Source organism: Erythrolamprus reginae, chromosome 2, assembly GCF_031021105.1.
Source record: "Erythrolamprus reginae isolate rEryReg1 chromosome 2, rEryReg1.hap1, whole genome shotgun sequence".
NCBI classification, from domain to species: domain Eukaryota; kingdom Metazoa; phylum Chordata; class Lepidosauria; order Squamata; family Dipsadidae; genus Erythrolamprus; species Erythrolamprus reginae.
In genome coordinates this window covers 166,524,084-166,668,262 of record NC_091951.1, presented here as the reverse complement: position 1 = coordinate 166,668,262, position 144,179 = coordinate 166,524,084, and the positions used below count along the sequence as shown (strand labels likewise).

General features: G+C 40.7%; 3 protein-coding genes across 6 annotated transcripts in view; 1 reads left to right on the top strand and 2 right to left on the bottom strand.

Annotated features, from left to right (window-relative positions):
* Positions 1-17,242, bottom strand: part of WIPI1 (WD repeat domain, phosphoinositide interacting 1) — a 56,935-nt gene extending 39,693 nt beyond the window's left edge. The window contains exons 1-2 of one of the 2 annotated variants that reach the window (XM_070740294.1): positions 16,906-17,242; positions 4,789-4,871 (exon numbers count right to left, since the gene is read on the bottom strand). In XM_070740294.1, coding sequence (XP_070596395.1) covers positions 4,789-4,871; positions 16,906-16,973 — 151 coding nt within the window. In that variant the 5' untranslated portion in view covers positions 16,974-17,242. Of the gene's footprint in view, positions 1-4,788; positions 4,872-6,286; positions 6,332-16,905 lie in introns of those variants that run through there. The other variant, XM_070740295.1, reaches the window with a different exon arrangement.
* A 10,479-nt stretch (positions 17,243-27,721) lies between these two features.
* PRKAR1A (protein kinase cAMP-dependent type I regulatory subunit alpha) lies at positions 27,722-50,795 on the top strand. 2 transcript variants are annotated; one of them, XM_070740323.1, is made up of 12 exons: positions 27,722-27,869; positions 30,378-30,446; positions 30,866-31,051; positions 34,803-34,976; positions 35,641-35,732; positions 38,306-38,367; positions 40,630-40,676; positions 43,358-43,516; positions 44,932-44,992; positions 46,151-46,272; positions 46,716-46,797; positions 48,405-50,795. In XM_070740323.1, exons 3-12 carry the CDS (start codon positions 30,875-30,877, stop codon positions 48,575-48,577), a joined length of 1,149 nt encoding a protein of 382 aa, XP_070596424.1. In that variant the 5' UTR covers positions 27,722-27,869; positions 30,378-30,446; positions 30,866-30,874; the 3' UTR covers positions 48,578-50,795. The 2 variants fall into 2 exon arrangements, with proteins under 2 accessions (XP_070596424.1, XP_070596425.1); XM_070740324.1 differs by lacking the exon at positions 27,722-27,869 and adding an exon at positions 28,059-28,077.
* Positions 50,796-53,423: 2,628 nt separating this feature from the next.
* FAM20A (FAM20A golgi associated secretory pathway pseudokinase) lies at positions 53,424-129,698 on the bottom strand. 2 transcript variants are annotated; one of them, XM_070740318.1, is made up of 11 exons: positions 128,543-129,698; positions 98,211-98,392; positions 93,818-93,868; positions 88,242-88,320; positions 86,675-86,767; positions 73,935-74,050; positions 71,762-71,942; positions 68,679-68,788; positions 64,422-64,503; positions 59,466-59,525; positions 53,424-54,007 (listed from the first exon to the last, which is right to left on the bottom strand). In XM_070740318.1, exons 1-11 carry the CDS (start codon positions 128,890-128,892, stop codon positions 53,746-53,748), a joined length of 1,566 nt encoding a protein of 521 aa, XP_070596419.1. In that variant the 5' UTR covers positions 128,893-129,698; the 3' UTR covers positions 53,424-53,745. The 2 variants fall into 2 exon arrangements, with proteins under 2 accessions (XP_070596419.1, XP_070596420.1); XM_070740319.1 differs by lacking the exon at positions 128,543-129,698 and adding an exon at positions 113,727-113,840.
* Between the last annotated feature and the right edge of the window lie 14,481 nt (positions 129,699-144,179).

The following is a 144,179-nucleotide window of genomic DNA, read 5'->3' as shown; positions in this document are numbered from 1 at the left end:
AAACAAATAAATAAAATATTATTGCTTTCAGGCACATTAGAAACTGGGCTTTTGTTCATTTAGAATGGCCTTTATATATGGCAGAAACACCTTCTGTAGAAATACTCCTAGCCAATCCATGTAGCTGAGATCATTAATATAGATATTAAATAATTAAGTAAATGTATTATCATTGAACTTATATGCTGCCCAACTCTTAAAAACTCACATCAAGACATTGCAATAAAATCAATAAACATAACAAGATATAATTAGCCTTTAATTAAAAGTATAACAAGTCTAACTTTCCACCAGCATGTTCTACACCAGTGGTTCCTGGGGGGGGGAATACCTTAGGGGGGCACTATGAGGCTAGGGGGTGGCAAGGGGGCACTAAGAGGCCACGTGAAAGGCAGGAAAGCATATCAGGGTGGCAAGGAAGGAGGGTAGCAGCCTACTCCCTTCCCCGCAGCCCTGCCATGCTTGGTGGCCTTCCACACAGTCTTCCTGGTGGTCCCCACTCTTGCTTGCTTTCTGAGATCAGCATCCAGCCCGGCCCGGCCAGTGGATGGGTGAGTATCCCTTGGTGGAAATGCAGATGCTGAGAGGGGTGATGGAAGGGCAGGCGGATGTCCCGGGGCTGCTGCACATGCGCCCGTCCCATTTCTGCAAAGGCAGAGCCCCCCCTTTGGCAAATAAAAGAGGGGAGGGGGATGCTGCAGAAAAGGCTCTGTGGCACTTGGGGTTCCGAAGCAGCCCACTGGCTTCTCACCCAGTCACCTGCCTGCTCTCTTTGTAGATCGACCTGGCCTATCACTGGAACATGGCCTGCGGTGCTGGGTTGGAAGCCACTGGGCTGCTTTGAAGCCCCAAGTCCCACAGAGCCAGCACGGGAGGCACAGGTGGAAGGCAGCCTTTTCTACAGCATCCCCCTCCCATCTTTAGATCACCCTGCAGGGTTGTGCCTTCATTCATTTATTGGATTTATATGCCGACCCTCTCCGATGACTATTGTGCCTTCTCTTGTCCTGCTCTCCATTCTGGAGGGCTGCACATCCCCACTGCCAATTCTCATGGAACTGTTTTATAAGCCATAAACATAAAATGTCAGGAATCCCCTGTGTTGGGAGTTAATGAGTAATTTTAGGAATTTTAAGAGCATCTCATAGTTGCAGAAGAGAGGGGGGGGAGGGAAGGAAGGAAGGATGGAAAGAAGGAAGGAGGGAGGGAGGGAGGGAGGGAGGGAAGGAAGGAAGGAAGGAAGGAAGGAAGGAAGGAAGGAAGGAAGGAAGGAAGGAAGGAAGGAAGGAAGGAAGGAAGGACAGACAGGCAGGCAGGCAGGCAGGCAGACATGACCACAATTGAGCCCAAAATTTTGGTTGCTAAACAAGAGCATTGTTAAGTGAGTTTTATCACATTTTACAAGTTGGTCACCACCACCTGGTTACCTGACCACCAAGACACGGCCACCTGAACAGGGTGGGGACACTGAGGATGAGTTTGTAGCATCAAAAGGGCGGTGGACTGAAAAAGTTTGAGAACCACTGTTCTACACCGTGTTCGCAGCATTTCATGTTAAAGAGCTTTAAACAACCAGCTTTAAAATCAACAGTCTTCTATCATGAAATGTAGCAACACTGAGATATCCCTTTATCCATGTAAAAATACTTGGGAGTTCTGTCCTTCAAAAGTATGCTGTGTTTTGATAGTGAGAATCTAGCTCAATAGATTCTGGCCTACTAGGTTATGCTGAAACACAAATTAAGTTCTACTGCTTGACTTTACGCAAAATTTTAATTTCCCTATCTTCCTTTCCTAAAGTCAAAACTATTTATTCACTATTATTCTCTTTTAATTGTTCATGTACAAAGGTACATTTAGTCTTCAATGTATAACAGTTTATTTAGTGACCGTTCAAAGTTACAACAGCACTGAAAAAAGTTACTTAAGGCTGTTTTTCACACTTATGACTATTCCAGCAGCACCCCGACGATCAGGGGATAAAATTTTCAGATGCTTGGCAACTGACTCCTATTGGAGTTCCAGTCATGTGATTAGCTTTTACAATTTTTTGACAAGCAAAGTCAATTGGGGAAGCCAGATTCACTTAACAACCATGTTACTAACTTAATAAAACCAGTCGTCCACTTAACAACTATGGCAAGAAAAATCATAAAATGAGGCAAAACTGACTTAACCTCCTATTTTATTTAGCAACAGAAATTTTGGGCTCAACTGAGGTCATGAAACAGGTTTTTCAGAAATGTTAAGTTCACGGTGTGCTCTTGTGTTCTGGTGTAATACTTGCCATAGGGTGTTTTCAACATACCCGCTTATATAGGAATGTACTGTACAGTCCTGTATTCCTTTATAATGGCTTATTTCAAATCTACCCTTTGACAGATCCACCATATCTGCCCAAATTTTATGTAGCTTTGATGCCATTTAATTGTTGTACAGTTTTACACTCCAGATATTGTAGTTTTCTTTTATATTAGATGTTCTAATCCCAGATTCATATTTTCTCCTCTTTCTTTTCTGGCTTAGTGGCCGGAACAAGATGCAATTCACAATGCATTTATACCTCTCTGCCACCATTTCATTGCCACAGCTCAGATACCATTGCCCTAGCTTTGAGGATGAGCAAAAAAAACCCAACCCTTCCATGAGAGCTGCTCCAACAAATCTAAAGCTCAGTCAATAATATAATTTGAAGCATAAAATTTAGAGAAGAAAACTTGAAGTTAACTTCTATATATTTCATTTTCAGATGAATATATCTGAATATATATCCTGCTTTTCAGATTGTTTATGACATTTTGTTACTCAATTTTTGTCTTCAGTGCATAGTGTAGATTTATATCAGGTATGTTTTAATGATGTGTTTTCTTTATGGTTTCTGCTTATTCCTGCATTTCTGCGAAAGCTAAATCTTGGGAAGCAGCATTATCTACCAACTTTGAATTTTGTAAGTGGAACTCCATGGGAAATATACCTGTGGTCAAATCTATACTAGTAGTAATGTAGTAACAATCAAACATGAAAAAGAATAGCTACATGAAAACAACTAACAGAAACAACAGTTCTGAAATGGCTGGAATAAGTTTCAATGAACTCACTCACTAAAATAATATTTAGCTGATGTGGATGCACTCTCATGAAGTAGAATAGCCTTTGATCCATTCCCAGCTCATGCACTCAAGAAAGCCACATGAATGTGACAGCTTGATTGACAAACTTGACTGTAAAAAATATGACTCCAGTAACTGAGTTGTCAAAGCATGGAACTCCTTACCGGACTCCATAGTGTCATCCCCAAACCCCCAACACCTTACCCTTAGATTATCTACGGTTGACCTATCCAGATTCCTAAGAGGTCAGTAAGGGGCGAGTACAAGTGCACTAGAGTGCCTTCCGTCCCCTGTCCTATTGCTCTCCTATATCTCCTATTCCTTTCTTCTATTCCTATATCTCTTCTTCTATTCTTTCATTGATATGTTCTATTGCTATATCTTCTTTTCTATTATTTCTTAGATATATTTTACTATGAGTATTTCCTCTATAACCTTCATCATGTATTTTACTATATGTATATAGATATATACCCACTAAAACCCTCATTGTGTATTGGACAAAATAAATAAATAAAATAAATAAATAAATAAATAAAGCTTCCATTTCTGTCTTGTACAAAACAAACTTGCAGTTCCATACAAACCAAAGCTTGATCAACTAAATCAGTTAAATTCAAAATGCAATTTATTAAGCTAGCTTGTATTTAATAATAATGATGACAATTAAATTTTACTTGTCCAATCACTAAATGATGTTAAATCAAAAACCGAAACTTCCAATTTCTAGGCTGCTATGCTAGAGACATCAATAGTGCCATTCTCATAAACTCAATCACAGCATAAGAAGTATCAGGATGCAGTTATTCTGTGCTAAACAAACCTGAATTATTTTGATCTCACTGCATTGTGTTTAGGAATAAAGGCTCTTTATGTTTCAGCCATCTGCTTATAATCACCTCTTCTTCCACCCTGTGAATTGTGCTTTCTCAGCAATGACCTTCCCTCAAATGGAGGCAAATATATGTGTCACCAGGATAATGTTGCAGGATCCAAACTGAGTCAACTACTAGGACCAGAGATGTGCTCAGACTCTGGTCCTCCTCAGGGAAGATCTCTCCCCCTCCCTCCCTCCCTCTCTCTCTCCCCCTCTCTGTGCACTGCACTGTTCCATGAGTGGTATGTACATAGAGAGAGACGTTCCCTGAGGATGGGCCCCAGCATGAGTCTAAAAGCTTGGAAGACAACCCGTGGTCACGGTGACCAACTCAGACTGGATCCTGCATGACCTTGCCTATTTACTTTGTTCCTTTAATTCTGTGATTGCTAGCAATGTCGTGCTAGATAAATACCATTCTCGATCATCTTATTTTTTAAAAAATGTGTTTTTTCATCTAGTTTTAGGAAGTGTAGAGAACCGATCATGTTTTATGGTCATATTTACACGGAAATATTGATAACTTAAAAAGGTTCACAAGCTTTTCATCAACACTGATACTGGTATCAAAAGGTAGATAATTTCCCAGAGTTTTGATTTACTGAGCTTGCAACTGTTCCTTTAACACAGCTGCACCTGGATTATTGCTTGAATATAATTAAGGCTGCTGAGATATGCCACCCGCTTTGCAGCAGGAAAGACAAAATGAATTGCTCATTTGGGGCACATTAATATGCTATAATGCAGAATAAAAATGATCATCAACTACTATTTTGTCATGCCAAAACACAACAGACTTACTGCTTTCATGGACCTGATCCAGCTGTTCCACAGAACTCAGAGAAAAAAGTCTGTATCCAGTTTTGGTTCCAATGGCCAAGGAACTATAGAGAAGAGAAAAAAGACACTAATTAAACGCAGCAACATACACCCCATATAAAACCCTCCTGGAATATTTGGCTATTTTTTTCCACAAACAACTATAGTAGAAGACAAACGAGGAAACACAGAATGTCACTCTGAATATATGGAAAGAAAAACAGACATATAAAGAAATAGTTTCCACACTAATTCAGCTAGTCTCAGTTGTTTGAAGACAGAGATCTGGAAAGAGCCCTTGAAAAGTCATTTTGCCCATGAGTGAATTAAATTTTTTTAAAAAAAGAATTATCATTAGGGTACATGAAAATACACTGTACTAAAATATATAAAGAATAAAGAGTAAGCTGTTTTTCATGAGAGGACTCTGAAAACAATAAAATAAAAAGCAAAATAAAAGTCAAGGCAAGAGAATGAAGGCTGAATGGAAGATAATGCAACTTTGAGCAAATTGTTAACAATTTGCTTAAAGTTGCCAGACTTCTGCCACTAAAGTTGATCACTAAATCAAACACAGTACCTGATTTCCTTCATCAGTTTTTATTTTCTTGGCAAGTTACTAAAATACAGTGGTACCTCTACCTAAGAATGCATCTACTTAAAAACTTTTTAAAATAAGAACCGGGTGTTCAAGATTTTTTGCCTCTTCTTAAGAACCATTTTCTACTTAAGAACCTGAGCCTGGAAAAATTTCCCAGGAAATTTTAGAGCGGAACAAAGGCCTGGCCAGTTTCCTGCCATTCCACCTTTAATCCTGGCCATCTCAGGCTTTTCTGGGCTGCTAGAGGAGCCTTTCGGTGGCGCTTAAGGAGGCTTTGGCAGTCCAGAGAGAACAAAGCATTTTCCTTTCTCTGAGCGCTTGGAGAGGGAATAACCTCTGCCAGAGCCGAGGGAAAAGAAACACTCCCTTCACTCTGGGCAGCGACTGTCCTCCTCCTCTTCTTCCTCCTCCTCCTGCCACCCAAATTCTGAGCTTTTATTTCTTTCCTAATGGATTTGCACACATTATTTGCTTTTACATTGATTCCTATGGGAAAAATTGCTTCTACTTACAAACTTTTCTACTTAAGAACTTGGTCACGGAATGAATTAAGTTCGTAAGTAGAGGTACCATTGTACTCTTAATGCATTTTTATATTTAAACAAAATATCAAAATCCCAAAAATTAAAAAAGGTGAAAATGTCACATCCTTTCCAAGTGATGCCCATTAATATTTCACAGTCTCGTTTATTATTATGTATGATCCCAGTTCAAAACAGTACAAGAGCATTAAAAATAAAATAGATTATCAATAATGTTTTTTAATTGGTTGCTCATGGAGCCATCCCTACTCCAACTGATTTAATGGGCTATTTTAGTTTATTTAATTAGGCTATAACTGAATCTGAGACAGATATAGGCATTATTGCCCACTCTCACCTGAACTGAATGGGATAAAGTTTTTTTGCTGAATAGAAAAGGATCTCTCGAGAAATCCGTAAGATTTGATATTCAGTGCAGGACAATTCAATAATGCAACTAGTCTCCAAAAGGCAGCCAGTCTATTTGTTTATCTTGTTGCCATTACCAACTGCCATCAAGCTTCTTTAACATCATTTAACAGCATTTCTCCTCTTTTTTGTTAGAATTTATAGTACTTTCTCTAAAGAGCTACTTCCAAATAAAAGATGCTTTAGAAAGTTTATCTATTCTTTTTTATTCTTTATTCCTAGCATGTACGGAAAGACTAAAATCTTTGGGTTTGTTTCTTACATCCTCAAGGGCCACACAAACACTTAATCAATGCCATTGAAAAAACTGATCTGAATAGCTGAATAGCTTCAAAGCAACTACAAAAGCAACACAGAACTCATAGATTTCAATGAATTTGAAAATCCCATAATTCAAAACATGGAATGTTTGCATGCTTACATTACTTGCAAATTGCTGGTGAATATGACTCATAAACAAAATAAACTACTGTGGAAAGAACTAATCTCTACGACTTATTTCACATTCAGGAGATATATTTACCTTGGTTGATCATCTTATGCAAGAGGATCTCATATGACATCAAATTTACTGTAAGCCTAAATGAATGACTAATGAATAAATGCTGGATTGAGATCCAGCTTTCAGAATTTAGTGTTATCTGGATAGTTATCCAGCTCAATATTCACAGAAAGTTAACAGATCCTGGGAGAATGCCAAATAGTCAGTCATAATTGATTTTGTTGCCACTCAATGTGAAAATTAATATGAATAATCCCCAATAATAGCACCATTTAAAATGCAAATATATTATTTAAAGATAGCTTGCAATAAGCAATACCTAGCAAAGTTGCTATATACAAACTCTCCATTTGCTAAATATTCGATTACAATGTTTACTTATTTTATTATTTATTTATTTATTTTGTCCAATACACAATGAGGGTTTTAGTGGGTATACACATAGTAAAATACATGATGAAGGTTATAGAGGATATACTGTACTCATAGAAAAATATATCTAAGAAAGAATAGAAGATATAGGAAGATATCAATGAACATATCGATGAAAGAACAGAAGAAGAACATATCGATGAAAGAACAGAAGAAGAAGAGATATAGGAATAGAAGAAAGGTATGTTATATGATAGAACCTGAGAATTGTTCAAATTCTAGATTAAGAATGGCTTTCCTATAGATCCTTCAATCACAAAGAAATGTGCTTCTGAAATCCCTTGGCCACAAAAAAAATTGTGCAAGCTATGACCAAATAATCCTTAAACTTTGATGAAACCTGAAGACAAAAATAAAAAAAATAAATAACAAATCAGGTAATTCTCTTTTCTTCCCCAATGGGAACTAAAAAAACTAAGATATTTTAGCCTATATTTTTCATCTGAAGTTACATTTCCCTACAATGTAAAATCTATATTAGAAGAAACAATTTGCTAATTCACTACATATCCAAGTCAATTCTGGTACATATCCCATTCACAGGAAACAGAAACAACTTCAACATAACTGGAATTTCAATGCACAGAAGCACACTCACAAATGGCTTCTGCAGAAGACATACTACTTTACAAAATCAATAATGGAAAAGATCTATTTATGAGAAATAAATTAGCCTTTTGGAAAACTTACACTATCCCAGTGAAGCTTTTGAAGAGCCTAATAACAGTTCTGGAAAAAGATGCTACAGGTTGGTGCAAGATTTCTTCTTTGTTTCTTTATACGTACCATATTTTTCACTCCATAAGATACATTTCCACCACCCACCCAAAAGTGCATCTGTGCATCTCATGGAGCGAATATTGTGTCATAGACTGTGAAGTGTTAATGTTTCCAAATGTAAAATAAAACACTTGGGGAAAAGAAATCCTCAATCTGAGTATTGTATTGGCAGTTCTGTGTTAGCAAAAACTTCAGAAGAGAAGGATTTAGGGGTAGTGATTTCTGACAGTCTCAAAATGGGTGAACAGTGCAGTCAGGCGGTAGGGAAAGCAAGTAGGCTGCATAGCTAGAGGTATAACAAGCAGGAAGAGGGAGATTATGATCCCGCTATATAGAGTGCTGGTGAGACCACATTTGGAATACAGTACTGTGTTCAGTTCTGGAGACCTCACCTACAAAAAGATATTGACAAAATTGAATGGGTCCAAAGACGGGCTACAAAAATGGTGGAAGGTCTTAAGCATAAAACGTATCAGGAAAGACTTAATGAACTCAATCTGTATAGTCTGGAGGACAGAAGGAAAAGGGGGGACATGATCGAAACATTTATATATGTTAAAGGGTTCGGAAACTTCAGATTGTGCAGAATGCAGCTGCGAGAGCAGTCATGGGCTTACCTAGGTATGCCCATGTTTCACCATCACTCCGCAGTCTGCATTGGTTGCCGATCAGTTTCCGGTCACAATTCAAAGTGTTGGTTATGACCTTTAAAGCCCTTCATGGCATTGGACCAGAATATCTCCGAGACCGCCTCCTGCCGCACGAATCCCAGCGACCGATCAGGTCCCACAGAGTGGGCCTTCTCCGGGTCCCGTCAACTAAACAATGTCGGTTGGCGGGCCCCAGGGGAAGAGCCTTCTCTGTGGCGGCACCGGCCCTCTGGAACCAATTCCCCCCGGAGATTAGAACTGCCCCTACTCTTCCTGCCTTCCGTAAACTCCTTAAAACCCACCTTTGCCGTCAGGCATGGAGGAACTGAAACATCTTCCCTGGGCATGTTTAATTCATATATGGTATGCTTGTGTGTATGTCTGTTAGTATATGGGGTCTTTTAAATCTTTTAATTTTAAATTTGTTAGATTATTTATGATTTGTTTCCACGTGTTGTGAGCCGCCCCGAGTCTTCGGAGAGGGGCGGCATACAAATCTAAGTAATAAATAAAATAAATAAATAAATAAATAAAGAAAGAAAGAAAGAAAGAAAGGTCCAGGAGGGAAGTGTTTTTAATAGGAAAGTGAACACAAGAACAAGGGGACACAATCTGAAGTTAGTTGGGGGAAAGATCAAAAGCAACATGAGAAAATATTATTTTCATTTCATTTATTTCATTTCATTTATTGGATTTATATGCCGCCCCTCTCCGAAAACTCTTTACTGAAAGAGTAGTAGATCCTTGGAACAAACTTCCAGAAGACATGATTGGTAAATCCACAGTAACTGAATTTAAACATGCTTGGGATAAATATATATCCATCCTAAGATAAAATACAGAAAATAGTATAGGGGCAGACTAGATGGACCATGAGGCCTTTTTCTGCCGTCAGTCTTCTATGTTTCTAAGTGTATTACCTCAGGGGTCCCCAAAGTGGACCGGTGCCAGTCCGTTGGTGAATAGCAGCCAGCCCACAGCAGCGGGGTCCTTTTACAGTGCTGAATCCTGTCTCCTTTGTCTCTTCCACAGTGCAGGAGTCAATAGGCAGAGCGGGCACATGAGAGGACACCTATCTGTGGTCCTCTCTGGCGGAACTGATTTTTTTTTCCTGTTGTTTTCCTCCTCTAAACCTCTTCTAAACCTTTGTGCTAAGTAAAGACCCCCTCAACTTACAACTGAACCTGAAATTACAGTCCTTAAGTGGTTATAGTTTTAAGTCAAGGCCACATGTGATCAAACCCGATTTTATGACATTTTTGCAGCAGTCACTAAGCAAACGCAGCAGCTGTTAAGTGCACCCAGTAATCATGAAGCGAATCCATTTTCTCCAATTAGTATTTTTGACAAATTTTGTGGCAAAAAAATAATCACAAATTGCAATCACATGACTGAAGGATGCGACAAATGACCATAAAAAGGAGCCAGTTTTTAAGCACTCAAAATACAATCATATGATTAGGACGGATAAGGAGTAGCAGTGTGCAGCTGTTGTAACTCCAATAATGGGTAAGTAGCTCTGGGGGAGGTTTGTTGCCATCTTGAGTGGTTGTTAAACAATCGGTCATAAGCTGAGGACTATCTCTGGATAAGTAAGTAAATAGAGGCAAAAATAGTGCTAGCAATAGCACTGATCTATAGTGCTTTACAGCCCTTTCTAAGAGGTTTACAGAGTCGGCGTATTGCCCCCAACAACTTGGGTCGTCTTTTTACCAACCTCGGAAGGATGGAAGTCTCAGTCAAAACCTTACAGATACCAAAAGTGATACCTAAAGACACCTTGCTTCCAGTGAGCAGGTCCCTTAGTAAATTTAAGAAATACAAATGCCTTTTATTTCTCAGAATCAACAGACAGAAAAGTGATGCTGAGTTTAACACAACAGCAACCTAAAACCTGGGATCAGAATGTTATTGTTTAGAACAACTTGGCAAATTGTTCCAGACTTGAACCGGATATAAAACAACAGTCACAAACCTGTAAAGCAGAAATGTGATGCAAGAGAAATTAAACACTGCAATGACCTAAGACTGACAAATACATTCCACTGGATAAAACTCAAGAGAGCCTAAAAAGGAAGGCTCTCAATGACAACAGTGACTGTACTACTACTAAGAAATATGCATAAGCAGCAGCAGCAGCAGGTTCAAAACTAAAGTGAGTAACTCATACTTTGTGTCTAAAATATATAAGCCCATCCAGAGTTCCTGTTTCTCCTTATCAGTTCACAATCCAATTAAAAGCGGGGAGGGGGGATGTTGAAAAGGAGAGAGCTAAATTTTTGAAATTCAGATAAAATATAAAATAATAGTCCTAGGCTGGAAGGATGCGACAAAATGGACAATACAAAATTGGTATCGGCACATGGTGGATCATATTCAGTTTGTGATCATGAATAAGAGGATGAATTCGGCCAATAAAACTAATCTGAGGGAACTGATGGGATAATAGGAAAGATAAGAGGACATGTGATTAAGGTATAAAGAATAAATTAGAATTACTTTACAATATGTAAATAGATATACAGTATTGCTCTTGAGTTAAAAGGATATATAGAAAATATGCCCCCAGTTTGGTGGAGGGGTATGAATATTGTTTGGTGGGTGGGCACTTTGAACACTGAGCACATTGTTATGTGTTGTGTGATGTTTTATTGATATACTGTATTGTCGTTGCAGTGTAGCATAAGTGTTAGAATAGGAATACAGTGTTCCCTCGATTTTCGCGGGTTCGAACTTCGCGAAAAGCCTATACCACGGTTTTTCCAAAAATATTAATTAAAAAAAAACTTTGCAGTTTCCACCCCCCTATACTACGGTTTTTCCTGCCTGATGATGTCATATGTCATCGCCAAACTTTCATCCACCTTTAATTTAAAAAAAATTAAATAAACTTTAATAAATAAACTTGGTGAGTAATAATCTAAATGGTTGCTAGGGGAATGGGAAATTGTAATTTAAGGGTTTAAAGTGTTAAGGGAAGGCTTGTGACACTGTTCATAGCCAAAAATAGTGTATTTACTTCCGCATCTCTACTTCACGGAAATTCGATTTTCGCGGGCAATCTCGGAATGCATCCTCCGCAAAAATCGAGGGAACACTGTATATCATATTATATATATATGGACCTCTAGCATAAAAATGCTCTGCTTACCCTGATTCTATTATAGCCAGGATAGGACGTATTAACTTGCTTTAAGTCTGCATTTCTGGTGAATTTGCAACAGGAAGACTTATTCAAGGAAATTGGTTTGTGATATCTGGGGAAAGGAAGGACTCAAAGATATGTCATGTTTGAAGTTTATGTTATTGGATGTTTGTATATCACTTGACATGTACGTGTAATAATCCCCATCTGCTTATGCTCCCAAATAAAAAGGGGTACACAACTCAATACTGTGTCACATCACCCAGAGAGAAAATGTGTCCAAGTCTTCTTTCTAGGATTCGCGTTCGTGAGTGACCCCACACGGCTGGGTTGCTCTTAGCCCCTCTGAATACATTGTCTTATCAGGGACTTTGCAGCACCGCATATTGTTATTATAAAAATCAATAAAAATTAAATAAAAAAAGAAATTCATATAAAATAAGCCTTTTCTTAAATGTATTTTAATTTCAGATAAAAATTAGCTACTGCTCTGGATCTGAATTCATTACCAGTTCCAGAGGAACTTCTATCCATGAAAACCAACATGTCAGCAGAAATGTTCCAGCTTGGCCTCTTCCCCTTGAAAATTATGTGTTGGCTTCCTTCAAACTAACTTCCAGCATCCTTCCAAAGTGGTGAAAATATTCTCGAATACAGTCAAAATATTCTCGAATACAATGTTCCCTCGATTTCCACTGGGGATGCATTCCGAGACCCGCCCGCGAAAGTCGAATTTCCGCGAAGTAGAGATGCGGAAGTAAATACACCATTTTTGGCTATGGACAGTATCCCATGCCTTCCCTTAACACTTTAAAACCCTAAATTACCATTTCCCATTCCCTTAACAACCATTTACTCACCATTATTACTGGTACTCACCGTTGAATAAGACACTTAGTGATCCTGATATTTATAAACATAATTATTTATTAACAATAATTAATTTTTTTGTTATTTATTTGCAAAAATTATTAGTTTGGCGATAACATATGATGTAATCGGGCGGGAAAAACCGTGTATAGAAAAAAAAACCATGATGTATTTTTTAATTAATATTTTTTTGAAAAACCGTGGTATAGGCTATCCGCGAAGTTTGAACCCGCGAAAATCGAGGGAACACTGTATACAATTTTTACTCTAAATAGCCAGCTCTCACAAATACAGGTAAATCCTCAACTTACCAACCTCAATTGAGCCCACCATTTCTGTGGCTAAGCAAGTTAATTGAGTTTTGCTCCATTTTATGACATTTCTTGCCACAGTTGTTAAGTGAATCACTGCCAATGTAAAAGTTTAGTAACATTGTTACTAACTTGTGTCTTTGCCCTACCCAACTGACATAGGCTGAAAATCCAGGTATCATCATTTTTTCAGAGATGGCGAAAGAAAAACTCCCAGCACCCAGGAAGCACAAGCTGACTTTCTTTAGAAGCCAAGACTCTTACTAAGGTACAAGGTCTCCTTGATTTACAACAGTTCATTTAGTGACGTTCAAAGTCACAAGGGCACTGGAAAACGTTTTCACACTTATGACCATGGGTTGCATCCCCATGGTCACATAATTTACATTTGGATTTTTGACAACGGGGCTCATATTTATGACAGTTGCAGTGTTCGGGGATCAAGTGATTCCCTTTTGTGACCTTCTAACCAGCAAAGACAATGGGGAAACTAGAGTCAGTAAGCTATGTTAACTAATTTAAGAACTAATTTAAGTGAACTGCTTAACAAATGTGGTGAGTAAAATCATAAAAAAACTAACTTAACAAATTTCTCGCTTAACAAATTTTGAGCTCAGTTGTCATAAGTTGTGGACCTGAATAGTATTTTATTAGCTGTGCTTTGTTGAACTCTAAGGAAAAGGAACTGAGCTGCAGATCAAGGAAAGAACACATAGCTTTCATGCCAAGTACAGTACAGTACTAGATTCAATAATAATAATAATTAATAATTTATTAGATTTGTATGCCGCCCCTCTCCGAGGACTCGGAGCGGCAAGCTTAGCAACTCTCAATATGATAGCAGAATAGGATAGAACCATGATGGGGAACTTATGGCACGCATGCCACGGGTGGCATATGGAGCCATATTGGAGGGCACGCGAGATTTTGCCCTGTGTCAGCTCCAGTGCACATTCATGCACTGGCCAGTTGATTTTCGGCTTTGGGAAATGCCATTTCGCCCTTCGGACGCTTCAGGGAAGCTTCCCTGAAGCCCTGGAGGCAAAAAAAATATTGCCCAATAGACAAACCGGAAGTTCAGAAAAATGCACTTCCGATTTGCCATTGTGCTGTTTTTTTGCAGTCCGGAAGGTTCAGGGAAGCTTCCTGAAGCGTCCGAAGGGCCAAATGGCCTTTCCCAATCAGAAATGCTACAAAAATAACATTAGCATTAATATCTGAGAGAATGAAGATGTTAAGGAGCTAGGATTTCTTTTATCCAATTCTAAAAACATGAAAAAATAAGCAGTCCTTGACTTATGACACCAATTTGGACCAACGTTTCTATTGTTAAGTGAATTTTGCCCCTTTTTAAGACCTTCCTGGCCACAGTTCCTAAATGAATCATAGCAGTTTCTGTTAGTAACACTGTTATTAAGTGGATCCAGCTTCTCTACTGACTTTGTCAGAAGATTACAAAAGGTGATCACATGACCCAATCGGGAATTGTTTCCAGTTCAGCAAACTGGGGGGGGGGGGGGGTTCTGCCCACCTGCCAGAGGTGCTTCTGCACATGTGCAGAAGTGTCATGTGCACACGTGCGAGCAAACTGATAGCAAGGCATTTACAATCCACTACCGACATGACCCCAGGTCACTGCAACCATCATAAATATGAACCCGCTGCTAAGCAACCTAATTTTGATCACATGACCACAGGGATTCCACAAAGTCATGTGAATAATGGTCATAAGTCACTTTTTTCAGTGCTGTTGTAAAAATCAAGGTCTACCTGTACCCTGATCATTCTAGCAAGTTATACACCTTAAAATAACTTGTAATAATACACAAATTGAACAAATTGAAGCTTTGCACAGACTAAAAATGTCAAACATTATCAATGTGTCTACTTTTTGTTAGTTTTTTTGTACCTCACCAAAATAAGAAGATATTTCCTGTTGACTTTTCTTTCTGGGGTTTGGTTGCTTTATTTATATCACTATTACTTAATAGTACTCTCTTAAAGCCAAATTAAGGTACATCATTCTTCACATTAGTCTACATTCACAGAACTACTATGAATTATTCCATATCCTGCAGGTTTCAAGCTCATTTATTTTAGAATCAATTTCCTTTCTGCCACTATGACAATTTAAGGCTGATTTTAATTTAACCAATTGTGGTACAAGGCGGGGTAACCTTTTTTGAAATCACAAGGCAAGTGAATAACCATATTAACTCAACAAAAAATAAAGTAAAACGCTCTGCCAAATATTTGTTTGGAAGAATATATGAAATCATATCAATTTAAAATTATGCCAGTTCTAATATTGGCACCCAAAGAGTGTTCTATATCATATATCTCAAGACTTTAACATATATTTTTGTTAGTTATAGTACACAGGTTTTTTTTTACTATTACCTTATGTACCGAAAGCTGGGTGGGCCAATTACAACTTCCCACAACTTGTTTCAAAGTATGCAACAAGTAAAAAGGATGTGACTACTTACATACCTATTACACTATTCTGTATATTATGCAACTGTAAGGGGGGGGCAGGATATTCCATGATATTGCTGTACTAGAACAATGGTTCTCAACCTTTTCTTCATCAGGGATCCTCTTTAAATATCTTTTATGGCCAAGGACCCCAAGACTTAATTCAAGATTTAAATCATATTTTTTCAAGCCTTTGCGGACCCCACAGTGATAACATCGTTCCCTCCCCTCCGCAGACCACAGGTTGAGAAACACTGTTCTATAGATTACCTGACCAATAGCAACAGAAACACTACAGATGTTATATACTAAAAAAAATGTCTGTTTTCCTTTATTTCAGAGCTCCTTCATTCAGGAAGACGTGGTTCCTTTTTTTCCAGGCATCTTTCCAGCTAAGCTTTTTTAAAAACAAACTTTTAACCTATGTAGACATAAAGACACAGATACAGAGCACAAAACACAGATGCAGTATTTCTTTTCTTCTTCTTTTTTTACTTTCCAGTTATCAACAAGACTTTCCTTGATACTTGAAACATGGGATAGAAAAGAGGAGGAAAGAAATCAGCACCCAGGAACATCATCAGTACTAAAAGGATTGAAAGACAAACATCCAGCCTTTGGCTTGGAATTTTCTTAAAAGTACCAGTATATTCACAAGCTGGTGGGAGGTCACAATTCACAAGCTATTGGGGAGATCATTCAGATCTCCCCAATAGCCGCCCTGAGTCTACGGAGAGGGGTGGCATACAAATCTAATAAATAATAAATAATAAATAAAATAATAATAATAATAATAATAATAATAATAATAATATTTTTTTCGGGGGGGGGGGCATTAAGGGAAACACAGCCATGCAAGGGAGAATCCACACACCTTCTGAATTTAAGTATCACCCCAGCAGCAACCAGCTCCAAAAGCTATCCTCTTGAACAGCTGTTATTTGCAACAGGCTGTTGTTCCAATAACTGACAGAAAGGACAGACTGAAAACTAAACTCATCAAGCCTGATAGAACAACCTCAGAATCTTTATAGGCAGGTATAAAAAAAAACAGCTGGCGACTACATGGGTGACTTTTCTTAAAACCACGATCTCCTGCTTTGAACAGATGTAACTGATTTAAGGAAGGGACCTTGCAGGTCATCTAGTCCAACCCCCTGCCCTACAGCTACCTCTACCTAGGATCGAATTCACAACCTGCTGATTGTGAGGCAAGAGCTCCACCCTTTTCTCCAGCCCAGGTTGCATCCCACTTCTTCCCTTCCATTACTGTATATCTCCCTAGCTGATCCCCCACCCCCACCTTATTCCAGTCCTTCCTCCTCTCCTCTTCCCTCCCTCCCGAGAGCAAAGCCTGCGTCCCATCCCTATTTTACGTACGTGCAATCCTGGTTATAGGAAAAGCAGGTCAGGGCCTCCCGCTCTCCTTCCCCGCCGGCGGCCTCCATGAAGCAGCGACAGCACGGAATCCTCGGCCTCAATTTCCCGGGGCGGAGCGCGGAGCTCGGGATCTCCCGCCGGCCTTTCTCCCGCTCGCTGTCACACCGCTCCCGGTGCCGGATCCGCCAACAGAAGAAAACAAAGTCACCTAAACCACAGCCGGCCGAAAGGCGGGGCCTTTCGACCTGCCCGCGCTTCGCTATTGGGCGAGGTTTCTTTAGAACGCGTCACCTCGGCCCCGCCGCCGCCAACCGGGTTTAAGCATACGATCGCACTCGGGAGGCGAAGCTCCCGAGCCCCGCCCACGACGCCAACAGGGCCGGCGGTGATTGGACGAGGCGATGGAAACAGCTGACAGTGGCCACGTGGTTGTGTTATGGTTGCATCAGACTGGAGCCGGGACAAGAGTGGGCAGCAGGTGGGCCCGGAAGGGCTGAGGTGGCAGCCGTTCTTGTTTTAGGCTCCAGAGACTCCGTGCTTGGAGCGTGATCTATGCCAGAGTACAAAACGGAGCAGCTTCCTGTGTCAGACGCAGGTCCCGCTTAGGACGATATTGTGGATGTGCAGCTCTTTGCTCCACTAAGAGCTTTGTACTGAATTAGGCATGTGACTTAGACTTAGAATAAACAATAATAATAACAACAATAAAAGAGTTGGAACGGACCTTGGAGATCTAGTCCAAACCCCTGCTTAGGCAAGAGACTCTACACTACTTCAGACAAATGGTTATCCAACATCTTCTTAAAAGATTCCAGTGCTGGAGCATTCACAACTTCTGGAGACATGCTGTTCCACTGAACAATTGTTACGTCAGGAATTTTCTTCATTGTTAGTTTGAATTTGCACTAATTGGCATACAGTACATTAAAACAAAATTCCGTTGCATACAGCTCTCAAAGAGTCAATATCCCGAATATACACTTCATAAACATGACAAGATAGACAGACAGATACAAAATTAAGCACAGAAAACTCACTGTGATGAGCCAGTTGCTGTACCTCAGCCCAAAATTCACATATATTTCTGGGGGGGAATTGGAGTAAAAGCAGGATATAAATCTAATAATAAGTAAACAAGCCCCTGTTAGGAAACCTATAAACATGGATATATAAATGTAAAACATTTTAATTTAAAACAATGGCAGCCATTCATACATTCATGGCCTGACCTCAGTAGCAACTCCTCATGGCCAATGGCCCCAGGCCTGAGGTCAATGGCCCCAGGCCTGTCGGAAAAGCCAGGTCTTTACAGCTTTCTGGAAAGTCAATAAGGTGGGGCAGTGCAGACTTCAGGAGGTAGCTGATTCCAGAATCGGGGCAACCACAGAGAAGGCTCTCCCCCCACAGACCCGCAAGGTGACACTGTTTAGCTGACAATATAAATATGGGATATAAAAGTCTAAATAAAAGTCTTATATCCTAAGCTACTCATAATTGCTATTCCTGCAAGGATTTAAGTCAAAAATAATCAACCAAGTAACTGAGTTTTCTCATCTGATAGCTAATAGTTTACCTGTGATATGTAATTGCCAGATGTGAAAGCATTCCTGATCTGACATAAACATCCATAATCTAGATAACAATAGTTATGTTGTTGCTATTGTTTATTAATGTCTGGGAGGTACAAAATCATTAAAGATGATTTTAAATACCAAATAGTACAGTCACCTTAGGTCCTGAATCTTCTTTATTGCTATATTCATCTTTGTGTAGTTGGAAATTCAGCCCTGTAACTATGTGAAGTCATTGGCTTTTATACAGCGTATAAGCAGTGGTTTAACCACACATTGAATAACTTATAATTATCTCAGTATATACATAAAAATACAAACAAAAATGAGTGCATCTAAAAGATATGCCAAGCTAAAACTAATCAACCATTTCATAATTCGAATGTGCAAGTCAGATCAGTTGCCACAGGGTTCATTATTCTATTTAAATACAGTAGACCATTAACATGTGGAAAAACAACTATAGATAATCGTAAGCATTCATCGTTATTAGAAATGAAAACAATCTCTCATAGCTCCTGTAAATTTTAAAGTTTATGCAAATCAAAGGAAGTTATAGTAATTATGCTTTGCATCTAAGACTTTATCTACAATTGCTTCATAGGGGATAGAATATTGTTTGAAAATGTCAGCAGACAATAACAGAAATAGAAGTGTAGAAGTGTCTGTCAGAAGCAAAAAAACCTGACCACAAATCTCAAATTCTGCCAGTACAGTATTATATCAGTTATTCAGATTAGAAAATATTTGATTTATTTACTAAGAGGTTATTTACAAATAACCTCAAAATACAGTACATATGCAGGATGAAAGGTGGGAAGCCTGAGATGAAAGACAAACTTAAAATAATAATTGTTTTGTCATAAACATAGGAAGTCTTGAGATACTGTAGTGGCCGGCAAAGGAGATCAGCTTGTGCAATTCAGGAAGTAAGACCCTGCACCAGAAAACTCAACCATGAAGGGAAAAGCTATCAGTTTAGATTTCTCACTGATACATTTTTCTATGAGTAAGATTTATATTTCATGATGAAGTAACTAATCAGGCAAGTCCTCCTTTGCAGTAATAAGAAGTCACGTTATTTGTGAGAACTCAGCCCATGTTCTGTGAAATATAGGACAGATGCGGCATATGCAGAGAGTGAGTTTGGTGTAGTAGCTAAGGCACCAAGCTAGAAACTGGAAGTCTGTGAGCACTAGTGCTGCTTTAGCACAAAATCAACTGGATAACTTTGGGTCAGTTGCTCTTAGCCTAGGAAGCAGGCAGTGTATAATCCACTTGTGAAAACTTACCAAGAAAATTGGCAAGGGATTTATTTAGTCAGTCACCAAGTCAACACTGAATCAAAGGAAGGAAGGAAGGAATGGAAAGAAAGGAAGAAAGAAAGAAAGAATGAAAGAAAGAAAGAAAGAAAGAAAGAAAAAGAGAGATTAGAATTGCAAAGGGCAGCATCATATGATTCTAGCTGCAGGATCAGCACCACAGGTCAGGGACAAAGGCTTACACATTTGCAATATGTCACTGCTGATCACCCAGAGCCTCCTGGCACTGTTGCCTTCATTCATCATCTCTGAAATGGTACATAGTATTCTACAATGACAAAGTAGGCTTCCTTATGTTGACGTGATTCTTGGATGCATTTATGTGATTTGCTAGACAACAATAATCCAGAAGGGTTTAGTGTTATCTTTTGGAATGTTTTCAACTTCCTGGTCTAGCTTACTGGCCTGGGATTTCCTAGCAATCTTCCACCAAGGGCTAAACAATTTGTACTGTTTCTGAGGTAAGTCAAGGTCAGTTAGGTGATGTCATGTGCTGTCTTATAGGTCAGAAATAATAGCTTCAAGGTTATGTTCCTGAAAGCAAATCCAATAGCTTGTCCAAAGGTTGCCAGGTTTATTTTGTTTTTTTTATCCTATTCCCATTGCCTGGAGAGCCACTTACTCAAGGTTAGATGCAGCCCCTCTCTGCAGAAGGGCCACATAACTCAGTGCAGACTGGGCACAGTTGCAATAACCAGTAATTCAGAGGATGATGAAGCAGTCGAGGTTTTGAAATGGCATGTTTGTTTTTGAGACTGAAGAGCATAGTATGCCTAGTAAGTATGAAGAGTAGAATATCCTGTTGGTGCAAATCTGGAGTTGCAAGTTCAGATAAACCCTAAAGGAAGATAGGATTAAAAACATTAAACAATCAGTAAACAATTACAAATTCTTCTTCCCTCCCACTGATAGAAATAGGTGAAGGAGATCTGTGCTACGCACCAGAATAATAAAAATGTTCAAGAAAGAACATAGAGTGAGGAAATACTGGGTGGATTTTCATCAAGGATACACAGATCTTTTCCACATTCAGTCATAACCTGAGGCATGTTCTTAAGGCAGAGTCTGATCTGTATCGGTCCCGCTGATACAAATTTATTTTTTATTTAAATACAAAATAAATTCTCAAAAAATACTCAAAATTTCCTCTATCAGTTCTCTGAACTACTGAAAATTTCCGCTAACGGTTCTCCAGAACCTGTCAGAATCTGCTGGATTTCACCCCTGGAATAAAGTGATAACCAGTAAAGTGAGTTAAAATGGATGTATTTAACAAACTCAGGTATAAAATACCTAAAAATTACAAAAGGCATCCCAAATACCAAACATCTTCTATACACCTACAGGCGTTATCCTTCTGAATGCCATTTGCTGAAATTCTGTAGCCCCCAGATTCCAAGATAAAGATTTTCAAAAGTACAATTTTCTATTTTAGTATGTAATTGTGTGTACTTAGCCTCTCCAGAACATTTCTGACATGGATAAGCAGCTGGATTTTTGGGGTGGGGAAATCACCTCATATACCATGACATAAAAGTCCCTGATGTTTGAAAACATCAAATTCATGAATAAATACAGTTAATTAGTTTTTCCAAGGGACATCAAAATATATTCAACTTTCTGAGAGCAAATATCAAAGACATTTCAAAATGCTGTACTCCTTTAAAAGTAAGTACATAGAGAACACAGAGGTGGGATTTCTATGGGTTGTTTGGGGGGTTTTTTCAGAAAATTCCTGAACAGATTGATACTATAAACATACAAGTAAAATATTGATTTGCTCATTTGTCATGTTTTGAAACCAAAGCCAAAATCTTTTTTCCCACTTTGAAAGAATCCTATTATTTCCCTATATTGTCCTTTTTATTAAAAAAATATTTTGGTGTACAAATGCATCATTTTCTGTAAATTCTTATTATTGGTATATTAACCATTACTGCTGCTTGTAACACAGTATTAAATCCCTAGTAATGAATGCTGCCATCTAGTGAAAGTACAAACTAGTAACCAGAAAATTGAGAGAATCCATTTATTGGATTGTAAGCTTCAAGCTGACATGATTAAGATTCCCATAATAATGTGCAACGACAACCGATTTGAAGTCCCATTGAGAGGATTAAACAGGAGCCCTAAAGTGACTTTCACACATTACTTTGTATTGTGCTATAATATGATACAATTGTAGCTTAATGAACCCAGTCATGGTTATTAGTGAAGCATATTTAGCACCATAGCAATTGTGTTTATTTAACAAATTATGGCTAATAAACATGTTCATTTGAGGAAAAGAGATCAGAGAGTGAAACATATATTCATCCTTCTATTGTCAAACTATAAAACCATCCGCATTAATTTCCACTTTGAAGCATGTCCTTCTTTGAAGTCAAAATGACTTAACCAGTTAATGAATAAAGTACCAAATGATCATTCTTGACAAATGAAATACAGTGCTTTCCAGGGCAACCCAGGCAACTAATACTAGTATAAAGTAAACAGAAAACTTAACAGAGTTGGAAGGGACCTTGTGGTCATCTAGTCCAACCTTCCCACTCAAGATGGAGACCCTATACCATTTCTAACAAATGGCAGGCCAATCTCTTCTTGAAAGTCTCAAGTGATGAAGATCCCACAACTTCCAAAGCTAAGTTGTTCCATTGGCTGATTGTCAGAAAGTTCCTCCTTATTTCTAGATTGAATCTCTCCTTGCTCAGTTTCCATTCATTATTCCTTGTCTGGCCTTCAGGTGCTTTAGAAAATAGCTTGACCCCCACTTCTCTGTGGCAGCTCCTCAAATATTGGAACACTGCTATCATATCTCCCCTGGTCCTTCTCTTCACTAAGCTAGCCATGTCCAGTTCCTGTAACCACTGTTCCCTCTAATTTTTTTGGGGGGTGGGCGGAATAGTATAGTGTCTGAGCGGCAGTCCCTTTGGGACTGGGCGGCACAGAAATAATAAATAAATAAACAAACAAACAAACAAACAAACAAATGAAAAACCCACCCTGTTTTGCCTCAAAGAATTTCAAAATAAAATACTGTACTGTGTGTCTATAACAGTGAGCTCATAATAGGGCAACTCTATCAATATCAAAATGCCACTTAAATAGTTGAGCTAGTTTCAAACTAGATTTTGATTTTCTTTCTCTTTTCCTTCCTCTCTTTTTTCTATCTGTTTCTCTCTCTTCCTCTCTTCCTCTCTTCCTCTCTCTCTCCTTCCCTCTCACTCTTTCCCTTTTGGCTTCTGGGCAGGTTTGGAAAACTCTGAGTTGATGATGATTTTTAAGTGAGCGATTGCTCACTGCTCAGCTTAGAGGGAACTATGCCTGTAACCATTCTTCATGTTTTAGTCTCCAATCCCCTCATCATTCTGATTGCTCTCCTCTGCACTTTTTCTAGAGTCTCAACATCTTTTTTATAGTGTGGTGACCAAAACTGGATGCAGTACTCTAGGCAGCGGTGGGCTACGAGCCGGAACGCCAAATTACTTTCCCCACCACGGCTCGTAAGTTCTTGCGGGACCAGAGCGATTTTGCTGATGCACCTGTGGAGGTAGCAAAATCGCACACGGAACTGCAGGTGCGCCCATGTTTTGGCGAGATTTTTGTGCTTCCGCGCATGCTGAAACACGGGCGCATCTGCGGTTCCATATGCATTTTGCTACCTCCACATGTGCAGCAGCCAAATCGCGCTGGCCCCGCAAGAACATACGAACCACGGCGAGCGCAATTTAGCGTTCCGGCTCATAGCCCACCACTGACTCTAGGTGTGGTCTTACTAAGACTTTATAGAGTGGTATTAGTTCCTCACTTAATCTTGATTGTATTGCTCTGTTAATGCAGTTTAGGATTGAGGATTTTGTAACCTGTTGTGAGAATTTATGCTGGCTGGGGAATTCTGGAAGCTGAAGTCCACAGGATTTAAATTTGCCAAGGTTGAATACTCTTGCTCTTGTAGTTGAATTTCTTTGGGATGCTTCTAAGATTTAGATTTTCTTCTGACAGCTAATCACAAATTACTCGTATATACTCGAGTATAAGTCGACCAGATTATAAACCGGGGCACCTATTTTTGCCACAAAAACTGGGCAAACTTATTGACTAATAAGAGTATAAGTCTAGAGTGGAAAATGCAGTGGCTACTGGTAACTTGTAAAAATGGAAACCAATAAAATTACATTAATTGAGGCATCGGTAGATTAAATGGATAGATAGATAGATAGATAGATAGATAGATAGATAGATAGATAGATAGATAAATAGATGATAGATAAATAGATGATAGATAGATGAATAGATGATAGAGAGATGATAGATAGATATAGATGATAGATAGATGACAGATATATAGATATACATAGATGATACACAGACAGACAGATAGACAGATATAGCTAAAAATAAAATAAAATAAAATAAACCGGCCAGACCCCTTTTTCCCCATTGTGCCCAGCCAAAAAGCAACTCTTCAGACGCTCCCCTCTGGCATCTTGCGAGTGCATAAATTATTTCTCACTGAAGGGACCTTTTCTTTCCTCTCCCCGCCAGAGGAAGTGCAGGAAGAGGGAGGCAAATGGGAGAGGGAGCCCCCTTCGCTGCAGATGATAGACAGACAGACAGACCCCTTTTTTCCCATTGCGCCCAGCCAAAAAGCAAGCCGCCGCAATCACTGGCTGGGCAAAGGGGGAGAGAGATAGAGAAACCCGGCTGCTGTTGCCGATTCTGCCGCTTAGCATTCCCATCCACTGAGCTCTAAACCCCCCCCCCCCAACCCCTCCACCAAGCCATTCTGGGATTCGAGCGTAAGAGAGGCGGAGAGGCTCCTCGGGACAAGTGAAGCAGGCAAGCGGCAGCTCCTCAGGAGCGCACAAACTTTCAGTGGAGCTTCTTTTCTCTCCTCAAGGCGAAGCAGCTGGATGCTGCACTGCAGAAGCTGTCTGGACAGAGAAGCCATGGATGATGCAGCCACCTCGGGAAAGCAGGCGGCAAGCGAGGCGGACAGTGGCTTCTGGTCGGGGCACCTGTAACAGAGCAAATCAGCCTAGGCTATGGGGCCTGACCTGCCGAGCGAGCTCTCCATTGTACCGAGGAGCCTCTCTGCCTCTTTTAGGCTCAAATCTTCGGTGGAGGTATGTGTGTGTGTGGGGGGGGGAGGATAGAGCTCAGTGGGAGGAGGAAAAGAAAGGTCCCTTCAGTGCAGTGATTGGCTACCAAAATTTTTACTACCACACTGTGGGCGTGGGTTATTTATTTATTTATTGGATTTGTATGCCGGCCCTCTCCGTAGACTCGGGGCGGCTAACAATGACTTATGCATTTTGTTTCAACATCTTTCAGTGCAAATTTATTTATTTATTAGATTTCTCTGGCACCCTTCTCGAGGCGACTCAGGGCGGCGTAGAACAATTGGGTGCTCTGGGGTGGAGCTCCATTTTCGCTACCCCACTGCATTCCCCCCTGTCTGGGCAGTAGCCCACTTCTGATTATCTACTATATAAAGTGTATGTACACACAGACATGCACAGCTCTTCTAAAATTATATTCAACTTCATTTACTGCGATAGGAAAAACATACTCAGAGCCCACAAGGAAAAAAAGGGGAAAACCCCCAAACTTTTGCTACCAGTACTGTGTATCTGACAAAAATTTTGCTACCGGTACTGCGTATCTGATCGTATCCGTAGGACTCCACCACTGCTTCAGTGAGAAATAATTTGTGGGCTCGCAAGACGCCAGAGGGGGAAGAGTCTGAAGAGTCCCTGCTGGTGCTCGGGCCATCTCAGTGCCCGAGCGCTGTCAGTGACTCGAGTATAAGTCGAAGTCGGATTTTTCAGCACATTTTTGGTGCTGAAAAACTCGACTTATACTTGAGTATATACGGTACCTTTTGTTCACAGTAATTCTATGCAGGGGTGTCAAACTGGCAGCCCATGGGCTGGATGAGTCACTTGCAGGCCACACCCACCCCAGCTTGGTAAAGGGGGAAAAAGTGAAATGTCATGTGACATCTGTGTTCTATAGTTTATTTATTTTTATTTATTTGTTTTGTCTAGATATAATAATATTTATATACACGATACTAGTAAAAAAGAAACATTAGGACAGGGGACGGAAGGCACGCTGGTGCACTTATGCAGGGCCCCTTACTGACCTCTTAGGAATCGGGTGATTTATAATCACAAAAATAAATTAGAATAAATGAATCATGAAAAAAATTCAGTTAAAATTCCATCTCTGTCTTTTATAGATTATTTATATTTTACATAGTGGTAGAAGTTCCTAAAAATTAAAAGTGCACAAAGATTCTCAGGATTTCCTGTATGTATAATAAACCTAAATACAAGAAAGCTCAGATCATAAGCAACACATTTAAACTTTGCAGTAAGAATGAACTTTGAAGGTATGAAATGGGAAACATGGCAATATACTGTGTCTTTATATAATGGTAAAACCTCATTTAAGGATTCTTTTTCTTTCACACAGCTGGGAATATCAAGTTGACCAAAGTGGTTTCTAGATATACCAAAAATATGGAAAAGCAAGGTCTCAGAATAGCTAGAGAAACTTAATATGAAACCAAGCTAAGGTGTTTTATTTACGCCATGCACTTTAACATTAACTTGGACTTTCAATAACTTTTTATACAGATAGTATTTCGATGTGATGTAGTGTCATACAAACCCGGTGGCAAATAATACACAATTGTCTTGAAGAAGTATCCCGTGACACTTGATGTTTACCAAGCAGCAGCATAATATAAACAGAAGCCCAGCCCATTTTAAATGCCCTGCAATTTAGTTTTTTAAATTGCATTTCTATTTTGCAAGGCCGGATACCGTCGTTCAAAATACGTCGGCTCGCTTCCAGCAGAAGAGAGCCACATGCAGAAGAATTTTGAGAAACAAACCCACATCTTTTTTAACCCTTTGCATTTATCACGTCTACGAGAACGCTCCATCCACGTTTAAAGATAAGAGCCTCCCCCTGTAAAATTCCCTACAAACTCCCAGCAGCCCCAATTATGATGATCGTTAGAGCGTTTCTGGGAATAGCAGTTCCGCAACCACAGTTTGCCGGGAGTCTGAGAAATCACAATGCACGGGTCTATTTCTCCCCCATGCCTGGTCCAAAGGCGAGGGCGCCAAGTAGACAGGTTTACCTCAAAAGTTTAGAAATGCAGTTTACATTTCGAGACGAATCCTCCCGCTTTGATTGCAGCAAATTGTCAGCAAGCAACGGGCAGCTCCATTTATGCCACTCTCCAAACCGTCCAATTGTCTCTCCTTATTTCATTTATCTTTTTTCCCTTTCATATATGTTATCCTATATTTTTATATCTTTTCTTCTATCCTTTTCTTTATTTATATTACTACATATCTGTTCTCTTCAATATGTATTATGTATTGGACAAAATAAATAAATAAAATAAATAACTTTAAGCCTGGCGGACTTCAACTCCCAGAATTCCCCAGCCAGCTTTGCTGGCTCTTTGCTGGCTGGGGAATTCTGGGAGTTGAAGTCCGCCAGACTTAAAGTTGCCAAAGTTGGAGACCCCTGACACATCACAGCAATCGCTGCAAGATCGAATGCGAGGCTCCGCCACCGTATGAACGCCTTCGGTCTCCATTCCTAAGGCACATCCCCCACCCTCACCTTCCTGCCGCCACTTCACGCTCCGGGAACGGGGAGGGCGACGATATAGTTTCAACCCGCAGTCTGACGTCAGCGGGAATTAAAGGAAAAGCCAGCAACTGCACGCAACGGCGCTCCGCCCTCCTCCTCCTCTTCTTTCCCTCTCCCCCCTCTCTCTGGCTTCTGCTACTGCCTAGCGGGGGAAGGAGACCCGGACTAAACGTGGCGCGTCCCCTTTAAGGTTGCCACGGGGACGGTTCGGCAAGTGAGAACGGGTCTCATTGACGTCACGCCGGGCGCTGATTGGCGGAGAGAGCTGGATTTCCGGTGGGAGCGATTGCTGAGAAAGAGAAGGAGGCCGCAAATCGGGACGGGAGGAGGAGGAGGGGGGGTCCGACCATCGCGGAGAGGCCCAAGCAGGGAACCGCCGCTCTGACCCGGGGTAAGCCAGGGCCGGGCCTCGACTCTCTCCTGAGGGGGCTGTGTGGGGGCGCAGGCGCGCAGGGCTGCAGCGAGGCCCGATGTGAGAAGCGCGCTCGCGCTGAGGCGGCTTTTGAGCTCGGGAGACGCCAGGCCTTAGTTGACTCCAATCTCGCCTCAGTGGAAACCGTCGAGTAGCGAGGCGGAGGGAGGACCGTTGAGGGGACGAGGTTAGGGGTTCGGGCGGGGGGGGGGGAGGAGACGGGGGCGGGGCATGGCGCCCGCAGGTACCGCGCCGTGGCTGGCTTTTTGGAGGGGGGAGGGGACCGGTTGAAAACAAGCGGCGTCTCTGCACGAAAGGAGCCGCCGTGGGAAGCGGAGGGAGCATCAGCGCGGCTCTCGGGAGATGTCGCCGCGTAGGCAGAAAGCCAGAAGGAATTGGGGACGAAGTCCTGCTTCGAAGTAGCGGCTGGCTGGGGATTTTATTGATTGATTGATTTTTGCTGGTAATCCTTGAGGCAAAATCCTTGAGGGAACACTTAACTGATAGATTATTTGTGAGGAATATTATTATTACTATTGCTATTGCTATTATTATTATTATTATTATTATTATTATTATTATTATTTTTAATAAGTCACTTCCATTCCGGGACAGACTTTGTATTTACCTAAAAGGTAGGATTGTATTTGGAACAGAATTTATTAATACAGGCCATGTCTCTCTTCCTCTGTGTGTGTGCGTATTTAAAGTAGTATTGGTGGTCTGGTTAAGAGATGGAGTGAACTAATGCTTGTCTCCAACGTTTTTATTTGTTTTAGGACATCTCTAAAAGCCCATATTGTATGGAAAAGCAAACCCTTAGCAATTGACTACACAGTTTACCATTTGCTTTAGTGTGGGTTGCAGACCTGGTTAATGGTTGCTTGTTCTGATTTTAGGAAATCTAAGCAAGCAGGATGGGAAGGGGGAAAAAAACACTAGAGTGCCCAGAAGTAAGGAATGCCAAACCACTTCATTTAGTGCTGTCAAAACCTGGTGGACGTGTCCATGTAATCACCAGGAATTCAGATTGATTTTACATGCTTTAATGGCACTTGTTTATTGAGTCTTGTCCAGAATATTTCATATTGGGTTATATTTGCACTCCTAAGATCCTGTATACAAAAATGAGTACATCGATCACACCCAGGCATTTTCCTCTGGGTGAAGGGAAAAGCCCTATATTATTTTGTTATATGGTAGTAAAACTCATGACATCCTCCAGTTGATTGTGCTAACATTTTGTCTTCTGATAGAAATGGACCAAAACTCATAAGGATATCAGGTTGCTTGTTCTGACTTTAATGACCAGTCCTTGGTTAAAATGAGAGATACTGTTCTCATGGATAAAAACTGCCAAGTTTAAAATAGCCTATAATTTATGATCTCTTGAATATCTTGGTTTTCCTGTCCTGGTTAATGAACAGTTACTTTTTGACAGAAAAAAAAACACATTTTGTAACTCCCTGTCCCCCCAAAGAATTATAGGGAATTACCTTGAAATATGTTAAGTGGTGCAGACAGTTATTAGGGTCCTGTAATAGTCTATTCTTCAGGTATGCAGCATTATTTCAATAAGACTGATTCCTTTTGTCACTCATTTAGAATCTTTACATATTTAGATTAGATTTTTGTTCATATTTTTATCATATTATTCATGTAGGTAGCAAATTTGTTTTCTTTGTCTGAAAGCAGACTTTAATTGCCATGAATTTAGGTAGGTTTTACTTTAAAACTATTTTCTTCACATTGCGAAACTGATGGCAACATAAAGGTGTTTTTTAATGTATTTTTATTTATTTTGTTGAATTTATAAGCTGCCCGCTCCTGACAGACTCTGGAGTTTATGGAAATAGAATTTTCACTTGATATACCTATGTGTCAAAATACATTGCCATTGTTCTTAAGGTAACTTTACTTAAAAATGGAATGACTTCTATTTGGCATACCTCATAAAATATTTGAGAAAAATGTTTCTTTCTGGTTTTTGCATTGTCTGCTGCTGTTACGCACTTATCTGCTGCTATGTGTCAACAGTGTGAATATTTTTTCCACAGACTAATTTGCAAACTGTTATAGAGCCACAGAGTAATTCTTGGACATTTAATTAAGCTGTGTGTTATTGACCTTTATTATGCAAGTTGTCAAAACAGAAGAGCAAGCTGATACTATAGAATATGATTGTAAGATGGCAATATGATTGTAAATGCCATCTAATTATATGTGTGCTATTCAATCAGAAAAATGTTTGGTGCAACATTTAAACTCAAATACACCGTATTTGACACAAATACAGTGTTTTGAAGGGGAGATTGATTATTCATCATCTTCATTTTTTATTTAACGGCAAATTATCCTCAGCAATGGAAATCCAAGGCATATGTTTATAACTGTAAGAATATAGCTATGTATCTAAATATGTCACATAGGAAAGCATGTATTAATAGGGTGTTCCAACTATTCACTTTCTTACTTCCGTTTTGAAAGGTGATACTGGGCTTAACAGTCTCCTGCAAATTCTGTGCATACCAGTAATTACTGTTGACTTCATCACAAGTAAGTGGCAATCAGCTAAAATACCCTCTTTATTTCCATAATTATTTCCAGAAAATCCACTAATGAATATTTGAATTTAATTATGGCAGTTTTCTTTCCAATTAATTTTTTTCTTGGGAGCTACCATTAGTAAAATCATTTATTTTCACTTATCTTATTATATTATCCTCATTTTTATTATCTGGAGCAGTTTAGCATCTGATATTCCCAGGATAATTGAACATGGGTTTTTATTGAATTATACTTTAATTTTTTTCTGACACCCCCCACCCCCACATAACCAAGTATTTTGTCTGCAAATATGTTAATGTTTAACTGCTATGTTTGCTAAGAGACATAAGTCTAATATACCCTAGTGTACATTACTAGTACACTAAGGTTGCAATAGAAGCTAGAGCTTTAAACATATTTTCTTTCAGATACCAGCAATGGCAGCCTCTAGCAGTAGCAGCAGTGAAGAAGAACGTAGCCTCCGTGAATGTGAGCACTATGTCCAAAAGCATAACATCCAGCAACTCCTGAAAGATTGCATTGTCCAGCTTTGTACTGTGCGACCTGAGAGACCTATGGGCTTCCTCCGGGAATACTTTGAAAGATTGGAAAAGGTAAAAAATAAACTTCATAAAAGAAAATGAGAAAAAAACACTCAAAATAATAATCCTGTGTTTGACCTGGAGGACATCAACTTTTCAAAAAAAGTACAGCATTATTTGGTTCTCTGAAATGTGACTAAGACTAGACTTTGCAGAGTGCAGAGGCAGATCCCTTCGTATAAGATTCTGGATTTTTAAAAATATGGCAACTCTCTTTGCTTCAAGAGATTTTTATTTAGAATATTTTACTTCTTTGCTTTTCATACATAGAAACAAAAATTAAATATATTTTTAAAATTCAATTTAACATCAATTTTCAATCTGGAGAGGAAAGGTTTGGTATATGAAAAGCACATTATGGTCCAAAATGAAAAGAATTATTGGGAGATAGAAAAATCTTACTATTTATTATTGGTAGACAGAAATATTTTCATTGCACAATATCTGAGTATTCTGTGGTGCAGAAATTTTAAGAAACTAGGATTTACAATTGTTCTGTGCACTTGTACTATTTTTTGGTAAATGAGAAGTTATGTTTGATTCTTCTCAATGCTGTCCCATCACAGGTGGATTTTCTACTTAGAGTCAGTTTTGATTGGAGTAAACTAACCTTTGCATAGAAATAAATATGCATGATATTGATGCCATTTTATTTAATGGGAGTGAGGATGATGCTTTCATTCATGTTGTTAAATCTTACGCTGTTTTCATTGGTTTTGTTTGTCATGGCTGAAGAAATTGAACTAGCTAGCTTCAGACTTCATAGTGAGCCTTAAAACATGAATTACAAACTCAACAAGGGGATGCACACAGCATGTCAACCTCAAATCCTGATTTGGCTTAGCATGTGTGAAAGAATTGGTAAATGATGTTAAGGCATAAACATTGTTTACAAAAAAAACAAGTTGTGTGTGAAACAACTTGTTTTTTTTGTAAACAATGTTTATGCCTTAACATCATTTACCAATTCTTTCACACATGCTAAGCCAAATCAGGATTTGAGGTTGACATGCTGTGTGCATCCCCTTGTTGAGTTTGTAATTCATGTTTTAAGGCTCACAATTATCCAAAGCAAAGTGATTTAGCATGAATGCAGCCTATACTGTATGTCCGAATTGTAGATGGATAACAAGCAAAATTTATGTTAATATGTTGCTAAGAAAAGACGCTTCAACTCCATACATTTGTCGTAGAAATAAGGCATTGTTTACATATAATGTCATGCTTATAATCCTAGAATCTGGTTTTGACATACTTTATAAACTATGATCTTCACTTTAGCCAGAACTGGTTTGAACATATTGAGTGACTATTCATGGAACCTGCCAATCAGAATTAACTATTTTAGGGACACACGCCATAAATAGAACTGATTAACGAAGTGGGCTGAGTTTACACAAGATACTAAGGTACACAAAAAGTCCAGTGTAACTCGCTAATATACCTTAATATACCTGCAAGTACAGTTAAAACTGTATCCTGTTTGGCTAAACATTTTGCATAGCTGCAATCATTTTATGCACATTCAAAGAGATCCAAATACATACATTGTGTTTACTGCACAACATGGCTACAGTAAAACTTTCTTCTTGTTCTTTCACTGCTGTGTCAGTAACAGCTTCTCCCATCTCTATGTCAACATTCTGTGGAAGGAGAGAAGGTCAGCAACATTCATGGCATGGCAGCTGATTATCTAAAGGCATATCACAAGACCAATATTTAGCGTTTTCTGCAGTCACTCTGAATTGTTAGATTAATACATTTAATTCTCTTGGGACCTAATATTGGAAAAGCTATGTTTTGTTTTGTGTAGAAGAGTCACTTTGTACATATATTGATAAATATGTACAAGCACAAGTATGTACAATTCACCTTTTAAGGGATGGATACAGTAACACTACTTTGATGGCTAAGACTCTTGTGATCCATGCAGCTTTGAATTTGGCTTGACCCAAACTTTGAATTATGCAGTTCTCTTAAAGGAATCAAGTGATTGTGTGAGCTTTTAAGTTCCTGGCTTGGATTCAGAAATGTCCTGTGCTAGCCGAAAGGACTATCACTGGACACTAACATGAATCTCTGAATTTACTTATCCCCTAGTGCCCATTTGTGTCAGGTCATAGAACACACTGATCCACAAAGAATGGAATTGATTTCTATAGGGTGTTGTCATGGGAAGAAGAGTCAGCCAGAGGTTTCTTACCTATGGAATAATTCATTGTAATTTAATGTTTTGAAATGCACTTGTATGAAACCGATAAATTAATGTACTGATTTTTTAGTTGATTTTTTTAGCAGGAGTCCTTTGAATAGGGACTGATACTTAAGGCAAGTGTGTTTATTTTAAAACTATATTGATCTTATGTTTAATAAAATATTAAAAATTATATTTTTTTATTTTCATCAAAAAGGTTTCAGCAAGTATATGGGAGAATCATGAGAGAATTAACCCATCTTAATTCTTAAAATGCTGCTTACTAAAACCTGCACTACACTTCACTACACAACATGCCAACACATTCTTTTAAGAACTGAATTGCTAGTTGTATTGCTTATCCAATACAGTGGTACCTCGACTTAAGAACTTAATTCGTTCTGTGACCAGGTTCTTCAGTAGAAACGTTCTTAAGTAGAAGCAATTTTTCCCATAGGAATCAATGTAAAAGCAAATACTGTGTGCAAATAAAAGCTCAGAATTTGGATGGGAGGAGGAGGAGGAAGAAGTGGAGGAGGACAGTCGCTGCTGAAGGAAGAAGGTGACGTGAGGGGAATAAAAAAAAATCCAAAACTGTAAGGCTTAAAAAAGAAACAGGGACTTTGAGGTGGAAGGAGAAGCATGCGCCTCCCTCCGTTTGCTCTGGGCTGTCAAAGCCTCCTTAAGCGCCACCAAAACGCTTCTCTGGCATCCCAGAAAAGCCCAAGATGGCCAGGATTAAAGGGGGAATGGCAGGAAACTGGCCATGTCTTCGTGCTGCTCTCAAATTTCCTGGGAAGTTTTTCCGGGCTCGGGATCTTAAGTAGAAAATGATTCTTAAGTAGAGGCAAAAAAATCTTGAACACCCAGTTCTTATCTAGAAAAGTTCTTAAGTAGAGGCGTTCTTAAGTAAAGGTATCACTGTATATTACTTATAGGATAATTGTATTCCAAAAAGAGACATTCACTGTTGAACCAGCCAATTTCATAAATTTATATGTTTTACATATGTAACTTGCTAATTGTCTTTTTTTCTGTGGTCATGTGGGGTATATAACATCTACCTGTCAATTTATGCAAACTGCTAGATAAGAATTTCAGCATTTTTAAAAAATAATTATTCTAGCAGTTAGTGATAAGATTTTTCACACTATTAGGGCTTCAAGATTTATAAATTGCCTCTTTTTTCTAAAATGAAGGATAATGCAGATTGCTCTAAACTTGCAAAAGTGTAATAAGTATCTCTTCCCTTTATAAACTGTAATGCAGTATGCAGTCTGATTGTATCAAAGCCTTTGTCACTTTATTGATTCAGTAATTTAATTCAGTTCAAGTATTCATGTGTACTTGGCAGCTTAAAATGACTTCTGGTAAGAATCAGAAATTATTTAGGCAATTCTAAGTGCAAGATAATTGAGAAGAATGAATATTGGTTTCTTGTAAGTATGTGATCCAGTTTCAACCATATAGTTTGCATATGTGTCACTGTGTACGAGTTTAGTAAAACTAATTAAGAAAAAAGAAATAAACTGTAATGTCTATATGGCTTAAATTTCTGTTTCCTTCTAGGAAGAAACAAAGCAGTTTATCTGTCAGCAGAAAGCCAGTTCTCGCACAGATTCCCGTGAAGAGGAAATTTCTCCACCACCACCGATTAATCCAGTGGTTAAAGGTCGCAGAAGGCGTGGTGCCATTAGTGCAGAGGTTTACACTGAAGAGGATGCTGCCTCTTACGTTAGAAAGGTGTTGCTTCAATTTGTTACTTCATATAAGCCTGCCTTCATGACTTGTTTATTATTTTTCCATGCTTGCTTGCTTGATGGTAGATCTCCTGTGATACCATCTGTGTCATCTACATAGCTTTTGTATAGATTATTCAAAGCCTGGCTTTAAGAACCTGTATTATGAGAAAACCATTAAAATGTTGACTGATTTCTTGGTGCCATTATGGCTGCAAGAGGGACGAGTAAGATATATGTTTTGTTGCTTTATTCATTTTATTTTGCCAGAGAAATCAACATATTTTAACTTATCTGGATGTTCAGGAGATGGACTCTAATACGCTATAGTTAAGAGAGTGAATGGAAACTTCTTTTTCTGTATTTTCGGAGTTCTGTTTTTTTCTGTAAATATGAATAGATTTTGGGAAGAATCTAGTTTTTGGGAAGAATAACACTCATTTGATTTTTTTTCTGAATTTATATTCAGAATATTGGCAAAACAATACATTTGATCATTGGTAATTTTTTTAAAAAATTAATAAGTATATCATGCTAAATTAAACTTACCTTTTCAGAAAAATGATATATGATTGTGTCAAATTTTAAAAAGCTATAATTCAGGGATGAATGATAAATCACTTAAAATGCCTTCAGTTAAAATTTTGGGGGTATCTTACATTTTACAGGTTATTCCAAAGGATTATAAAACTATGGCTGCCTTGGCAAAAGCCATAGAGAAGAATGTGCTCTTTGCTCATCTTGATGACAATGAAAGAAGGTAGGGTCTCTTCATTTAAATCAAATTTGAGACTGAATATCAAGGATTATTATCCATTAGATTTTGGCCCTTTTTATTTATTTAACTTTGAATTAAAGTTTCTTAGCTGATTTCATTACAGTTTTGAGGCAAAAATTCTTATGTGAATCTTATATGAAACTCAACTTAGTGTATAGCTATTATAATTAATTACTTAAAATATTTAAAGTTTCTAACTATACTCATTAGTTTTTGTCTGAAAGGTAGATTTTTAAAGGTAATTGCTAGGATCTCAATTGCAATTTTTAACGCATGCTTGAAATTGAACTTGGATTTGACTCATTCTATATTGACAGATGTACATTAAATGGAAAATGGATTGCTCTGAATGCAGAGCAAATAGATTGTGCTGCATCAGAATTACTGTTCTGTTTTGAATGCAGCAGGATTTGTAACTGCTGCATACAAAACAGAATGACAGCTTGCCTGCTCAAAGTTTTGTCAGCTCAAAATAAAAAATTGTGGATCTGGCAAACACTGGAATCTTCAAACTGCAGTCACTGTTTAACGTTATTTTAATTTAATTTTCATAGAATTAATTATTCTCTAAAATGAGCAGATTATGTGCTTGATTCTCAATTATAACCATCAGAGTATGTAGATAGACTTGTAAGATATACAAGTCATGATACACTGAAGTACTTATACATATACATATACATATACATGTGTGTGATTTTTTTTGTCAAGTCACCGTGGTATATGGAAGGAGCATCACAGCTTCCTTTTTGCCTCTCGGCAGATAGGCTTTTAATAGCTGACAGCTATACAGTGGTCCCCCGGGTATCGCGATCCCGATCATTGCGAACGGCTATATGGCGATTTTTCAACCCGGAAGTCAAAACACCATCTGCGCATGCGCGCCCTTTTTTTCTATGGCCACGCATGCGTAGATGGCGCCGGGCAGATCAGCTGCTGGGCGGCTTCCCTGGGTCTTCCCCCTCTTGCTGGCGGGAGGGCGAGCGGCGGGCATCAGCGAGGAGTTTCCCCACCGCCCACGCAAACTCCTCGCTGCCGCTCGCCCGCCCTTCGCCCCGCCCACGCCGTTCGCTCGCGCCGCTTCCCAGCTGAGTCCTGAAGTGAATTGGCTTCAGGACTCAGCTGGGAAGCGGGCGCGAAGCGAACGGCGTGGGCGGGCGAAGGGCGGGCGAGCGGCAGCGAGGAGTTTGCGTGGGCGGTGGGGAAACCCCAATCTTCGGCTCCTCGCTGCTGCGGCGGAAGTAAAAACACCATCTGCGCATGCGCAGATGGTGTTTTTACTTCCGCACCGCTACTTCGCGAAAAACCGATCATTGCGAGGGGTCCTGGAACGGAACCCTCGCAATAATCGGGGGACCACTGTAATCTATATGTGCAACATATTTTGCTGATAATGAAAAGGAAGGGAGACTACTATAGATCTATTTCGGGCTTATTTGCCTTCATCAGGTAGCCACACCCTTACTGGGATTTGAACCTGGGCCTCTGCCTTGTAAGGCAGAAACCTTAGCCATTAGACTACAGGCTCATCTCCTGTATCAGCTTGTACCAGGGAAGGGTTATGTGTGATTTTTTTTTTGTTGAGTCACCCTGATATATTGAAATACATAACAAAGATTAAATGGCTTTCTGTTGAGTCACCTGGTATATACCCCAATATGGGAGGGAGCATACTGTATATTTATATAGACATATATATACATACATCATACATACATTCTCTGTATATGTCTGTCTGTCTGTCTGTCTGTCTGTCTGTCTGTCTGTCTGTCTGTCTGTCTGTCTGTCTGTCTATCTATCTATCTATCTATCCCTCGTAAGAATTTGTTTTTGCATCCTCAAGAGATTGTGTCTATGGAATATTCCTCCAAGACTGTGTATTCCATAGGGTATTATGCTAACCTCATGTTACTCGCAGTGTTTGCAATTACTCTTTTTACTTCCTAGGCAAGACTAGAAACATAACAGAAGGTGAATTGTAATAATAGAGAAGAAAAATCTATCATTGTCCTCTGTTTGGCCCAATTATTATTCTCAAATTAGTTTTCAACTCAGATAAACTTTGTTTTATGATTTTAAGTTTGGGATTATTTTATAATAATTTATACCTTCTTCCTTGTACCCATGCAGGGAGTAATAATCATATCTGTGTTATAAAACATGTAGAAGTCTTTTAATCAAACTAAGCTGTTATCCATACAAGGCCGCATGGATATTTTTAATACTATGAGTCTTCCTCTAACTTATCCAGCAGGGGTTTTTTGGGGGGCAAAGCCAGTTTTTAGTTGTATTTTAAAAATGATGTTCATTATAATTGTCTTAGAATTGAAAAATGGGAAACAAAGTGGACTATTCACATTTTTACAGATTCCATTATGAAAATGGAACGTTGTAGGAAATAATACCTCATTTCAGCACGTGAATACCAATTGGAAAAAAAAATCAAATATTGAATACTTACAAAAACCATTCTTTCTGATGATTTAGTTTTAATTAACAATATTAGCAAAAGCACCTTTTCCTTTTATGCTGAGTAATTCTATACTCTCTTTCAGTGACATATTTGATGCAATGTTTCCAGTCACTTATATTGCTGGTGAGACTGTGATACAGCAAGGTATGTGATTTGTTTTTTTAGTACTTTCAACAGTTGGTTTAATGATCATTCGGAGTTACAACGGCACTGAAAAAAAAGTGTGGCAAGACAAGGCATAAAATGGGGGCAAAGATCACTTACCGTATTTTTCGCTCTATAAGACGCACCTGCTGATAAGACGCACCTAGATTTTAGAGGAGGAAAATAGAAAAAAAATATTTTGAGCCAAAAAGGGGAGAGGAAGAGAGGAAGGAGTGAAAGAAGGGAGTGAGGGAGGGAAGAAGGGAGGAAGGAAAAGGAAAGCAAGAAATGGAGGGAGGAAAGGAAGGAAGGAAGGAAAGAAAGAAAGAAAGAAAGGGGGAAGGGACAGGAACAGAGGAAGGAAGCAAGGAAACTTATGAAAGGGGAGAGTAAGAGAGGAAGGACTGAAGGGAGGGAAGAAGGTAGGAAGGAGAAAGAAAAGAAATAGAGGAAGGGAAGGTAAAAGAGAGAAAGAAAAAGAGCAAGAAAGAAAGCAAGAAAGAGAGAAAGAAAGAAAATGAAAGAGAAATAAAAATAGAGAGGGGGAATGAAAGAAATGGAATGAGGGAAGGAAGGAGAGAAAGAAAGCAAGAGAAAGAAAAAAGAATGAAAGAGCAAGAGAGCAAGAGAGAAAAAGAAAGAAGGAAAGAAAGAAAGGCAACTTCAAAGAAAGGCTCACTGAGCATCTCTCACTCTCTCTTTCTATCCCTCTTTCTTTCTTTCTTTCTCTTCCTTTCTCTCTCTCCTCTTTCTTTATCTCCTCTCTCTCTCTCCCTCTCTCTTTCTCTCCCCCCTCTCTCCCCCTTTCCCTCTCTCTTTCTCTCTCTCTTGCTATCTCTCCCCCCTCTCCCTCTCTCTCCCCCCTCTCCCTCTCTCTTTCTCTCTCTCTCCCCCTCTTTCTCTCTCTTCTTCTCACTTTCTCTCTCTTGTTTCCTTTCTGTCTGGGCAGATGGCTGCCTTCTGCCTTGGGGCGCGATTCGCCCCCTCTCCTCCTCCGCCGCCGCCTTCTGCCTTGAGGCGCGATCCGCCCCCTCTCCTCCTCCGCCGCTTCCTGCCTTGGGCGAGCAATCCCGGAGTCCGGGACTGTGTGGCTTTGCGCCATGAAGAGGAAACGGCTCCGGCAGCAGGGAAAAGTCGGCCGTTTTCTCTTCATAGCGTAAAGCCACCCTGTCCCGGACTGCTTGCCCAAGGCAGGGGGCGGCGGAGGAGGAGAGGGGGCGGATCGCGCCCCAAGGCAGAAGGCAGCGACGTTGGAGAGGGGGCAGATTGCGCCCCAAGGCAGGAGGAGGCAGCGGAGGAGAGGAGGCAGATCGCGCCCCAACGCAGGAGGTGGCAGAGGAGGAGAGGAGGCGGATCGGGCGGGCAATAGGGCAGCGTGGAGAAGCCAGCGGGGAGGCAGGGGCGGCCGCGGCTCCCTTTACTCCTACTGCCACACCTCCCCGCCCCCGCCCACCTCCCCGCGGGCTGGCAGGGGGATGGGGAGCGCGCGCCCGTGGAAAAGGGCGCTCGGGTGTATTTGGGGGTGCACGCCTGCTCACGGGCGCAGCTTACGAGGAACGGTGGGCCAGGCAGCAGCTAGCCAGCCAGCCGGCGGGATGGCGCTTCCGAATTCGCAGCCTCCCCCCCCCCCCCCCTGCCTGCATCTTCGCTCCATAAGACGAGGCTGATTTTTCATCCTACTTTGGGAGGGAAAAAACTGCGTCTTATGGAGCGAAAAATACAGTAACTGTTTCACATAGCAACAGGACATTAATTGTAGTTGTAAGTTGAGGACTACCAGTATTCACTATGCAATATATTAGGGATTTCTCCTGATGTATATTATTTATTATTTATTTTTTCTTGGTAATGCATTGGTAAATGAGTTAGGGTTAAGGATACAAATCTTTTAAAAAAATAGTACCCAGCATTTGTTTTTCCAGAAACATTTACGTTCATTTCAGGTAAGCTAGTTGATCCTTAACTATTTGAGGTAAGCTAGTTGATCCTTAACTATTCAATCATAGCTGAATAGTTCCATCTTTTTAATTAATAGTTAGACATACCATACAAAGTCCAATTTGCATGAATTTGCATCAACAACTGAAGGAAATACTGAATATTCTAAAATTATACTAAATATAAAATTGTAATTGTACGTATTTACGTTGATTGACATTCAATCTAAACAGTTCTGCTAATGCTGAAATTAACAGGCACATCTCTAATGTTTTTTAAACAACTAGGAAAGTTATTTTACACACTGTCCTTTTCTTTCTTAAGGTGATGAAGGGGATAATTTCTATGTTGTTGATCAAGGAGAAATGGATGTAAGTTTTTTCCGTCTTAAATATATTGATCTAGTGTTATTGCATTGTTTTAATACGTGTATGATAATATTAAAGATGGTCATGATTATTAAATACAATACAAACATCCAGTTGGGATTTGAGCCTCTATTGTGGTCTGCCTTTCTCTAAACTTACTTTAGCCATGTATTTTCTGATAGAGCACAGGATATTGTTGAGGATAAATTACAATATTGGTTGGTGCTTTCATGGTGTTATGCGGTTTATTTTAATCGTTATTGATTTCAAATAATAATTGTAACATATTTTCTTGGTACTTTAAGTAATTGGGAATGAAAAGTATGAACAAAGACTATCTAAGTAATTGAGATTTGGGTGGGATACAAATTTAGCTTGGCCTCGATTTCTCCATCCTATAGGAGATATAAGGGGACTAGCCTCTTCAGTAGTAATCCCCACACAGTGCTCCCTCTTGGAAGCATGATTTACGTCCATCCTTATGCTCAAGAACTTTCTCAAAATGATATTTCAGCAGAACCTGGGCCCTGCATTGGCACATATCTGTTTTTATAGTTTTGTGATAGCCCTCTATATCTCTATTGAATGGGTTGTTTAAAGATATGGAATTGTTCACCTCTTTGATTGCTCACATATAGGTTGTCCTTGACTTACGACTATTTATTAAGTAACTGTTTGAGGTTACAACGGCACTGGAAAAAGTGACTTATGACCAGCTTTCAAACTCATGACCATTACAGCATCCCCATAGCCACATGATCAAAGTTTGAGCTCTTGGCCATTGGCATATATTTATGAAGTTGTCCTGTCTCAGGGACATGTGATCACCATGTGTAAACTTCCCAGCTAACTTCTGACTACAGAGTAAATGGGGAGAGCTAGATTCCCTTAATTATGGTATGATTCATTTAATAACTGCAGTGATTAGTTTAACAACTGGCAGAAAAGGTTGTAAAATGTGGCAAAACTCATTTAACAACTGCCTTGCTTAGGAACAGAAATCTTGGACTCAGTTGTGGTTGTTAGTCAAGGACACAGGTGTCAAACTCGCAGTGTCATGTTGCCGTCACATGATGTTTCATATTTTTTCCCCATTGGGGTGGGCATGGCCTGCGCATGACGCATCCGGCCCGCAAGCTGTCAGTTTGACATCCCTGGTCAAGGACTACGTGTATACAGCTAAAGCCATTCAGATTGAACAGTCTACAAGTGTAAAAATTATAATAATAATAGTAATATCCTTGAAAAGGCAGCATAGAAAGAGCATTATCTCTTGAACCTCTTGAACCTTGGTGTTGGAGGAGATCCTTTATAGAATACCTTGGTCAGCCAAGAAAAAATAAATACATTGATCCCAGGATTAATTGTTCCAGAGTTCTCAGTCAAAGCACAATATTACCACATTTTGGATATATTTTGTGACAACTTAGCTCTCTGAGAAGTTTTTAATACTATGAAATGAAGATAGAAAAAGAAGAATAGAATGATTAGCAGCAAAGTGGATGGAGTGAACTTTAGTGGGTTTATCATTGAAAGATTTGAGGGATCAGGTTGAAGACAGATCATCCTCTATGCCAGTGATGGCAAATCTTTTTTCCCTCGGGTGCCGAAAGCACGTGTGCACACACCATTGCGCCTGCATGAGTGCCCACAGCCATAATTCAATGCCTGGGGAGGATGAAAATTGCTTCCCCTGCCCACCCCGAGGCCTACTGGAAACAGCACATTTCCCAAATTCTGGTGGATCCTGTAGGCAAAAACACTCTCTTCCATCCCCCCCAGAGGCCCTCCAGGAATCAAAAATGCCCTCCCAGAGCCTCACCCGTGCCATAGGTTTGCCATCACTGCTGCATGTGAAGAGTCAATTACTTAATGGCATGTAATTAATAAAAAGTAACTTGCACCAGTGTTCCCTCTAATTTTTTTGGGTGGTGGGCAGAAAAGTATAGTGTCTGAGCGGCAGTCCCTTTGGGACTGGGCGGCACAGAAATAATTAATTAATAAACAAACAAACAAACAAACAAATTAAAAACCCACCCTGTTTTGCCTCAGAGAATTTCAAAATAAAATACTGTACTGTGTGTCTATAACAGTGAGCTCATAATAGGGCAACTCTATCAATATCAAAATGCCACTTAAATACTTGAGCTAGTTTCAAACTAGATTTTGATTTTCTCTCTCTCTTCCTTACTCCCATTCTTTTTCTTTCTCTTTTCCTTCCTCTCTTTTTTCTATCTGTTTCTCTCTCTTCCTCTCTCTCTCCTTCCCTCTCACTCTTTCCCTCTCGGCTTCTGGGCAGGTTTGGAAAACTCTGAGTTGATGATGATTTTTAAGTGAGCGATTGCTCACTGCTCAGCTTAGAGGGAACTATGACTTGCACCCTAGATAGTACATTGGGGTAAATAAATAGAGTGAACCCTTTTATCATGCAAATAATACTTAAATGTTTTTCTAAACTGGAGCAGCTTCTTGGCATTTGCATATTATGAACACATTATAACTTATTAAGATGTTATTTATTTGATTTCATTCTGTTTTGGAAAAGCCTCAATGCTATTAACAAAATTTAAAATAGAATGTAAAAATAATTTCTTTTTTTAAAAAAGCTAGAATTAACGAAGTACATGTCAAAACCAAAACATAAAATATATTTTGAAATAAATGTGTATACATTCCTCCTCCAGGTTTATGTGAACAATGAGTGGGCCACCAGTGTTGGAGAGGGCGGCAGCTTCGGAGAACTTGCACTGATCTATGGGACACCCCGAGCAGCAACTGTCAAAGCAAAAACCAATGTAAAACTGTGGGGTATAGATCGAGATAGCTATAGAAGAATTCTTATGGTAAGTATTTCAGTGTCTTGAAAGAAATAATGCATTTATACCATACTTTATTTGGGGAAGCATGTCAGTAAAATAGAATAGAACAATTGAGTAGTGATCATTTCATCTGAATGTAGCCTTTCACAAAATGGATGTTGGATGTTTATATTAATGACCAGATCAGTACCCATGTCTGTGCTTACTTCATGATAAAGATATCACAAATTAGTTTTTATACTAAGTGATATGGAAATGAGGCACAGTTCTTTAATTTCCAACCTCAGTGGGACTTGTACAACTTTAGCTTGCTAAATTCCAGTCAAACATATTTATTGTTTTCATCAATGAAGATGAATGATTTGACAGCTCAGTTTCTGAAGTTTACAGCACTGTAAATCTTAAAGGTGAATTAAAGACATAACAGTTTTCTTAGAAGTCTTGAACTGTATTATTAACTATGATGTTGAATGAGTACTGATTTACAGAGTTCTCAGCAACCTGACCTCATAAACCTCATGCTGGGCAAGTTTAGCTTTTTCATTTTTAATGTGCCATTTAATCTATTTGCACTTCAAAATGGTTGTAAGGCAATGAAACTACAATCATCAGCATTCTAATAACATTCAATTTTTCAACTATAAACTAAATTGATGTTTCTAAATACCCTGTTTCTCCAAAAATAAATCATCCCATAATAAGCCCAGTCGGGCTTTTGAATGCATGACAACAAGGCCAAGTGTTTATTTCAGGTTTCAAAAAAATATAAGACAGGGTTTTATTTTTGGGGAAACACGGTAGATACCAGTTGAAGGAAATATATTCTTTTAAAAGCCAGAAATGCATAAGAGACTCTTGCTTAAAATTTATTTGTTTTCTCTTATGATAGCTAGAGAGTGCACAGAAAAAAGCAATTAGTGAAAATAACTTCTCTCTACACTATGTAGAGAGCCATACCCATAACAACACACTATTAAATACTGTGAACAGAAAAAATTAATATTGGATCAGATATCTACAGTATGACCCAAGAGGACTTTTGTTTTTGGATTATATATTACAAACCCTATTAAAGGCCAAAAGCTTTTCCCATCAGGTTTAGCAGGACTGATGTCTAAATGGATGCACATGGAACTGATTTTTTAAAAATTAATGGACCTAATATGCCATATAGATACTTAGTGTAGGAATCTACATGGCATATTATGTTCATTTATTTTTTTAAAAAAAGTAAGTCATTTTTTTTTGTTCTCCTAGGTGTCTAAATAATACACTTTTAAACTATTATTTACTATACAAGCAGTCAATCAGGAACTAACAAATCAAGAACTATTTGTGACCTTAATATGCTCATGACAGGAGAATTTTCTGACTTCTTAAAACTGAGCAAAATAGAAATAATACTGACTTTCAGATGTATTTTCTTCCCCAAATTCCAGGGTAGCACACTGAGGAAGAGAAAGATGTATGAAGAGTTTCTTAGTAAAGTGTCAATACTTGGTAAGTGTGACAAATTTCTTGGTGTTACTACTACATGGGTAGATAAAGAATATTATGTGCTTTCTGTTATTCTGTTTTTTGTTGCTGCTGGTCTCCTTTTTATTTATTATTTTGCATTGCATTGCATTGTATTATTGGTGTTCTCTTTATCATCCTGCTTATACTTTGTCAAAAGTCTAAATGACTAAATTTGGGGGGTTTGTTCTTCCTTTCGACAAAAGTTTGGCTTGTGAGTAACTACTATTGCTGAAAAAAAATGCAGAAAAAAGTTTCAATTTCTGTATGTGCTTCAGCCAGGGGTGAAATGCCATCGGTTCAACCCAGATCGGGTGTACCGGTAGTGGCGGCTGCCGGTTGTTCGGAGAACCGATAGCGACAGTGCGAGGCTCTGCCCACCTGCCTGGACGTTGCCATTTCCCTATTTTTAACCCTCTGCACAAGTCTTCTGCACATGCGCAGAGGGTTAAAAAGCACACACGGCGGTGGCACACGCATGCTTCTGAACTGGTAAGTAGATTTCACTGCTGGCTTCAGCATATAGCTTCTTAAATATTTTCTTCCTTAATTTTGGTGTCCTTCAGTCTTATTTTGTATTCAACTCTTTTCCTTCGTCTTTATTATTCCTATATATCTGTGTGTGTTTGCACACACCCATGCCCATATCATTGACTTGTCTATATACTCATGTAGCCTAAATTCAAAACAGAATTTAGAGTCCAGTCACTATCTTTCTGTGTTATATATTAAATTGTCACATTTTTTGCAGCCTTGCTGTAAAGGAAAGCAACCGTACATGAGAAACTAAGGATCTGTTACATTATCAGTTGTATTTTGACCTATTTACAGTATTGTCAATTTTAGGCATTTAACTATTTCTAAAGAGAATTTTTGATCACATTATTATTTTTAAAATATCAAATTTGTGTTTAACTATTATGAAGAATGTTTTGAATAACCAACCACGCTAAGAATTAATTTGACTTTTTCAGGGAACATTTGGGTTGGTTTTGGAGTGTTTTGACAGAGTATTACCAGCTGTATGAATGAAAAAGAGAATCTCATTATCAAACCTGGAACATTTTAAGTAAACAAATACCTTCATTATAAATCTTTGCAGCCCAGCAAATTTTGCTATTAAATAGTTACCTTTTAATTTAGAATCCCTTGACAAATGGGAACGTCTCACAGTGGCTGATGCATTAGAGCCAGTACAGTTTGAGGATGGACAAAAAATTGTGGTGCAGGGAGAACCTGGAGATGAATTCTTCATTATATTAGAGGTGAGTAATAGTAATAATCTGTATTGTTTATTAGTTACAGTTTTAGCTTCATTTCTTTTGCTTTAAGTCTGATTTTTTTTTTGCAATATTAAGAGTCCAATTCCCATCATGAAATGTGATTGTATTGAAAATGTATGTAATAATACTAGCAATATTTCACTGAACTTAAAATGGCTCTCAGTGAATTTAAATATTTGATCATGGTTGGAGAATATGATTTTAAAAAACCCACACAGCAGAAAGAATTTGCAGTTTAGTTATAAAACAAACTTGTGGGTAATATATGGCACCAAAGATGGACACAGCCTCTCTCAGAAGGTCTTAAGGGAACACATTAATTTGAGTTATTAAATAGAGATGCCTCTGCTTTCTGAATCTATGATTAAACTGTTGTTTTGGCACATAGGAAAAAAATTGTCACTAATCCTCTGATTCCTTTACAGGGTACAGCTGCTGTGTTGCAGCGCCGGTCAGAGCATGAAGAATTTGTTGAAGTGGGCAGACTTGCACCCTCTGATTATTTTGGTGAGTTTTCCTTTTTCTTTTATCCCTTCCACCTCCCATAAGCACATCAGTATTATCTCACCATGTCTTTTTGTATTAGCGCTTAAGTCAGGGAACTGCATTGCACCAGCAGGAAATATTGACATCAAATCGTTACTAATTCTTATAGTGAAAGTTACTTGAAAAAGATGCGATATTCCTCAAAGCTTAATAAATTTTAGTGAAGGTGATATACTTTCTTTTTGGCTGGTGATGACAGACTAGCTTTATCTCCTTACCAATCTTTTAAAATTCGGGCTTGGAATCTGTCATAAGAGCTTTGGATTGGAACATCAGACATTGATTGAAATGTCTTTAACTTCTTCACACTGGTTTGTGTTAACTCCTCAAAGCCCAATTATATTAATAGCAAGCCATTTGATATGCAAAGAAATCTCCTGCCCTATGTTAAGTGTAGTTAGCATAACTTATTTTTTTCTAACTGAAATTAATGTGAGAAGAAGGAAGTCAGACTCACATACTTTGACTTTTCCATCAATCTTATATAGAATGGTATTTTCTAAAATACATATTCTAATATATGTGGCACTAACAATGAGCAAAAGCCTCAACCACAAGTGGTGCTAAATAAATTGTGGATCATTACAAATAAATCTAAAAAGCGAGGGGATCCAAAACATGGTATGTTTAATCCAGATAGATTGCATATTGGTAATTAAAACACTATTCCCCAACACTATAAAAGAACATTTTAACCATTTGAGCTTGAAAAAAGTCTCTACATTCACTATTACTTGGAAACAAGTTAGTCTGTCCTCAAATTTTGAGGCTGTGAAGCAAAATTGTATTGAATAATAATTGGTGATTCTCCTAAGGAAAATGAATGGAGTGAAAAGGATTCTCTTCATTCTTAACACATTTTATTTATAATGTCTAAGATCTAATTTTCGCTTGAAAGAAAAGCCTAGTTTTGATTTGAAGGCAGATGGAAGTACTCAGATGGGAATTGCATCTCTGTTGATATTAAGGCAGGAATAGACAATCTTTTGATTACTGAAGTTTATATTCTGCTTTTTGACTGTATGAGAGCCATAGTGGGTGGAGCAATCCTGGAAAACCTGTGGGATTTGGGGGGTTTTCTGCCTTTTCACTCTTGGGTTTGTGAGGAATTTTATTCCTTTAATGTATGTAAAACTTATATTTAAAGGTTTAGTTGGGTTTCCTGTCTTTTTGCAGAAGTTTTCTCCAGTTTTAAATCATGGCTGGAGGAAGCTTCAAAAATCAGGTTGGAAGATTTCATATATCCTTAGAGCCTCAGGTTGCCCACTTCTAGGTTAGCATACAAGCCAATAATGAACAATTTATTATGTTGATGAAATTTCACAACAATCATTTCCAAATATTTCCTGTTAAGGAGATAAGAGAAGAAAGGGTGGGCTATCCACAATTTTCTGAGCCTCGTTAACGGTAACTGAGAGTAAAACTACCTACAGCAGTTATCAGGGTTATCATTTTTAATATTGTTTTTCTCTCTTAATAAGAAGAGAACTTAGTTTTAGTTCAACACATTTATCAATTTTCCATTAATCGGTCCATTTGTAATAAATGTCTGCTTTTTCCTCTTGTAGGTGAAATAGCTCTATTAATGAATCGTCCTCGTGCTGCCACTGTTGTTGCTCGTGGCCCCTTAAAATGTGTAAAGCTTGATCGGCCCAGATTTGAGCGTGTCTTGGGTCCATGCTCCGATATTCTGAAACGGAACATCCAGCAGTACAACAGCTTTGTCTCTCTCTCTGTCTGAAGTCTCCCTCCTTCTCAAATACATGCTTCACAAATGCAGACTGTTTTCATTACTCTTGTGCAGAGCCACACAGCTACTGGCTATTGCAGCTTCCTGTCTGTCTGAGAGTGGGGGGGTGGGGTGGGGGGGGTGGGGATGGGAAGAAAGCAGTTCCTTTTCACAGCGTTTTAAATTTTAGAGCATTATTTTGGTGCTCCCAGCCCCATTGAAAATAGGGAATTGTATGGAAACTTTTACTGTTACTGCTTCTCTCTGTGCAATGTACACTGTCCAGTATGGCCAGTGACTGCCATTCCTTTTGCTGGGAACAATTCCTGAGCACCGAGGTTATTGCAGTAGAGTTAAGGATGTAACAGTGGGAAATTCTAAATGTGCGTTCTCCACAGTGAGTCCCATGTTCCTTTTAGATTGTGATCACTTTCTACTGTAATTTTCTCAGACAGAGAAACTTACCTTCTCAGCTCAACCTCTTGGCAAAATGTTCTGGATATAGGTGATGTTTGGTTAAGTTTACTGAGATCAGCTTCTAGTAAAACCAGAATTAGAAGTTTGATAGTTTTGTGCACCTGTATCCATTTCAAGATGGCTTGGTTATTGTTTGTCAGGTTTTTGTATACAAGCTTTTGTTTTGGCAACTATTGCCAAGTGTTGCTATCTTTGGCACAGCAAAAAGTTTTGCCTGTTCTCAGATGTGAATATTTATAATATATGCCTCTCCTGATTATTCTCAAAGGGCAACCAATGTGCTAAACCCCCGAATATAGGTGTAGGTGTTTACACTAGTGTGCCGCTCCTCAGCTAGTGTGAGTTGTAACACCCCATCCACACTATCTAGAACAGGAAGCTGAAGGGTGCATTCTTATGTACGCAGTCTTATGCCTGCCCTTTCCAAGCTTTGCCTTCCCTGTTAACTTTGGAACCAGATAGTTCAGTGATGCTATTTATGTAACTGGTGGTCAATGCAGGATGGAATATACTGTCTAATTTGGGAAGATGATAGAACTCTGGCTAAAATGAAAGACAGGAAGCAGAAGAATCAATGCCTATTTCCTGTCAAACTCCTAAAATATTTAGATGGAAGGAGACACATGCTCTAGTTTGTTTGGCTTCACATTCTCATTGATCTAGTGGAATAACTAGTTTTCGAAAGTTTATCCTGTTGTCATGCCAGAAGTGTGTTTCAGTATTTACCAGGTTTGTGTTAACAATATTTTGTGTGGCACTCGGTGCTATCCACTAGCTTTATTGAATTTCACAGTTGGAGAATGTAAGCAAGTCAGTTTATTTGTAACCTTAAATGATCTAAAACTACTGTAGAGCTTTATATGGCAGTGGCAGCAAGTGTTTTGCATTGTTTTTGCAACTATTTCTTAACAAATCTTACTTGCCCGGTTAGCAGCCCCTTCCCTCAGACAATTGGACCTAGTATACTCCTTTCTGACTTGCTGGCTGTTGGAAGAACATTTGCTAATCATATTTTGCAGTTGGAGGAATAGGAATCTTAACATGTTTTTTGAAAAAAATCTGTGGGCAGCTGTTGATATGTCTGTGTTATCTGGATTTGGATTAAATGTAAAATATACATTGTTAATTCCTTTTGCTCATCCTAACCACCTTGGTAAGGTAAGGATATCCACCTGCATTCTTCAGAGATCCATGTTACTTTTTTCTCTAAATTCTAGTCAGTTCAAATCTACAGGGATTACTTTTCCTTATACCTTTTGTTATTTTTGAAGCTTGATTTGATCCTTGTTGAAGCACCAAAAAGATTTTAAATGTTACGTAAGCGCTAAAAAAAATGCACATTTTTTTATATAAGGCTTTCTAATCAAGTTTCACTACTGCGTCTTTTTAGCTTGCTGTTTATTCCCTTTTGTAGTTTTACCAACAGGATTTTAAGATGAACCAGCTACGTCTGAGTTAAATATTAATCACAGTTAAAGCTTTACCTTTGTGTGCAATTTAAATATGTTTGAATCCACAGTTGGTATAGTTTGCCTTAGCTAACATTCAGGGCTTTAGAAGATAATCTGTTTTGCTAGGTCACCTTAGCAAATTTTTAAAAATCTACTGCCCTAGAGTGCTATAGTAAACCAGAGGACCATTTTTGTATTGTTACCTGACTATAAGTCTGACTTATTGTATGTGCTAATATATTCCTTTTGTTATAGATTGTCCTAATGGCAGGTAAAGCAATAAAATGATTTAAATTCTTAAATGTAATCAGTGTTTCATTTTTGTGGGCCCTTCCCCTGCTAAATCTTGAACAGACTAGCTGGAGATGGTCTTACTTTTTTTCTGATACTTATCCACTTTTTACCTTAGCTAATGTAATATGTCCTTATGTATTATTAACCATGAACTTGTCAGCTCTTCAAAGTAGATCAGGCCTCTCCTATTTGACTTGGTAGTAGCTCTTCTCCTGTCTCTCTCAGCCATTCATTCCCTCTGCTCTCTATTTCACTAGGATCGCTATAGAGGAGCTTCACCATGGAAAATAGTTATTTTTGAAATAAATTATGGTTAGAACTAATTTTTTTTAAATAGAGAATTATGACTCATATAAACATACTATGAAAATTGGGTGGGATTCATATGAATTAAAAAAAGTGTTGCAGTTAAATTATATGGAAAATGGAGCCATGGTTCACACACTGCACCAAAACATAAGATTATATATATATTTGACAATGTGGAATGTAGATGTACCCTTTATGCCTTAGTGTATAATGTGCAAACCGATCCATTGCATTGTAATCAACAAACCATAGATAAAAAATTCCAGCAAACTTTCAAATCAACCAATAGTATGTTTTGCGGATCACTTAATGATGAGCAATTAATAAACACGGCTCTGCTTTAAGTTTTAAAATTGAACTGAGCTGACAAATAAATGAATCCTCTGATGCTTTGGCATCAACCAGCGCAAGGAAACATGATTTTCATAAATATAAAAACAGTTTGTAAGATTACTTGATAAGAAACAATGTTATTAAGGTGTTTAATATCATAGGAGATTATTATTCCTTTCCATAATCAAGTATCTAGTGTTTGATTATGGCTAACAAATTCACCCTGGATTTTTCCTTTTATATACTCATGAGTGATGAAGTACACCAAGCTAGTATTTAAACTTTCTGTATTGAGAGAAACCCACTCCTGAACCTCTCATAATTGTTGTTAGCATTAAAAACATGCAAAAGTGCAAAAAGAAAATAGAGCAACGGAGATAGTGACTACTTTATGGAAAGGGATGAGTTTTTACTGCCTGAGATTCAAAGTGACTATGCTGATGCATTCCTGTAATTCCATGGGCCTTGGAACCAGACAATTTATTTGAAGAATGTTTTAAATCTTCATATCTGGAAACTATCAGAATAATACGGTAGTAAAAACAAAGGTGCTGGAATTTCAGAAAGTTGCCAGATCAGGAACATTTGGAAGATCGTGTGAAATTCCCAACATCGGATGGTAGATGACACTAGATTTTTGTCACTTTTTGGAGTTCCATCTTCATACCTCCTATGCTGAATGACTTTGCTAAAAGCCTAATGGCAATCCTTGGGGATGGGGATGGGGGAAGCTCCTCACAGAGACGCATATAGGCTGCATCCGTGCTGTTAAACTCATGTTCAATGCAAGAAATCTTCCATAGAGATTGTTTTAAGATGTGAAACAAAAAATGTTTTGAATTGCTAGGGGTGACTCATGGAATTGTCAATATTCCTTGGTATACTAAACCTTGTTTTGAAGGGCTACTGGATAAACTCAAGTTTATTTGAAAAGGTATGGGTATGGGTATGGTTTTGATGACCAAACTTTTTTAAAAAATCTATATTTTAATGATCTTGCATAAATTTACCAGGGAAAGAAACAGTTGATATCTGATTTCCTCAAACATCTTGGTTGCATTATTGGCATTGTACCCAATTTTAATGAGATGTAGAGCAGAAGAGCTGCCAGCCTTAGTGTTTCCCTTACCAGTACCAGAACGGGAATAAAAAAAACCACCAAATTCGATACCCAGTCAGTTGAACCATGCTTACAAAGTGTTAAAGGGTGATTATTGCCAAAAAAGAGAGTGGAGTCTGAAAGTGGATGAAAAGTGTATGCATTTGGCTGGCATCCTGAAAAAGAGCATCATGGTGCAAAATCTTTTTTTCCATATGTGTTCCCTAGTGCTTTTAGAGTTGGTGTAGATTACCTTGGTACATTTCCTTCTGCTCACTGTCATTTCCTCACTGATCGCTACAGCCCATATTCTCTTTGCTACTCTTTACATCACACATTGCACTGAAGGGATGTGTGTGTGTGTGAGAGAGAGTTCAACTTCCACTCTGATGATGATGTTTGCTTGAAAAAGCATTGCTACAGCTAGCTAGTGATGAGACATCAATCAAGATGCTAGTCTTATTTTTCATTATTCCAAAGTGAATGGTTGGAAAGATTTCAAAGGCAATTGCTATAATGTGAAATTGCAGCTTATATGCATTGCTTTGATATCAAGGACATCTGGAATCATCTGAAGGCACTCACAATGCAACCCCAAATTGATGGAACTTTTACACAAAAGAAAGAGCAATTTTCCCTTCCTTGGCAACCTTGTGGGATTTTATGCCTTAAAGTATCTTTTCTTTCTTTCTATTGTGGAGTTGTCTAAACTAGGTTAGAGTCAGAATGTCTGCCACATCAGCACATTTTCACGACTTGCTTTGGCCAAGGGCTGCTTCTACATTTCTATTACAGTTTCTACTACAGTTCTCCATCAACTAAACATCCCTGAGGAGGTACAGGCCCACCTGATTAATATTGTCTTAAATCTCAATGCGGATGCATTCCAGAAAAGTTTCTTTAGTGCCGCTCCCTTTCTTTATTCAACCCACCAATGAAATCTAGCCATGATGAGCCCAGGCAAATCCTGAGAAGGACATTGTTTGGTAGTTACAAAAGATGGTGTATCTTCAACTTCTTGGAGAAGAGACAGGAAGGTTGTGTAACTGTGATGTGCATGTGATTCCCAGCTATAAATCTGAGGCCAAAGCTGCAGGTTTCAACCACCCAGTGGTTTCCTGATTCTGCGGTGATTGCCTTCCTCCCACTTCTTAATGTCCAGATGAAGGAAGCACAATCATTTCAAGTTCAGGTTCTAGTCCCCCCCGCCTTTGACTCTAGCTTGGCTGCGTCACTCTGTCAAAAGACATAGGCTCCAAAGGCTTTGTGTCAGCTACAACCGTGTCTTTTCCAAAGGCCTCTATGCATTTTTCCACAGTTTTCAGGATAATCTGTAACCTCCTGTCCAATGCCAGGAGATGGCCTTCAGTCAACACGGGGGCCAGGCGGTCTTGAAGAAGGGACTCCCTCATGATGTCACTCAGCTTGTAGTCTGACTTTGCTAAAAGCTGCAGCCGTAACAAGGTGATCTTCTTTATCCTAAAGGAAAGGAAAGATAGTTTTGAGTCAATCTGTTTACAAAAAAAACAAAAACACCCTGTCAGGCCGAAGCCATATTTTATTGATGCCTCTGGTCTGCCACGCTTTAGAATGGTTCTTGCTGTGGGAACCTGGGAGGGACTGTTGTATGAGTGCTGTAGAACTGTAGCCATAACACATTCCTTCTAGATTCTCAAGGTCATCCTTTGTTCAGAACCTGGCCGGAAGTTGATGGGAGTAACAGGACACGCTGGCAGAAAATGAATGGTCCATGTGATGGACTTGTAGGTGGAGATGCAAGGGAATGGACTTTAAACTGGATGGAGGAACCCTCGGAGCTTTAAATTCAGGTTTCTCACAGATGTGTCCACATGGCTCTGGTTCCCTAGATATGCCCATGTTACACCAACACTCTGCATTGGTTGCCGATCAGTTTCCGGTCACAATTCAAAGTGTTGGTTATGATCTATAAAGCCCTTCATGGCATCGGACCAGAATATCTCTGGGATCGCCTTCTGCCGCACGAATCCCAGCGACCAGTTAGGTCCCACAGAGTTGGCCTTCTCTGGGTTCCCTCGACTAAACAATGTCTGGCGGGACCCAGGGGAAGAGCCTTCTCTGTGGCGGCCCCGACCCTCTGGAATCAACTCCCCCCGGAGATTAGGACTGCCCCCACCCTCCTTGCCGTTTGCAAACTCCTCAAAACCCACCTCTGCTGTCAGGCATGGGGAAATTGATTCCTCTGGGCCGTTTCCACTTTATGTATGGTCTGCATGAGATGTATGATTATTTTTATGTTAAGGGTTTTAAACTTTTTAAAATATTGGATTTGTACTGTTTTTTCTTGTTGTGAGCCGCTCCGAGTCCTCGGAGAGAGGCGGCATACAAATCTAAATAATAATAATAATAATAATAATAATAATAATAATAATAATAATAATAATAATAGGGAATTTTGAGGAATATTTTGCCTATTTGGACCCCGGACACCTCCATCAAAATCTAAGTATTCTTATTCATGTTTGAAACCTCAAAGTGTCCAGTTTATAGCTGAACGGAGCACTTGACAAACAAAAACTATTGCAAGTTCCTAACCCGTGCTACTTAACAGAAGCCCTGAGGGTTTTTTCTGGAAAGGCCAAACCTAAAGAAGCCCAGTCCTCTATCTTGATTATGGAAGCAAGGAGTTACTCGTTATTTTTCTTGGTTTTTATTCTAGTAATAATAAAAAGGTCTGTTCTATGTTTGACACTCCGCCCATTCCCTATCAGCCTTTTTTCATATTTCCCCCTTTTAACAAATTTGAAAAATAAAATAAATGACGACACAATGGAAAAAGCAAATTGAGAAAGAACACAGTGGATGGAAAGTAAAGCATTAGTAAATAAATAGAATTTCAAAAATCAGTGCAAAACTCAAAACATCAACATCAACACTTGATTTATATTATTTATATTAATATCCCCACTATTTGTCATTATCTGAAATAATTGCACTTGATCTTATAAAAAAGTAAAAGAATCACAAGATATAAATATAAATACCCTGTTTTCCCCAAAATAAGACATCCTGTGATAATAAGCCCAAACATTTCAGAGTCTTATTTTCTGGGAAACATTTGTTTCTGGGAAACATTTGAGTAATTTGTTATTCTACTGAAAGACAAATTGGATCTATTTGAATTAGACTGAACTTTTAAGACACTTCAATGTTGAAAAGAATAAAAGACCGGGATCATAAAGGTACAAATTGAGATACCAAAAAAGGCTGTGGAAGCAGACATCTGTTAACAGCTGGATTTTGTATTACTAATGAATTCTTGATATTGATGACATGGCAATAAGTAATTATGAAGAATTGGTGGTATTTTTAAAAGACCTTCATGAGGAAATAAAAGACACAAAAGATGCCTTATGGGATTTAAAAAGAGACTTTTTTGAACTGAGAACTGGAAAGGAAAGAGAAAAAGAGCCAAAGGACAACAATGACTGTAAGGACAAACTAGAGCTTCATATCATCTGTAATAATGAAAACAAAGAACAAGAAGATAAAGAAGAAAAGATGAACTTAGAAAAGAATGAATGCTTTGATGAAAAAAAGAAAAAGGACAGTGTAAATGAACAAATCGATGACTATATTGCAATCCATGATTATTTTACTGGGTTTTACAGTAAGCAAAAGGAGGGGAGAAAATATTGGCATTGAATGAAACAATTTTAAAAAGAAGCGGGTAACATTGAGGAAAGAGGGAGAATTGAAGGTAGAATTGGGCAAGTATACTTTTTAAAAAGGAAGGAAAAAGCTTGGGGGAAAAAGAAGATAGTAAAGTTAAAAACCCAAAAAGAAGAAAAAAAAGGGGGGGGGAGAGTTAAGAAAAATGGGATGGAAACATGAAAATGGAAGATTTAAAAAAGAATTGGTTGGGTTTTTCCCCTTTTTTCCCTTTCTCTTTTTTTCACTTGTTATTTTCTAACATTATTATGGTATATGAATAGTGATTAAGATTCAATTAAAAGAGTAATGAGTTGAAGGATTGGCTATACTAAATGAAGTTTAAAATTAACTGATGGAAGAAAGTATAATTTTTTAGCTACTATTGTTGTATATGTTGGTAATAATGAGAATGATTCATAACTTGACATAATTAAATCAAATTAGCGAATTGATAATAAAATGTTCGCATATGAAGAGTTCAAATATAAAGTTTTCCTGACAAAGGATTTGAATAATTTATAAATGTAAATAAACCACAATGTAAGAAATATGATGATATTGATGTTACTGATGTGACCACAAGATAAATTCAAACTTACATTTTGATTTTTTTATTGGGCATATAGAAATGGTTGGGGGGAAAATAAAATATGACTTAAGATATTAAAGAAGGAGAGAAAGCAATAAGGCCTAAAACTAAGAAGCACAAGAAACAACAATTAGCTGTATAACCTAGCTGTAACAACCAATCTGGAACAAAATTAAATTGGTTGGTGGTAACTAGGCATAAGGAGGTAGCAAGAGTTAAAATACATGTACTGAAAGTCAAAATTTAAATATATTAGATAGGAAATTTTGAAAAAAGAGGGATGATTAAGATGGGTAAGATTTAGAGAAGCATCGTAATCTGTTATGTAATGGTAATAGAACTATCAACTTGGGGAAGAATTTAGAGGGTGGATGGGAAGTAGGAAGGAAAGAAAGAAAGAAAGAAAGAAAGAAAGAAAGAAAGAAAGAAAGAAAGGGGAGAGAGTAGGGAAAGAGTAGGAGAAAGAAGGAGGAAGGAGAAGGGAATGGTAGTAGAAGAATGGAGAAGGAGTAAGAAAGTAGGTAGTTGAGATGGAATAGTTGCCTTAGAGGGAAATGGAGAGAAGAAAGATGGATACAAATGAAATAATATAAAGCAAACTTGGAATGTGATCTAGTTTATTATATTTGAAAAATGATATTTGTATATTAAGATATATTGAAGGTACATGAAGTTGTATGTTAAAAGTGAAGAAAAATTAAAAAAGCTTTATTGAAAAAAAGAAATTGGTAGCAGTGGTATAAATAACACTACACAGTCAGAATAGAAGTTTGAATAAATTGAAGCAAAATCACTTTCCTACCTATTACCTGTCACACAGCAAGGGAAACCCACAATACTTGCACCACAGTTTTTAAAGGGAAAATTGGCTATAATGACAATAACCATTAGCAGTTTTAATGTTGATAAAGGATTCAAGGGAATCACCCTATCATCCTTTTATAATACAGTGGTACCTCATCTTACGAACATAATTTGTTCCGTGACGAGGTTCATAAGCAGAAAGGTTCGTAAGATGAAACAATGTTTCCCATAGGAATAAATGTAAAAGCAAATAATGCGTGCAAATCCTTCAGGAAAACCCCAAACTTTAGAAGGGAAGCGAATGGAGGGCAGGGAGGAGCAGCGAAAGGGGGCAGGTGGAGGAAGCAAGGCTAGCGGGGTGCTTGCGAAAGGGTGCATGGGAAGGAAGAATGGCAAGGGGGGCGCCCCTCCCTTTTCTTTCTTCAAACACACCCTTTCATTGCCTCTGCAAGTACTCCGTTTTCCTTGCTTTCTTCACACAAACCCTGGCAACAGACGTCTGGAGGCGGGGCATCCCAGCAGCGGCGGCTTGAGTTCGTAAGGTGAAAATAGTTCGGAAGAAGAGGCAAAAAAATCTTAAAAACCGGATTCGTATCTCGAAAAGTTCCTTAGAAGAGGCGTTCGTAAGACAAGATACCACTGTACTTTACTGAATTAGGAACCCAGCTGCTGTGGCCTAGAGGTGGAGCTCTTGCCTCATAATCAGGAGATTGTGAATTCAATCCTAGGTAGAGGCAGGGTCTCCTGCTTAGGCAGGGGTTGGGCTAGATGACCTGCAAGGCCCCTTCCAACTCTTAATCTGTTAAAGGAAAAGATTTTGGCAAAGAAAATGTGATCCTTCTGCGGTAGGAGGGGGCAAAAGCCAATTTAGAGCATGCGAACTTGAAGGACATTTTAAAGATTTAGTGGCAGCTCTATAATTATAAACCAGATGGATTGGCAAGGTGTGAGTAATGAACAACTCTTGAAACCAGACCTGGAGGCTCTATATATCTATATGGCTTCAAATGATGCTTTCGGCATTGGCTTCCATAAAAATTTACAGGGGATATAGTGGAAATTGGTTAGCTATGCTGGAGAAAAAAACCCAGAGGATGAATAACTTTTTGCCCAACCTCTTGAAGGTTTAGCTGTTGATTTATATGAATTAATAAAAGAATAATCTGGAGAGGACACAAGGACTACAATTCATGAGTAAATTCTATGCCCCAAAATGACTGCAGGGGGACACAAAAGAAATGGATGAAGTTTTGGTTTGTTGTAGAAGCCAATAAAGTCTTAATGCTCTTGACAGGGATCAAAATGAATGTCTCGCTTTCCTTGTGCTTTGATGAATAGCAGATCTGAAAGACAAGGGGAGTATATCCAGCAAGGCAATGAAGTCTTGGTGATTGCACACAGCTTAGAATTCGTTGTACTCTGAGTTGGAGATAATTTAGAAAATTATTTATCTATTTATTGATTATATTTGCCTCCCATCTTGTAGCAAATGACTCTGGGCTATAATGACTGCAAAATAGTTGTGTTAAAGATGTTACATGTTTAGAAATCAACTGAACACCAACCCCCCCAACACACACACAGTTGTCAACAAATGCAGCATTGTCCAAAGTGTGAGATTTTTTTTTCCTGGTTCTACAGGGCTCCTCACTTTCCAGATGGTGAATCTGTCAGAAAAAGTAGAGGGAATCCTTTAGTGATTGCTCCATATTCCAGCAACTTGGACTTCTTGAACTTGGCTTGTTTCATTTAGCACAGTTAGGCAAAACAGATGATTACTTGCTTGCTAGCTTTCGGGGCCATAACATGTAGCCTTTCTATTTAGGTTGATATGGAAAGGCAAGTACTTACATGCAACACTGTTTAAGTGGAGCCAAGATGGAGATCTCATCATAGGAATGTTTCCCAAATCTGTGAGAACAAAGAAATAAATGTCAGTGTCAAGGGCACAGCAAACAATCCAGGATGCTGGAAAAACATGTCCTTCAGAATGGTCAATAGAAGGCAAAAGGCTGGCTTGATACTGGCTGAATTTGTGTCCAAAATGCAGACATAGGGAGTTAATTGGAAGAAGCTTGGCAGAATCAACAGATGGCAGCATCTAGCCAATGTTGGCTGAGCTTGGAAGCTAAGCAGAGACGGTCTGATTCATATTTTGGCTTGGGATCATTTAGGAACTGCAGGGTTGTTGGCACAAGTTTGAACCAAAGAAAATATTCCCAAAAAAAGGCTGTGAGAAACCACTTCTTTAACATTGCCAAGAAAACCAGCAGATGACAGTATGAAGCATAACCAAAGAGTTTGTTTACTGTAGGAAGTAAGCATACTTCCTACAGTATTTTAAATTTTATTTATTTATTCATTCATTTGTCCAATACACAAATACATAAGAAGAAAAATAGACATGTAATAATATAAATGAGAGTGAAAGTGAACTTAGAGGAGAGATATATGAAAGGAAGATAATATATAAGATAGGTGAAAGAAAGGAAAGACAATTGGACAGGGGACGAAAGGCACACCAGTGCACTTATGTATGCCCCTTACTGGCCTCTTAGGAACCTGGAGAGATCAATCGTGGAGAGTCTAAGGGAGAAGTGTTGGGGGTTAGGGGTTGACACAATTGAGTCCGGTAATGAGTTCCACGGTTCGATAACTCGATTGTTGAAATCATATTTTTTTACAGTCAAGTTTGGAGCAGTTCGTATTAAGTTTGAAACTGTTGCGTGCTCTTGTGTTATTCTTACTTCTCAACTTCTCACTCAGCCTCTGTAATTCTGACCATTTTGCACCCGAGGCCAAGGAGAAAAAAATGTGCCACATTTTTAAAATCATAGCTCCAATGAGCTCCTTCTTGTTAACGCCGACCCCTTCTGAAGTCACTTAACAATCAATCCTGGCAGGGGGAGAAATCGTTTACTGCACAGCCTTCTTCCACTAGTCATGCTGCCTCTAGTTTCATAAACCCTGATGCCCTAAAACTCCGTAGGACAAAACTGCGACTCACGGGCTGAATGCATCACGTGCAGACCATGCTCAGCCCAGCTCTGCAAAGGCCAAAGGTTATGATACATCGTGATACATCATGTGACGCAATAGAGTTTGACACTCGTGTACAACAAGAGAGGAGACTTGCTGATGAACCCAGATGGGTTGGATGCAGTGAAGGGCTGCAAAAAAGTTTATTACCACACCGTGGGCATGGCTTATTGTGTGGGTGTGGCCCGATGATCATGTAACCAGGTAGAAGTGGCTTGCTGGCCATGTGACCCGGTGGAATTGGCTTGACATTCATGTGACTGGGGTGGATTAAAGGACATGTGACAGGGTGGGAGGGGCTTACCAACCAAGATAAGTTTTCAAATAGGTGCTTGGACTCTTTTTCAGTTGATGAAGTCATATTATTTGAATAGCCACAAAAACGGACAAATGATAGACAGCATTAATTGTTGAGGAGCACAGTAACATTTTAAAGTTTTGTACTGAACCCACAAGGTTCAGTATGATAACAAATTAGGCAAGTAGCTCAATTTTCTTTAATTGCTATAAAAGTTCAGTTTCAGATAATAATTACAATGATTAAAGCGTTTATGGGTAAAAACATACTATTTAATTATTTCCTATTTTAAAAGTAATTAAGGATTATACTAAGGTACTAGAGAAGGAAGGACAATTAAAAAAACTATTAAGTATTCAATAAATAGTGCATAAACTTACTACCTCTCCTGCGCACCCCACACCCCCCACTGGGGAAGCAGCCCATCACTAGATGGGCTGCAACAACTATAGAACCAGCCATTGCCTATCCTGCTCTGAAAGAGAGAATTCCAGACTGTACTAATGTTCACATGTGATATTTCTGCCCTGATAAAGTTCTCTCCCCCCCACCCTTTCAAAATTTCCTAATCAATATGTTTAGTGCTCTAGGTTAAAATTAATAATTTCTCAGGTTTCTGAGAAAGACCTAAGCAGCTTAAAGCCAATACAGATTGCGGAATATTGCAGAATGCTCATGTCAAGTGCATTGATTTCCATTAATAGTTGAAAAGCTCAAGTAACATTAACTCAGCATATATCTCATTTAGTCCTAACCTGCTTAAAAAGATTAGGGCACATATATGAGAGCCATGAAAAGACAGGACATAACTTTATTGTGTTATTTGGCAGACTAGCTGGGGATGCTAGTAATTGTGGTTTAGCAACATCTGAAATCCACCAGTCGTCCTGCATACGTCAGGGGTGTCAAACTGGCGGCCCACGGGCCAGATAAAGCACACATAGGCACACCCACCCCAGCTCCATGAAAAGAAAAAAACATTGCGATATGTCCCGTGATGGCAACGTGACCCCATGAGTTTGATGCCCCTGATGAAGCTATTGAGAGAGACATGAGTTCAGGTATCATTAATACTGAACTCATAGTCATACATTTCACACCCAGGGTGAGCAGAAGGTCTAGGTCCTTTCCCATTCTAGTATGCAGATGTTTCTACACCCACAGTGTTTTTGAACAGATGGAGCCTGAGGCTTCCAATTCAGGCTCTAATAGTCATCAGGCAATGAGATTTGATCTTGACAGTATCGCATGGCTAGGATGAATATCTACTAAATATTGCCATACTGATGATATCTGCCTCTGTCTCAGTGAGTGACCTCATCCATTGGGTTCAGGCAGACATTAAACATGAGAATCAAGAGCTTTGAGAGCTATGACGTTCTTCAATTTAAGTTTGGCCTCTTCCCCTATCAACATTGACTGACCATGGGGAAAGAAGAACTGCCACATTACACATTTCACTCTTAGTCCTGTTGTCAGTCCAGGAGGATACTTCATCAATGGTATTGAACCCTACTGAGAGATTAAGGAGAATCAGAACCAGCACCAACTCTATCCTGTATTAGTCTATGGAGATTCTCACTCATTCAGGTCATGGTTGTCTCAAAAGGCAACTGGACTTTCTGGCTTTTCTTTGAAGATGTTTCGTTTCTCATCCAAGAAGTTTCTTCAGCATTTTTAATCCAAGAAGCTAAAAATGTTGCTTGGATGAGAAGCAAAACGTCTTCAAAGAAAAACCAGAATGTCCAGTTGCTTCTTGAAAAAGAACCTTTGGGTCTATCCTGCCCTGAAACTCGCCTGAAAAGGGTCCAGATCATTCATTTCTTCCAAAGCCCCCTGAAGGTACAATCTGTCCATCTTCCCTTTCGAGGTTTACCATATTTTTCTGAGTATAAGATGCACCTTTTCCCTCCCTAAAAGTGGTTGATAATTTGGATGTGTCTTATACTTTGAATGCAGCTTTTTGTCCCCAGCCCTAACTAGCTGTTAACGATCTTCCCAGCTCTTACTTTGCAGGCTCTTTCATTGTTTCTCTCTGCAAAGAATGTTTTCCAAGCCCTAAGTCTTTGCAGGGTTTTTTTCATTGCTTTAACTTGCTCCAAATGTTTCCATCAGCCTAATCAGGTGCTAATGCTGTTCCCAGCTCTTACTGGCTTGCAAGCTCTTTCATTGTTACTCACTGTGAAGAATGTTTTCCAAGCCCTAAATTTTGCAGTTTTTCCCCCCCCATTGGTCTAACTTGCTCCAAATGTTTCTTTCCAGCCCTAACCAGGTGCTAACAATGTTCCCAGCTCTTATCCACTTGCAGGCTCTTTCATTGTTACTCTCTGCAAAGAATGTTTTCCAAGCCCTAAGTTTTTGCAGGATTTTTTCCCATTGCTCTACTTGCTCCGAATGTTTCTTTCCAGGTGCTAATGATGTTCCTAGCTCTTACTGGCTTGCAAGCTCTTTCATTGTTACTCTCTCCGAATAAAGTTTTTTTAAGCCCTTAGCCAGGGGATAAAATAATGTGTTGAAGCTGACCAGGCTAAGGACGCTAGCCAGATGAATACCTGGTAAGCAGATTCTTTTCCCTATTTTCCTCCCCCAAAACTAAGGTATGTCCAGTGCATCTTATACTCCGAAAAATACGGTAATTTACCCATCATCCTGACTCAACTATATTTTTGTCAAATTTATATTTGAAAATTCATCCAAACCCAATATCTTAAGTAAACAGTAAACAAGTTTGGTGGTGTTGTCCAACACATGCAGGAGATATCATTTTCAGGAAGGCCATAGGACAATCTCCAGGTTTTATATGCAGCTGGTTGCAAACCAATTCCTGGCATCCTCAGGGACATCCCGAGAAGCTTCCGTCAAATTCCCTGGAGATGCAGGACCGGTCATTATCAACATTCCAGGACAAGAGGATTAAACATTCTGGCATAGTGCAAAGTAACATCAATTGTAGGATGAACAGCCTGAATGTAGCTAGTTTATTTCTGCTGCAGATGAATCTGACCAATTACTGCCTGTCATGAAATAGGTCAGTTCAAGGCAGTTTCTAGGTCTCCTCCCTTCAAAGAAGATCTGGAGGAAAAAAGTGGGAAGGAACCAGGGCTGACAACTCCTAAGCAGATAGGAGCCCTGCTTTAGTTTAGCTTGGGATTTTATCAGGCATATTTTCTAAACCAATATTAAATCCAATTATATATTTGCCATCTGAAGTCCAGTTCTATCTGCAAATTCTCAAGGCCAGTGCTTAGGTGGGGAGAATGCTGATAAAGAGGAGGCTTTCTTATATTTTATGTTTGGTATGTATGTGTTGTATGGTTTTTAAATTGTTGGGTTTTTTAAATGTAATTTTATTATTAGATTTGTTCCATTATTATACTGTTTTTATTGTTGTTGTGAGCTGCCCCGAGTCTTCGGAGAGGGGCGGCATACAAATCTAATAAATTGAATTGAATTGAATTGAGTTGCCTTACCCTCTGGCGTTATCCAAATGAAGCAAAAAGCCGTCATCTCCAAACTTCGTAAACATCTCATAATGATGGCGGTCCATGTTACCTTTCAGAAGACAAAAAGGAAGAGCATGGAAAACAAAGCATGGAGACCCACATCCCATATTTAAATTCAGAATCATCCTGGATCCATAGATTAAGAACTGCTGAAAAAGAGATATCAAGTCCCTTTCATGTGATTGGACCAGCAACTTAAAGAGCTTACAGAAAGCTTTTGGGTACATCGGCTGACAATTCAGGATACAAGTGCACAACTGGTTTCCTCAACACTGATTGGTTTACTTTATTAGGCTTTACTTATGGCCTGTGCGAGGGCCCTTTTTAGCTTCACCCTCGAAAATGTCCAAAGATATTTCACCAGAAGAGCCCTTCACTCCTCCACTCGAAACAGAATACCCTACGAAAATAGACTATCTATCCTGGGTCTTGAAAGCTTAGAACTGCGGCGCCTAAAACACGACTTAAGTATTGCCCACAAGATCATATGCTGCAAAGTCCTTCTGGTCAACGACTACTTCAGCTTCAACCGCAACAACACAAGAGCATGCAACAGATTCAAACTTAATATTAACCGCTCTAAACTTGACTGTAAAAAACATGACTTTAACAATCGAGTTGTCGAAGCGTGGAACTCATTACCGGACTCAATAGTGTCAACCCCCAACATTTCTCCTTTAGACTATCCACGATTGACCTCTCCAAGTTCCTAAGAGGCCAGTAAGGGGCATACATAAGTGCACTAGTGTGTCTAACGTCCCCTGTCCAATTGTCTTTCCTTATCTCATATATCATATATATTCTCTCCCTCTCATATATTTCTCTTCTTTTTTACTTACTATCTTTATATATATTACTCAATATCTATTCTCTTTCATATGTACTGTAAATTGCACAAAGAATAAATAAATAAAATAAAATAAAAAAGCTCAGCTTGCAGCTATGCTTAAATGAACATCTGGAATTCTATGCATGGGTGTGTGTATCTAAAAACTTGACTCTGTTTGTGTTCCTGGTTATACATGCATATTAATGCATGAAATGTCACTATTTTCTCCCAGGAACTAGCATGACTGTCAATATAATTCCACGGTTGCCCATTCAGAGGAAACCCCCTTGAGGTACTTTAGATTTATAGCCAGGCCAGTGTAGGTACACAGAACTGCAGCCTCGTTTGTTCTGTAGTTCTGTTAATGTTCCATATTGCAGTCAATTAGGTTTTACTGTTATACTGCAATCCATCTAGAAACCACACTTACAGGAAAAGTTATTAATCTTCATGGCATGTACATCGGATTCTATATTAGAACCCCGAGCTTTTCAACTATTTAATTATTCCTTCCTTTGGCTGCAGATCAGAGGAGGTAAGATATGTGATCTCCAAAGGAGGCCAAGACTTTTGACATTTGGAAGTCTGGTTAAAGTGTGCAATATCCTTTTTTGCTCAGTAGAAGGGAGCACAGCTGGATTGCTTTTCCTAAGTAGTGTGAAGTCAGGATACACAGCATGGGCCTCCCACATTCCCCTGGCCATTGTTTTTACATTCTTTTAATTTAAAAATGGCAAAGAAAGGTATTTTCTGAGACATACGATCAGTCCTCTATCAATGCAAAAAAGTCCTACTGTATTATATTATATTACAGTATATCAATCCTGGGCCTAGAAAGCCTAGAACTAAGATGCCTTAAACATTATCTAAGTATTGCCCACAACATCATATGTTGCAACGTCCTGCCTGTCAGCGACTACTTCAGCTTCAACCACAACAACACAAGAGCACACAACAGATTTAAACTTAATATTAACCGCTCCAAACTTGACTGTAAAAAATATGACTTCAGTAACTGAGTTGTCGAAGCGTGGAACTCATTACCGGACTCCATAGTGTCATCCCCAAACCCCCAACACTTTACCCTTAGATTATCTATGGTTGACCTATCCAGATTCCTAAGAGGTCAGTAAGGGGCGAGTACAAGTGCACTAGAGTGCCTTCCGTCCCCTGTCCTATTGCTCTCCTATATCTCCTATTCCTTTCTTCTATTCCTATATCTCTTCTTCTATTCTTTCATTGATATGTTGTATTACTATATCTTCTTTTCTATTCTTTCATAGATATATTTTACTATGAGTATCTCCTCTATAACCTTCATCATGTATTTTACTATGTGTGTGTGTGTGTGTGTGTGTGTGTGTGTGTGTATATATATATATATATATATATATACACACACACACACACACACAGACACACACACACACATATACACACACATACACACACACACTCACTAAAACTCTCATTGTGTATTGGACTAAATAAATAAATAAATAAAATAAATAAATAAATAAATATTTAAAAAGAATAGACTTGTTGCAATCTAATGCTTTGGGAAAACGTGTATTCATCTGAGAGATGAATATGGCAGTAGAAGGCATCTTGGGATCTCTTGATGTAAAAGCCTGATGAGAGGTAACATTACCCATTTGGCTTCTGATAAAGGATAATTTTGAAGGCCATCAAAGAGTGGCAACCATTTTCCAAGGGCGTTCACAATAACATCTCAAATTTCCAAACACATCAACTGGAGACATTTGCCATATATTAAAAAACTTGTTTGTTTCCTGCTGTCAAATTCTGGAAGAATACATGATGGAGTGCGGCAGAAAGAAAAACATTTAGGAGGCTTGTTCTGGCGTGTGTCTATGTGTGTGAGTTGTTAACATGGAGACAAAAATCAAACACAAACAAGTCAGCATATCAAAAACATTGTGAAGTTAATCCATCAGAATGGATTGTAGCACATACAATCTCATGCCGCAATGCACCTGGCATTCCTTAAACTGCCATTGTCATTTTTAAAGCTGCCAATATCTAAATTGGAATGAATGAGTGAATGAATGCATAGCTTTTTCCCTTTTGCATGACTACTGCTCAAAAAAATAATAGGAACACTTAAAAAACAGAATATAACTTCAAGTAAATCAAACTTTTGTGAAATCAAACTGTCCACTTAGGAAGCAACACTGATTGACAGTCAATTTCACATGCTGTTGTGCAAATGGAATAGTTGTGCAAATGAAATATTCAATGAGAATATTTCATTCATTCAGATCTAGGATGTGTTATTTGAGTGTTCCCTTTATTTTTTTGAGCAGTATATTTAAAGCAAATAGCAAATTGCTTCTGCCATTTCTATCTGATGTAATTTGGCCATTGCAAAAACACTCCCCTACCACCCCGATTCCCCTACCCCCCAAAACCACAACCCAAATGGAGAGTTTGAATGCTGAAATGATAGACTACGATGGACTCACATTCCTGTTCAACCCAGAAGCTCATTGGGGCCAGTCATTGTTTTTCAATGCGAATAGAACTAATTGTACAATGAACCAACTTTTGTTTTTGGAGAAAACATAAATGCACCCCAAGGGATTGCTTTCCTCTGGATTGTATATATATTGTTTGTTGTTGCTCACTGTCTGACTCTTCATGAGCCCATGGACCTCAGTATGCCAGGCCCCTGGTCTTCCACTGTCTCCCAGAGTTTGCCCAATTTAATGTTCATTGCATCTATGACACCATCTAACAACCTCGTCCTCTGCTGTGCCCTTCTCCTTTTGCCTTCAATCCTTCCCAACACCAGGGTCTTTTCCAATAAGTCCTCTTTTCTTATTAGGTAGCCAAAGTATTTCAGCTTCAGCTTCAGGATCTGTCCTTCCAAAGGTCAGTGAGGGTTGGTTTCCTTTAGGATTGCCTTTGGATCTCCTTCCAGTCCAAGGGACTCTCGAGTCTTCTCCCACACCACAATTTGGAAGGATCCATTTTTCAGTGCTCAGTCTTCCTTAATGGCCCAACTTTCACAGTCAAACGTTACTACTGGGAAAACATGGCTTTGACTATATGGACCTTTGCTGGTAAGGTGATGTCTCTGCTTTGCTGCCTAAGTTTGCCATAGCCATAGTTTGCCAAGGAGCAAGCATCTTTTGATTTCATGACTGCAGACACATTGACAATGATCTCGGATGTATAGCATAAGGAACTTAGCTAACTCCTTCCACTCCCCACATTGAAACCAAAGAATTCAACTCAGAAAACCTGCAAAGTTTTCAATTTATCAGCGTGTTCTAAGCTGGCTATATTTCACGCCCCATGAAAAATTTCCACTCTTAGAAAATAACACCTCAGATCCATGAGGACCACAGTCCTTCCCTCTTCTTACTTACCTATTAAGAAGTCAAATATCGCCATGTCAATGATATGGAGTAGCCGGCTGCCGCTGCTGTAAGGATAAATCTCCTTCACGGTATTGCAATAGAGAGGATTTACTTCCCACCTGGGAGAAAGATAAAAGAGAAGAGAGTTGCTGCTGGCATCAGCACCTTCCCAATCTGCTGCCTTTCTTGAAAACAGAGGGAAAAGGCAGCACTGGGCACTAAGAGGAAATTAAAAGTTTGGGGCCTAGCCTGCTATGTGAAGCCATGAATCTAGGACAAAAAGTGAAGATCTTCAAAACTGTCAAAGTTTCTAAAACATCTAAAGAACATCTGCTTGAGCATTCCGTACACCAGAGATGTCAAACTCAATTTCATTGAGGACCGCATCAGAATTGTGTTTGACCTCGGGGTGGTGGCCAGTTTGACATCACTCATGTCGGGAGCTCCTGTGCTGGCCTGAGTGCTCTGCCATTGAAAACAGGCTCATGTTTTGGGCTGCAACAGCATCCTGCAACCCTCTTAACAGTGCAAATGGAGCTCGGGAGGGCCGCCCACAGTCCTTCCAAGCTCTGTTTTCAGCTACAATGGCCTCCTGCAACCCTCTGCCAGTGAAAACAGAGCTTGGGAGGGCCGCACACAGCCCTTCTGAGTTCCATTTTTGCAGGCAGAGGCACTGTGCGAAAGTCCTTTGCTGTTTCCAGGGCAGCCCTCTGGACGAGATCCTGACCAGATCTTAGCATCCGGCCCCCAGACCTTGAGTTTACACCCCTGCTCTACACTGTTGGGAAAAGAAGTTTAATTCTTCCACTCTCCGTGTCACAATCATGATAATATTAGGCCCTCCACAGTTGGCCTTTATATTTCAAGGTAAGCCTACATTTAATACTTTCGATTTTTCATATTTGTATCTTGATTTTCCTCAAGGAATTTAAGGCAATGCACACGACAGTTGTGTGTGTGTGTGTTTGTTTGTTTGCTTGGTCTTATTCCACTGCAGCTACTCAAAGAGTTGGACTCAAACCACCAACAAGCTTTTGCTGGCTAACTATGGAAACAGTAGCTTCAGAAGCAATTTTTATCCAGACTGAGTTAGTAAGAGGATTACTTGTGAGCCGCCCCGAGTCTGCGGAGAGGGGCGGCATACAAATCTAAATAATAATAATAATAATAATAATAATAATAATAATAATAATAATAATAATACTTTTTATAATTATAATTATAATTATAATTTTATAATTATAATAATAATTATTAAATTATTATTACATTTTTTCACTCTTCCCTCAGGCATGTTCACATCCCTCTTCCAGTGTTGGGTTGTTACTGGTATGGATAAGGATGCCACAGAGGTAGCGAAAGTTGCACTGCGCGTGCAACTTCACTTCTCCTATGTGCGTATGAGCACATCCCCGCGTGTTTTTGCTTCTAGGCATTGCACAGGAAGCAAATCCTACGAGGGGATGCGCACATGTGAGATTTTGGCTTTTTTTTTGCCTCTGTGCATGTGTGCAAGCAAAAAAACCACCTAAATCTCTCTCGTGTGCATGTCCCCTCACAAGATTTTGCTTCCTGAACATATGCAGAAGCAAAAACATGCTAGTACACGCACGCAGGAGAAATGAAGCTGTGCACGCAGTGCATTCGTAGTGGTGGGAATGGGAATCTGTCCCTGCCAACTTGGACTTCCTAGAAACTGTTATTTTACAGTAGAAAATGGAAACTGCATTTATGATTAGCTTGGGTATGGTGGTTAGGACCTTTGGTTCAAATGCAGCTGGTTGCTTCTGGATGGGCCAGATTAGGGATGCAAAATTGAGGTGTGAGCGAAGCCTGGGGAATTAAATGAGACTTGCCCTCCAGTAACTGTGTTTACAGATACAAACTTAAAGTAAACTGCTCTAAACTCGACTGCAGGAAATATGACTTTAGTAACCGAATAGTTGATGCATGGAACTGACTACCAGACTCTGTAGTATCATCTCCTAACCCCCAAAATTTTACCCTTAGACTATCCACGGTTGATCTCTCCTGATTCCTAAAAGGTCAGTAAGGGGCATGCATAAGTGCACCAGCGTGCCTTCCATCCCATGTCCTAATGTTTCTCTTCTACTAGTATCATGTATATAAATACAGTGATACCTCGTCTTATGAACTTAACTGGTTCCAGGACGAGGTTTATAAGGTGAAAAGTTTGTAAGACGAAACAATGTTTCCCATAGGAATCAATGGAAAAGCGATTAACGCGTGCAAGCCCAAAACTCACCCCTTTTGACAGCCAAAGCTCCTGTTTTTGCGCTGCTGGGATTCCCCTGAGGCTCCCCTCCATGGGAAACCCCACCTCCGGACTTCCCTGTTTTTGTGATGCTGCAGGGGAATCCCAGCAGCGCAAAAACGGGTGCTTCGCTGGCAATGGAAGTCTGGAGGTGGGGTTTCCAGCAAGGGGAGCCTCGGTGCAATTGCAGCATCGCAAAAACACGGAAGTCCTCAAAACCCCATCTCTGGGCTTCCGTATTTTTGTGATGCTGCAATTTCGCTGACGCTCCCCTCGCTGGGAAACCCCACCTCTGGACTTCCGTTGCCAGTGAAGTGCCCATTTTTGCGCTGCTGGGATTCCCCCGCAGCATCGCAAAAACACGGAAGTCTGGAGGTGGTGTTTCCCATTGAGGGGAGCCTCAGGGGAATCCCAGCAGCGCAAAAACGGGCGCTTCGCTGGCAACAGAAGTTTGGAGGCGGGGCAGCCCAGTGGCGGTGGCTTGGGTTTGTAAGGTGAAAATAGTTTGGAAGAAGAGGCAAAAATCTTAAACCCCAGGTTTGTATCTCGAAAAGTTTGTATGACGAGGGGTTTGTAAGACAAGGTATCACTGTATTATACCTTTATATACCACCAATACATGCTTGACAAAACAAACAAACAAATAAATAAAATAAACTGTGTCTAAGATTACATCCTTATTTCTCTTCTACCTAAACAGAGGGACCAAGGGCCTGTTTGAAGCTGTCCTGCTCAATAAGTGTAGCATACCATGTGTTTGAAAGGGTGGCCTTTGCCTGAGCAGTAAGGAAAAAGAGAGGTCCATTTACCCACTTACTCCTCTTTTCCTGCAAAGGTGTAGGATCTGATCCACGGATTAGGGATGGAGATTCGTGGTGCCAAGTTGAGAGAAGGCAGGAAAACTGAGAGGGAACCTTCCAAGAGGTGAGGGTTCCCGCAGACGGCGTATTCCGTTTTGCACATGTAAGGGCACTTCGCAAAGAAGCAGACATTGCTGGCTATGGAAAGAGGAATCCGTATGAGACTCAAGACTGATGCAGGGACAGAGCAAAGAGGTTGTCCATGACAGGCCACAAGGATGTCAGAATGTAGACATGCTCATCATGAGGTCACTATGCAAATGGTGACACCTGATGCCCATATGTTTATCTATTGATTAAGAACATTTATATGGCTTCCCAATTTATGGTGATTCCATGCAGCTTATGAAACACCAGTACAAAGAGCAATAAACCTCCACACCATTGTGCTTTCAAGTCATAAATAGCTTATGGCATGACTATTTAAGGAACCTTTAAAACAGTGATTCTCAACCTTTCTAATGCTGCGGCCCCTTAATACAGTTCCCCATGTTGTGGTGCCCCCCCAACCATAAGTCTAGTGCCAATTCTCCCAACAGAGCTTTAAGCTGATTGGCAGGACACTCCCATTGTAAACGCCTGATTGGTCAGATTGTAAAAATATGTTCCAAGGTGCCAGAATAGAAGCTTTAGTTCCTAAAAGCATGGGAAATTTGTTTTTTCCTATGGTCTTAGGCGACCCCTGTGAAACAGTTGTTCGACCCCCAAAGGGGTCCCGACCCCCAGGTTGAGAACCACTGCTTTAAAAGATGCCTCCACTGTCCCAGATTCATCTTCCTAGAATATTGGAGCAGGCCTTCTCCTGTACAATTTCCAGAGTATTAAATGTATCTTACAACTTAAAACAGAATTGGAAGGGATATGGAGGTCTTCTAGTGCAATCCTTTCCTCATGCAGGAAACCTTATACCACAATGGACAAATGGCTATCCAATCTCTTATTGAAAACCTTGAATTATGCATCACCCATAATTTTTGGAGCCAAGCCATTCCATTGATTAATTGTTCTTACTGTCAGGAAATTTCTCTTTAGTTTCGGGTTGGCTCTCTCTTTAATGAGCTTTCATCCATTACTTCTTGTTCTGCCTTCAGGTGTTTTGGAAAATAAGTCAATCCCTTCTTTGTGACAATCTTCCAAGTCCTAGGAGAAGCTATCATGTCACCCCAAGTCCTTTGCTTGTGTAGGTTAGAGATATACCCAGTTTCCTTAACAGTTCATCATACAGTTTAACTTCCAGACTCCTCCTTATCTTTGCTGTTCTACTCTGCACTCTTTTTAGGGTCTCAACATCCTTTTTGTATTGTGGTAACCGGAACTGGACACAATATTCCAAGTGTGGCCACATTAGCACAGTATAAACTTAGCACTTACACTTATATACCCGCTCTAAGCAGTTTACGGAGTCAGCATATTGCTCCCAACAATCTGGATCCTCATTTTACTGACTTGGAAGAGTGGAAGGCTGAGTTAACCTTAAGCTGCTAAGAATCAAACTGCCAAACTGCTGCAAATTGCCAGTCAGCACTCTTAGCCTGCAGTACTACATTCCAACCACTGCACCACCACGGCCCTAATAGTACTATCACTTTTCATGATCTTGAACACTTCTTTCTATTGATGCAAACCAGGACTATATTAGCTCGTTCAGTAAGTGCCTCACACTGCTGACTCATAGTTAAGTGGTGATCCTCTAGGATAGCTAGATCCCCCACCTACTTATTACTATGCCATATGGCTCCATGTAAATCTTTACAGTTCAGAAAACCTGTGAAGAAGAACCAGCTGCTCTTTCACCAGGAATTTTATTGTAAACACATTATAGTTCTTAATTTAATTGATTTCATGTTTTCAACTCTTTATATTATTATTATTATTATTATTATTATTATTATTATTATTATTATTATTATATTATATTTATTTATTTCATTAAACATGAAACTCAGTCAACTGAACATTTAAAAAAGTGTCACAAATACCACTGACTGCTGTATCTTCTTAAAATATATGATGTTCTGAATAATAATAATAATAATAATAATAATAATAATGACAACAACAACGACGATGAACACCTTGAGTACTCACAGAAGCAGAAAGACTGAATATAAATTTATGAAACCAACTTACCTGGGGAAATAAAAAAGACGCTTTGTAAGATTTCATTCTTTGTGATTTCTAAAATTTCTTTTGTGACGTTAATCATTCTCCCAGATGCTGGAGGGACGCGGCGGAAATCCAGGATTCTGCAAAGGATGAAATGTATTAATAACAACAATAATAATAACAATTTATTAGATTTGCATGCCACCCCTCTACGAGGATTCAGAGCGGCTCACAACAACAATACACAATGTACAAATCTAATGTTAAAAGAACAATTTAAAATCCTTATTATAAAAAACAAAACACAAACTAACAGACCATACATAAAAACCCATAGTAGCTAAGGGGCATATCAGTTTCCCTATGCCTGGCGACATAAGTGGGTTTTCAGGAACTTTCGAAAGGCAAGGAGGGTGGGGTCCTCATCTCTGGGGGGAGTTGATTCCAAAAGGTTGGGGCTGCCACAGAGAATGCTCTTCCCCTAAGTCCCGCCAGACGGCATTTATTAGTTGACAGGACCCGGAGAAGGCCAACTCTTTAGGACCTATTCAATTCAATTCAATTTATTAGATTTGTATGCCGCCCCTCTCCGATTGAATAAATCTAATAATAAAAATTATATAAAAAACCCCAACAATTAAAAACCATACAACACATACATACCAAACATAAAATATAAGAAAACCTGGGGGAGATGTCTTAGTTCCCCCATGCCTGGCGATATAGGTGGGTCTTGAGTAACTTGCGAAAGACAAGGAGGGTGGGGGCTGTTCTAATCTCCGGGGGGGGAGTTGATTCCAGAGGGCAGGGCCGCCACAGAGAAGGCTCTTCCCCTGGGGCCCGCCAAACGACATTGTTTGGTCGATGGGACCCGAAGAAGGCCAACTCTGTGGGACCTTATCGGCCGCTGGGATTCCTAATCAGATCAGTGCATAGAAAGATATCTCCTTTTTGTTAAACTGAATCTGGTCTGTTTCTGTTAGATTTTGTAAACATTAGCATTTTTGTTAGTTTAATTTGCCATTGTGGTGGTATAATCCATAGCAACTTCACATAGTTACTGAAGTAGACCCAGAGACAGGGCTTTGAGCAATCGGTACTTTTATTCAGCTCAGAGAACAAGTGACAGCTCAGCAAGGTAAAGCGACAATTCAGCGAGTACCGACTGGCTCTGCCTGGAGAAACCGCTCCTTTTATATATTTGCGGTTCCCGCCAAAGCTAGAGCCGGCCGCGTCTGAGCCAATCAGGAGCGACTTCCTGCTTGGGCTCAGACAGCGCTGAAAGAGGAACAAACTATTTACAGAGTTACAAGGTAGCCATTACAGGATACAACACCCCTCCCCTCATAGTTGGACACATCCATCAAGAAAGCCATGTGACAAAGTCGTCCAATCGGTGGGGCCTCTGAGGAGCTCGCGCTGACCTGCGCAGTTCAATTTCTCCTTCGCCACCGACTGTGGAGGATGGCTCGCCGCTGTTCTCCCGGTGTGGCGGACTTGGCCTGGCGGGCCCAACGAAGGCTTCGGAGGACGAGGATGGTTCGGCGTCGCTGGATGGTTCCCCCTGGCCTGATAAGTCTCTTTGCGTGTCTCTTATTTCGGGCAATGTACTAAAGTCTGTTGAAGGGGGAGAGTCCATGTCAGCGGTTTGTGGCAATTGATTTTCTGTTCGCTTCCGAATGTGGTCTATGTGTCGTTTCCACAAACGACCATCCTCTAGTTTAACAACATAGGTCTTAGGTGCATTTTGCTTAACAATAATTCCCTTCATCCAGTTTACATTTCCATCAAAACTTTTTACATATACATTTTGTCCCAAATACATTTCTCTTTCAGGTTTTGTACACATTTGGTTATTATTAACACAGAACCTTGGGTTTAACCTGTCTAGTGGTGATCTCAACTTCCTTCCCATCAATAACTCTGCAGGGCTTACATGTGTGTGCGAGTTAGGGGTAATGTGTTGGGTGAGTAAGAATTGGTCCAAGTTTTGTTGCACATCCCCAGGGCCTGACCTGCGCAATGCCTCCTTTGCCACCCGTACGTAACGTTCTGCCAATCCGTTAGCCCCGGGGCGAATAAGGCGAGATGAGGGCATGCCTGACCCCTAGGCCATCTAGGAACAATTCGAATTGCCTGGCTGTTAGCTGTGGCCCATTGTCAGACACTAAGAGATCTGGGCACCCATGGGATGCAAACAGTCTGCTCAATACCTTGATAGTGGCACTTGTGGTTATGTTGTTCATTGCTATTATTTCCAACCATTTGGAGAAGGCATCAACCACTATTAAAAAATACTGAGACCCCACTGGGCCAGCAAAATCAATGTGGATTCTAGACCAAGGACCAGCAGGCTGTTCCCACTCAGCCGGAGTTGTTTTGGGGGGACTGGGCCGTGACTCTTGGCACGGATCACACTTTGAAACCCAACTTTCAATATCAGCATCCAGCCCTGGCCACCATAAATGCCCCCTTGCCAGGCTCTTCATCCTGACAATCCCAGGATGACCCACATGTAACATTTTGAGTACCTTTCCCCTTAGACTTTTGGGGATGATCACTCTATCCCCCCACAGCAAACAACCTTTTACATACGATAACTCAAGTCTCTTGTTTTTAAAATCACACAATTCAGGTTTCACAACATCATTTTGCCATCCCTTTAGAACACAGTTCACCACTTGTTTAAGGATTTGATCTTGCTGCGTGTGTGCAGCTACCTCTTTTGCTGTGGTTAGTGGGTTTTCCTCGAGTTCTATCATTAACACATCTGTGGAAGGAACAGGGTCTTCCACTAAGTCTGTTATGGGGCATCTGCTGAGACCGTCTGCATGATTGATTTCCTTCCCCCCCTTGTGGGTGAGCTCATACTGATACCCTGAGAGGAAAAGAGCCCATCTGATTAGTCTTGGAGACATAAAAGGTGGAGTGGGCTTGTTGGGGGCTAGCAGGCCTAGTAGGGGTTTGTGGTCAGTGACTAGCTCAAAGCTTCTTCCAAATATGTAATTGTGAAACTTCTTTACCCCTGCCACTAATGCTAGAGCCTCCTTGTCTAACTGGCTATAATTCCTTTCTGTGCTGGTCATGGTTCTTGAAAAAAATGCTATTGGGGCCTCTGTCTTATTAGGTAGAACGTGAGCTAGGACTCCTCCTATGCCGTACGGCGAAGCGTCGCACGTGAGCCTAATGGGTAGTGAAGCACTATATTGGACTACTACACTTTTAGAAGTTAATAAATTTTTTATTTGAGAAAAAGCTTCACGTTCAGTTTTCCCCCATGTCCAGCGGGCTTCCTTCTGGAGTAAACGATGGAGAGGCTCTGCTACTGTTGCCTTCTGCTTTAAAAAAACGGAATAAAAATTAAGGAGGCCCAAAAATGCCTGCAACTCATTCTTATCTCGTGGCTCTGGGGCTTCTCTAATTGCTCTCAGCTTCTCTGTTGTGGGGTGGATACCTTCCTTATCTATTTTATATCCTAGGAATTCTATACTGTTGGTTCCCCAGACACATTTATCAGGCTTGATTCTTAAACCTTTGTCCTGTAACCTCTTAAGTACTTCCCTTATTCTTTTGTTTACTTGTTCCTGGTTTTCCCCTGCAATTAAGATGTCATCAAAGTATGGAATGGCCCCATTTACCCCTGACAATAGGCGTTCCATAATGCTCTGGAATATTCCTGGGGCTATGCTTACCCCAAACTGTAACCTCGTGCATTTGAAAGCCCCCCTGTGCGTTACAATTGTTTGAGCGTTTGCTGTTTGTTCATCGACCGGAAGTTGCTGGTAAGCTTGCGCCAGGTCGATCTTTGCGAACCTTTTCCCCTCCCCCAGGGAGTGTAGCAGTTGTTGCACAACCGGGATGGGGTAGGGGTGGTGTTGGAGTGCCTTGTTTAGGGTCGATTTGTAATCAGCGCAAACTCTTAAAGAGCCATCTGGCTTCAGAGGGGTAACTATGGGAGTTTCCCATGGCCCCTGCTCCACAGGGACCAAAATACCTTGGCTAATGAGTTTGTCCAGCTGTATGTCTAGTTTGGGGAGGAGCGGCAGGGGGACCCTGCGAGGTTTTAGTCTGATCGGTGGGACCTTGGGGTCAATAGAAAAAGATATAGGGGGCCCCTTATACAATCCCAATGTGGGGCTGAACACTTCAGGGAACTCTTTCACAAAGTTAGGCATATCATAACAGTTTACATTACACACACCCGAAATCTCGATCCCCAGTGGTTCCATCCATGCTAAACCCAGAAGAGAGTGCTTGGCCCCTGTTACAATAAGAATGGGAAGGGTACATTTAACATTCTTGAATGCGATAGGTACATTTGCTGTTCCCAAGACCGAGATTACTCCCCCCTGAAAGTCTCTAATCACCAAAGAGGTTTGATTTAGGTCAGCCTTAGATACATTAGGCATATACAGTTTAAATTTTTCCCAGGGCATGATGGTATATCTAGAGCCCGTATCCAGCTCCATTGAGCAAGGTTGGTTATTGAGTAACAGTGATATAACAATTTTAGCCCCTTTTTTGGTTGCCGTGTTATTCACGGAAAATTGAGAGTTACCTCTATAGTAGTCGCGGTTAGCGGTTGAGTAGTTCCTTTGACCCGCGTTGCGGAATGGTCTCCTTTCTCGCGCTTGGGGGGTCTGGTTTTGAGGTCGCTGGTATTGCGGTGTGGCAAATGTTTCCTCTGGCGCTGTTGCTCTGCATGCGATGGCGATGTGGCCTCTCCGGTTGCAACGGCGGCATGTAGCGTCTCGGAAAGGGCATCGATGGCGCTGGTGATTTCCCCGGCAGCCCGCGCAGGGGGCTGGGTGAGTAGCTCTCAGGTGTCTCGGCTGGTCTTGCACCAGGAGGCAGTTGTCTCCGCTGGGAATTTGTTGGCTGTTGTCTGTTTCCACGGCGCTGGGAGACGCGGAGTCGATTTTTGCAATGAGTTCTCGCCTTCCGTGCTCTTTCAATTCTCTCGCCGCTGCGTCGGCTGCTTCTGCGGTTTGCGCCAGTTTAATCACGGTTTGTAGGCTCGGCTCTTCTTCGATGAGGAGTTTATTTCTCACCGTGCTGCTTTTCATGCCGAAAACCAAGGCGTCGGTGAGGCGAGCTTCCGGGTCTTTAAACTTGCATTGAGCAAGTACCGTTCGAAGCCGCGTTGTAAACTGGCTGATCGACTCGGTTTCCCTCTGAGCCATCATGTGGAATTGATGCCGAAAAACCATGGCTGGTTTGGTCGGCTTGAAATGGCTCGCCAGTTTTTGTTGTAGGACGTCCCACGCTGTGGCTCTTGCTTGTTCCGGTTCGGTGAGAGTTTGGGCAAGTCTACGGATTTCTGCGCCGCAGTAGTTAAGGAAAATAGCCCGTCTGCGATCGGCTTCGGCGTCCTGCATTCCTGCCGCCTCGAGGAAGATCTCGAAGGTGGCCATGTACTCGTCCCATGTCGATTTCTCGGGATCGAAGAGTTCCGGAGCCTGGCCGATCTGGATTTTGTCCATGTTGCACGCGAAGTTTCTTCCGTCCGTTCGTCGCCAGTGAAGTAGACCCAGAGACAGGGCTTTGAGCAATCGGTACTTTTATTCAGCTCAGAGAACAAGTGACAGCTCAGCAAGGTAAAGCGACAATTCAGCGAGTACCGACTGGCTCTGCCTGGAGAAACCGCTCCTTTTATATATTTGCGGTTCCCGCCAAAGCTAGAGCCGGCCGCGTCTGAGCCAATCAGGAGCGACTTCCTGCTTGGGCTCAGACAGCGCTGAAAGAGGAACAAACTATTTACAGAGTTACAAGGTAGCCATTACAGGATACAACAGTTACTACTTTATGTGATGCCCACCTCTGACATGACCGTATTCTGAATATATTGGCTGCCAGTTGAGAATAAAGAATAGGATGGCCAGGTCTGTTGCTTACAATGCACTGCCAGCTAAATTTGGGTTAGATTAATTTTTCTGCAAGTATCCAGAGTAAGAACCCTGCAAATTGGACAAGAAAATCATCTAAGTGGATGGAGAAGACTGTGCACATTTAACTTCCTTGATGCAGCTTCCGTCAGATTACTAGCCGGCTAGAAAATAGTAACTATTATATATTGATATATATGAAAGTAATTTTCAGTTCCAGGAAAATTCAGAGTAGATAAGTAGTCATGAAAACAAAAAGAGGGTAAAGTGAAGCCAAATGCATAACTCTACAGAAGGCTAAAAATACAGCATATTTTGTATCTTCATCAGAATGTAGGACTTGTTGATTCAATGTGGGTCCTTCATGTTCTAAAGTTGGATGTTGACATGTTTCTGCAAGCAAGGGTGGTGTGTTGCGGTAGTAATTTAGTTAATTGTCTCCCAATAAGAGCTTTCCATGGTATGCCAGTGAAGAAGCTCGTGCACTGTAGGCAAGGAGCCATGTTTTGGTCCCAGGGAAGATGAAATCTTAAGAGTTGTTTCCATCCCAAGAATGGTGATCACTGAAGTACCAGGCTGGAGAAGGCCAATGAGCCAAATTGAACTTAACTTGATCCCCATTGGATACCCTACTGCAGTGTTAACCCTGTGCATTTTAAGATGTCTGGACTTCAACTCCCAGAATTCCTCAGCCTGCACAGCTTGAGAAGCGCCTCCTTATTGGTATGATACTCTAAGAATGCATCAAACATTGAGTATTCTAATAATTATAGTCCCCACACATTGGCAGAATACACTGAGAAAAGCAAAGCTGGATACTCAATTGCTCTACTTCATCATAAGGCAATTTCCTCTGTGGCAAGGATTCCCAGGGATATAATTTGACTGAACTGTCTTGACACCAAGAAAATTAAAACATTTTGATCTTTAACAAGACAAGGAGACATTTCACCAAGAGCAGCTATTCTTTTATAGTCACCTTATAGCAGTGGTCCCCAACCTTTTTTCCACCAGGGACCAGTTTCAGCAAGACAATTTTTCTATGGCCCGGTGGGGGCGGAAAGGGGGTTTAGCTTATCGTTCCATTGTCTCTCTCCCCCCCCTTTTAATTTTGCGGGGGAGTTGAGGTGACAGAGGTAGGAAGGGTAGGAGGGGGCGGTTTCCTGTCTCTTTCCCCTCCTGTTCACTCGGGACCGCCGTTTGCCTTTCAGCAGTTCCAGAGGACATCCCCCCCCGTTCCGGCTGGGATTGCAGCAAGGAATCCCAGAGCAGGGGGAGGTGCCTCCACGGACACAGTCACCTTCCTTTGCGATCGCTGCCTGCTTGGAGCGCCCACCACTGCCAGGTCTGGTAATTTTCTTGCAGCAAGGAATCCTTCCAAAAGAAAATTACCAGAGCTGGTGGTGGGGGTTTCATGGTCACACACACACCCCTGGCTTCGCTCCCACCCAGGACCCCGGGAATAGGGTGGGGGAGCCTAGCAAAAAAAGAGCTGCACAATGCCAAAGCCTTTTCGTTTGAGCTGCAGGCAGAGCGAGGGCTTTGCAAGGGCTTCGCAAGGAGGAAATAGACCACTTTCGACGAGAGAAGAAAGACAGGAAAGGAAGAAAGCAAGCAAGCAAAGGTTTTCTCAGCCCGAGGCAAATGGCGGTCCCAAGTGAACGTGAGGGGAAAGAGACAGGAAACAGCTTGGCACTCGTCGGCTCCACAGCAGCTGCTGACTCCGCGGACCGGTGCAACATGCCTTGCGGCCCGGTACTGGTCCGGGAACCGGCGGTTGGGGACCCCTGCCTTATAGGACGTATGGGCAGCATAAAAAATTAACAAATAAATAAAGCAAATAAAAGTATATCCTCTGGAATGTAACACCTCTATTCATGCTGGACCGTTTTGGCCTTCGCATTAGAATCACAAATTTAGCATGTTATCTAAAAGATCTGGAACTATAACATGGTACATTCATAATTGAATACAGTGATCCCCCGATTATCGCGAGGGTTCCGTTCCAAGACCCCTCGCAATAATCGATTTCTCGCGATGTAGCGGCGCGGAAGTAAAAACACCATCTGCGCATGCGCGCCCCTTTTTCCATGGCCGCACATGCGCAGATGGTGGAGTTTGCGTGTGGGCGGCGGGGAAGACCCCTTCGGCCGCCCAACAGCTGATCTGCTCCGCAGCGCGGCAGCAGCGAGGAGCCGAAGATGGGGTTTCCCCATTGCCCAGGGAAACACCATCTTCGGCTCCTCGCTGCTGCCACGCTGCCGAGCAGATCAGCTGGTGGGCGGCCGAAGGAACCTTCCCTGGGTGCCGCCCGCCGCTCGAGAGCAAGAGGGGAAGAGATAGAGAAAGAGAGAGAAGAAAAGAAAGAGATGAGAGAGGGAGGAAGAGAGTGTGAGAGAGGAAGAAGCAAGATAGAGAAAGAGAGAGAGAAAGAAAGATGAGAAAGGAAGGGAGTGACGTCATCGGGTGGAAAAATCGCGATATAGCGTTTCGCAATGATCGAGATCGTGAAACTCGGGGGATCACTGTATTCATAATTCAAACAAAGAGGGTTTCATGTCATATGCCATCAGAGTGCTAATATTGGTAGCTGCTAATAATGACAGGTCCTTGGAGTTCTCTGAACTTGGTTGTTTTCTTGCAGACATTTCATTATCCAAACTAGGTAATATCATCAGTGCCAGCGTATGGAATGTCTGTTAAGAAAACAATGGAGCACAGAGAACACCAAGGCAGCGGTGGCTTGTTCCTGATTCAGCCCGGTTCTTAGAACTGGTAGTGCTGGGAGGCTCCGCCCACTTGCAAGCATGCACACAAACTGGTAGGAAAGGGTTTTAGAACCCACTACTGGACCGAGGACCCCTCATTTCAACCCTGAGCCACAAATATTCTCCTTTGCCGGTAGCTGATTTAATTGCAGTAACCTACATCTAAGCAAGCCCTCATTTGTTCATCCTGTAATAGCTTTAATTACGCAGGGGGAGTTTATTACAATCCTTCCCAACCTTGCATTCTGCTGCTGTTGCTTTGTTCTCCCCACCACTTAAGCAATTCATTAAGACATTTGATGGATGGCTCAAGTGAAATGCTAGATGCCAGCAAGAATACTGCCCCAACTTGTAAATGCTGAGACGTGGGAGATATTTCTAAGGTTTGGGTTGATTCATACCATACAGCTTGCAAAGGATGCTCTGAGGTCTAATGTTCTTTCTTTTCTTTTCTTTTTTGTTAGCAAAACAAGATGGTATTTGGTTAGTGAGTCAGTAGCTGCCAAACAGACCGACTAACAATGGCACAGAAGCTTCTTAAAACGCCTTCAAGAATTGGCTTTTTCAGCCTGTTGTTTGCAGAATTAAAAAGACAAATAAAGCATAGATTTGGATCTTGATCAGGACTCCTGATGTATCTAACTGTGATCCACATCAGACCTGCCAGATGCATCCCAAGCAGAAAAAAAGGGAATTTAAGAGAGCTCTGAATGATGGAAAATAACACACGCAGCTAGGAGGGAAACAGGTGCAAGAGTTATCAAGAATTCGATAGATCGCTGTATTGATAGATCAATAGATCAATACATACAAACATACATACATACATACATACATACATAATTTTTTTTTCAAAGTAATTTTTTAAATTTTTTCCTCCACATCATAACGAACAAAAAACAATGTACCTTCTAGTTTGTTACAATAAAATAGTTTTGGATTAGTAAATCTTATATAATCAAATTATACATTCTTAAATCCCACCTATTTAATTTCAGTTATCATCACATACCCCTTATTCCATTCTTTCTAATTTCATCATCCAGATGAATCTCCATTAATCTCTAATTAAGTCCATCATTAATATTCCTTAAACTATTGATAAAATCAATATCTTTTACATCTTATAATCTTAATATCAAAGCCATAGTGCCGTCTTCCCTCTTAGTACAAATCTCAAAACGGACTAAAAACCCTTATACCTAATTTTATCAATATAAAAATTATATACTTATACTTTATTAGTTTAAAAAACAAACAAATACAAACATTATTAAATTCATTACTTATTATTATGCCATTATTATATTTCATCAAACCCCTCTTGATAAATTAAAACTAAGCAATAAAAACAAATACTTTTGATTTTCAAATCTGTAAATACCATTTAACAAACTAAACCGAATTGAATAAACCTTAGAAATCTAAATTAAACCTACTTAAGTCACCTTAATACATTTCATTTACTTATAAATTTTATCAAAATTCATAAATCTACTACTAAATAAATAAAAAATAACTATTAAAATTAAGAAACTATTATAAAGTATTATAAAATATTCTAAATTCGATCAACCGTTTTCAAAAAACCCTTTTCCTTGACTATATTTAATATCTTTCTCTCCCATCTTTTTTATATTGCATCTTTTTATTTTTCATTTTCCTCTTCTTCTTCATTTAATTATATTTCTATGCCCAACTCTTTTCTGCACTGCACCTAAAGTTGGCCAGAGAACATCAATCAATCATCAAAAATCATGCTGAGCACGAAATGATGATAAAACTACTATATTCCCTGCTTATTTTTCCCTCATCTCTCCAGGGAAGACCTCATAATTCACTAGGAGAATGTAGTTATATCAGCAGTAGGAGTCAGCGAAGTCCCAGTGTGGATGAACTACGACTTGCAGCAGCCCCCTCAGCTTGGCTCAAGATGAGGGATGTTCGGAAATATAACAACTTGGAGGGCCACAGATTTGTCACCCCCAGATCTAGACTAATCACTATTGGTTCTTGAAGGTTTTAGACAAGCCCTATCTGGAAAGAGGACATTAAGGATGGAAATCCTTTCCAGGTATTGTGGTTGGCTCTGACCCAGCTCCTGCCCCAGGGAATGTGGAGGTGGATGCAGGGGAAACTTCAACATGTCATAGGCCTGTGTTATTGCCGACAAAGTCAGTTCAGAATTTAGTTTCCTCGGACGAAGAAGAAGGTGGGAGTGACTTGGAAGAGGGGGTTTGGCACACAGCCCAGGCAGTCAATCTCCCTTATCTTCCATTGATTTGGATGAAGATGTCTTGGAGCCACGCAAGCGCAGAATTATGCGTAGAAGAGACCAAGTAAGGACATATTACAGGAAATAAGAGAGGCCACCTGTGTTTGGGTGGGGCTCCAGTAATTAGGGCTGCTGCTATGAATAGCAGCGTGTGGGTTTGGCCATTGTGGAAGAGTATCTGATCACAGTTCTTCAGGAATCGTGCCTTGACTTAGTTGATTTTTCACGTCTTTGAAACCAACGCAGAGCAAAGTGTGTGGGTGTTTCACTTTGTGGAAGAAGAAGAGGTGTGAAGTTTCTTCATAGCTGCTAGCTAAGTACTTAAAGACTGATTAAGGGAAACTGTACAGACTACCCGGTTGTTTTGGGACAAGTGCTCTTTGCAATACAAAAAGAGTGCTCAGTTTATTTTGAATTTTGTGATAAAGAACATTGTTTTGAATTTTCAAACATGTGTGTGTCTGAAATTTGTATCCTTGAATTTTCGGGAGGCTCCTACCAGAGAGCCTGGCAGAACACCAGGTAGCTCTCAACTTATGACCAATCAATTATCAACTGTTTGAAGTTACAATAAACTTTCCCAAAGCTACTTAGGACTCATATTCAAAGCTCCAATGGCCCTGGCTGTTCCGCTCCTGGATCACATGGTCATGTTTTCAGCACTCAATAACCAATCTGCCTTTACGGCAGTTTACAGCACTGGTTCTCAACCTTTCTAATGCCACAACCCCTTAATACAGTTCCTCATGTTGTGGTGACTCCCAACCCTATGTCTAGCGGCAATTCCCCCAACAGAGCTTTAAGCTGATTGGCATGAAGGTCAGAGGGACACCCCCACTGTAAATGCCTGATTGGTCGGATTGTAAAAATATATTCCAAGGCGTCAGAGTAGAAGCTTTAGTTCCTAACACCAGGGGAAATTTGTCTTTTCCCATGGTCTTAGGCGACCCCTATGAAATAGTTGTTCCCAACCCCCAGGTTGAGAAGCATTGCTTTACAGAATCATGCAGTCATATGACTGTAATTTACAACATTTGTTTTGTTGGCAACTGGTGTCTCCTTCCAATTTTGGGGGGGGGGGGAAACACCTGTTGAGGACTATGGATTCACTTAACAAATGTAGCGTTTGCTTTATGAATGCTGTGTTCATCTAATGATAGCCGCAAAAAGCTTGTAAAATTAGGCAGAGTCACATGGCAACCCCCATAATAGCAGCATGACTTGTGATTATAATTCTGATCTTAATTATGGTTGTGGATCAAAGATCGTATACAGAATATACAGTAGTACCTCTATATACGAGCTGCTTCACATGCGAGTATTCCAAGTTATGAGCCAAGATGCGAGCAAAATTTCTGTTCGACACCCAAGCTCAAATTCAGGATACGAGCCAAGCTTCCACTAGGTGGCGCAAGAATTCTTGCTTCCAGTTATCTCGGCGTGAAAAACAAAGTCTAAAGGCATTCGTTTGAGATGTGAGTTGATCGACATACGAGCTTGGGTCTGGAACGAATTAGACTCGTATGTCGAGGTACCACTGTAATTTCTGTCCTGAATGATCATTCTCCCCAATAATGAGATTCCTCCCCCCCCCATCAGTATTTATTCTGGTGATCCTTAAAAAGTTTTTAATGGCTGAAAGGGAAGAGCAGAACATTCACTCCATGATGCAAATGGTATTAACATTTGTGGCCTATGAGTAAAGGCGGATACCTACCCTCATTGCTCATACGGTTTTGTCTACTGAGCCTTTTGCCTCACCCCTCTGAAGCTGCAATCAAGTTCCTTTCTAGACAAATACCTCAGGAGGTACCACAATTAACACTTGGGAATTACCTGTCTAGGTGGAAGGCAGCAATCTCTGCATTGTGTCTCTGAAAGTCAACAAAGTAAAAAAAATCTTCCGGAGTCTCCTCGTCTCGTTTCTGTCTGAAAGAAATGTCCAGGTAATTTACAGGAAAGAAATTGTGCGGAAAACAAAATATATTTCTGAGACGAAGAAATAACAGTAGCTAGAAAGAATAGAATAGAATAGAATAGAATTTTTATTGGCCAAGTGTGATTGGACACACAAGGAATTTGTCTTGGTGCATATGCTCTCAACGTACATAAAATAAAATATACATATATATATCCTTCTCTTTCTACTTTTCAGTGGCTCAGATATTTTGGATTCCTTTGTGTTCTTCTAGACTTGGAGGGAGTCTCATGCTCAAACTAACCAACACCACCAATATGAGAATATTAAACAATCATGCTATGGAATTGGGGTCCAATTATGGCAGGAGTGCACAACTCTGGCAATGTTACAATGTACAGACTTCAACTCCCAGAATTCCAGAGCCTGCATGGGAATTGAGCATAGCTGATTCAAGAATTCTGGGAGTTGAAGTCCATAGATTGTAAAGTTGCCATAGCTGCTCACCCTTACTCTATTTCTTCTGTTGCCCTCCTAATGTGATTTTGACCAAAGTCAGCCTGTTTGCCTAGTTGCTATTCAGGTCAAAAGGGATCTGTTGGGAGTTCTAGATCCCAGCTGGGATCAGGACAACAGAGCAAACAATCAGAATAACACTCTCTTTTGCTGTACTACACTGCCCTGGTCATCATTGCCTCATCTCACATCTGTCTTCATTCTGTCCATAATTTTTAAAGGATGTATGTGGTCACACACAATTGGCAATTAGTCAATCAGCAACCTCTAGATCTCGTATACTTATTCTGAACTCCCTTCAAAATCTTTGTACATTAGTTAAATGTCTACGGAGATTCTCAGTCGACCAGGTCATGATTGTCCCAAATGTGTTTTCTTTTAAAATGCAACTGGACTTTCTTGTTTTGCTTGAAGACATTTTGCTTCTCGTCCAAGAAGCTTCTTCAGTTCTGACTGAGTGGTGGAGTCAGCCATTTTCCATTCCATCCTTCCTGCAAGGAGATATAAATCCTTTCATTCTCCACCAGTCAGTCAGAACTGAAAAAGCTTCTTGGGTAAAAAAAATACCAAGATGTTTCTTCAAGCAGAACAAGAAAGTCCAATTGTCTTTTGAAAGAAAGCACCTTTGGGGCACAACATTAACTGATGTTGGGAAGAACCAAGTTTGCTTGTACAGGATGCATCTTCCAATCCCTCTTGTGAGCTTTGTTCTTTCCACAGAATTGCTGAAAACCAGCAGCACAATTTATGGACATGCCGAGGTGGGAAAACATGAGAAGTACAGTATAGTTTAAGTCCTAAAGTAGACTTTGGGTTTTTGAAACAAAATCATCACGCTACCTACCACCAGAAAAAACCCCACACAATTTGAACCCCTGCTCCTTCTCCTTATCTGCACAACATCTATAGCTTTGCTAAAAATGCTTTAGTGAAAAGGATTCTTGCCATTTTTAAGGGAAGCAAGCTTACCTCATTGGCTTGAACATGGCTTTTCCAAAGTCTTGGAAGCGCAGAACAAGTTTCAGGTGCACTCCGCTGGGCTTTACAACTAAGAAACGAAGAGAGATTCAGCTCCTTGCTCAAATGTCAAAACCCACAGGAAACATAATATCTGACTTAAGAAAGAATTGGAATGAGCTTCTAACACCTTCAGGGGTGTGATATATGAAGATCGATATCCAGTTCACCTTTATATGTTTGAAACCATTCACTATGTTGAGTAATAGGCTACATTAAACTTTAAAAAGTGAAGGTCTATCAAGGTCTCTAAGATAGACTCTATCCTATTAAGGAGCACATGTCTCAAAGCATGTTCAACCTACAACTCTGATAATTCCCTCAAAATTTCCAATATAATATCTTTTTCATTTTTATTTACTGATCTGTACTGAGTTGTGTTTTTATTGCTTTGTTTATAGTAGTCCTTGACATTTGGCCACTAATAGCCCAACATTTCTGTTGCTCAGTGAGACAGTTGCTAAGTGAGTTTTGCCCCATTTTGACAACCTTTCTTGCCACAATTGTCAAGTGAATCACTGCAGTTGTTACTAAAATGGTTGTTAAGTGAATCCAGTTTTTTCCCTGTCAGAAGATTGCAAAAGAGGATCACTTGCAACCACTGCAGCCCACATGGCCATGGGGATGCTACAAGGGTGATAAAGATTAAAAAATGGACAAAAGCTACTTTTTTGAGTGCCATTGTAACTTTGAATGGTCACTAAGTGGCCGGTTATAACTTGAAGACCATCGGAGAAGCGATGGAGGAAGAGTAAGTCCGAATCCGATCGAACACTTGTAAGAGCTCATATTAAGACTTACAAAGTGGCGCTCAAGGCGGCAAGATGCGCGTATCATGCCGCCTTGATTGCATCAGTGGAATCCCGCCCGGCCGCTCTGTTTAGGGTAACCTGCTCCCTTCTTAATCAGAGGGGAGTTGGGGAGCCCTTACAGAGTAGTGCCGAGGATTTTAACACGTTTTTCGCTGATAAAATCGCTCGGATCCGAGCGGACCTCGACTCCAATTGTAAAACAGAGTCGACTGACAATGAGTCAGTCAAGGTGACTGGGGCTAAACGTCTTTGTCCATCTGTCTTGGAGGAGTTTGACTTGGTGACACCTGATGAAGTGGACAAGGCCATTGGAGCTGTGAGTTCCACCACCTGTTTACTGGATCCGTGTCCCTCTTGGCTGGTTTCGGCCAGTCGAGGGGTGACACAGAGCTGGGTCCAGGAGATTGTCAACGCCTCCTTGGGGAGGGGGTCCTTTCCACCCCTTTATAAGGAGGCACTTGTGCGCCCCCTCCTCAAGAAGCCTTCCCTGGACCCAGCCATGCTTAATAACTACCGTCCAGTCTCCAACCTTCCCTTCATGGGGAAGGTTGTTGAAAAGGTGGTGGCACTTCAACTCCAGCGGTCCTTGGAAGAAGCCGATTATCTAGGTCCTCAACAGTCTGGATTCAGGCCCGGCTACAGCACGGAAACTGCTTTGGTCACATTGATGGATGATCTCTGGCGGGCCCGGGACAGGGGCATGTCCTCTGTCCTGGTGCTCCTTGACCTCTCAGTGGCTTTCGATACCATCGACCATGGTATCTTTCTGCGCTGGCTGGAGGGGTTGGGAGTGGGAGGCACTGTTCTTCAGTGGTTCTCCTCCTACCTCTCCAGTCGGTCGCAGTCGGTGTTAGTGGGGGGTCAGAGGTCGACCCCGAGGTTTCTCCCTTGTGGGGTGCCTCAGGGGTCGGTCCTCTCCCCCCTGCTATTTAATATCTACATGAAACCACTGGGTGAGATCATCCAAGGGCATGGGGTGAGGTATCATCAATATGCCGATGATACCCAGTTGTACATCTCTACCCCATGTCCAGTCAACGAAGCAGTGGAAGTGATGTGCCGGTGCCTGGAGGCTGTTGGGGTCTGGATGGGTGTCAACAAACTCAAACTCAACCCAGACAAGACGGAGTGGCTGTGGGTTTTGCCTCCCAAGGACAATTCTATCTCTCCGTCCATTACCCTGGGGGGGGATTATTGACCTCCTCAGAGAGGGTCCGCAACTTGGGCGTCCTCCTCGATCCACAGCTCACATTAGAGAAACATCTTTCAGCTGTGGCGAGGGGGGCGTTTGCCCAGGTTCGCCTGGTGCGCCAGTTGTGGCCCTATTTGGACCGGGAGTCATTACTCACAGTCACTCATGCCCTCATCACCTCAAGGCTCGACTACTGTAACGCTCTCTACATGGGGCTATCTTTGAAAAGTGTTCGGAAACTTCAGATCGTGCAGAATGCAGCTGTGAGAGCAATTATGGGCTTCTCTAAGTATGCCCATATTACTCCAACACTCCGCAGTTTGCATTGATTGGTGATCAGTTTCCGGTCACAATTCAAAGTATTGGTTATGACCTATAAAGCCCTTCATGGCACCGGACCAGAATATCTTCGGGACCGCCTCCTGCCGCACGAATCCCAGCGACCGGTTAGGTCCCACAGAGTCGGCCTTCTTCGGGTCCCGTCAACTAAACAATGTCGTCTGGCGGGACCCAGGGGAAGAGCCTTCTCTGTGGGGGCCCCGACCCTCTGGAACCAGCTCCCCCCTGAGATTAGGATTGCCCCCACCCTCCCTGCCTTTCGTAAACTCCTTAAGACCCACCTCTGCCGTCAGGCATGGGGGAACTGAAACATCTCCCCCTTGCCCATGTTGTTTTGTTGATTGATTGACTGTGTGCTTGTTTTTTATATATATTGGGATTGTTTTATGAAATTACTAATTTTAAATTGTAATTAGATTGGTGGGCATTGGATTTGTCATTATGTACTGTTTTTTTATTATTGTTGTGAGCCGCCCCGAGTTTGCGGAGAGGGGTGGCATATAAATCCAATAAATCTAATAATAATCTAATCTAATCTAATCTATATAGCTCTGGAAAATGAAGGGAAGGAGGTAAATAATTTTTCTTCCATTCTGTTTGATATCTACAGCGGTGATGTCAAACTCAAGTCCCATGGGCCGGATTCGGCCCACGGGGTGTTTAGATCTGTCCTATGGGCCCCCCTGAGCTCTGTTTTTGCTGTCAGAGGGCTGCAGGAGGTCGTCACGGTCAAAAACGTAGAATCCCCGAGGCTCCATTTTCACTGGCAGAGGGCTAGCATGTCCTACTTTATCACTTGGTCATCACAGGTGCCCCCAACATGGGTGACATCAAGCTGGTCATGTCCCCTGGCTTTCCTGAGGTCAAACACAACCCTGATGGGGCCCTCGATGAAATTGAGTTTGACACCCCTGATCTACAGTAAAACTGAGAGATTTGTGTGGGTGTAAGAATTGGTAGTGTAGAGGGTTGGATTAGGACTAACGGAGACAAGACCCAATGCATATTCACAAGTTCTATGGACGACCCTGGACATAGAGCGATTGTCAAATCTGCCTCATGTGAGTATCCTCCTAGACTTCTTGGAGGAAGAACAAGACCACAATAATGCTACTTGGCCAGACCCATATCCCATTTTAATTAGTGATCATAGTCTGGAAAGTTCATCTTTCAAAGCTGCCCCAAAGAAGAATAAGAGGGGAATGAAACTAGCAAGGATGGGTTATTCATGTGTGCGGTATATTTTATTTTGCAAATGCCTCTTCTTTTTAAAGCTGGCTTACCTCAAAAAATAAGGAAGGGAGGAAGGAAGGAAGGGAGGAAGGGAGGGAGGGAAGAGAGGGAGGGAGGAATAAATCTCATTCTCTTTCTTTTCTTTTCTTTTCCGGAAATCAGTAGGAGACCCAAGAAAGTCCCAAATTGGCTGGCTAGTGAAAAATTATCTGGAAGGAGGCCTTGAATATCACTTCCACACTATTGCCAAGGGGGATTCATGCAGGCCCCAGGAGTTCACCTTGAACTGAGAGAATCTTTATTTTCACTTTTACCAATTTATCTCATTTTGGAAGAGGCTTCTTACCTGAATGTGCTTCTTTTGATATAAAATCAAGCATTTTAAACACCTAAAAAGCATATGCGGGGGACTTTTAGTCCCCCCCCCTAAAAAGATTGATTTCTACCCATGTACAGGTAGTCCTTGAATTAGGATCACAACAGAGTCCAAAATTTGCTGTTGCTAAGCAAGACATGTATTGAGTTTTACCCCATTTTATGACATTTCTTGCCACGGCTGCTAAGTGACTCACTGTAGTTGTTCAGTTAGTAACATGGCTATTAAGTGAATATGACTTTGCTTGTTGGAAGGTCACCAAAAGTGACCCCTTGACCATGGGACACTGCAACGGTCATAAATATGAGTCAGTTGCCAGGCGTCCAAATTGTGATCACAGGACCACAAGGAGGGTGCCATGGTCTTAAGTGTGACAAATGATCACACATCACTTTTTTTCAGTGACGTTGTAAATCTCTCTCTCTGTCTCTCTCTCTCCCTCCATCCATCCATCCATCCATCCATCCATTTATTTTATTTATTCATTTATTTATTTTGTCCAATACACAATGAGGGTTTAGTGAGTATATATCTATATACACATAGTAAAATACATGATGAAGGTTATAGAGGAGATACTCATAGTAAAATATATCTACGAAAGAATAGAAAAGAAGGTATAGTAATAGAACATATCAATGAAAGAATAGAAGAAGAGATATAGGAAGAAGAAAGGTATAGGAGATATAGGAGAGCAATAGGACAGGGGACAGAAGGCACTCTAGTGCACTTGTACTATCTATCTATCTATTGATTTGATTTATATGCTGCCCCTCTCTGGGGACTCGGGGTGGCTTATAAAAAAGAAACAAAACAATATTACCTAAATCCAATTATTTTAAACTAAAACTAACAATATAAAACCCAATTTATTAAAAAACCCAGTCACTCTCATTTTGACACACCAAACATAAGCAGTCACTGAATGAATGAACCGTTACAAGATGAGGATGGCCTTTACGAGGTATTTAAAGGAATCCAGGATTCTCCCTCGTCGATTCAGCTGGAAAATGCTGGGTTCAGTTTGTGACATGGGTCAATTTAGCAAGAGCAACATTTCTGCTGGGACACGGAAGAGAGACGCACAGCAGCCATTTTCTTAATCTCTCTCTGCCTGCCTGTCATCTTTGTACTTCCTGACAGACTTGTTATAGAAGTGAGAGAAGTCTGAGGGCAGGATGAGGAGGCTTGTATCTCCTTGAGGAGGGGAATCAAGGATGAAGGAATGTCCTTCCTTCCTCCCTCCCTCCCTTCCTGCCCGGCAAATTTATCTCAAATCCCGCTGCCCCTTTGGATCCAGTTCAAGGTCAGGAAGAGATACTGATACCGGTTCAACAAACGCACAGCAAGCCTTTTAATAACCCTGCAACTCCAAAGGGAAATTACACCACGGCGCTAGAGTTGCCTTTAAGTATTTAGGGCTGGATGAGGCAGAGCCCTAAATAAAGCCCAAGGGTAGCACTAAGGACTTGGCTCGTACATCTTGTTAATAGAACTCTATCAGCACCACCATCAAAAGGACTCCTGTGACACATTGGTCAAAAAGCCGTAGCAGATAGAATAGCATTTCACCTACTTTGGGAGCAGTCGCAGGCCCCAAGCAAAGCTTTCTCATCCTGGCTGTAATCTGGAACGAAAAAGAAAAAAACTTGGGAAGTTTTGTTACAAGGAAGGAAGGTAGAAGGTAGAAGGCAGGATTGCGAGGTGCTGGGCATGTGGGAAGGGGGATCAGCGAAAGGGACCAAAGGAGAACAACAAGAGCACACAACAGATTCAAACTTAATACAAACCGCGCCAAACTTGGCTGTAAAAAATATGATTTCAACAATCGAGTTATCGAAGCGTGGAACTCATTACCGGACTCAATCGTGTCAACCCCTAACCCCCAACACTTCTCCCTTAGACTCTCCACGATTGACCTCTCCAGGTTCCTAAGAGGTCAGTAAGGGGCGTACATAAGTGCACTGGAGTGCCTTTCGTCCCCTGTCCAATTATCTTTCCTTCACCTATCTTATATATTCTCTTCCTTTCATATATCCTCTCCTCTAAGTTCACTTTCACCCTCTTTTATATTATTGCATGTCTATTTTTCTTCCTATGTATTTGTGTATTGGACAAATGAATGAATGAATAAATAAATAAATAACAGGACCAGTTGGCAAAATGAAATCATGGCGTCACTAATTATGAGTTTATGAGAACTAGTTTGGTCTAGCGCAGTGATGGCAAACCTATGGCACGGGTGCCACAGGTGGCATGCGGAGCCCTATCGGATGGCATGCGAGCCCTTGCCCTAGCTCAGCTCCAATGTGCATGTGTGTGCAAGCCAGCTGATTTTTGGCTCACAGAGAGCCTCCAGGGGGATGGGGGAGGGTGTTTACCCTCCCCCGGCTCCAGGAAAGCCTTTGGAGCCTGGGGAGGGTGAAACATGAGCCTACTGGCCCCACCAGAAGTTTCCAGCCTCCAGGGGGCCTCCCGGGGGCAGGAGAAGCTGTTTTCTCCCTCCCCAGGTACTGACATATGGCTGTGGGCACTTGCTCATGCACAATAGCACGCACACATGCTCTTTTGGCACCCGAAGAAAAAAGTTCACCATCACTGACATGGTATAATAAAGGCAGAATATCTATCTATCTATCTATCTATCTATCTATCTATCTATCTATCTATCTATCTATCTATCTATCTATCTATCTCTACCTACCTACCTACCTACCTACTTATCCATCCCTCCGTCCATCTATCTATGAATGAAAGATAAATTATTTGTATGATTATATTATCAGGAGCACAACATCATTGTGGCTTCCCCCAAATTCCCCAGAGACATTTCCAGTGGGAAACTTTCAGGTTTCACTGCAAGTAAAAACTAGCAAAGAGGGTTCTATTATATCCAATAATTTCTACCACTACTCCCCGCACACACATACTAGTCCTCTACTTACGACTACAAACGGAACCAGAATTCCTGTTGCTAAGCAAGGTGGTTGTCAAAGTGAGCTGTGCCCAATTTTACAACCTTTTTGCCATGGCGGTTACCCTAAGTGAATCACAGCAGTTGTTAAGTATATCATGTGGTCGTTAAACAAATCTAGTTCCCCCCATTTTATTTATTTATTTATTATTTATTAATTGGATTTGGAGGACTCGGGGCGGCTCACAACATACTTCAGTTTCAACTGCAACAACACACGTGCACAAAATAGATTAAAACTCAATGTAGATTAAAACTCAAAATAGATTAAAACACATCTTTCAGCTGTGGCGAGGGGGGCGTTCGCCCAGGTTCGCCTGGTGCATCAGTTGCGACCCTATTTGGACCAGGAGTCACTGCTCACAGTCACTCATGCCCTCATCACCTCGAGGTTCGACTACTGTAACGCTCTCTACATGGGGCTACCTTTGAAAAGTGTTCGGAAACTTCAGATCGTGCAGAATGCAGCTGCGAGAGCAATCATGGGCTTTCCTAAATATGCCCATGTCACACCAACACTCCGCAGTCTGCATTGGTTGCCGATCAGTTTCCGGTCACAATTCAAAGTGTTGGTTATGACCTTTAAAGCCCTTCATGGCATCGGACCAGAATATCTCCGAGACCGCCTTCTGCCGCACGAATCCCAGCGGCCAGTTAGGTCCCACAGAGTGGGTCTTCTCCGGATCCCGTCAACGAAACAATGCCACTTGGCGGGACCCAGGAGAAGAGCCTTCTCTGTGGCGGCCCCGGCCCTCTGGAACCAACTCCCCCCAGAGATTAGAACTGCCCCTACCCTCCTTGCCTTTCGTAAGCTACTCAAAACCCACCTCTGCCGCCAGGCATGGGGGAATTAAGACTTCTTCTCCCCCTAGGCTGATACAACTGTATGTATGGTATGTGTGTACGTATGCTGGTTTTATACATTAAGGGGCCTTAAGTTAGTTTTTAGTATTGGATTTTTTTACTGTATATTATTCATGTATATTGTTCATGACTGTTGTTAGCCGCCCCGAGTTTTCGGAGAGGGGTGGCATATAAATCCAATAAATTGAATTGAATTGAATTGAATTGTAAACCCGTCCAAACTCAACTGCAGAAAATGCAACTTCAGCAACAGAGTAATCAATGCCTGGAATGCACTAACTGTGGTTTTTTCCCCAAACCCCCAAAACTTTAACCTATAGTCGACCTCACCTCATTCCTAAGAGGTCTGTAAGGGGTGTGCATAAGTACACCATCGTGTCTACCGTCCCTGTCCTACTGTCCTGTTGTCCAAATTTACCTATACCTACTTTGCTTTTGTTTATGTTCATACCATACCCATTATCTTGTACACGTTTTGACAAATAAATAAACAGGAACTTTATGCAGCTGACTTTTAGAATTCTAACTCTTTGTGCATCGTAGCAATCATCTGGATTAAGTTTGCATCCCAGATCTGATTGCCTAACATTTCCTAACAGTGAAATTTAGAAATTTCCCACCAATGAAAACAATTAACCAGTGGAACAGCTTTGCCTTCTGAAGTTGTGGATGCTCCATCACTGGTGGCTTTTAAGAGGAGACTGGACAGTCTCTTCTTCTGCACAGAATGGTACATAGGGCAGAGGTGGTTACCTCCCGGTTCAGATGAGTTCGATGGAACCGGTAGTAACTTGGCGGCCTGGATCGCTGGAACCTGCAGCGACCCAGGCCTGCCATGCCCCTGAACTGCTCTTTCTTGTCTTTTGCTTCTGTTTATTTTAATTTATTTTAATTTTTATTTATTTATTCATTTGTCCAATACACAAATACATAGGAAGAAAAATAGACATGTAGTAATATATATAAGGGTAAAGTGAACTTAGAGGAGAGGATATATGAAAGAAAGAAAATATATATGATAAGTGAGAGAAAGACAATTGGACAGGGGACGAAAGGCACACCAATGCACTTATGTACTCCCCTTACTGGCCTCTTAGGAACCTGGAGAGGTCAATTGTGGAGAGTCTAAGGGAGAAATGTTGGGGGTTAGGGGTTAACACAATTGAGTCCGGTAATGAGTTCCACGCTTTGATAACTCAATTGTTGAAATCATATTTTTTACAGTCAAGTTTGGAGCGGTTCGTATTAAGTTTGAATCTGTTGCATGCTCTTGTGTTGTTGCGGTTGAAGCTGAAGTAGTCATTGACCAGTAGGATGTTGCAGCATATGATCTTGTAGGCAATACTCAAATTGTGTTTTAGGCGCTGTAGTTCTAGGCTTTCTAGGCCCAGGATTGTTAGTCTATTTTCGTAGGATATTCTGTTTCGAATGGAGGAATGAAGGGCTCTTCTGGTGAAATATCTTTGGACATTTTCAAGGGTGTTGATGTCTGAGATGTGGTATGGGTTCCAGACAGATGAGCAGTAGTCTAGGATGGGTCTGGCAAAAGTTTTGTAGGCTCTTGTGAGTAGTGTGAGATTGCCTGAGCAGAAGCTATGTAGGATCAGGTTAACAACTCTAGAAGCTTTTTTGGCGATATTGTTGCAGTGGGCTTTAGCACTTAGGTCATTCGATATTAGTATTCCAAGGTCTTTAACTGAATGTGGGTTGGCAGTGAGAGATTGTTTATTCAGTTCGTATGTGCGGTTTGGATTCTTTTTGCCGATGTGGAGGGTAGAGCATTTGTTGGTTGATATTTGAAGTTGCCAGGCGTTAGACCAGTCTGAGACAAAGTCCAGGTCTTTTTGGAGAGTGAGTGTGTTATCAGTGGTGTTGAAAAGTTTCACATGCGCAGAAGGTTTTTAGCACTGTGCCTATGTATGCGCAGTGCACACTGCATGCACCTGCACATGTGCAGTGTATCAAGGAGAGAACCGGCAGTGAAGAAAAGAAGAACTCACTCCTTACATAGGATCCCCAGTTTGTATAGGGGGTTGGACTAGAAGACCTCTAGGGTCCCTTCCCACTCTGTTATTCTTCTATTTCCTTTTATTTCAGCCCTCCTTTAAGAAGGATTCAAAGCATTACTTACCGGCACTGATTGTACTAAACGCCTGTGTGTCCCTAAGGAGCTGATCCACCATAGGGCTGGCGCGTGGATACAAGGCATGGCGATTGATCCCCAGATGGAACTGAAACCAGCTTGCCTCGTGTCTGAGCTGAACCACTGAACCCACGGTGAGGTTGTGCTCTTCTCTATACACCTGGTGTCTTCTGAAATACATGAAGCAGAGAACTTGTATTTATTCAGATATTAAAAAGGGCCTTGAAGGAAATGTCACTAATACAGATTATCCTGAAATAATGACCACGACAGAGCCCAAAATTTCCGTTGCTAAGTGAGGCCAGTGGTTAAGTGAGTTTTGACCCATTTTTACAACCTCTCTTGCCACAGTTGTTAAGTGAATCATGGCGCTTGTTAAGTTAGTAACATGGTTGTTAAGTGAATCTGGCTTCCCCATTGACTTCCCTTGTCGGAAGGTTGCAAAAGGGGATCACATGACCCCAGAACCGGTAGTGGGTTGCTACTGATGCAGGAGTGGACTGTGCAACGGTAGCAGCCATCAGATTGCGCAACTTGTGTGCGATCGTTCTGGTGGCATTCCTATGGGCGCCACCATCTTCTTCCCCCCAATTTTTTGGTATTTTTTCCTTTATGTACATAAGCAAAATCTTGTGAGGGGATGCGCATGTTAGAGAGATTTTGGTGATTTGTTTTTGTTTCCACGCATGAGCGGAAGCAAAAAAATCACTGAAATCTCTCTCATGTGCATGTCCCCTTGCAAAATTTCCGCCGACCTTTATTGTTCGCCCAAAGCACAGCTGAGAAGCTCCTTGTCAGGAGACGCTGGAAAAAAAATCACCAAAAATTGCATCATCAATGGGTTCATACTGGTGCACCACTCTGGACTGCATCGAAGGAACCCACCATTGCATACGTTTATTGACAATGGCGCTGAAAAAGTGACAGATGACCAGTTCTCTCATTTACAACCACTGCAGCATCCCTGTGGTCACTTGATCAGAATTCGGATGCTTGGCAACTTGGCATGTATTTATGATGGTTGTAATGTCCCAGGGGTCATTTGTAATGTTCCCAGGAAACATAGAAACATAGAAGATTGACGACAGAAAAAGACCTCATGGTCCATCTAGTCTGCCCTTATACTATTTCCTGTATTTTATCTTAGGATGGATATATGTTTATCCCAGGCATGTTTACATTCAGATACTGTGGATTTACCAACCACGTCTGCTGGAAGTTTGTTCTAAGCATCTACTACTCTTTCAGTAAAATAATATTTTCTCACGTTCCTTCTAATCTTTTCCCCAACTAACCTCAGATTGTGCCCCCTTGTTCTTGTGTTCACTTTCCTATTAAAAACACTTCCCTCCTGAACTTATTTAACCCTTCAACATATTTAAATGTTTCGGTCATCCCCCCCCCCCTTTCCCTTCTGTCCTCCAGACTATACAGATTGAGTTCATTAAGTCTTTCCTGATAAGTTTTATGCTTAAGACCTTCCACCATTTTTGTAGCCCATCTTTGGACCCGTTCAATTTTGTCAATATCTTTTTTGTAGGTGAGGTCTCCAGAACTGAACATAGTACTCCAAATGTGGTCTCTATTCAGTGCTCTATTCAGCGGGATCACACTCTCCTTCTTCCGGCTTGTTATACCTCTAGCTATGCAGCCAAGCATTCTACTTGCTTTCCCTACCGCCTGACTGCACTGTTTACCCATTTTGAGACTGCCAGAAATCACTACCCCTAAATCCTTCTCTTCCCTCTCTTGCTAGCACAGAACTGCCAATACAATACTCAGATTGAGGATTACTTTTGCCCAAGTGCATTATTTTACATTTGGAAAAATTAAACTGCAGTTTCCATTGCTTTGACCACTTATCTATTAAGGCTAAATCATTTACCAAATTTCCAACAAAGTAAAGTCAATGGGGAAAGTTAGGTTCCTTTAACGATGACAAGATTCATATAACAATTGCAGTGGTTCACTTCACAAATGTGGTGACAAAATGTCCCAAAATGGAGCAAAGCTCACTTAAAAACTACCTCACTTAGCAATGGAAATTTTGGCGTCAATTGTGGTTTTGTGAATGTGTGAGCTGAGAGCCACTTAGAGTATTATAATGTAATCAGTGAAAGGACAACCAAACTTTTTACTGCCACACTGTGGGCATGGCTTATGCAGGACACCCTGCATTTTCTTTCAACATCTTTCAGTGCAAATTGGGTGCTCTGGGGTGGAGCACCTTTTTCGCTACCCCACTGCCCCCCCCCTCTGGGCAGCAGCCCACTCCTGTATGTAGTTTAAAAGATTATTTTCCAAATGGATGAAACCTGGCTGCCTCCAAATCACTTGGCACAAGTTTATAATCCTGCAGTGACATCACTGCTTCATCCCCAGTAGCAGTGTATACACCTCTGGTTCCCAATGTGGGGCGCACCCCCCGCAAGGGGGCAATTTGATTTTTGAGGGGGGCAATTGGAACCTTGTTTAAACCAATTTAATGACCTTTTAGGCTTCCTCCGCATGAGTAGCTCACTTTTTGAATAGTAAGAATTATATGTCATGGGGGGTGGGCACATCAGGGTTTTAGAGATGCTTAGGTGGGGCATGGCCAAAAAAAGGTGGGGAACCACTGGTGTACACCCCCATGCAGCTCGTGGTCTGAATGCTATGGGAAGGGGGGAGGGTTTTGGGCATTTGCTTTCAATATATCATTTTTGCATGGTTTTTCCTCCGAGCTTGCTTCATCCACTCTGCACTCAGCATCTCTAGTAAAAGTACCTTTTTTCTAACAACAATGGGAGTCAAAGGTCGTTCTTTCCTATGGAGTTTTCTGGACAGAGAAAAAGTAGGTATCAGAAAGAAAAAGGCAACTGTGGGTATAGAAATATGGAGCATGTACAAGACAGAGAATTGGTGACTCTCCTCATATTTTGTTTTGTCTTTATCCCTGGCTACTGATTAGTGTCAAACCTCCAACAAATTGGAGTTATGCATTAGAAAACATTCATTAATTAATTAATTAATTAATTAATTAATTAATTAATTCATTCATTCAATTTAGATGGCTGTTCATCTCACCAAGTGATTCTGCAAAATTAACATAGGGTTAAAAATTTGCCAAGCAAACTAAACAATGACATAATATACTGTCTGTCTAAGCCAGTGTTTTTCAACCAGTGTGCCGCAGCACACTAGTGTGCCGCGAGACATGGTCAGGTGTGCCGCGAAGCTCAGAGAAAGAAAGCAAGAGAGAGAGAGAAAGAAAGCAAGCAAGAGAGAGAAAGAGCGAGAGAAAGAGATCAAGAGAGAGAGAGAAAGCAAGAGAGAGAGAGAAAGAGAACAAGAGAAAGAAAGCAAGAGAGAGAGAAAGAGAGAGAGAAAGAAAGCAATAGAGAGAGAGAAAGAGAGAGGGAGGGAAAGAGAGAGAGAAAGACATAGAGGGAAGTAGGGAGGGAGAGAGAAAGAGAGCAAAAAAAAGAGGAAGAGAAAGAAAGAGGGATGGAGAGAGAAAGAAGGAAGGGAGAGAGAAATAGAGCAAAAGGGAGGAAGAGAGAGAGAGAGAATATTTTGGTCCAAACTTTTTTTAGCCCCCACCCTCCCCCCGCTCAATGTGCCCCAGGGTTTCGTAAATGTAAAAAATGTGCCGCGGCTCAAAAAAGGTTGAAAATCACTGGTCTAAGCAGTGGTTCTCAACCTTTCAAATGCCGCAACCCCTTAATACATTTCCTCATGTTGTGATGAGCCCCAACCATAAGTCTAGCACCAATTCTCCCAACAGAGCTTTAAGCTGATTGGCAGGAAGGTCAGAGGGACACCCCCACTGTAAACGCCTGATCGGTCGGATTGTAAAAATATGTTCCAAGGCGCCAGAATAGAAGCTTTAGTTCCTAACACCATGGGAAATTTGTCTTTTCCCAGGTTCTTAGGCGACCCCTGTGAAATGGTCATTCGACCCTCAAAGGGGTCCTGACGCCCAGGTTGAGAACCAGCGGTCTAATTTTGATTAGCGCTCCTTTACATTGAATCCTCCTGCATTAGACTGGAATCCATTAAAACCAGATCGCTCTGCCCTTTTATTTTCTTTCAGTTTGCTAGATATTTTAGAAATGGATGATAAGATTTGGCAGCTGCGGTTCTTCTCAGAAGCTGAGAATCTGCAGTGCAAATCCACTTTATGATTCAGGTGAGCAAGTTCAAGAGAAATGGCCCTCCCTGGGTGGTTACCCATCCCTTGGAGCAGTTTTGATTCTTGTAAGCAGATGTGCATTCTATATCTTTACTTGAATCCACGTCTAGGTCATAAAGTTAACAGGCTATGAGGGAAGCCAGCAGTTACTAGACAAGCAAATGCTGGGTACAATTACATTTGAAAACAAAAAAAATCTGAAATGATTTACTACACTAAGTACTCCAAGATCAGAAGCTCAGGACATTTGTGGTTTCAAAGATGTCTAAAAAAATAACAGGGCACTGAGCTTTTTCCAAACCATAATAATCCATCAACCTCTTGGAAAGATATAAATCCTGTAATTGCAGTGGCAATAATGAAGGCCATATTTGCATTAAAAGTTTAGTTGATCCACAGTAGAAAACTCTAACTCTGAGATGCCATCTAGTGGTCAACCAGAGTCCTTGAAGCCTAGATACAGCCACTCAGCCCTAATGTTGGGGTTAGAGAGAATTAATTTTAGCTCCAAACAGCTTTGGGTGTAACCATCCCTGGTGAGCTCTGTCATGCAAACTCATAAAAGAAATTAACAGATGGATCCTGGAATGGCAACAAGTACTTAGGATACTCCACATAATTGGACCTTCTCCCAAAACTCCCTTTTTCTGTGTTTTCTATTTTTTCTGTCCCTGAGCTGTTCCGGTATACAAGTTATCCTATTAGAGCCACTAAGCAAAGTTGTACTTTTAATCTGGGACAAATAGCAATAGCGATGGCACTTATATACTGCTTCACAGTGCTTTACAGCTCTCTCTAAGCAGTTTACAGAGTCAGCGTATTGCCACCCAACAATTTTGGGACCCTCATTTTACCCACCTCGGAAGGATGGAAGGCTGAGTCAACCTTGAGCCTGGTGAGATTTGAACTGCCAAATTGCAGGCAGCTGGAAGACAGCAGAAGTAGCCTGTAGTACTGCACTCTAACTACTGCACCACCACAGCCCAAATAAAGGAAAGTTGGTAGATTCCTCTGACTTTGTCCTCCCACCAAGTATTATCCCAGCGACCGGTTAGGTCCCACAGAGTTGGCTTTCTCCGGGTCCTGTCGACTAAATAATGTCATCTGGCAGGACCCAGGGGAAGAGCCTTCTTTGTGGCAGCCCCAACCCTCTGGAACCAGCTCCCCCCGGAGATTAGAATTGCCCCCAACCTCTTTGTCTTTTGTAAACTTCTTAAAACCTACCTTTGCTGCCAGGCATGGGGGAATTGAGACATCTCCCCAGGACCTATACAGTTTATGCACGGTATGGTTGTGTGTATGTTTTGCTTTTTAATTAGGTTTTTTTTAGTGACTTTTAATTATTAGATTTGTTTTACATTGTTTTTATTATTGTTGTGAGCCGCCCCGAGTCTACGGAGTGGGGCGGCATACAAATCTAATTAATAATAATAATAATAATAATAATAATAATAATAATAATAATTTGCCAATCATTCTCTTAAAGGGTAGTAAGATGAAGATGAGGATGCAGAAGTGTAGACAGAAGCTTGCAAAGCATGTGCAAGCATCTCTCAAGTTCCCTGACACATAGTTCCCCCAAGAGGTTGGAGATACAGAATTCCCATCCTGCATCCATGGTTGTCAGCGGGGCAATTCTTGAGCATCAATTCAGTGCTCTTTTCAAAAGAGAGTTAAGCCCACATTGAAAAGTAGCCCAGATGACAGATTACAGGCATGGAAGAGGCGATGAGTGGAGAATTGTGAGATGACACTGCAGTGGTGAAATTCAATTTTTTTTTTTACTATCGGTTCTGTGAGCATGGCTTGGTGGGCGTTGCAGGGGAAGGATACTGCAAAATCCCCATTCCCACTCCACTCCTGGAAGAAGGCTATTGCAAAATCCCCATTCCCACCCACTCTGGGGCCAGCCAGAAGTGATATTTGCTGGTTCTCTGAACTACTCAAAGTTTCCACTATCGGTTCTCCAGAACCTCTCGGAACCTGCTGGATTTCACCCCTGGGGCACTGTCTCCTGCTTCAGCCAGTATGTCTCCTGTACACTGTAGTCAGATGAAGAGTTTTGCAGAAATGGCATGGAGTAGAATCCATCTTGATCCACTATTGTGGAAAACATGACCGTTTGGGCTGAATAAGAGCATGAAACATGCAAAATGTGTGAATCAAGCAAAACACTTCTTCCCCAAAATAATAATTTTAAAAATTGGGAAATATGACCCCTCCCCCAAATGATAGAAAACTCCTCCCCCCTCATTTGCTTTGCTTGTGGAGACCATGTGGGATTCACTTAACATCAGTGCCAGAACTGCTATAGCTAAGTGATATGGACATGTGACATCATGCTTTCCAACCACGTTGCTAAGCAATGGCAATCCCAGTTCTTATTGCTGGCATTAATTGAAGGATACCTGCAATTTTTTTAAAATGTCAATTTCCTTTGCTGTCTTCTGAATCTAGCAAGCCAAGTACGTAGGGACTTGAAAAAAGTTCCAATGGGATTGTCCTGGGGGGGCGGAAAGGGGAAGGTGGGAAGGAAAAGGGAGAATCTGGTGGGAAAAAATTGGCAAATTTGTTCCTTACTGTGGCTAAGTATAAGAACAAAATTTTTCTGGGGTTTGCCTACAAATCTCCAGAAACATCACCATGTGTGTGTGTCTGTGTTTGGGTGACTGAGTACTCTGATTAAGCACAAAAATCTTAGGAGTGGAAAACTAAGGAGCATAAATGACTGAGTTTTAGCAATTGAGCAATAGCTGACTACATAATTTCTCTGCCACTTTAATTTGTGCAATTAAATGGGAAAACATTGATTTCCTCCTTTTCCTCTTCTTATGAAGCCATTTTGTAGCAACTTACCTCTTCTCTGAATCTTATGGGAAAATTACAATTTATAAACTCTGCCCCATACCTGGATCTAATCAATCTGACTGATAAGAATCCAGATAATCTGCTTATTCTAGGGCATTTACGAACTGTAAGATTCACTGAACAACAGGGGGCATAAAATTGAGCATAACTCAATCTAAGGATGACCCACTAAGGCTGAGAAGGCTTTTGTGGCTACAACACAATAGATGTACTAGAAACTTTTGCAGGCAACTATTATTTTCACAGGCATAAGGTGAAGTGAAGATGTGCTTGGATGTAGGAGGGAAGCTGTTTCGCAAGATAAATGGGGAAGAATAACAAATGTGTACTGACAGCAGAAATGCCATCTATGAGTCATCCAATTTAATCTAATGCAACTTGATTTTTATGAATTGGTCCAAATTCTCCTCCTATAACTATGCTCTCTTTGCATGTGAGATAATTCTTGTTCCTAGAATTATCAAACCTGATTCACCCTTCAGTTGTATAGGGGACCAATAGGTAAGGCAATGTATAATTCTGCAAAAAAAGAATTTGAGAAAATTTGGCAGAAGACTCTGACCTTTGACTGTACCATACTAATACTGATGGATTTAGCCGTTTACCCATTTCACCATCTAACAGAATGGGTGTGTATAAACAGAGAGTATCATTTCCATTTCTATTATTCATGAAACTGAGAATATCTTTGTATAGGAAAGTGATGTCCTACCATATCTAAATTTGGTTTGTTTCTGTTAGGCTACTGGTGGTACACAGAAAACTTCTTCTGAATCTCAAATCCTATGGCATCCCTGGTCTCTTTCCTGATTGGATAACTGCATTATTGGATAACTGCATTATGGAGTACTCATATCTAATGACCTACAGTAAGTGCCAGAGCCCACTGTAACATTGCCAAAAAGGCACTAATAGTTATTAACCTAATCTTGCGTAGCTTCTTCTATGGCAATATTAATCTACTAACCAGAGCATAAAAAACATTTGCTAGACCAATTCTTGAATACAGCTCATCTGTCTGGAACCCGCACTCATATCAGATATTAATACAATCAAGAGAATCCAAAAATATTTCACAATAATGGTTCTCTATTCCTCCGCTTGCAACATAATACCTTATTCTACCAGACTTGAAATTTTGGGCTCAGATAGTCTAGAACTTTGTTGCCTTCGGTATGAACTATAAGCATAGTTCATAAAATGATCTGCTACAATGTTCTAGCTGTCAATGATTTCTTCAGCTTCAACCGCAACAATACGCGAGCACACAATCAATTTAAACTTAATGTTAACCGCTCCAAACTTGATTGCAGAAAATATGACTTCAGCAGCAGAGTGATCAATGCCTGGAATGCACTACCTGACTCAGAGGTTTCTTCCCCAAATTCCAAAACCTTAAGACTCTCTACAGTTGACCTCACCCCATTCCCAAGAGATCTGTAAAGGGTGTGCATAAGCGCACCATTGTGCCTAGCGTCCCTGTCTTTCTGTCCTATTGTCCAAATTTACCTGTACCTACTTTGCTTTAGATTCACCCTGGTTTCTTCCCCAAACTCCAAAAACTTTAACCTTAAAGTATCTACAGTCGACCTCACCCCATTCCTATGAAATCTGTAAGGGGCGTGCCCTATTGTGCCTACCGCCCCTGTCCTACTGTCCTATTGCCTAATTTACCTGTGCCTACTTTGCCTAATGTTTGTTTATACCAATACATGCTACCTTATAAATGTTTTGACAAATAAAGAAACAAACAAACAAACAAATAAATAAATAGTGCTGAGCAGGGATATCCAACCTTGGCAACTTTAAGACTTGTGGACCTCAACTCCCAAAATTCTCCTGCTGGCTGAGGAATTCTGGGAGTTGAAGTTCATAAGTTTTAAAGTTGCCAAAGTTGCTTACAAATGGAAAAACATGGTATTGGAGCTGCTATATGAGGACCCAATGCTCCGGATCCTCGGAGAGGGGCGGCATACAAGTCTAATTAATAATAATAATAATAATAATAATAATAATAATAATAATAATAATAGTCATAGTAATAATAATAGCAATAATAATAGTAATAATAATAGTAGTAGTAATAATAATAGTAATAATAATAATAAAATTTCACCCAGGCCAATTTAATTAATTTGAATGCTGCTAATTGATGTAGGCTGCGAAGCTATGTTTATTTTCCTGCATACAGAATTTCTATGGAAGATAACAGAAGACTCACTTGTTGGTAAACATGCAGCAAGATTTTCATCCTAAGCAAGCCTTCCTTCCAAATAATTTATAGCTGTTTGTGTGGAATTAAATGTTCATCAATCACAATAGCAACTGTATTTATAAATTACATTTGAATCCAGCTGGATGGTCCAATATATCTTTGAAATCTCTGCATAGATCTTGTAACATGTGAATGTGTCACTTCTCCCGTGGGAGCTGCATTGATTGCCAATTTGCTTGAGGATGTGGGTTGTCACCTTTAAATCCTTTCATGGCTGGAGACAAAGTTATCTGAAGGATCGTCTCTTCCTGGTTAAATCCACCTGGTTAGACCCACTAAAAGCAGGGAGGTTGGGAATGCTCCATGTTGCCTGTCTTAAGAAGGTGCATTTGGTAGACCAGAAGAAGTATCTTTTTTGTTGTGGCTCCCTCTCTTTGGAACATCATCCCTCTGGAAATTAGACTGGTTCCCATTCTGACACTCTTTCCCAAGGCTCTGAAGACCTGGTTCTGCCAAGGCGCCTTGGGATCCCAGAGTGGGATGCAACCTATCAAGTGGAGGAAGGCAAATATACATGTCCCAGAATAATGTTGCAAAATCTAATCTGGGTTGGTCACTGTGACCAGAGCTTTTGGACTCATGCTGGAGTCCATCTTCAGGGAACCTCTCAAGTCTGAAAGCTTGGAAGACAAACCTCTGGTCCTAGTGACCAACACAGATTGGATCCTATCAAGGGGCTTGTTTGATTGCTTGTGGTCACCAGGAGTTGGGGGTTGGGGTTATTACTTTTACTCTTTGTATATTGGGTTTATTTTTTTCCAATTGCCTACAGTCACTAAAAGTGAGTGGGAGGCCATATAGATTCAACTAACTAACTAACTAACTAACTAACTAACTAACTAACTAACTAACTAACTAACTAACTAACTAACGAACGAATATTCTGAACTCCTCATTCTTGCTTTCGGAAATGTGCAACTTCTGAATTGGCAGCTGAGTTCACGCATTATGCTAAACCTTAGATGGAATTACCTAAGTTTTAAGTATGTTGTCTAAATTCAAACACTTCAGGTTATGAATGCTCATTTCAGGTGGGCCCTTATGAATGAAACAGGCCATGGTGGCTTCCTCAACAAAATGTGTAACTCTAGGCAATGTTCCTGAAGGGAACTTTATTTATTTATTAGATTTGTACTTGTACTTGGAACTGAACTAGGATCAACCAAATGGAATATAGCAATCCTTTTCTTTTTCCAAGATATGCTCCATTTCTGGTTCCTTCTCTTTCTAGGGCTATTACAATTGAGCGTTGCCCATTTTACTTCTGCTATCAAAATTTACAATGGCCTGTAACAAAATTGCTGAGCTCCTTTTAGGCCAACTGCAGAAATGATCTTTGGCTGTTTTCAGATGCTTGCCACAGCTCTTGACATGAATATAAAATGAGTTGGAGGATTTGATTGCTTTATTTTTCTTTTCAGGTTTCTGACCGGATTTTTTTTCTTTTTACGCTTTTCATTTTCGCCTGAGACTTGGGATAGGCAGGTAAGAAGATTCTCATGTAAGTGCAGGCTGAATTAAGTTGTGCCTCGGTGATTTAAATTATTAGTCCCTCGAGATTCAAGACCGTTTGTCTGCTTTTTGCTTCCAGTTTATGAGATCGTAAAGTGTCAGCAACACAATTTATGAATCAGTATGCATCTCGGTGTGGAAGAATTCAGTCTTCCAAAACATGTTCTTGCTTTATTTGCAGCTCTGCATTAAAACCCAGACAAGTCTAACGTTAACACAGCTTGTTAAACTTCTCTGAATGGCAACCCAGTTTATGAAGGCCATATATTGTACTACAAAGCAGCTGCAGAATAATAGATAGTGTCCCACACCCAAAGAATACGGTGCAATGCTAAGTCACACTGGGGCAAATGATTTGCTCGGACGGCACAGAAATAATCTTGGCAGATTATTTATTTGGCAGTAAATAAAAAAGCCTTCCCCCCCAAATGAAAATTGCAAAGGATAAATCAACAGCAATAGATAAGAGAGAGAAAAGAGGAGAAACGAGGAGAAACACAAATAGCTTTCTTCTCCAAGATGGATGGAATGAGTATAGATAATGTTTGACTTAAAACCATTCATTTAGTGAATGAATGTACAATGGTGCTGAGAAGGTACGAAGGTACATTGGTGCTGAGAAAAGTCACTTGTGACCATTTTTCACACTTAGAACTGTTGCAGCATAACCATGGTCATTTCAATCAGAAAAGATCTGGAAGGGACTTTGGAGGTTTTCTAGTTCAACCCCCCGCTCAAGCAGGAGACTCTATACCAGGGACAGGCAAAGTTGGCTCTTCTATGACATGTGGACTTCAACTCCCAGAATTCCTGAGCTAGCATGATTGGGTCAGGAATTCTGGGAGTTGAAGTCCACAAGTCATAGAAGAGCCAACTTTGCCTACCCCTGCTCTATATTATTTCATATAGGTGACTGCCCAGTCTTTTCTTAAAAATGTCCAGTAATGAAGCAACTTCTAAAGGCAAAGCTGTTCCAGTGGTGAATTGTCCTCACTGTGGGGAGTTTTCTCCTAAATTCCAGGTTGCTTCTTTCTGCCCACCTACCTGGGACGCTTCTGCGCATGTGCAGTAGTCATGCAGGTGCACACACAAACAGATACTAAAGGGTTTTAGAACCCACTACTGACTAGCACTCCAAGGTCACATTAATGTTTTTGAGCCAGGTCTTGCCTAATCTGTACTTCTTGTACCTTTGATTTTTCCTGCCTAAATGTAAAACATTGCTTTTCTCCACACTAAATTTCATGTTGTTGGATAGGGCCCATTGTTCAAGTCTGTCAATATATCCTGAGTTTATCTTCCGGAGTGTTGGCTATTCCTACCATCTTAGTGTCATCTGCAAATTTGATGAGTCACATGATCAAAATTCAGGCGCTTGGCAAGTGGCTCATATGAAGTCATGTGATCATCTTTTGTGACTGTCTGACAAGCAAAATCAGTGAGGAAGCCAGATTCATTTAACAACCGTGTTACGAATTTAACAATGCAGAGATTCACTTAACAAAAAAAGGTCTTAAAATGCAATAAAACACACTTAATAACTGTCTCGCTTCCCAACAGAAATTTTGGATTCAATTGTGGTTGTAAATTGTGTGGCTACTTGTACCAGCAGTAAGTGGGACACAATTCACATTTTCTTTCCCTTTTTTAGATTCACACAATACAAGTAGATATGATTTTGGCTCAGTGTGATGCTGTGCTGGCTCACAATTTCACTTTGGCTGAGATTGAAGTTAAGTGCAAATGGCCTTAAGAAATTTTCCACTGAACTGACAGGGAGGAATATTAAGTGATGGAGTCCCTAGGTTTCTCCAGGGAAGGAGAACAATAGAACAGCAGAGTTGGAAGGGACTTTGGAGATCTTCTAATCCAGTGTTTCCCAACATTGGCAACTTGGAGTTATCTGGACTTCAACTCCTAGAATTCCCCAGCCAGCATTCGCTGGCTGGGGAATTCTGGGAGTTGAAGTCCAAATGTCTTCAGGTTGCCAAGGTTGGGAAACACTGTTCTAATCCAACCACCTGCTTATGCAGGAAACCCTATACCAGGGATAGGCAAAGTTGGGTCTTCTATGACTTGTGGACTTCAACTTCCAGAATTCCTGAGCCAATCATGCTAGATCAGGAATTCTGAGAGTTTATTATTTATTTATTCAATTTTTATGCCGCCCTTCTCCCTGGACTCAGGGTGGCTTACAACATGTTAGCAATAGCACTTTTTAACAGAGCCAGCCTATTGCCCCCACCATCCAGGTCCTCATTTTATCCACCATGGAAGGATGGAAGGCTGAGTTGAATTCCACATGTCATTTTTTTTTGTCTACACTGTTGCCAAGAAAGTTTATATAGAAATGTCCATTTGGTCATCAGAAACAGAGCTCACCTGATAGAATATTTATTTTTACCTCTCTCTTTCTACCTCATTATTATTTCTCCAGATTCACTCAGGGAATGATTGTCACCTTTTCTTTTCTGGTGCAGCTCATTTCTTCATCCATCCGTCACCTTTATATCCCTCCGTGATTGTATGCAGGCACTTGCCTCATCTAATTCGGAATCCAGCCTTACCCAAAGGTACTTTACAAATAAAGTCTAAATCATTCACAACGCTCAAACATCCACATCAATGTCTATTTTTTTCTTGGGAAACAGCTTTATCTACAGAATTTCCATCTCACATCTTGGGGCTTAAAGTATTTAATAAACCTGTGATAGACGTTGTTCAAAGAGTCCCCTGCAGAGATTCAAGGACACAGCTGTTTGATAAGGTTATTTATTATTAGGGAAGAGAGAAAAGTGACAATAAAGCAGAAAAACAGCAATGTAGCAATCCCAAACCTTGTGCTTCTTTTCCCCCACCTTCATAGATTGCGAGCAGTGTTGTGCAGAGGGAGTTTTGCGCACACGGACGTTACCCACCAAGTAGCCAGTTAACCACTATGCCTAGTTGAAGTCTTCAATGAAACACAGCAACAGGCTTTCTTGTAAAAAATATATTTTTACTTTTCTTCTTATCAAACTGCTTCTCTAAATAAATTATCATACAATACTTTCATATAACTCTTATAAAATCCGCCACTGCAACCACTAAGCACTAACCATTAACTACAACCCACTCTACACTACAGTGTTCCCTCGATTTTCGCGGGTTCGAACTTCGCGAAACGTCTATACCACGGTTTTTCAAAAATATTAATTAAAAAATACTTCGCGTTTTTCCCCCCCTATACCATGGTTTTTCCCACCCAATGACATCATATGTCATTGCCAAACTTTCATCTGCCTTTAAAAAACATTTTTTTAAATAAACTTTAATAAATAAACATGGTGAGTAATAATCTAAATGGTTGCTAAGGGAATGGGAAATTACAATTTAGGGGTTTAAAGTGTTAAGGGAAGGCTTGGGATACTGTTCATAGCCAAAAATAGTGTATTTACTTCCGCATCTCTACTTTGCGGAAATTCGACTTTCGCGGGCGGTCTCGGAACGCATCCCCCGTGAAAATCGAGTGAACACTGTATAACAAATCACCCACTGTAACAAACCACTCTGTGTAACAAACCACACCCATGCAAGGGTGTTCCTCCTTATATAGGTTACAGCCAATCAGGTTGCAGCACAATTAGAAAACCCATGATTACATGCTGACTATGGCTTACATCAGCCTCTCCCATGGTTACAAACCATTTACTTGCATTGTGATATTACCTTCAGAAATGAACTTATTTCTGACAAGTAGGTCCTTTCTCAGAGAGAAGGATGGCTGACATCTAGACACTTTTTGTGTAACTGCCCTGACTGGCCTCAAATATCCTGTTCCTGATCTTGATTCCATACAGCTTTCAAAGTTTTCAGCCCTTAGATATTTTTACTATCCATTAAGGCAGTGTTTCTGAAATAGTGGGGTGCCCCCCCCGGGGGCGCGTGACCCTGGGGAATGTGCTTTTTTTGCTGCAGGGAGTAGGGGTTTTTTTGCACTGAACAATAGCACACATAATGTGACAAACGTAAGTCTCCCGAAAGCTAAGATGAGGAAATATGATGAAGCGTGTGTAGCATTTGGCTTCACTGTGACTATGGTGGGAGACGAGGAAAGATCAGTATCTTTACTGTGTCTAAAAATGTTGGCAGTCGACAGCAGGAAGCCAAATAAATTAAGCCGTCATTTAAACATGTTACACCTCAATCATGCTGATAAGCTTCTTGACTTTTTTCAGTGAAAATGTGTGGAATACTGGAAACAATTGTCCCGGCAGAGAATTGGGGGGGGGGCCCCCCCGCAAAATGTTTAGTTTTTCCTGGGCGGGGGGGGGGAACAACAGAAAATAATTGAGAAACACTGCATTAAGGAGAGCCAGTCAAAGTAGTCCTTGACTTATGACTTACAACTGTTCGTTTAGGGCCCATTCAAAGTTACAGAGGCACTGAAAAAAGTGATCTATGTCCTATTTTTCATACTTACATCACTGCTGCAGCATTCCTACAGTCATGTGATCAAAATTCAGATGCTGACAAGTGGCTAATATTTCTGATGGTTGCATGTCCCAGGATCATGTGATCACCTTTTGCCGCCTTCTGACAAGCAGAATAAGGAAGCCAGATTGACTTTACAACTATGTTATTAACTTAACAATGGCAGTGATTCACTTAACAAGAAAAATGAGGCAAAACTCACTTAATAACTGTCTTGCTTAGCAATGGAAACAAGTGGTACATGGAGGTATATCGAAGGGCACCTGAGGCATTGCCCTGTGTCATCTCCAGCGTGCATGAACGCACTAGCCAGCTGAGTCTGCGGAGAGGGGCGGCATACAAATCTAATAAATAAATAAATAAATAAATGTTCAGCTTGGGGAAGACCATTTTGCTCTCTGGACGCTTCAGGAAAGCTTCCCTGAAGCTCCACTGTAAAAAACCCCAAAGGTTCAGAAAAACAGACTTCCGGTTTGCCTGTTGTGCTGTTTTTTGCACTCTGGAGGCTTCGGGGAAGCTTCCTGAAGTCACAGAATGTGAAAAACAGCCCAAAAGGCAAACCGGAATTTTGGAAAACAGATTTCTGGCTTGCCTGTTGTGCTGTTTTTCACACTCCAGATCCTGCAATCAATTTTCTTGGCAAGATTTTGGGAAATAGGTTTGCCCTTGCTTTCTTTCTTAGAGCTGAAGGAGTGTGACAGGCCCAAAGTCACCCATCTGGCTTTGTGTCTAAGGTTGAAGCAGACCTCATGATCTCCTGGCATAGTCTGAAAGCCTTAACCACTATCCCAACCAGTTTTGGGGTGTTGGCATGATCAAATGTTCTTGAAGTAAATCCCACGGCTGCACCAAGACAATATTTGGCTTTTGACCGCATGATGTTTCTGCGTACCAACAGACTCTTTAACAACATTTTGATGGCCAAAGAAGCCATCAGGATTCTGGAAATAATCTTGGGTCAAATTCCTGATACCTGAGTAGAGGCTTCAGGACATTTTCATTAGTTTAAAAATATAGCTTTGTTTTGGATGGTTGTCCCAGGCACACTTCCAAGGTGCTTTGGTTGGTTTTTGGTTGGTTATGACAGATGCTTATCTGTTGGTTAAAGACAGATGAGACTTCCTTTTATTTTCTTGTAAGACATTTCTTTGTTCTGAAGTGAAATTAAGGTTGACCTTGATAGACTTCATTTCACCCTAGTAGCTTGAAAAAAGCCCAAGCTGTCACTTTCTGACACAGAGACAATTGATCAACCAATTGCCTTTCTGCAACAGCAACCCACAAAAATCAACCACAACGTACTTGGGCAGCTTATATTTCCTTTTCCCCCAGACCTCGCCTTTTTTTTTGCTATGCTTCTTCCTGCACGTACTTCCTTTTTTCTTCTCTCATGAAACCTTTCAGGGTTGCTCCTACAAACCCTTGTTATTGATCCCTCATTGCTTTTTACAAAGGAGTTAATGATGAAGCTGGCTCTGATTGTCGCTATGAATTGGTGGCCTCGCTTTCTTCAAAAAGACATGGGATTTATGGTTTGCCTCTAGTTAACGAGAAATCGGATCAATTGTTCCCGAGCAAATGAAGAGTGCATGTCTCCTCTCAGTACCGATATAGATCAACCTGGCAATCTTTGCTGGCTGAGAATTCCAACTGATATAGGGGACCCATTGAGAATATCTACTTATGTGGTGGCTAAGAGAGGAATCCACAGAGATTCCTTAAAAAAAAGAGAGAGATGAAGATTACTTGATATTACATAATCAATCTAGGGGACAAGATAAGATGAAGTTGCATGCTAATGTCTCAGGACACAACCTGTGGGGGAATATAGTCTGGATTCCCAGGTGGGAGGGGCCACATTCTAGAAGGCAAAGAGGCAGCAAAGCATAGTTTTCGGAGAAGAGCGGCATACAAATCTAAATAATAATAATAATAATAATAATAATAATAATAATAATAATAATAATAATAATAATAGAAGAAAGTCTTTCATACTATATTTATTTATCAGATTTTCAAACTGCCTATCTCCACCAAAGAGTACCCCTGCGGTATACATGGAATAGTAGGTTGCACACCTTCCATGCAAGATGTTCCAAAGGCCACAAATGGTTAAAATTCCAGCCCCATCCAATGTCATCCAGGATGTGGAAATCCTCCTTGCATGTCTGTTACTCATGCATGGCATTTCTCCCTCTTTTTCCTTTTCCATTGTATTGTTGGCTATTTTTTAAAAAATCCTTAGATATTCATATACATGTGTTGATAGTTGGACCTTGGCAACAGAGAATCAGGTTTCTTTTTAGAAATCTCTGGGCTGCCACCCAGTGGCTGTCCAGATGGGAACACCTGAGATACAGCCAATGAATTAGAGTTGTAGAATATAATAGAGTTTGAGAAATGGCTTTCCTGTGTAAATGATGTCAAATACATGTAATCCTCGACTTAAAACCACAACTGAAATTTCCCAAAATTTCCATTACTAAGCAGCACAGTTGTTAATTTTGCTCTATTTTATGACCTTTTTTTGACACAGTTAAGTGAATCATTGCAATTGTTAAGTTAGTAACACGGTTGTTAAGTGAAATCTGGCTTCCCTGCTGATGTTGCTTGTCAGAAGTTTGCAAAACAGGTTCACATGACCCCAGGACACTGCAATGGTTATAAATACAAGCCAGTAGCCCAGTGTCTGAATGTTGATCACATGACCGCAGGGATAGTGCATTAGTTTTGTGAAAAATGGTCATAAGTCACTTTATTCTGTGCTGTGGTTAACTTCAAACAGCCACTAAACTAAGTAAGTAGAGAACAACTTGTACATAATCTAATGAGAAACTGCAAGGAGTTAGGGCAAAGGTGTCAAACTGGATTTAATTGAGGGCTGCATCAGATATTATTTTATTTTATTTATTATGCTTATTATATTATTTTATGTTTTATTTTATTTATGTATTTATTTAGTCAAAAGTATCTGAGATAAGAAGTATAAATATAAACATAGCCATAAACACAGGAAATGAGTACGGATAAATGGGGATAGTAGGACAGGGATGGTAGGCATGCTGGTAAGCTTATGCACACCCTCTTACAGGCCTCTTAGGAATGGGGTGAGGTACATGGTAGATAGTTTAAGGTTAAAACTATGGGGGATCAAGGATGTAACAACAGAGTCAGGTAGTGCATTCCAGGTTTTGACCACTCTGTTGCTGAAGTCATATTTTCTGCAATCGAGTTTTAAGCGATTTACCTTGAGTTTGTATCTATTGTTTGCCCATATATTATTGGGGTTGAAGCTAAAGTAGTCATTAACAGGTAGGATGTTGCAACAGACAATTTTGTGTACTAAGCTTAGGTGGTGTAGTTCTAGGTTTTCCAAGCCCAAAATTTCAAGCCTGGTGGCATAAGGTACTCTACTGCGAGCAGAGGACTGGAGTTCTGTTTGACCTCAGGGGTTGCAGGGGCGTGACTAAGGTGGGCGTGGCCATCTTAACAGCAGAGAGCGCTTGGGCTGCCACAGGCACCCCCAACATGCCAGTGAAAATAATAATAGTAATAGTAATAATAATAATAATAATAATAATAATAATAATAATAATTATTATTATTATTATTATTGTTATTTAGATTTGTATGCCGCCCCTCTCTGAAGACTTGGGGCGGCTCACAACAACAACAACAACAATGTTACAATGGAAACAAATCTAATATTAAAAAACAGCTAAAAAACCCCATCATTTAAAAACCATGGGTGCCTGAACCCTGTTTTTGGTTGGGCCTTGAGTTTGACACTCTTAAATTAGGGCTTCCCTAGGCACAATGTCTATTGGGAAAGGAATTCCCTCACACATACTATACCACGGCCCAGTTCTTTTGGTTACAAGCCTAAAGCCAGAGGTGGGCTGGTCAATTTCAGTGCTTTGCACCTTCTAGGACAGGTCCAGAGCTCAGCAGTTTGGCTGTTCTACCACTAGGTGGCAGTAAAGAGACTTTGAATCTCTCAAGTTGCTTGCTCAGCCACTTACTAGGTCAATGGATCATCTGCGCATAGGGACAAAGAAAAAAAGCATACACAGCAAGCCAAATAACTAAGGATTTCAGTCATTCTTTTCATCCTATTTGTGAAACCAGAGACAGGGTAATCAATGCCAGAGGAGGGGTGCGCTCCGCACATTGAATGGATGACTGCTCAGTCAAGCCATAGGCAAAATTAAAAGTAAAAAGCTGTCCGTAGCAGGGCTGAAGTTGCATTAAAGCTAAAGGGGAAAAAAAATGGACAGGCAGAAATATGGTCAAGAACTGAACTGGCAGATCCAACTGGAGCATCACAATTTCCAGCTTGGCACACATTGTTCGAAGCTGCTTTCCCAATGAGCATCAGCGCACTTCACATTGCCCACATGCTGCACCTTGATATTACCCACTATGGAGGTTGTTACTATAACAATAACAATAACAACAACAACAACAACAACAATAATAATAATAATAATAATAATAATAATAATATATTAGATTTGTATGCCATCCCTCTCCATAGACTCGGGGCGGCTCACAACAATAATAACAATGTGCAATGTAACAAATCTAAAATTTAAAAGCAAGTACAGTATCTAAAAACCCATCATTTAAAAACCATACATCACAAGCATACCATACATAAAACTATATAAGCCTGGGGGAGATGTCTCAACTACTTTGGGTTGAATTTTACTGTTATTGTCATTTCTGTTAACTGCTGCATGTTGGCTTTGGCAGGAGCAGGAAGTAATAAATAATCAATAAAGAATCTTTCTCTGTGGATGGCAACTTTAGAGGAGGGTGGAGGGTAGAAGGCGATACCAGAAAAAGCGGGTCGAAGGTTAATGTGTGTTGACTCTGTCCCTACTCATTGCTTGCTTCAGTTCCATCTAATAGCTTAGAACAATGATGGTGAACCTGTGGCATGGGTACCACAGGTGGCAAGTGGAGCCATATCTGAGGGCACGTGAGGCTTTTCCCTGTGTCAGCTCCAGCATGCTTATGCACACTGGCCAGCTGATTTGGGGCCTTCTGGAAGACAGGGGGAGGCCATTTTCACCCATTGGGCTACCTGTATATTTTGATGAGTCTTATGGTATATGCATAGATGTAAACATGGAAATTGTAGAGAAAAAAAAAAAAAAAAAAGGAAAAATGAAGGCTGACTCTACCTCACTCCAGCTAAGAGATTAAAAAGATTTTTTTAAAAATCTTTTTATTTATTTTTTATTTGGTTCTCCAATGAAGACAAACATGTAATGGAGCACGTTGCATTCTTTGCAAATAAGGCCGCAAGGAAGATATGAAAGCCCATCCTGACAAACAGCGCTGTTAACATTAGAGGGGGATGTATTGAACTGATATGGTCAAGGTAATTTTATGTGCATTTTGCTAAGAGCTATCGTTGAGAATAAATATTTAACTGTGTAACTAAAGAAAGAAAGAAAGAAAGAAAAAGTCGGATGGAATAACTTGTCTTTCATCTCTGTTGTCGTGAGCTGTTGGTGCTAAGCAACAAGTTTCTTTATCTCCACTGTCATATTTCAATTGCTTCGGCAGGAGAAGACTCAATTGAAGCAAGGTCAGCAATGCTCCCTGATCAGCTCTCTGGATCTCACACCCGTTCTGCTTCTTACCTTATACTATTTTTGAGGAGTGTGTGTGAGTGTGTGTAGGTTGTTGTTCTCTTGGGCATCCAAACTAGGAGTGGTGGTGCAGTGGTTACAATGCAGTACTGCAGGCTAATTCTGCCGACTGCCGTCTGCCTGCAGTTTGACAATTCGATTCTCGACTGCTCAAGGTTAACTCAGCCTTCCATCTTTCCAAGGTCAATAAAATGAGGACCCAGATTGTTGGGGGCAATAGGCTGACTCTCTAAACTCTTAGGGTGGGCTGTAAAACCTTGCGAAGCAGTATATAAATGCTACTGCTATCATATAAGCTGTGTTGATTAGAGATCCAGCAACAGACAGCCATTGTGGCAATTTGCGATAAAGATTTTTGGCTCCTGCGCAAGATTTTCAGCGTGACTTTTCCTGCAGGACAAATGTCACCCTGTTCACTTTAAAGGCAGCCAGTAAGTTGCTAAACAAGATTGACTGCCGCATTTGGAAAAGATACCATTGCTCGGACAGCAATCTGCTCTTATTAAAACTTCTGTGCAGTGTGGATTTTTAGCAGGCCAAGGCTGGACTCAGAAATGCACTGACCTGGATGTACCTGCTTGAACAATCCATAGGACTTCGGTCCAGGAAATAGGCAGCAACGTGGAAAAGCTGTTTCTCTCCATTACTTTACTCCCCGTAATATGCTAGTGAGATAAGGCCTAATATCAGGGATAAGGTCCTCAACCGAGAGCAAACTACAAAATGAGCCAGCTCTAATCCTGGTTCTTTTAGGAAATACATTCACATGGTACTGCATTAAGCCATTCCGGCTGATGAATATGGATGCTCACATAACCTACTTATCCTTATTCCATACAACTCATACTGCTCCATCAGTTGCTCATCTATGTTTAAATAGAACATGCAAAAGGTTGATTCCTCTTTCTGATGAGCATTGACATGAATATGAATACTAACAAGCAACCATATTTTCAGATTCTGGTCAGCCTTAACTAGAAGTGACACCTATTCTATCAGGCACAAAGAACAGACGTGTAGAGTTCAAATTAGCCACTTTATTGCACTGTGCTTATTTTACAGGAATCTTTCCAGACTGACAGCTGGGAGCTAGGAAAGACTAGACAAGGCTCAATGGCACTCAAGGAGGGGTGTGAGGTGGGTTTCAGAGTTGGGTTTCTCTCAGTTCGGACCGGTTCTGTAGAACTGCTAGCAGGAATTTCTCCCCACTCGCTGAACCAGGAGCAATCACCATCTGGTCACCTCCCCTAAACCAGCTCGCTCAGCAGTGCCATAGGAGCCGCCATCTTGTTTTTTGTTTCTGCGCATGCACAGAAACTGTTTTTTGCTTCTGGGCATGTGCAGAAGCTGGATTTTCGGAACTGCGCATGTGTATGTGCGGCCACATGGCATGAAATGCACATCCACCCAAGTGGTGCAGGAGGAAGTGAATTGGAGGCAAGGTTAAATTAGAACCCACCCTTACCTTATATAATGATTCCAGACTAATTCCCTGCTTAACCCCTCTGGTTGATGGTTGTTCTCTAATCCATTCCATTTTCCCACATTACCTGGCTGTATTAGGGACAACACATTGAAGCTCATGTTTTTTTATGAAACAGGAAGAGGATTTAGTGTACTAAGTCACATTAAATAGACTTTTTTTATTTAGAGTCCAATAAAACTACTGGTGCTTCATGTTATAACCTAAATGGCTCAGCACCCAAATGTCACAAGTACAGGGTAACCATATTTTTAGGTAATCAAGAAATCCTTTATGAATCAGAAAATGTTGTGTCCTTTGATTGTAGAATTCCACTCTGTGAGGAAGTGCAATGGCCTTGGTGAAAATATTCTTGTGTTCTTTCAGGTGTTACAAAAACTCTGATGACCACAGCTAATGTCAGTTTTTTGCAACTCTTTGCTGACTATTCTGAATTTTGCAGGTCAGATGTAACAGCAGCCCCAGAGCCAGATAAAACAACTATTTTTTTTCCTACATAGCAATTTTAAAAATTTATTTATTTATTTTATATAATTTCAGCCTTTGTATTATATATTTATCTGTAATTTTCCAAAATTACATGTTGTCAACCATTCTGTGAACAAAAGAATTAGGTAGCATAATCATAGTTTAAAGACATAAAAAACATACCCCTAAACAACAAAGTGTGTGTGTCTTGCTTTCCATGGGTACATAAAGAAGATAGATTAACTTGATTTACATAAATCAGTGGTCCCCAAACTACGGCCCACGGGCCACATGCGGCCCACTGAGGCCATTTATCCGGCCCGCCAGTGAGTGACAAGAGCACAGGGAAAAGAGAGAGAGAAAGAAAGAAAAGGGAAAGAGAGGGAGGGAAGGAGAAGTGGAGAGGAATGAAGGAGGGAAGGAAGGAAGGAAAGAAGGAGAAATGGAGGGAGCAAGGAAGAAAGGAAGGAAGGAAGGAAGAATGAAATGGAGGGACAGAGGAAGGAAGGTTTTTTTGGGGGTAATTTTTTTAAATTTTTCTCTCAACATACAGTCAAACAACACAGTGTACCGTCTAATTTTCCATGAATAAAATGTGGTATTTTGTTAGTAACTAATATCAATCATCAAAAAAGTTGCAAAAGGTTTTTTTTCTAATTTTGTCATCCAGTTACATTCATTTTCTTTTAATTAAATTCCCTCCTTAATGTTCCTTCAAAAAGTGCAACACCAATTATATTTCTAACTTATTAACCATTATGCCAAAGTGCTTCCTTCTTTCTTTATACATTTTTCATAAGCCAAGAAAACCTTGTATAGCCAATCAGATGTTAACAAAAGAAAATTAAAAACAAAACATAAACATATATGAATTTCAGATCTTCTCCCCCCTCTAAATAGTACGTTCCCATTTTGTTTTTTACTTTAAAACAAGGTATGTGCAGTGTGCATAGGGATTTGTTCATAGTTTTTTTTAATAGTCTGGCCCTCCAACAGTCCGAGGGACAGTGAACTGGCCCCCTGTGTAAAAAGTTTGGGGACCCCTGACATAAATGAACCAAACTTCTGCATGTACAAATAGCCCTTGGCTTATAACCATTCATTTAGCGACCAAAATTACAACAGCACTGGAAAAAGTGACATGACCATTTTTCACGTTTACGACTTGCAACACCCTCGTGGTCACATGATCAAATTTCAGATGTTTGGTAACTGGCATGTAAATGTGATGATTGTAATGTGGTCGTCTTTTGCACTCTTCTGACAACCAAAGTCAATTGGGAAGCCAGATTCACTTTATAACTGTATTACTATATAAATCCAAATAAATAAATAAAAACCAAATTAATTAATTAAATACTAAAGTTACAACTGTAATGATTCACTTAACAACTGTGGGGAGACAGGTCATCAAATGGGCCAAACAACTGTCTTGTTTAGCAATGGAAATTTTGGACTCCACTGTGATTGTAAACTGAGAACTACATCTCTACAGCAGATTCACAGCGACTGCATTCTTTCACCACATTAAAGCACGATTACATGTACATGCCACCATTGCCTAGACTCATACACGCTGCTAAATTAAAAGCTAACAAATCCTAATAGGACTTTGTGCAGTGTGAAACACCAATGTTTACCTTTTCATCATTTTTAAAAATATATATATTATACTCTCCCTAGGTTTTCAAGGAGGCTCTGGAGAAGAGGAAGAATTTGCTGTGGCTAGACAGAGAAGTCTTACATAAGGTGCCTCACCTCCCTGTTTTTTTAAGGTCACCAGTGATTGACATGTTATAGATAGGGAGGGTTGTTTGAATTGTGCAAGCCTTTTGTGGATTCAACTGCAAGATGAATTCAAATCTTTAGAAAAATCTCCTTAGCTGTGCACCTGACTTTTAATTTCACTGCAGTAGAACTTCAGCACATTTCAGTATCCCCCCCCCTCTGCTTTACTCTTTTTAAGTATACCTTGGTTTAATGGTCACATTTTGGCTCTGTCATCATCTCTTAGAAGAAGTCAGGAAATACAGAGCTTGTCAATTTCTGAAAGGTCAGGTTACCAAAGATACTCGGTTCAAAAAAGAAAAGAAAAGACGGATTTCATATTCTGAATCTTGGAACTGCCTGGACTGTTCATCTCTTAAAAGGCTTAACTTCCTTACATTTTCATCATGACCAAATGCTTCGATAAGGATGACAGTGGATTTAAACGGGCCCCACTAATGGGCAAGTATGACTTTTTCTCAAATAGGATGATAGAAATGGCTGATTTTGCTTTTTAAAAAAGATATAGGCAATACTGATAAGATGCTGTTATAATGGAAGAAGGTAGTCCTCGACTTACAGCCATTTGTTTAATGACCAAAGTTACAACAGCACTGAAAAAAGTGATTTATGATGCTTTTCACACTTGCAACCATTGCATCCCCATGGCCATGTGATCACAATCCAGATCCTTGTTCTATCTATCTATCTATCTATCTATCTATCTATCTATCTATCTATCTATCTATCTATCTATCTATCTATCTATCTATCTATCTATCTATCTACCTACCTACCTACCTACCTACCTACCTACTTATTTGACTTCTATGATGCCCAATCCTGTGGGACTATGAGGCCTGTATTTATGACTGTTACACCATCTTGGGGTCATGTGATCACATTTTGCGACCTTCTATCAAGGGAAATCATTAAGGAAACCAGATTCACTTTACAACCAGGTTACTAACATGACAACACAGTGATTCACTTAACCACTGTGGCAAAAATGATCATAAAATAGGGAAAAACCACTTAATAACTATCTGGCTCAGTAATACTAATTTTGGGGCTCAATTGTTATCATAAGTCGAGGACTACTTGTATATGAGAATCAGATGCAATGTGTATTTCCCAAAATGGGAGTAGACATCAATTTGCTTTATCCTAGCTAGCTTTGTGAACATTCTTACCACAACTGATACTTTTCTGGTCCTCATTAAGAGTGAATCTTCAAGTTTGAAGGCTTTGCCTCACACTGTTCAACAATCTAGTTGGAGAGATACAGTTCTAGGAATGTTTTTCTTCCAACTCACCTGGACCAGTTTCATGCATTCATTCAACATACATACAGTCACCCATTTGAGATATCATAGTTCTGGACAATGATACAAAACACACCCACCGACAACCACAAGTATTGTCACCCTGATGGTAAGACTCTTTCACCCATCAGCATTCTGCCTTGATGGCCTTCAACCTCATTCTCCTCCAAAGCTTGGATTGGGGGGGAGCCAACTCTTCAAAGCCACCTGGAAGGTGAGCAGGATGGAGGCCTGCTGGATCTCTGGAGCAAGAAGGACAACAATGGAGTAGGCACACTTTCTGGATGCCACCAAATGGCAGCATTTAAGGTAAAGAACGTGCGGTACACCAATCCTATCTGACCTTTTTTGAGACAGATACCTTCAGGGAAAGATGGACCTGCATTTAGCCTGGCCCCATGCCATTCAGGCCGTGCAGATCCTTGCAACAATTTAGTATGACTTCCATTAACCTAGTATTTTTTATTATTATTGCTTATGGCTAACGCAATGACTGCTGTTATTTATAGGCGAGTGAGAATAGAATCACACTTTATATCAATAGATTTATATTCACATCTGCACTCTTTATGGAGAGTACAGCCAATACAGGTCCTTCTGGTGTTAATTAAGTTATCAGAAAAGGGAACATTTGCTATAATACCTCATGATAATCATCCTTTCCCAACTTGGCAATAATATCCAGAAATGTTGGGATTATAATTTCCAAAATTTGCAATCAGCATGGTAAATGTTTGGCTACACAGGAAGAGGATGGGAGACTATAGGCGCGGAGGCTGAGGATCTGTAAGAGTCTAGTCCTGGAATATTTTTAAAGGTATTTAATTAACAGGGGAAGGCTGATGCAGACCAAATCAGAATTAACACAGGGAAGGACTATAGCTCAGCAGTAACTTTGCCCGCAGAAGGTACAAAATCTAGTTCTAGAATCTCAGCAATGGAGTCAGAAGGCTGCAGTTTGGATTCTTTAAGACTTGTAGGTTGTCAACCCTGAAGCTGGCTTGAGCAAGCCCACTTTCTATAGTTAGAAGGGGGGAATAGAGATGGGGAGGGGGTGTAGTCAAAACAAAATACTTTCTCCTGGGAACCAAGGACATTCCCACAGGTGGTTGAAGAAAGGTGGAGTGATGTTACCAGGTAACCAGATGGCACGATGATTGGACCATGTGACTGACTGACTGGGGAAGGGAAAAACATTTACTTTTAACTTGGTGAAAACCACAGGAATATTCAGAGTCAGTTTTCACCAACCTTGCCAATATGGTATTTCCAATAAACCAGTTTTTTGAGGAACCTGCTTGCCTTGGAGTGCTATTTATCATAGGAGTATTACAGTACTTGGAAGCATTAGACAGCTGGTTAGGTCTGACTGTACAAGGTAGCTTCCTATAAATGTGGCAACTTTAAGGCTTATGGACTTCAAGGCTCAAAATTTCTCAGCCTGACATGCTTTGGCCTAACTTTGCTATCTGGGGAATTCTGGGAGTTGAAGTCTATGAGTCTTAAAAGTTGCCAAGTTTGGAGATCCCTGCTACGATATAACCATAAAACCGAGTTCTAAAATTGCATGATTTCTTCCTCCCCCTCCCCAATTTTAATGTCCTCAGGATATTGCTTTTTTTAAAAAAAAAGTCAAATGCTTGGACCTAGCTAGCCTTTCTCTACTCCAGATATAGGTAGTCCTTGATTTTAAAAAGTCATTTATTTAGCAACCATTCAAAGTTTACAGCAGCACTGGAAAAAGTGACGACCTGTTCTTACGACTGTTTACAGCTTCCTCATGGTCACATAATGAAAATTTGGGCACTCAGCAACCGGCATGCATTTATGAATATTGCAAAGGCCTGGAGTCATAGAGTTTACCATTTGTAACCTTCTGGCAAGCAAAGCCAATGGAAGAGGCTGGATTCGTTTAACAACTGCATGAGTCACTTCGTAATTGCGTTGATTCACTTAACAGCTGTGGCCAAAAATGTTGTAAAATTGGGTGTGACACACTGGAAATGGAAATTTTGCTCCCAACTATAGTCATAAGTCAAGAGATACCAGTATTTTAATTGTGGGACAATTTGCATTAGAAAAAGACTCATTCCCAACCAATACTATCAAAGATAAAAAATCTCCAGCCAGAGGTTCTGCACTTCTTATGCACCTCAATGTGGATTCTCTCAGGTGATGGTTCCAGAGGGTGCAATTCTACTGCCAGAGCCATTTTGCCAACTCCTCCCCATGGTTTCTGAAACTCAGCTTCAAGCAGCTGCTGTGATTTCACTCTCAGGAAAGTCATATAAAATTTACTTGCCCTGCAGCCCAGCCAGTCCCATCCTACAGAAGAGCAATGTCCAAGAATGACATTTCAGCAGGCCTCAGCCCACAACATGCACACACACACTCCAGCTTTCTGCAGGCGTCCCCAAATGTGACAGCCTTAAGCCATTCTTAGCCAAAGTGGTATCACAGTACGATTAGTCTCCTTCTTACACCACCATCTCAGCCGCAAGGTGTGGAACATCTGTTAGGCATAGTCACCATAGAGGGAACTCTTAAGTGACTGCAGTGAGGTGGAACCAAGGATGAAGGCACAGGCAGGGACTGGAACCACATTTGCAAAGGCAATATTTTCGAATAGTTCAGAAATGGAGGGAGACCACCAGTGGGGAAAGGCACAGGCTCCTAGGATGGGCTGCAACAACAAGGACTTAGGACTATGTGCCTGTAATTGTATGGTTGGATGGATGGATGGAGGCAAGCGATAATCTCTAACTTTGGCTGATAATGGTAGGTTGGCCAATGAGGCAGAAACCTCTGTCTTGTTCGGGAATATTCTAGTCCAGGAGTCTCCAACTGTGGCAACTTAAAGACTTGTGGGTTTCAACTCCCAGAATTCCTCAGCCAGTTTTGCTAGCTGAGGAATTCTGGGAGTTGAAGTTCACAAATCTTAAAAGTTGCCAAGGTTGGAGACCCTCATTCTAGCAGATTACTCAGCAGAAACCTAATTGCCACCAAAGGGGGATCTGCCTATTTGGTTGAAGCCACTCTGGGCACATCAGCCTGAGATCAGGCACAAGGTCCAAGGACCAGAAGGGTAGCGTGGAGTGTTGAAAGGAAAGAGATAAGAAACCGGGTGCAACTAGAAGTGAGGAAACTGCAAATCTGACCCAGCACATATTTGCCCATGGGGGAGATGAAGAAAGAGACCATCCCCTCCCCCTAGCCGGTTCCATGAGGGCAAGCCAACCTTTCCAGATCGGTAAAAACGAGGACCCAGAGTATTGCAAGGAGAAAAAAAAAGAGGGGCAAACTGATGATTGTTGATGTAACGGCAGAATAAAATGGATTTTTGAACAACTGATAAAAATGTGTAACTGTATGTTATTTTTAATATTTTAAGGTATATACATATTAACCTGTATGAGATATAGAGGATAATTTTTTTTAAAAAATTGGGGTGGGGGAAGGACCCAGATTGTATGGGGTGCAACATGCTGACTCTGTAAGTCCCTCAGGGAGGGTTGTAATGCCTGGCAAAGCCACATATATGCTTGCTGTTTGAATGGGAGTGATTGATTTTTAATGTACTTGGGTTTTAGACCAGTTAGTTTTAAATTTCAAATTGGATTTCAGATGTTTTTATTGTCTTTTATATGTTGTAAACTGCCTTGAATCCTCGGAGAGGTGCCGCATATAAATCAAGTAAGTAAGTAAGTAAGTAAGTAAGTAAGTAAGTAAGTAAGTAAGTAAGTAAGTAAGTAAGTAAGTAAGTAAGTAAGTAAGTAAGTAAGTAAGTACTGTACATGCATGTACATGTATGCATGCATACATACATAGAAGTCTAAGCGCCCTGGCTGTTGCTAGCCGAGAGGTTGTGATACGTGATTTCGGCACATCTTAGAGAAGTTACCACACTTCATCCGCCCTCACAAAATTGACCCCGCATTTGAAATTGAAAAGTGTTTAAAGGTTATACCGCGGATCGGGCGCGTTGTGAGGGGCAGAGAAGGATTTTCCCCACAATTTCCTCGGAGAGAAGCGAAATTGAGTTGCCCGACACCCAAGATTCAGGAAGACGATTTTGGAACTTTGCAATCAAATCTTCCCCGATCCCGACCTCGCACAGAGCCCCGCGTGAGGAACAAACAACTTTCCCGCTCTCCGAGCGAGCTCAAGAAACCAACTAGTCGCGGGGGCTACGCACGCTCTTCCCTCACCCCCGCAAGGCATCGCAGCGACAAGCGGGTTTTTCCGACGCGGGTCTTATTCTCGGCGAAAAGGCGCCCGAGCCGCATTTCCCCCCACGTCCGAGCCCACGCACCTGTTCCAGCGGGCTATTTTCCGCCGGTAGTAACGCAGCGCCTCCTGCCCGTTGAGCAGCTTCTCGGCCGGCCTCTCGGGGGTGCTGTAGAGCGGGTGCGCGAATAGCCTCCTCAGCTTGGAGTGGGGGGCCTGGCTGCTCAGGTTGGCGGGCGGCCGAGTCCGGAGCTTTGGACCGGCGGCGGCGGCGGCGGCTTCTTCGGCGGGGCAGGAGCAGCGGGGCTCAGCCGTCTCCGTGGCCGGACCGAGGCGCCGCCTCATTTGGGGCCAGAGGTGGAAGTAGAAATCGGCGCTGAGCAGCGCCCCGAGAAGCAGCAGGATGAGCAGCCGGTCGCGCCGGGTCCCCAGCATGGTCAGCGCCGGCGGCTGGGCGAGAAGCAGGCCGGGCGCGAAGGCAGCGGCGCACGGGCGATGCCGGGCGGTGGGTGGGAAAGGAAGGCGAGCCACGCGCCTGTTTGGCCGCGAGAGCCCGGGCGAGTCCGGGCAGGGCCTCTGCCCCGCTGCCGCCGCAGGAGCAGGTGAGGGAAGCCAAGGCAGGGGAAGCAGCAGGCAGCGCCCCGCTTGTGGCCGAGAGGCGACCGGCTGCACCTTTGCCCGGTGGCCTCTCCCGAGTAGGCAGACCGTGCCGCCTCTGGAAGGATGGATCTGCTCGGGGTGGGAGAGGGAGGGAGGGAGGGAGGGGAGCCGCCACCACCAGCCTCACCTACTACTACCCTCCTCCTCCTCCTCCTCTCAGCTCAGCAAAACCGCGGCAGCGCAGCCGCGCCTTCCAGATCGGGGCCTCTTTGCTCTCCGGCTCTTCTCTCAAACTGTACCTCGCCGGTTTGGCCCAAAACGTCCCGGACGGAGACAGAGGCGGAGGCGGCTGGTGGGCAGCCAGAGCCGAAAAGCGCCCGGCGGCCGTCGAAGGGAGGGGGCAGACAGCCCCGAAAGAGAAAGCGAGCGCCAACTTTAGCAGCAACTCCTCCGGGGCGAGATAATTGCACTCGCTGGGCGAAGGCGGCGCTCCTCCGGGGCCGCGCTAAGAAAGCCCCGCCGGAGCGAGCGAGAGAGAGAGAGAGAGAGAGAGAGAGAGGGAGCTCGGAAACGACAGCTTTCTCCCTCCCTCGGGAAGGCGAGGTTTGAAGGCGTGGAGGAGACGAGCTCCGGCTCTCGTCGGAGAGACCTCTTGCCAAAGTATCTGGCTTTCAGACGCGTTGGGCGTTTGTTTGCATCACGTGGTTGACCGGGTGAAATAAAAGATCTAAAAATTCCTTGTCTTCCCAACCCGGATTGAATAGCGGGTTATAATGTCTTGTGTGAATGGGATCAGTTTATGTACTGGGCGGCTTCAGGTGCCACGCTAAGCGGTGCAGAGGAGAGAAGAGAAGCCGGTCACTTCGGGCGACTCTGTGCTGTGACGAGTGGCTTGAAGGGCAAATTTGGGGTGGCTGGACGGCTGTCGGCTATTCCCATGGTAGAAAGAGGGGGACCCAAGTATTTCCTTTTGCCCTTACACGTCTCTCTCGCTCTCCCCCCCCTGAAGCTGCAGCGATTCTTTGGCATATATTATTTATCTATCTATCTATCTATCTATCTATCTATCTATCTATCTATCTATCTATCTATCTATCTATCTATCTATCTATCTATTTATTTATTTGATTTGTATGCCGCCCCTCTCCGCAGACTTTATATTATATTATATTATATTATACCATATCATATTATAGCATATTATATTATTTATATTCATTTGGCTTAGGAAAATTGGGAAGAGATTGGGAGTTGGTGCTAAAGCTCCCTCCCCTTTTTTTGAAGGGGGATCATCCTGGATCATCCTTGGCATCTACAATTACTGTATACATTCTTTTAAAATGCTGGGCTGCAGTTTTCTGGAAGGGTTACCTTATACAGTACCTTCAACTTTAAGACTCGACTTCAACTCCCAGAATTCTCCAGTCAGCATAACTTAGAGAGGGCTATAGCTATGCTGGCTGGAGAATTCTGGGAGTTGAAGTCCACGAGTCTTAAAGTTGCCAAGTTTGAGGACCCCTGCTTACAGGGAGGCATGACCAGCTGAACAGAATCGTCTTTCCTTTAACAACGGATTTTCTTTTGGGTTGTACTTCCCATTACATTTGGTCAGTTTAATGCAATAGCAATAGCATTTAGATTTATATACCGCTTCATAATGCTTTTTCAGGCTTCTCTAAGCAGTTTACAGAATCAGCATATTGCCTCCAGAAATCTGGGATCTCATTATACCCACCTCGGAAGGATAGAAGACTGAGTCAACCTTGAGCCAGTGATGAGATTTGAACTGCTGAACTACAGCTAGCAATTAGCTGAAGTAGCCTGCAGTGCTGCACTCTAACCACTGCGCCACCCCGGCTCTAATGCAGTTGATGAGGATAATAGAATATAGAGATGTTGAATCAATAATCTGGATCAGTTTTCACATTCCTCTCTCCACTTCTGGTTTCTTCTCTCTTCTTCCTCTTCTTTATCTTTCTTTGAAAGACCATTGCATTGCTTACTCTTTTTTTATTTCAATCCTCTCAAATAAAATACGCCAATTGGATCTCTATGGCAAGGTTGTATGTGCGCATTCACTAGATATGGCATGTAACCACTGTGGGGAAAGTCTGTGCTCCTCTCCTTCTTCTCTAGCCCAGGATTAAATAATAGTAACACAGAGCTGAGATATTAGTGCTAAGACTGCTATGTATGTACATATATGCATCTATTTGTTCAATCAACAAACTTCTAGCCTGCCACAATCACAATTGGTGACTTACAATATATAATAAAGCAAGATTTATACCACCTACAGTCAGACTAAAAACATTCTTAACAATAACTATGTAAAGCCTTAACACAACAACCATTGAAAAAAATAATATAAGGTAAAGGAAGAAAAACAAAGTGTGTATGCATGACAAAATTATTGGAGACATTTCAGGATCTAAAGAGAGGTAAACAACTGAGGGTTTGTATTTACACTCCAAGCAGAAATATGTTTGAAAGTGTTAAAATACCAAACTTCTATGAGACAGCTGAAGTCAATCAATTTTGTTGTTGTTACCTCCACCCCAGTGTGAAGAAAGAGGTTAAAGATGTCTTGGAAAGAGACTGTTTCAAAAGATTCCTTGGCTAGATAAAATAAATTTGATCTATGGGTCTATCCTGCCAAGATGTATGTTCTTCTTTGCCTATTTGAAAGATTGCACGTAAAATCTTTAGACTGGATGCCTTGATAATCATTTTCTTCTGGGCAAGGAATCGCCAGAGAATTATGAGCCTTTATAAGATATAGCATTAGATCAGGGCTGGGGTTAAGAATTATTTCCATCACAAGTGTTACCATTCTTAGCAACTGCATTTGTCAACTGTGGTCTTTAAAGTATTCACCCATAGAAACAATTTCAATTAAGTTCTTTAAAAACTCACTTAAGACACAACATAAACTATGTTCTAAGTGGATCAAATAATCTTAAAACTGTTGCTAGTCCTTGGTTTTGTTTTGTTTTTTAAGAAAAGAAAGTCAGACTCTCTTTATATTCTCAGTAAACTCTTCATTTTTTCTTAGGGCAGGTAGTTTCTCTATCCCTCAATCAGTTTCATACAAACAAAATTATGGGATTCTTTTCTCAATTGTCATAAACGAATGCCAAGGATTTCTTTAAAAAAAATGATGAGTTGGCCATTGTAAAGTATACTATTATGATGGTAGAAACCAGCTATCAGTTTTGACCTTCCAGAACAGCATCAAAATCTGGTTTTGCCATTTGGGTTGGGGACCAAGTGGGAATACTAATCATTGGAGGCGGTTGATGGGATTAGGAGGTCTCACCCCCATGCTGTCTATCTGCTTGATTCTAGTTTTATATATAGATTTTAATTTTTTTTAGTGTTTTTATATTTATCTTTTTATGTTTGTAAGCCACTCAGAGTGGCCTGTAAGTAAAAAGGGGAGGCACATTGAATGAATGAATGAATGAATGAATGAATGAATGAATGAGTGAGTGAAAGAATGAATGAATGAATGAATTTCCCCATAGGCTTTATTTCTGTATTAATGATCCTTTAATTCTCAACATATCAGGAAGACAATACCTTAGAGCAGTGATGGCGAACAATTTTTTGCCGAAAGTGCATATGCATGTGCTATAATGCATAATTCAATGCCTGAGGATGGTGAAAATGGCCTTCCTCATCCCCCCAGACACCCTTTGGAGGCCTGGAACAGCCCATTTCCCAAATGGGCACAGTAGGCCCATTTTTTGTCCTCTGGTTCCTGAGGCAAAAATGAGGCATTCATTCCATCCCCCCAGAGACTCTCCAGAAGCCGAAAATGCCCTCTCAGAGTCTCTGGGTGAGCAGAAAATCAGCTGGCCGGCACGCATATGCACATTGGAGCTGAGCTAGAGTAACGGCTCACGTGCCAGCAGATATGGCTCTGTGTGCCACCTGTAGCACCCGTGCCATAGGTTCGCCATCACTGCCTTAGAGAATGGGTCTCCAACCTTGGCAACTTTAAAGCCTGGTGGACTTCAGCTCCCAGAATTCCCCAGCCAGTTCGTCAGGTTTAAAAGTTGCAGAGGTTGGAGACCCCTGCCTTAGAGAAACCTAAGTTAAGGAATGCAATATCGCTCAAAAAACCACAAATTGAGCTTTAAAATTGATCATGTCATGTTTTTACAATATTATAATGGAATTATACAGCAATGTGCAATGGTTAAATTTAAACTGATGCAGGCAGTTTTATAGCTATTTTATGAACAGTAACTCAGACTTTGTTGTAGCTTAACTGCTTTTGCTAGTAGTTAATCTCCATAACAATATGAAATGCATTCATCCATTCATTTTTTTATAAATCATATTTTTATTTGATGGAGTGCTATTTAAATAAGAATATAAGGATGAAGGGGTACAGCATTTTTAAATAGACTGACTGCCCTCTGAATATTTTCAGAGTTTAGCTTTTGATCATGAAGGGGACAGCTGCATCAGAACAACTGCATAGGGGCAGGTTGTGTACTGCAGGCTTGTTTTGACTACTCTACTTACAGCAGCATGAGCAATTTGTTCTCCAACAGGTATGGTCAGACGGCTACTCCCTTTGTTGGCTAGGTGCTCTAGAGATGATGGTTATAGGCTCCAACTACATCTATAGGGCAGTGTGTTGCATGATCCCGATCTACAGATCTTTACTGTATATTAACCCAGAATGAGTCTCTTTGCATTCATTTGCAATTTATAAAGCAACAAAATACATCTGAAGCTTGGATTGAATGCCTTCTTAAGAGCTCATGACTTCCACCCAGTATCTTCTTTAGCCTTTATTTGTTTATTTTTTGTTTGGTTTCCCCTATTACACCAGTAGTGGGTTCTAAAACCCATCGCTACTGGCTTGTGTGTGCGCTTGCACGCATGATGCTTCTGAGCATGCGCGGAAGAGTCCTGGGTAGGTGTCCTGGGCGGGGGGGTGAAGCCTCCTGCAGTCACCGTTACCAGTTTGCCGCACGAATCCCAGCGACCGGTTAGGTCCCACAGAGTTGGCCTTCTCCGGGTCCCGTTGATTAAACAATGCCATCTGGCAGGACCCAGGGGAAGAGCCTTCACTGTGGTGGCTCCGACCCTCTGGAACCAGCTCCCCCCAGAGATTAGGATTGCCCCCACCCTCCTTACCTTTCGGAAACTCCTTAAAACCCACCTCTGCCGTCAGGCATGGGGGAATTGAAACATCTCCCCCTTGCCCATGTAGTTTTTGTGTATGATTCGATTGTGTGCTTGTTTTTTATATATTGGGGTTCTTTTGGATTTTTTAACTTAAATCTGTAATTTAGATTGCTAAATATTAGATTTGTTACTATGTATTGTTTACCATTGTTGTGAGCCGCCCCGAGTCTACAGAGAGGGGCGGCATATAAATCCAATAAATCTAATCTAACCCACTGCTGCACTACACTATCTAAATTTATTTCCAGCTTTGTTTCTATAACAACTCTCTAGTTTTGTTTTCCATCTTCTGAAGATCCTATGTGTTTCAGTTTCAGGATGGAGGCAGGTACAAGTACAACTGGATGTTATTTTAAAACAGATATGATCATGACTGCTCAGGTCTTAAGCTTTTAGACCATCCTGAATGCAACCCAAACATCAGAGTACGAGCTTTAATGAGCCTGTCTGCATTTCCTCTTAGATGCCATTTTTAGGACTCTAATCCTGCAGAATTGATACCTTCGGTACTTTGTTCTCTTTCTTTTCCACTCTCAGATCTGAAGGCTTCAAAAATGTGTATATATTTTTAAACCTTTCAAACTGAAGAAGCACTATGTTCAGTCATACTTTTAACTCTTTTGGCTCACAGGGTTTCTTCGCTTTTCCAAAACTTAACAGCCTTACTTAGGTGTAAAGCTCTATGGAAAATATTGCTTACTTATAAATAAACATTAGCTGGACCCATTCAGAATAATCTGTTTAAGGTTTCCTTTTTCCAAAAGAATTTTGATAATGAATGATCCACTTTAAACAGAAGATGTTGCACAAACTGTTTAATAAAGTCAACGTTTAAAGTCCTTATGTCCGGTCAACTGTCTGGTTTGATCTACTTAGGCCAACATCAGGTTACATATTAACATTTCTTTTAGGTACCAAAAATATTTTAATACTTATATTGAATTATTTTAGTAGAAAGTAGTTAATTAAAGTGCTTTTTTGTTACTAGCTATTGGTAATCCCGAAGGTGCTTTTTTCAAGAGGCAACTGGACTTTTTGGCTTTTTTTCTTTGAAGACATTTCACTTCTCAACCCAAAAGCTTCATAGACATTTAGCTGTTGGTAAATTATTCTACCTAAGATGTTACTATTAACTAATCTAATTAAGCAAAGACAGGTGTAGTTTAATTCAACAGCAATATAAGAAGTTTTAAAATGAAGGGTTTTTTTCCCCTTTGTGGTTACATGAATTAAACACTGTTGTATATTTGTATCAGTACGGAACATACTTTATTGTACAACCTGGTGTGCCAAATAAAGGCTTAAATGATGGAAAATAAAACTCGTTAGTCAAGAACATGATGGAACAACATGACTTAATAGAGAAAAATTCCTGTTACTGGGCAAAGTGCGGCCCGGGGGCCAGATGCGGCCCACCTGCTGTCTGTGACCGGCCCGCAGAGATTGGAAGGAAGGAAGTAGAAATGGAGGAAGGAAGGAAGGAAGGAAGGAGAAATGGAGGAAGGAAGGAAGGAAGGAAGGAGAAATGGAGGAAGGAAGGAAGTAGAAATGAAGGAAGGAAGGAAGGAGAAATGGAGGAAGGAAGGAAGGAAGGAAGGAAGGAGAAATGGAGGAAGGAAGGAAGGAAGGAGAAATGGAGGAAGGAAGGAAGGAAGGAGAAATGGAGGAAGGAAGGAAGGAAGGAGAAATGGAGGAAGGAAGGAAGGAAGGAGAAATGGAGGAAGGAAGGAAGGAAGGAGAAATGGAGGAAGGAAGGAAGGAGAAATGGAGGAAGGAAGGAAGGAAGGAAGGAGAAATGGAGGAAGGAAGAAAGGAAGGAAGGAAGGAGAAATGGAGGAAGGAAGAAAGGAAGGAGAAATGGAGGAAGGAAGGAATGAAAGAAGGAAGGAAGGAGAAATGGAGGAAGGAAGGAAGGAAGGAGAAATGGAGGGAGGGAGGAAGGAAGGAAGGAGAAAGGGAGGAAGGAAGGAAGGAAGGAAGGAGAAATTCTCTTTCCATGCCCTTTTGCAAAGGTCCAATAAATGCTCATTTTTAAATTGTTCATTAGTTTCATTGGCCTTTCCAAGACATTTAAAGCAAACCCCCCACCCCACCTCTCAGGGGGGAAAAGGGAGGAGGAGGAAGAAAAGGAATCCAAAGCTACTTTCAGGCAAAGCCTCCACTATGTTTTCTCAACTGACAATGTAGGTCAGTTGAAGAGAGGCACCTGAAAGGAATATTTTGAAAGAGAAGTAAAGAACTGCCCAAAAGCAGAAATAAAAGACAGAGAAAATCAGAAAGACAGAAGCTTCTCTCCATCTGGAGAAGGAAGGAAGGAAGGAGAAATGGAGGGAACAAGGAAGGAAGGGGTGGGCAATTAATTTATAATTATAATATAATATAATATAATATAATATAATATAATATAATATAATAATATAATATAATATAATATAATTATAATATAATATAATAATATAATATATATTTATAATTTATAATTATAATATAATTAACTCAGTTCTACCCAATAATATACAGTATTGGGTAGAACTAAGTTAATTATATTAATCCGGCCATCTAAAACCATCCCAATTTTTCATGCGGCCCCATGGCAAAATTAATTGCCCACCCCTGCTATACAGTATTGTTCAGAACCAGCTCCCCAAACACAGCAAACTTTCTGAAGTTAATGCAAAGATTCTTTATTAGGAGCACCAGCAGCCCTGACAAAACGTATGTTTCTCTCTCACTGCAAGCTAACAAGTATTGCCATCCGGAAAATGCCACATCTATTCATTTCTGCCCTTTTGCCTTTTATCCCCAGAGCAAGGATGGGGCTAGCAGCAATGGCTCTTCCTTCCCAAGGATCAGCCTACGGATTTCCTCTGCTGTCCTCTCCTCTGTCTTCTGCAAATTCACACCTCAGGCACTGGAGCCAGTTCCTCCACTTCCTAATCAGCCACCTCCAGACATGGGGGCTATTGACTCTCCATCTAAGGCTGATGGACGGCCCAGCCTCCATCTCTTTCTCTCTCTCTCTCCCTCCCTCTCTCTCAGCTCCATTCCCTCTTCCCCCTTGGAGCTCTCAGGTTGCCTTGATGCTAACCCTGACTCCCACACCTCCTCCACCTCTGATTTGGCTACTGGAGAGGCCGGTGCCCAACTGAGTCCAGTAATTTAACTTCTAAAATACTAGATAATTCTGAAAGCTGGTATGACCCTTCCCTTGATATAGTTGGCAGGCAATGTAAGGAACTATAACAAGATTATATAACCAGTAGTAACTGTGAGAGGGATCTTTTAGTCCTAGTGGACAACCATTTAAATATGAGCCAGCTATGTGCAGCAGCTGCCAAAAAAGCCAACACAGTTCTAGGCTGTATTAACGAGGGATAGAATCAAGATCACGTGAAGTGTTAATACCACTTTATAAGGCCTTGGTAAGGCCACACTTGGAATACTACATTCAGTTTTGTTCATCATGATGCAAAAAGGATGTTGAGTCTCTAGAAAAAGTGCAGAGAAGAGCGACAAAGATGATTGGGGGACTGGAGGCTAAAACATATGAAGAATGGTTGCAGGAACTGGGCATGGCTAGTTTAATGAAAAGAAGGACCAGGAAAGACATAATAGCAGTGTTCCAATAACTCAGGGGTTGCCACAAAGAAGAGGGAGTCAACCTACAGTATTCTCCAAAGTACCTGAGGGTAGAAGAAGCAACTAAACAAGAAGAGAAGTAACTTAGAACTAAGGAGAAATTTCCTGACAGTTAGAACAATTAATCAGTGGAACAGCTTGCCTCCAGAAGTTGTGAATGCTCCAACACTTGAAGTTTTCAAGAAGATGTTGTATAACCATCTGTCTGAAGTAGTGTCGGGTTTCCTGCCTAAGCAGTAGTGTGGGGTTTCCTGTATAACCATCTGTCTGAAGTAGTGTGGGGTTGGACCAAAAGACCTCCAGGGTCCCTTCCAACTCTGTTGTTGTTATTATTATTATAATCAGGTGTTATCTAGGACTTACATATTTATTCCTTTTTATAAAACTATCCTGTGGGGAAAAAGTAGTATTGTAGACTCCTCCCGACTGACTTATTTTGGACAAGCAAGGTTTCGTTTTATGATGCAGAAGATTAAAATGGGGCTACCATCCAATGACTAATGTGTTATTTAGCTATAATGGATTTTTAGCTATAATGTTTACTGGGCTGATTCCTTATATTCCATATTTACATTTTAATCTCTTCCTGATTACTGTTAGAGAGACTTCATGCAGATGAGTACCAAGTAAATGGAAGATAAATGACTTGTTAGGTCTTGTCTTCATTTGTGTTCCCTCATTTTGTGCTAGAAATACAGATAGTCCTTGAAGTACAACCACAATTGAACCAGAAACTCCTGTTGTTCAGTGAGACATTTGTTAAGTGAGTTTTTCCTCATTGTACGACCTTGCTTGCCACAGTTGTTAAGTGAATCACTGCAGTTGCTAAGTTAGTAACACTGTTGTTATGTGAATCTGGCTTGCCCCATTGACTTTGTTTGTCAGAAGGGCGCAAAAGGGGATCACATGACCCCAGGACCCTGCAATCGTCATAAGTATAAGTCCGTCACCAACCTTCTGAATTTTGATTACTTGACTCCAGGGATGTTTCAATAGTTGTAAGTGTGAAAAACTGTTGTAAGCTGAGGACTACCTACTAGTAATAGCAATAGCACTTAGACTTATATAATGCATTATATTTACAGTGCTGTGCATCGGGGTGGGTTCTGCTTTTTGTCGCTGCCGATTCGCTGTGTGCATATTTTGCTGAGTGCGCATGTGAATAGAACTTCCGCGTTGCAAACTATTCAAGGAGCACGAGAAACAGCTGCGAAGCAGCAATTCAATCTGCAGCCCCTGATCAACTGGGCTTTGGAAGCAGAGATAAAGATCAAAGTAACCTAGGGGCAGGCAGGTGGGCCCACTTTCACTGATACAGAGAACTGGTTCTCTCTCGGCTTGGAGTCAGTGGTACCGATTCTAAAGAACTGATCCAAACCGGCAGTAATCCACCACTGCTTTAAATCCCACTCTACATGGTTTACAGAGTCAGTACATTGCCCCTAAAAATTTGGGTCCTCATTTTACCCACCTCAGAAGGGTGGAAGGCTGAGTCAACCTTGAGCCTGGTGAGATTTGAACTGCCAAATTGCAGGCAGCTGGCAGTCAGCAGAATTAGCCTGCAGTACTGCACTCTAACCACTGCGCCACCACGGCTCTAAAATGAATAATTCTATGAGTTTCTTTACAGAGCTATTGTCTTCTTTCAGAAGCTGTAAATACATGGACTCCAACTTGAAAAATTGGAACAAACCATGTATTCTTTATTTCCTGGGGGAGTTTGGGGGACACAGAGATAGAGCTTTATCATTGTCTTAATGGTTTGTCCCATTTGCTTGCATTAGCATTGTAGTGATTACATTGGAACTTGTCCTTTTGATGTCGTAAGCGTGTTCTCCAGAACTGCCAGAGGATTTGGCCTCCTTCCAATTGACATCCTCAAAATGAATTTCATAATGAACAACTGGTTACAAGTTGCCTAAGAGCCTTTATTCATCATGATATGTTTCTAAAGGTTTTTTTTTTAGTTTTTTAAAAAAAGATTAGCTTATAGGCTTTAGTGGGATATCATATAATAGCTGGGAGGATATGATGGAAGCCTAGTGAAATGAATCAAAATCAGCACAGCCCAACCATGGGATTTAAGGTATTTATTATCTCACTGTAAGCAAATGAGGGATACTTTTTGAAATTTTTTCCAGTTAACACTGGATTAAATTGTCATTCTCTCTGATACTCTTGTATCCCTAGTTCCTGTATGGGATTGTTATTCAGTCATTTCTTTGCACAGCACCAATACTTAAAAAAACATGCATTCATTATTCATAAAACCTTGATATGTACTGTTTAAGTTAACTGTACAATTTTAAATAAAATCTCAGTTTTAAGTTTTTGTTAAAAGTCTTGCTCATATTCTAGGTCAGAGGTCTTCAAACTTGGCAACTTTAAAACTTGTGGACTTCAACTCCCAGAATTCACCAGCCAGCATACTCCCTACTTTCCTACTCCTAAGGTAAGGCCCTAATCCAAAATTGCCCCTGCGGTAACAGGGCGAAAATAAGAAAAAAAAATCTTGCACTTTGGAACAAGCTACGTGATTAACATAGTGAAGAATTTGTCTCCCTAATAGTTTTAAAAATTTTAATATATTTTAAATGCCTTGGTTTGGACCAAGAGATTTGCGCTAAAATTTATTTATTTATTTATTTATTTATTTATTTATTTGTTTGTTTATCAAAACGTATACAAGATAATAGGTATGGTATGAACATAAACAAAAGCAAAGTAGGTAAAGGCAAATTGGGACAATAGGACAGTAGGACAGGAACGGTAGGCATAATGGTTGTCAGTTATCAGACTACAGTGTTCCCTCGATTTCCGCTGGGGATGCGTTCCGAGACTGCCCGCGAAAGTTGAATTTCCGCGAAGTAGAGATGCGGAAGTAAATACACCATTTTTGGCTATGGACAATATCACAAGCCATCCCATAACACTTTAAACTCCTAAATTACCATTTCCCATTCCCTTAACAACCATTTACTCCTCATTATTACTGGTACTTACCATTGAATAGTGATCCTGATATTTATAAACATAATTATTTATTAACAATAATTTTTTTTGTTATTTATTTGCAAAAATTATTAGTCTGGCGATGACGTATGATGTCATCGAATGGAAAAAACCGTGGTATAGGAAAAAAACCATGAAGTATTTTTTAATTAATATTTTTTGAAAAACCGTGGTATAGGCTATTCGCGAAGTTCGAACCCGCGAAAATCAAGGGAACACTGTATTGTGATACATGGTCTAGGTCTTTTTGAAAGGTAGAAGTATTGTCGCTGGTGTTGAATAGTTTAACATTATCAGCAAAGAGAATGCACTTACTTATAATATGATCACAAAGGTCGTTTATGTAAAGAATGAATAGTGTTGGTTCTAAAACGCTGCCTTGAGAGACACCACTGATGACAGGTGCAGGATTTGAAAGGGCACTCCCTGTTTTAACCATTTATTGACTTTTTGACAAGAACACAGTTATCCAATCATGAAGGGCACCAGAGAGGCCATAAGATTTTAGTTTTCGAAGTAGTTTGTCATGTACTACTGAATCAAAGGCTTTACAAAAGTCTATGTAAATTGCATCTATTGATTTACCTTGATTGAGTTGTGAAGTCCATATGTTTTTGCAGTGTAGGAATTGCAAGTTGGTGGATAATTTTTTTCTGAAACCAAATTGTTTGTTAGAGAGTATGTTATTAGTTTCTAGGTTAAAGGTGATGGATTGATTTATGATTAATTCCATGACTTTTCAGGTGATGCAACATAAAGAGATTGATCTGTAATTTTCAATGTTACTTAGATCTCCTTTTTTGAAGATAGGGATGACTATGGCTAGTGACCAAACATTATTTTTCAAACATTATTCTTAGAGGTTCAGACAAGCTACATGATTAACATAGTAAGGAATTTGTCTCCCTGATATTTTTTAATTTTTTAATATGTTTTAAATGCCTTAGTTTGGACCAAGAGATTTGCGCTGAAATATTATAATTGGCCATGGATTGTCCTGGCAGATAAATCTAGAGGAATGAAGCAAATTACTTAGGCAATGGAAAAACAGAGAGAATTGATGCATATAAAGGAGCTAGAGAGGAATGAAACAGGCCACATATTGCTATTGGAAATCTGTGAGAATAACCCACAGTCCAAACAAGACAGGCGACAATGGTGGGAAAGAAAATACTTGAGATCAGTGGGAATTGATTTTCCAAAAGAAGTTAGCCTTTTTTCCTTAAAGCAAGCAAAACTAAAAACCCACACAGCTCCAGTCTGTCTGTCTGTCTGTCTGTCTGTCTGTCTGTCTGTCTGTCTGTCTGTCTGTCTGTCTGTCTCTCTGTCTCTCTGTCTCTCTGTCTGTCTCTCTGTGTGTATGTATGTATACTGCTCAAAAAAATAAAGGGAACACTCAAAGAACACATCCTAGATCTGAAAGAATGAAATATTCTCATAAGAACATAAGAAGAGCCATGCTGAATCAGGCCAAAGCCCATCGAGTCCAGCATCACACAGTGGCCCTTCAATTGTCCTTGGGGATCTTGAGCAGAAAGAGAAGGCAAGACCCTCCCTTTCCCCTGACCCCCAACAAATTATTATTTATTAGATTTATTATTATTTATTAGATTAGATTTGTATGCCGCCCCTCTCCGCAGACAAATGGTGCTCAAGGGAATCCTGCCTGCCTCAACCAACTTAGAGGCGGCACATGGACATCCGTTTCAATAACCACCGATACACTTGGCATCCATGAATCTGTCTAATCCTGCCTTGAAGCTATCAAGGCTGACAGCTGTCACGACTTCTTCTGGAAGTGAATTCCATAAACCAATGACCCTCTGGGTGAAGAAACATTTCCCTTTATTTGTCCTCACTTTCTTACCTATGAGCTTTAGGGAGTGCCCCCTTGTCCTAGTATTGTGTGATTTTTCTCTATCCATCTTTTCTATCCCATGCATGATTTTATACACTTCGATCAAGTCACCCCTTAAATGCCGTCTTTCAAGACTGAAGAGACAAGGCGTTGCAACCTGGTATCATAAGGGAGGGGCTCCATTTCCTTGATCATTCTTGTTGCCCTTTTTTGCACCTTTTCCTTTGAATATTTGGAGCTATATTCTGTTGATTAAGTGTTCCCTTTATTTAATAAAGGGAACACTCAAGTAACACATCCTTGATCTAATGAATGAAATATTCTCATTGAATACTTGGAGTTATATTCTGTTGTTTGTTCCCTTTAGTTTTTTGAGCAGTCTATATATATATGTATGTTTTTGTAGATTTTCACAAAAAATAAAATGGAAAAACAAGGACACGTATGGGAGGGGAAATTTGAGTTGAGTGCTCTCCTAGTAATTACCTGAGTGGGATTGTATTGTTTTCTTGACAATAATATGGCCATGGTTTGCTCTTCTGCATTTCAACATCTCCCCAACTTCCCTATCTTGTCTACAGCGTTCCATCCAAGTTCGAAATGCTATAGTTCAAACCTAATTTTTTTTGGGTTAGTCTACTTTTGGTAAGTTCAGCCAAGGTAGGTTATGAACCAGTGTAAAAAGATTAGAAAACATCCACGCCTGACTGACCACATGTTTTTTTAAAGAAAAAATCTCAACTATTCTAGCCTAACTTCAGACACCAGTCTGGGAAAGCGGATTTAGAAAATTGCTATTTCTGTCTGCACCGATACTTGGCATCCCTTCTTCCTTTTTGCTAAAAGGTTTATGGTCAAATTAGCTGCTGAGGTGGGAGTCTGCTAAGCCTCCTATAATGCTTTGTCTTTCTCCACTTACCTTCATAATTAAAACTTGGGAAGAGATGCCCAGACATCAGTATTACAACAACAAACGGAAGGAAAAAAATCCGAAGGTAAGAAATGAAGCCCCACGCTGTGCTTCTTAACTTCTAGCACGTATGAGAGTAGTGCCTAGATTTCATGATCAATAAAGTGTTGAAAAATAAGCCCTCTGTGGCAGTCGATGCTTAATAATTACAAAGCAGACATGCAAGGGCAAAGTATTTTGTTTAATGTTTATAATCTCAGAGTGAAAGTACTACGTTGGGATCAATCAGCCTTTATCTTGCAAGATGGTGGGTTGAACACAACACAGTAACTATCCAAGTGTGCTGCCCTGCAGAGATTCTGTTAACTTATTCTTTCTGCAGCTTGCCCACGGCTGAACAAATGGGAAGGTTGCCCTGTTGCTGGCAGGGCGTTCAATTAATCTGTGTAGTGGTGAGTTTCTTTCTGCTTAGGAAGTTGTAAGATGCCACAACTT

Coding starts and splice junctions, on each gene's coding strand:
- PRKAR1A (XM_070740323.1), top strand. CDS start 30,875: ATGGCAGCCTCTAGCAGTAGCAGCAGTGAAGAAGAACGTAGCCTCCGT. Junction 31,052..34,802: donor ACTTTGAAAGATTGGAAAAG/GTAAAAAATAAA, acceptor GTTTCCTTCTAG/GAAGAAACAAAGCAGTTTAT. Junction 43,517..44,931: donor GCTATAGAAGAATTCTTATG/GTAAGTATTTCA, acceptor CCCAAATTCCAG/GGTAGCACACTGAGGAAGAG.
- FAM20A (XM_070740318.1), bottom strand. CDS start 128,892: ATGCTGGGGACCCGGCGCGACCGGCTGCTCATCCTGCTGCTTCTCGGG. Junction 86,768..88,241: donor GCCATGTTCAAGCCAATGAG/GTAAGCTTGCTT, acceptor CATTTCTTTCAG/ACAGAAACGAGACGAGGAGA. Junction 68,789..71,761: donor ACCTTTGCAGGAAAAGAGGA/GTAAGTGGGTAA, acceptor TCTTTCTCCCAG/GTGGGAAGTAAATCCTCTCT.